Genomic DNA, 144,179 nt, shown 5'->3' on the forward strand with positions numbered 1-144,179 from the left:
AATGCAAATTGACAACTTGGAGGTACCACCACACACTTCTCAGAGTGACTAAGATGAGAAGAAAAGATAATGATATACTAGTGATTGTGGGAAAATTGGGACACTAATACATTATGGGTAGAGTCCTGAACTGATTCAACCATTCTGGAGAGCAATTTAGAATTATGCCCAAGGGCTATCAAACTGTGCATACCCAGCAGTGTCACTATTGGGTCTGTATCTCAAAGGCATCATAAAAAAGGGAAAAAGACCCACATGTGCAAAAATGTTTTTAGCAGTCCTTTTTGTAGTGGCAAATAACTGGAAATTGAGTGGATGCCCACCAGTTGGAGAATAGCTGAATAAGTTATGTACATTATAAGTTATACACATACATTTGAATATATAAATTATATACATGAATGTAATGGAATATTATTGTTCTATAAGAAATGATGAACAGACTGATTTCAGAAAGGCCTGCAGAGATTGATGCTAAGTGAAGTGAGAACACTGTACACAAACAGAAAAATAAGAGAACATTGTACACAGCAACAAGATTATGTGATACTTAGTTCTTTTTTTTTTTTAACAACGAGGTGATTCAGGCCAATTCTAATAAACTTGTAATGTAGAGAGCCATCTCCATCCAAAGTGAGGACTATGGGGACCGAATATGAAACACAACAGTATTTTTACTTTTTTTTTTTGTTTGCTTGTTTTTTTTTTTTCTCTTATTTTTTTCCCTTTTGATTAGATTTTTCTTGTGCAGCATGATAAATGTGGAAATCTGTTTAGAAGAATTGCACACATTTAACCTTTACTGGATTACTTGCTCCCTAGGGGAGGGAGGGAGGGGGAGAAAGGAGAAAAATTTGGAACACAGGGTTTTGCAAAACTATCTTTGCATGTATTTTGAAAATAAAAAGCTATTATTTAAAATTTTTATTTACATTAAATTTTATTTATTAAATTAAAATTAAATTTATATATAAAAATAAATTTATTTTAAAAATAAAATTATTTTTAACATACATTAAAAAAAAAAGTGTCAAATTCTCTCCAACTTCAGGCCTTCCCCCAACGCCCTCACACATCCCTTGAGAAGGTAAGCAATATGACACTCATTATACATATGAATTCATGCAAAACATTTCTACATTAGCCATGTTGGGGAAAAAAAATTCCAAGAAAAAAAAAGTGAAAAATAATATGCTTCAGTTTGCACTTCGAAACCATCAGTTTTCTCTCTGGAACTGGGGAGCATTTTTCAACATAAATTCTTTCGAATTGTCCTTGCTGAATGTATTGTTCAGAGTAGCTCTTACATAGTTGATCATTATTTCAATATTGTTAATGTGTACAATGTTCTCCTTGTTTTATTCAATTTCATTTGCATCAGTTTATATGTCTTCACAGATTTTTCTGAAACCATCTTGCTCAACATTTCTTATTGTCCAATAGTACTGCATTATTATCACATACCGCAATTAACTTAATCATTCCCCAATTGATGGGTATCAATCATTCAGTTTCCAAGGGGAGAATAAAACTTATTGCATAAAATAAAATGTTATGAAAGAAATCAATTATATTGAAAGTTTCCAAGAAAAAAAAATATTATTGCATATGTTGCAAATGAAACTAATGATATAGAAAGTTGAGAAGAAAAAAAATTTTACTGCATAAAATAAGATGTTACAAAGGAAACCAGTCATACGAAAGTTATGAAAACAATGAAAACGAGCCCGAGTTCCCAGATGTCTGGGTTGGATGCCCTATCTAGCCCCTGTGCCTGTTTTCAGGATAAATCCGAGGCGGCCCAGCGGAAGCTCGCACAGGTAGCCTGGGCCGGCGCCAGGTCTCCCACGCAGACGCCCGAGTCTCGATCCCGTGCTCTTTAAGAGCGCCGGTCGGGGAGGAGGTGCGCGCAGTGGGGGGCAGGAAGCGCTTCGGGCCACCTGTCATTAAGGAGACACCGGGGCTTGCAGCAACAAAGCCAGAGCCATCCGGGTGTCACCGGAGCCGTCATCTCCTCCCTCCCTCCCTCCCTCCTTCTCCGGCCCTATCCCGCGGGGGGGAGGGGAGGCGAGCAGGAGGAAGTTGAGGCGTAAACAGGATCAGGCTCAGCTGCCAGGGGAGGAGTGGGGGGGCGGGGTAGATGGGGGAGGTCCCAAGCGGGCCGGGCCACCTGCACAGAAACGTAGACTTATAGTGGGGCATCCTCGGCCCCGGGCCGCCAGGTCTGTTCCCCTTTGCTACCCTTCTTCCCTCTCCCCGCCGCCTCCCGATTCTCCGGCTGCGCCCGCAGCTCCAGCGCGGGGCCGGGCTGAGGGGGCTCCGGGACAGCTCGGCCCTGGGCCGGCGGGCGGGCTAGCGCCGCGGGCTCCGCTTTCCTGCCCCCTCCCCCTCTTCCTTTCCCCGGGCTGGCGCGAGCCCCCGCGCGCCCGCCCGCGCGCCCTCTGCGCAGCGCCGGGGTGTCCCCGCGCGCGCGGGCCAGGCCGCGAGCCGGGAGAGCCCGGGGAGGGAGGGAGGAAGAGGGCGAGCGGGAGAGCGAGTGAGCTCCCGCATTCGAACCTCCCTCGCAAAGGCTCTCTCCGCCCCACAATGCACCGCGGCGGGCAGCCTTTGAAAAAGCGGCGCGGCTCATTCAAGATGGCGGAGCTCGACCAGTTGCCTGATGAGAGTGAGTAGCACCTCTAATCGCCCCCCCTCCCCCTCCTCCCCGCCGGCTGCCCGCCTCGGGGCTGCCCGGGCCCGGACGGGGGGCGTGGGGGCCCTGCCCCGCGCCCGACTGGCGTGCGGCTGCCGGACCCGCCGCCCTCCCCGCACCCCGGGGTTACCGCCGCTGCCGTCGCCGCCGTTGTTATGGTGTCTCTGGGTGTTGGGTTGTGTTGTTGTGAGAGCGCCGGGGCCGGAAACCGAAAGCCCCGGAGCCCGGGCTAGCGGCCTGCCTCCCCCTCCCCCTCTCCCCCTGGCCCGGGCCCTGGCCTGGGGAGTGCGGGGGCATTCCTGGAGGCAGTCTCCGAAGACGTAGTTATGGAAGTCTCTGGTCCCGGGGCCAGGGCAAGGTCGGGCTGGGGCGGCCGGGGGGCGCTGCCCTTGTTTAGGCCCCCTCACCCCGCATCTCGCCCCGGCCCCCACCCTGGTGTCTTCAGCCACCCGTGTCTCCTCCCTGCGGGCTCCCTCTCGCTCTCCCATGGCAGCCCTGGTGGGGTGGCCACCTCGCTGGAAAAATTTCCGTGTCAGGGCCCCTGGCCCTTCTCCTGGGGGTACGTACAGGTGGCCCTCGCTGCCCTCCCCAGGTGACACAGGTGTCTAGACAGCCCCTCACCTACGCTCCTCCCAGGAGCCCCGCTGTGTGTACGTGGGTCCGAGGAGAAGACTCCCAGAGTTCTATGTCAACACACAGATGGGGCCAGCAGGACCTACGTGACAGCCACATTGTATCTACATGCAGGTGATGGTGCTCCCTTCGTGCAGTTAAGCCCAGACGTACTTGTGCTTAGTGAAATATACACATTCATGCTATTGATGCGTACTTCCGATGTAGTAGCTATAAAAAGCTAACTACCTAAGGGACCTAGTCTACTTCCCGTATTGAAATAGACAGGTTTGATTCACAAATCCCTTTGTGAATGAGCAGCGTTGATGTGCTGATATATTGATGGTGTGGATATACATCATCAATTTAGTTTGTTACAATTCTTGAGGAACTTTTTTTTTTTTTTTTTTTTTTTTTTTTTAATGTGGATCAGTTAGGATATATTAAGCACTCACCATGTGCCAGGGACTTTGCTAAGCGGAGGATACAAAGAAACAAGAGTCCCCAGTCTCTAGGAGCTCATAGTCTGTTCGAGACAACATGCAAACAATTGTCAACAAACAAGCTATCCGCAGGATAAATTAGAGATGATAGAGTCTCAATCACTGGTAAAAACTCATAGTGTACAAGGAATAAGAAACTGTTGAACATCTTTTTCTTTGGGTGGACCCTTAGTTCTTTATGTATTTATAGATAAGGCCATGGTTTTATGAATTAACTCCACAAAAATGTTATCAAAAAGTCAAATGAGTACAGATATGTATTAGTGTCAGCAGAGGTTTTAAAATCACTACAGAGAAATCCTTATGACATCGGCAGAGTACTTTTTTGTAGATTCACGTTTCAATATATGACCTGCCTTGCCAGGTTTTTATTGTAATTCAGATGTTCTAATAAAAAGGGAATTTTTATCATCTGAAAAAATACATTTTTCTTTAAAAATGGTATCCTCACTGCTATTTTTCTTTTTAGTCACAAAAGACTATAGAACTATAGTTATTAATTTGCTATTCTCTCTATGTACATATATGTGCTGAAAATAAGACCTATTTCCATTTGGATTAAATTAATTGGTGTGTTTTCATTTTATGTGTTCAATAGATAAATGTATATTGAACACCTAATATATGTCAACTCACACTGCTAGAATGGGATGCAAAGAGGAATAAAGCCTGGTTCTTCATCATAGAATCATGGACATTCAGAGCTGAAGGGCAGCTTAGTCAGTTCTTCAATTTTACAGGCAAGGAAACTGAGGCCCTGAGATAAAGTGACATGCTTAGATCACCTAAGCAGTTAGTAGCAGAGTGAGACCTTGAACCCAGATCTTTTGACTTCTACCAATAGTAATCAGAGAAGTAATTGGAAAAGAAATTGTTAAAAGCGCATACACACACATACACATATTATTTATAAATATATAATACTATATTGTTGATTATGTAGTTTGAGTCGATTAAAAACCAGAGTAACTTAGATTCATATAGGAAAAACAGTTCTATATGAAACATTGGTGAAATTTGACTGCCTTCTAAGGTGTGAAAAATGATATGTTTTGGTGCAGTATTGGAAGACATTGGTCAGATCTTTATAGGAACTCTAAATTTTATGAGTGCCAGTCTTTTGACTCAAAGAACTTGAAGGTTTCTTTATCTGTGAAGTGAGGGAATTGGACTAGATCACCAAAGTTACTTCTAGTTCTAAAGTCCTACAACATAAGCTAATGCTGTTTCCATGCCTTTCATAATTTTAAGGTGTTTACAATCTAACTGAAAAGACTATATATATGTGCATAATAATATGAGGTACTATCTGATAAGTGACATAGGCAATTTGGAGCACACATTTGTTTTTTTAATAGACCTCTTAGTTGATTGTTATTTATTACACATAAAATTAATGAAAGTTATACTAAATCAATGTAAAAGATTCAGCTGAAAAATTTAGATTACTTCAGCATCATGGATAATTATGAATTAATGTAGAATTCCACATTCTCCCCTGGTCTCTGCCTATGTTTATCAATATAGTCTTTTACTTTTCAAAAAATTTTAAAATTTTAATTTATTTATTTATTTATTTTTTTTACTGAGGCAGTTGGGGTTAAGTGACTTGCTCAGGGTCATACAGCTAGGAAGTGTTAAGATTTGAACTCGGGTCCTCCTGATTTCAGAGCTGGTACTCTATCCACTGCGCCACCAAGCTGCCCCTATAATCCTTTACTTCTAATATCAGCCAAAGTATTATTCTGGCAGCTAATTTTTGTCATTGTTCAATCATGTCCAACACTCTGACCACATTTGGGGTTTTCTTGGCAAAAATATTGGGATGGTTTTTGTTATTTCCTTTTACAGATGAGGAAACTGAGTCAGATAGGGTTAAATGACTTGCCCAGTGTCATTCAGTAAGTGTTGTGAGGCCAGTTTTGAACTCGGGAGGATGAGTCTTCTTGATTTTTTCTATATAGTCTATCTGCTGAGTTCCCACAGCTAATCATACTTAATATTTACTATCATAAATTAAAAGACTGAGCCTCTGTATTTGTATTTGGAATGCTGCCTGATTTCTTTAAGTACCAAATATTAATTTCTATGGTTAGATAGTTACTTGAGTGGATCTCATTGGTATGGATGGATGATCTCCAAATTGGTGTATATCATAAGCCATACATACACTTTAATCCTATATAATTCTTTTCAATGTATAGGATGAAAAAAATTTTTTAAGAACTTTTTTTTTTTTTAAACAATTCAGCTCTCTCTTTTTTTTGCTGGAAAGAGAATATGTTTTATTTTGGAATTAGTAATTATTGTATTAATTGTTAATAAATACTATTAATTAGTAAGTATTATATTATTAGTAAATACTACTGAACTTTTAGGAAATCACATTGTACTTAAGTGACAAGCAGAGAATATATGATTTGGCATATGGAGAAACAGGTTATTCCAGCAGTTAAAAAAAGGATTGGAAACATGCATTTTAGAGAAAATAATCAAAGAAACCTAAAAGATGGAACTAATGAAAATAAGGAAGGTAGAATAGTAAAGTCCTTATATTAAAACCAAAACATTTTCTTTGCAGATTTACCTCTTGTTCTTCTCATGTGAATCCTCCACTCCAATCAATCCTTTCTAGTTTCTCTTAACCACACAATATTCATCACTACCTATTTTGCTTATTGTTTCCTTCACTTTAGATATTCTCCTCCCCCCTTTTGCTTATTTAAACACTACTCATAAGTGGCCCAATTTAGCTATTATCTCATTCATTTAACAGATATTTATTGACAATCTGTTGTAGACATTCCTTTGTCCCAAGTCCTGTGAGGAATATGAAGAAACTTAACAAAAGATTCCTGTTTTCAAGGTGCCTACAATAGAATTTACACACACACACACACACACACACACACACGCGCGTATGTAATTACCAAAGGAGAAAAAATATCAACATGTAAAACGTTAATTCACAATATTATGTTATAAGACAGCATATAATGAAATGCAAATGAGTGGTAAGTGCTAAAACTTGTAAGGATGAACCACTGTATTCTGCAGTGGTCAAGGAAGACTTTAGTAGAAATAGGATCTGAGTTGAATGGGAAAGATTTGTATATAAAAAGAATCATAGGGCATTCTGGGCTGGGGAAGCAGCATCAACAAAGACGAGAAAGCACATGGTGTGAGTAGGCCAATCTACCTGGAACAGAAAGTTCTTGTAAGGGAATGGAATTATAACATTTTAAAGCTGTGAGGACCTTGGAGAGAGTATTTTAGTTCAAATCTTATTTTATACATGATGAAACTGAATTTCACATAGGATGGGATGTGTTAGACACAGCTTCTTGGTAATGATGTCATGGATTTAAAGCTAAAAGGAATCTCAAATTCATGTCGTATAACTACCTCATTCTACAAATAAGGAAACTGACACCCAGAGTGGGGTGATTTAGCCTTGGGTGGAAGGTTACAGAGCTGGGCCTCTGATTCCACATCTCCTCTTCTTTTCTTTGTATTAGACTACCTTCCCAATATGACACCCTCCCTTTTATCAGATCAGGACAGAGCCTATAAGGATTTAGTGCCTTTCCAGAAGGGCTGGTTGTAAGGAAAACTTTATTCTGGCTAATTGAAGCAGAGTATCAATTTTGTTTTTTCTCTTTGTGGTAGAAAAATACCCATTATTGTACAAAACTCCAGTCCCAAAATGATAGATACCTAAAATTTGAGCAGTAGACTTCGGCTTTTTGTGAGTCATGGCTAACACTCTAGCCCAAGAAAGACATCTTGGTAAGTTAGTAAATGCCAGGGGCCTTCTAATCCAAGAAATTCTGTTATCACTGGGAGCTAGTTTCGTACCTGGGGCAGCTACGTGACACAGTAGACAGAGTGCCAGCCCCAGAGTCAGGAAGAATCATCTTAAATTCAAATCCAGCCTCAGATACTTACTAGCTAAGTGACTCTGGGGGAGTCATTTCACCCTGTTTGCCTTGGTTTCCTCATCTGTAAAATGAGCTGGAGAAGGAAATGGCAAACTACTCCTATATCTTTGCCATGAAAACCCTTGAAAAATGACTCATTCAATTTACTTTCTACTCTGGATTGACATATCCAGTTTAAGCACAGAAATAGTTAATAAATTTTTATGTATACCTGCAGGTCATCAAACATAGATTGGCCTAGAGATAGAAGTACAGTAGAGTCAAACTATTGGGGCATCAAAGATCCAGAAAGCTGGAAAGAATCTCAGAAGCCAGTTAGTCCAATCCACTTAATTTACCAAAGAGAAAACAAAGTAATATAAGTGTATTACATGTAAAATTTGCACACAGAGGCAGGGGAAGTGATGCTTGCCCAGGGTCACATAGGTAGTGTATGACAGATAGGAGATGAACTCAAGTCCTCTGATTCCAGAACCATGTTTGATTCTGTGGTGTAAAGAGAGAGACACACACACACACAGAGAAACAGTGTATTTGAGAAAAAAGAGAGAGATAAAAAGATTGGAAAGAAGAGAGATAAAAAACAGAAAGGAGAGGGGAAGGGGAAGAAATTCCCTCCTTTTTTTCTTCCTTCCTTCCTTCCTTCCTTCCTTCCTTCCTTCCTTCCTTCCTTCCTTCCTTCCTTCCTTCCTTCCTTCCTTCCTTCCTTCCTTCCTTCCTTCCTTCCTTCCTTCCTCTCTTCCTTCCTTCCTCCCTTCGTTCCTTCCTCCTTCCCCCCCTCTTTCTTTTTGTTATACATATTTATTTATTTATTTATTTTTTGAAAAACATAATTCCTTATGAATCATGTTAGGAGAGAAAAGCAGAACAAAAGGGAAAAACCACAAGAGAAAAAAAAAAAACCCAGAAGAAATAGAAAAAAAAAAAACAAACAAATGAACATAGCATATATTGATTTACATTCAGTGTCCATAGTTCTCTCACTGGATGTGGATGATGTTTTCCATTCAAAGTTTATTGGAATTGCCTTATATCACTAAACCAATGGGAAGAACCAAGTCTGTCATAGTTGATTATCACACAATCTTACTGTTGATGTATACAATGTTTTCCTGGTTCTTCTTGCTTCACTCAATATCAGTTCATGTAAATTTTTCTAGGATTTTCTAAAATCATCTCATTCATCATTTCTTATAGAACAATAATATTCCATTCAGCCATTCCTCACTTGATAGGTCTCTACTCATTTTCCAATTCTTTGCCACTTTTGCTGCTACAAAGATTTTTGCACATGTGGGTCCTTTTTTGTTTTTTATGATCTCTTTGGGCTACAGGCCCAGTAGAAACACTGCTGGATCAAAGCATATGCACATTGTTCTAGCCCTTTGGGCACAGTTCCAAATTGCTCTCCAGAATGGTCATAAAAGTTCACATATCTACCAACAATGTATTAGTGTCACAGTTTTCCTACATCCCCTTCAACATTTAGCATTTTCTTTTCTTGTCATCTTAGCCAGTCTGAGAGGTGTGTAGTGGTAGCTCAGAGTTGTTTTAATTTGCATTTCTCTAATCAGTAGTGATTTAGAGCAATTTTTTTATATAAACATAGATGGCTTTAATTATCTGAAAATTGTTCATATTCTTTGACCATTTATCAATTCGGGAATGACTTGTATTCTTATAATTTTACACAGTTCTTTATATATTTTAGAAATGAGGCCTTTCAGAAACGCTAGCTGTAAAAATTTTTCCCAGCTTTCTGCTTCTGAAAAGGAATTTCTTGAAGGGACAAAATTTCTAGGTCTGGCTATTTAGATTGCTTATAATTCCTAGGAGTTTCATCTTAGATTGTTTCTCAATGCCCAGAGGGTTTCTGGCTCAAGCTTCCCACCTTTCTCTCAGGTTAATCTCTCACACTTGGACTCTGTCTGGTCTAGAACTCCCTCCTTGAGCTCCCACATCTAGAAACTACTTCTGGTCCTGAAGATAGTGGTGAGGAGTTACCCATAAAGCCTGGGTCACAAAGACCCTTTGAGATAGATTGGAAAGGTAAAATCAGAGACCGAGATCAAAGTCACATCTTTTGGACTTGTATCTGCCCAGAAATTGTAGTATCTCTTACAAGTGATCATCTGATCTCTACTAGAAGGTTAATGAAGGAAAACCCGCTTTCTAAGTAGCTAATTAAGTTGGGGGACATCTCTAATTATTAGTCAAATCAACAAGTCAACAATAATCTTCCTGTACTCTCCAGTTCCTCCAGAACTAAGTTCTTTCCCAGGCTATGATCTCTGCAGGACCACACTCTCCTCCCTTTCCTTTCTTGGTGAACCAGTTGAATTCTGTACTATCTTCTTTTGAATCTCTTTCCTTCTTACCCCCTTGACCTTCGTTACCTGCCAAGACTCTCTTAGCCTTAGATTACTCCTATCATCCCAATTTCATTGGCTTCTAAATGAAGCTGGAAAAAATCATGAAAGCCCACTGACTGGGCCTACCATAAATTTGTATTACATAATCTCAGCTGAATCCTTGCTGCAATGATAATCCTTTAAACTAAACTTCCTAATAGAGTCACTAACCCACTCAACACAGAAGCTTTTCCAAACCTTTTCAGCTTTTTTCATGGTTCTTCCCCCTTCTCCAAAGCTGAGAACAATGAAAAAAAAACAAAAAAAAAAAACAAAACTTGATGCCATTTGGGGAGATTTCTATCCTTCCTCCCTCCGCTCTCCCCCCCCCCGCCCCCCATTTTACAACACTCAGATGTCTTCTCCTTCATCTCAGTGTAACTTGAAGACATGGAGGTCTCTCTTAGCCAAAGATAAATCCTCTGTATGCACAAATGATACATTTCCATTCCACTACATCTTCTCCAACAAAATGACCCCTTTATTTTCATCATTCATTAATCTTCATTTTCCCCTGTCCACTGGCTGCTGCTTCCTTGCTGCTTCCAAACATTCCTATGTCTCCTTCCTTCTCAAAAAGTCCTCATTTGACTGTTGTTGTCCATCCCAGACTGTTATCATTCTATTATATTCTTCATATTCACGGCCATCTACAATTGATGCCTTCATTTCTTTTCCTCATTCTTCACTCTTTACTTTGTCTTTTGACTTGATCATCCAATTGAAACTGCTCTCTCCAGAGCAACATGTGATCTCTTATTTTTCAAATCTGATGATCTTTTCTTAGTCTATCCTTCTTGACTTCAATGCAACATTTGACATTATTGATTACTTTCTCCTCCAAGATACTATCTCCTACTTGTATTAAGTATTTATTTTCTGTCTTCTTGGCTGGATCTTCATCTTGGTTGTGCCCCACTACCCCACCTCCCAAGAGGTTAAATGCCTCAAGGCATTCTCTCTCTCTCAGGTTCTGACCTGGGGCTCTTCTCTTTTCCCTTCATACTATTTTTCTTACTCATCTCATCAGCTCCTATGGATTCATGTATCATCTATGTAGATGATTCTCAGCCCTAATCTTTCTCTTGACTTTCACTGTCACTTCTCCAGTTACTGAATGGACATCTTAACCCTAAAGTCCCATAAAGTCACATCTTAAACTCAGCATGTCCAAAACTGAACTCATGATCTTTCCAACCAAATCCTGGCTGTCTCACATTCCTAGAGTGATCTCCCTCCTGACACCTGCCTCTTGGCTTCCTTCAAATCTCAATTAAAATCCTACCTTCTGCAAAAAATTTTTCCAACTATCCCTTAATACTAGTGTCTTTCCAGCGTGATAATCTTCAATTTATCATATATGTGTGTGTGTGTGTGTGTGTGTGTGTGTATGTATGTGTGTCTATATATATCTTGTTTTTATGAAGCTATTTACATGTGGTCTCCTTCATTACACTGTAAGAGGTACTTGAAGGTAAGGATTGTTTTTGCCTTTTTAATTTCAGGATTTAGTACTGAGTGCTTTAGCATTGTTACATAATAGATCCTTGATAAATGCTTCTTGATTTGACCATATTTTCCTCGCTTTGTGCTTGTACCTTTCTCTCTTCCACAGTTGTTAGTGATCTCTTTTTCCTATTTGTTTACTTATCTGTAAGCCTGTATCCAGTTCCTAGTAAATTCTTTGTGGGCAGGGGCTGTTTTATTTTTTCTTTTTATTTGCAATTCTAAGCACAATGCCTTTCATGTTAATGCAGAAGTACAATTTTATATTAATATAGACAGTACCACGTATGTTCTTTGTTTATCTTTGTTGTTTGTTCGGCAACTTTTTGCATTGTTGACCACCCTCTTCAGACACTCATTCTCTCCTACCTACTTGAGCACTTCTCTGTCTCTTTTGTTTAATCATCATCAATGTAGCTTCAGAGTCCTGTTCTAGGCCTCCTTCTCTCCTCTCCCCCACTACCCCCTTGCTTTCTCTTGGTGATCAGTTTCAATGGTTCAATTTTCATATCTATGTGTATGATTTCTAAATAAACATCCATCTTTCTTCTGTCTCTTGGTCTTCAGTTCAGTATTATCAACTCTGCTGTATATCTCCACCTGGATGTCTTTTGACAAATCAAATTTAGCATGATTAAAATGAATTTATTATCTTTCCTTCAAAATCCATCTCATTAATTTCCATATTTCTCTTGAAGGTTATAAACATCCTTTTAGTCATCCAAGTTTTCAATTTTGAGGTCATGTATTCTTCCCTTTCTCTCATATGTAATCAATTGCTAAAATCTTGTTAATTGTACTTCTGCAATATTACTTGCATCCATCTCTTTCTCTATTCACATGGCTTCCACTCAAGGTCTGACTCTTTTGATCTTTTACCCGGTTTACTGTAGTAGCCTTCTAATTGGTCTTCTTGTCTTGCCCTTTTCTCCAAGCCAGTTGATATTCCTGAACAAGAAAATGTGACAAATCTGTACTTTTAGAAAGTATTAGCAGATCTGGAATGGAAAATGCCATCTGTGTCCAGAGGGAGAACTATGGAGACTGAATGTGGATCGAAACATGCTATTTTCACTTTTTTTTCTTTTTCTCTCGGACTTTTTTTTTTTTTTTTTTTTTTAAACTTCATAACCTGTATCGAAGTGCTTGCTGTTTTGGGAGGAGAAAGGTAAGGGAAGGAGGGAGAAAAAGTTTGGAACTAGGAATCATACAGAAATGGGTGTTGAACATGTGGTTCAACATGTGGTTGTTTACATGTGGTTGGAAAAATAAAATATTATTGGAGGAAAAAAAGAAATTATTATTACAAGTTTAGCCTTTTAAAATAAAATGCAGTATTGTTAGCATTTAAATCCTTTCAAAATGACTGCTTGATACATGGGAGAACTGTATTTGGAGTCAGGAATAGTTTTTAATACCAGCTCTGCATTTGATTTCTTGTGTAACCTCAGTTAAATAACTTAACTGGGCCTCGTTTCCTTGTCTTTAAAATGTGATTACAAATTAGTAGAGCAAGGGATGGTTTACCTGTCAGATCTTTGGAGAAAAGAGAAATTTATGACTAAAAAAGAAATAGAGAACATTTGTAATGCAAAATGGATAATTTTGATTACATTAAATTTAAAAGGTTTTGTACAAACAAAACCAATGCAGCCAAGATTAGAAAGGAAGCAGAAATCTGGGAAACAATTCTTGCAGCCAATCTTTCTGATAAGGGCCCCGTTTCTAAAATATAGAGAGAACTGAGTCAAATGTATAATAAGAATACAAGTCATTCCCCAGTTGATAAATGGTCAAAACATATGAACAGACAATTTTCAAATGAAGAAATTAAAGCCATCTAAGATCATATGAAAAAAATGCTCTAAATCATTATTGATTAGAGAAATGCAAATTAAAACAACTCTTAGGTAGCACCTCACACCTATCAGAATGGTTAAGATGTCAAGAAAAGAAAATGATAAATAATGTTGGAGGGGATGTGGGAAAACTAGGATTCCAATACATTGCTGGTAGAGTTGTAAAATGATCCAGCCATTCTGGAGAGCAATTTGGAATTATTCCCAAAAGCCTATCAAACTGTGCATATCTTTTGATCCAGCAGTGTCAATATTGGGTCTGTATCCCAAAAGGGTCACAAAAACCAGAAAAGGATTCACATGTGAAAAATGTCTGTAGCAGCTTTTTTTGTGGTGGTAAGGAATTGGAAATTGAGTGGATATCCATCAGTTGAGAAATGGCTGAATAAGTTGTGGCATTTGAATGTAATGGAATATTACTATTCTATAAGAAATGATGAACAGGTTGATTTCAGAAAAGCTTGGACTTCCAACATGAATTGATGATGAATGAAGTGAGCAGAACCAGGAGAACATTATACCCATTGTATATCATCAGCAAGATTGTATGATAGACTTAGTTAGCTTTTCTCAACAATGTGGTGATCCACATGCAGAGAAAGAATTATGGAAACTGAATGCAGATTAAAGCATATTGTTTTCCCTTTTGCTTTTCTATATTGTTTTGTTTCCTCCAACATGACTAATATGGTAATATGTTTAAAAGTAATGTATTTGTAAAACCTGTATCAGATTGCTTGCTGTCTTGAGAAGGGAGGGAAGGAAAGAAGAGAGAAAAAAATTTGGAATTTAAAAACTTATAGAAATGTATGATGAAAACTATTTTTACATGTTATTGAAAAAAATACTATTAAATTTTATTTATTTTTTAAATTGCTGAGGCAGTTGGAGTTAAGTGACTTGCCTAGGGTCACACAGCTAGGAAGTGTTGTGTCTAAGGGGCAGATTTGAACCCAAGGCCTCCTGATTTTAGGGCTGGTGCTCTATCCACTGTGTCACCTAACTGCCTCTGCTATTAAATTTTTTTAAAAAAGAAAAGAAAATGTGGGTATTAGACTAGATGACCCCTAAAGTCCCTTCCTCCCATTCTAAATCTGTAATCCTTACAGATTTATTTTATTATTACCTGTCTTCATGCCTTCTGTGGTCCAGACAAATGGCCTATTTGTTGTCCTCGGTTTTATCACTTCTGCTCCAAACAAAGACTTTCTTCCCTTCTTGAAATGCTTTTTTTCCCCTCCTTAACCTTCTCTTGAAATTTATAACTTTCTTCAAGGCTTAACAAGTATAACCTCTCGAGGAAGCTTTTCCAGACCACTCCTTATAGTTCTTTTAGTGCCTCAACTTGTATGTCCTTCTTTCCCAAAATTACTTAGTATTTATTTTCCATACTTATGTACACATTATCCATACTTATGTACACAATGTGTACATAAGTATACACATTATCTCCTACCCTCTACCCCATTGCCCCTGGTCCCACTATCCCCAGCATCAGAAGAATATAGACTTCTTTGGGTTTAGGAACTGTTCATTTTTATATTTGTATCCTCAAGCATCTACCATAATACCTGTTGTAGTCAGTCAATAAACATTTATTAAATGCCTGTTTTGTGGTAGGCATTGTGCTTGTGCGCTGCACCAGGCAAAACATAAATAAATAAACCTTTCTTTCAAAAAGAATGAAAACCACAACTAAACAACTAAATATAAACAAGATAGAGGATAAATTGAGGATAATTTTAGAAGGCATTAAGATTAAGAAAAGATTTCTTGTTGAAAGGGATTTTTTACTTATTGTATAGTTCAATACTTGTATTGAATTAAATTGAAACCTACTACTACCAGTGAATATCAACAATTCTTGTTTAACTTAAAGCTTTAGGGACTTAAGGGCACTCAGAATTATACTAATAAAGAAATCAAACTGTAAGAGGTAGAGATACTTGTCTAAGGTCACATTGCTAGTGTATACCAGAAGTAGTATTGGAACCCAAGTTTGTTTTTTTTTTCCTTCAGTCTTTGGGGGCAGACTCCTAGAGAAGTCAGCCTACAATAGGTGCAACCCTTTTTCTACTCTGAACTGTCTTCTTTACCCCTTACATTCTGACTTCTGACTTCACCATTCTACTCTCTTATTAGTGATTTTTTAACTTCCTTTTAATTTCCAAATCCAATGGCCCTTTCTCAGGCTTCATTCTTCTTGACTTCTTTGCTACTCTTGCTTGACATTGTTAATCACCCTCTTTTCTTGTTAATTTTCTGATAGGATTTTGGGACATCATTCATAGTTTACATTTTATCTATTTGACTGACTTCTCATTCAGTTTTGCTAAATTATCAGCCAAGCCACATACTCTAACTATAGGAATTCCAGTGTTCTGCCCTGAACTTTCTTCATTTGATGATCCCATCAACTCCCACAAATTTAATTATCTCTGTGCTGATGATTCTTAGATCCACACATCCAACCCGTATCTCTCAGCTGACTTCCAGGATCACATCTCCAACTGTTTCTCAGACATCTCAAACCTGGATGTCCAGTAGACTAAGTTTTTATGGATATTTTCATTTTCTTTTTTTTTGTATCCCCATAATTATTCCAAGTATCTGATACTCTCCTCCTCCCATTCCATATGACCACTTTAATAGACATTTTAAACTCAATGTGTCCAAAATGGAACTTGATTATTTTTCCTCCTATACCCTTTCACACTAACTTGCTCTGTCCCTGTTAAAACTAACACTATGTTCTCCAATTCCTCAGACTCAGAACCTGCTGTTGTCTTCTACTCTTTGCCCCCTACACCTAATCTGTTGTAACATGTTAATTTCAGCTTTGCAGCATCTCTCCAACATGCTGCCTTTTCTCCTTTCATACCGCCACTACTCTGGTACAGTCCCTCATCACCTCACACTTTTGTAATACCGGGCTGGTGGATCAGCCTGCTTCAGTTCTCTCCCTACTCCATCCAATCCATCCTCCATTCAGTTACCAAAGTCATTTTCCTAAAATGTATGTCTGATCATGGCTTCTTATGGAGTTTAGCCTAGTCAGTAAGTAAACTCCACTGGCTTCTCACACCTTTAGGATCAAATACAGAATTGTCTGGGGTTCTAAACCCTTTATAACCAGCCTTCCTCCCCTGCCCTCCTACTTTTCTAGTCATGTTATTTTATATTCCTTACCATATACTCATATTTCAATTCAGTTACACTGACCTCCTTGCTATTCATAAACAAGAAAATCCATTTCTTTACTCTGGACATTTTCACTGGCTGCCCCTAGTTTCTAAAATGCTTTTCCTCCTTTCCTTCGCTTCCTTGGCTTCCTTCAAGTCTCATCTAAAATTTTGTTTGCAACAGAAAACTTTTTCCCAGCCAACTCCTCTTAAACCTAGTGCCTTCCCTCTGTTAATTATTTCCTATTTATTCTGTTTATACTTTGTATATGTTTATTGCTTGTTGTTTCCCCTTTGGATTGTGAACTCCTTGAGGGCAAGGATTGTCTTTTGCTTTTTTTTGCATCCTCAGAACTTAGCACAATATTTGGCATATAGTAAGGAATGAGATCTTCTATGTTAGCTGTGGTTAGTAGAGGAATCAATCCCTGAGGCAGATAGGGAGAAAGCTCTGCAAGTTTAGCTTCATGGTCTCACCCTCTGGGGAGGTCATCCAGTCTGAAATCCAAGTTATGTCAACTCTTCTGTAGAGCTCTCCGGCAGTGTCACATTGCCATGCCTTGTCAGAAATTCCTGTCATGTCCCAGAAGGTAATTTTTCTCTATAAAGTCTACTTAAGGGTCATCACATGATTGCTGCCTTCCTCTGGATCAGTCCACCATGGCACTCTACCGCATGGTATCTTTCTCCTTACCCTTCCACCCCCATGCTGCATGGTATCTCCTCAAATTCTACTGTGCTTTCCAACCACACTTCTCTTATGGCTAACTCACTTTTAGATTTAGTCTGCCAGCTAAGATAGGGTTGGAAATTACTACTGAGTAATTCCACTGAGGAACTTGTCTTTCATATGCTTTCCCACTCTATTGCATATTTACCATTTCTGGTGTCTGTTTCATCCCTTCATTTTGTCTGTAACTTATTCTCCTCAATAAATCTACCTTTTACCTTGAATTCTTCACATGAGTGAACCCCAATTTTTGGTGCCTTCCATTATCTGGTATCTGTATCACTTTACATCATTTTGGTCCTCAAACTATATCATTTGGTGCCAAACCCCATATCATACCATGTCAGTAAGCACTTAATAAATATTTATTGATTGATTTTCTGATCCCAAAGTCTACCTCCTGCATAGTACATCGTATTTTGCCTTGACACATAATAGGACCTAAATAAATGTTTGTTGAATTGAATTATGCAGTTATTTTTTCCAACCCAAGTGTTACATTGGCCCCTAGTCAGTTTGATTTAATAAATTGGCAGTATGGTGCATTGAAAATAATCTTGTCATTGGATTCAGCAAACTTGGATTCAAATCTCAGCTTTGCCATTTATTTCTACGAACATAGTCAAATCATTTAAATCATTCTTGACCTTAGTTTCCTGAACTCTAAAGTGAGGCAGTTGACCGTAAGGTGCTTTCCAATAAAAATATCTAATAAATTGATCTAATTTTTTAACTTTACAATTTTAATTATTTTTAAGCTATACATGTGCAGTCATTTTAAACAATTTTCATATTAGTTATATTGTGAAAGAAAAAGTCCTCCTGACTTCAGGGCTGATGTTGAAAATAATATGTTTCAGGCTCCATGGGTTTCTGTCTGGATCCCAACAGCATTCTCTATCCTAAGTCATTAGAATTGTCCTTGGATTGTATTTCTGAGAAGAGCTAAGTCTATCATAGTTGATCATCACATAGTTTTGCTGTTACTGTGTACAACAGTCTATTGGTTCTGTTCACTTTACTCAGCTTCAGTTCATGTAAGTCTCTCCAGGCTTTTCTGAAATCATCTTGCTGATCATTTTTTACAGAACAATAATATTCCATATACCACAATTTATAGGCATCGATTTAATTTCTAGTTCCTTGACACCACAAAAAAAGCTGCTGCAAACATTTTTGTACATGGAAGTTCTTTTCTCTCTTTTATGATCTCTTTGGGATATAAGCCCAGTAGAGACACTTGCTGGATCAAAGAGTATGCATAGTTTGAGAGGCCTTTGGGCATATTCCAAATTATTCTCCAGAATGACTGCATCAGTTCACAACTCAGCCAACTGCATTTGTGTCCCAGTTTTCCCACATCCCATCCAACATTTATCATTTTCTTTTCTTGTCATCTTAGCCATTCTGATAGGTGTGAGATGCTACCTCGGAGTAATTTTAATTTGCATTTCTCTAATCAGTAGTGATTTAGAACATTTTTTTCATATGAATTATATAGATGGCTTTAATTTCTTTGGCAGAAAATTTTCCATATCCTTTGACTATTTATCAATTGGGAAATGACTTGTATTCTTATTTTACTCAGTTCTCTCTATATTTTAAAAATGAGGCTCTTATCAGAAAGGCTGGCTATAAAATTTCCCCCCCAGCTTTCTGCTTCCCTTCTAATTTTGACTGCATTGGTTTTGTTTGTGGGAAAACTTTTTAATTTAATGTAATAAAAATTACCCATTTTTGCATTTTCTCTATTTCTTCTTTGGCCACAAATTTCTCTTTTTCTCCAAAGATCTGAACTATCACTAGCTCTCTTTGCTTATAGTATTATCTTTTATGTCTAAATCATGAACTTGTTTTGACGTTATCTTGATAGAAGATGGGAGATATTGATCTATGTCTTGTTTTGCCATACTTTTTTTTTCTAGTTTCCTCTGAAATTTTTGTCAAATAGTGAGTTTTTATTCTAGAAGCTGGAATCTTTGGATTTGTCAAACAGTAGATTACTATAGTCTTAGACTTTATGCCATGTGCACCTTGTAATAAGATTGTACTGATCCACTACTCAGTTTTTTAGCCAGTATCAAATGGTTTTGATGACTACCACTTTATAATTTGGTTTTAGGTACCAAAAGGGTTTGATGACTACCACTTTATAATATAGTTTTAGGTCTGGTGGAGTTAGGCCACCTTCCTTTGTGTTTTTTTTTTTTTTTTCTCTTGTTACATCCCTGGATATTCCTTTTGTTCTTTCAGATGAATTTTATTATTATATATTTATAAAATAGATCATATTATATATTATAGAGTATATTATGTATGTATAAAGTAATTTTTTGGTAGTTTGATTCCCTTCCTTATTATTTATGTTATTTAATCATCATATAATATTGTTGTTGAAGTGTATAATGATCTCCTGGCCCTGCTGGTTTCACTCAGCATCAGTTCGTGTAAGTCTCTCCAGGCCTTCTCAGCCATACTTTTTTTGTCATCCATCTTCCTCTAAGTTTCTGTTTGTATTGTCATAGCATATTCAGCTACACTATTTTTGGTAGGTTTTAATGAGTTTGAATTTTATTTACCTGCAAAGCAGATATTGGTACATAAACTACACAGCAGTTGCACACACAGTGGCACAACTGAGTCATCTTTTTTTTAATAATAGCTTTCTATTTTTCAAAATACATAAAGTTGTTACCTTTTTTTTTAAATAATAGCTTTTTGCTTTTCAAAATACATGCAAAGATAATTTTCAACATTCACCCTTACAAAACCTTGTATTCCATATTTTTCTCTCTCCCTCCCCACCTCCCTCCTCCCCTAGATAGCAAGTAAACCAGTATCAATTAAATATGTGCAGTTCTGCGAAACATATTTCCACAATTATCATGCTACACACACACACACACACACACACACACACACATACACACACAATCAGTGACAGTGACAGCAAACAGTAGCAACAAAAGAGATGAAAATAATATGTTGTCATCCACACTCAGTCCCCACAGTCCTCTCTCTGGGTGCAGATGACTCTCTTCCTCACAAGTCTATTGGAACTGACCTGGATCACCTCTTTGTTGAAAAGAGTCACAACCATCAGAATTGATCATGATATAATCTTGCTGTTGCTTGTTGTATATAACGATCGCCTAGCTCCCCCTTCCCCCCACCCCCTCCCCTAGATGACAAGTAATTCAATACATATTAAACGTATTAAATATGTTAAATCAAATATATGTATACATATTTATACAGTTATCTTGCTGCACAAGAAAAATCAGATCAAAAAGGGAAAAAATGAGAAAATAAAATGCTAGCAAACAACAACAAAAAGAGTGAAAGTATTATGTTGTGAACCACATTCAGTTTCCACAATCCTCTTTTTGGATGCAAATGGCTCTCCATTACAAGACCATTGGAATTGGGCTGAATCTTCTCATTGTTGAAGAGAGCCATGTCCATCAGAATTGATCAATGTATAATCTTGTTGCCGCATAATGATCTCTTGGCTCATTTCACTTCAGTATCAATTTATGTAAGTCTCTCCAGGCCTCTTTTCTGAAATCATCCTGCTGGTCGTTTTTAATAGAACAATAATATTCCATAACATGTCAGGAATATCAACCCCCTTCCCCATCCTTCCCAGACAATTGGGGTTAAATGACTTGCCTAGGATGTGTTAAGTGTCTGAGATCAGATTTGAACTCAAGTCCTCCTGACTTCAGGACTGGTACTCTATCCACTTCTCCCCCCCTCTCCCCCATCGCTGCCCTATGTCAGGAATATTTCAATGCTGAAATTATGGTGATTAATCATGCCTGGGAGGGAATCTATAATTTAAGTTTTATATTCCCTCTCTTTCTCTACTCCCTTTTACCTATTGAGAAGGCAAGAAATAAAATGTCATTGTACATATACAGCCATACAAAACATTTTCTCATTAGGAAAAAAAACAAGAAAAATAAAGGGGAAGGGAAATGCCTTAATCTGCACTCTGAGTCCATTAGTTCTCTGTGGTTCATCATTGTATTGATCAGATACTAAGTCTTTCAAAGTTTTTTTTCTTAATAGTTTTGCTTTTACTGTGTAAGATTGTTCACATGACTCTGCATCCATTTATATAGGTCTTCCCACCCTTTTTTTGAAACCATCCCTTTAATTCTTACAGTACAGTAATATTCCATGATGTCCAGAAACCATAACTTGTCTAGCCATTCCTCTGTTGATGGACATCCCATCACTTTCCAATTCTTTGCTGTCACAAAAAGAGTGCTTTAAATCTTTTTGTACGTTTGACTCCTATTTCTTTTTTGTTTCCTCTCTTTGTCCCCTCTAGGTCTTTGCATAGACCTAGTAGCAGTATTGCTGGATCATAGGCTATGAACAGTTTTATAGCCCTTTAGGCATAGCTTCGAATTGTTCTCTAGAATGGTTAGGTTATTTTACATTTACCAATAATGCATTAGTGCATTATTCATATGACATGATAGCTTTGATTTCTTCCTCTGAATATTGCCTAGTCCTAGCCTTTGAGGTCAACACTTATCAATTGGAAAACAGATTCTATTTTTATCAAGTTGGTTCAGTTCTTTATATATTTGAGAAATGAGAAATGTTTATCAGAAAAACTTGCTGCAAAAATTGTTCTTTAGTTTCTTCTCTTCTAATTTTGGCTTCTTTGACTTTGTATTTGCAAAAATGTTTAAATTTTATGTAATCAAAATTATCCATTTTATTTCCTGTGAACTTATTTTACTTAGTCATAAACTTCCCTATCCATATGTCTGACTGGTAATTACTTCCATAATACCTTGATTTGCTTAGAATATCACCCTTTGTATCTAAACCTCTACCTATTTTGAGCTTATTTTGGTATACAGTATGAGAATATTAGCCTATCCCTAATTCCTAGTTAATATAGATCTTTTTTCCACTTTTTCTAGAACTTTTTGTCAAATTGTCCTTGCCCCCAGTAGCTAACATCTTTGGGTTTATCAAATACTAAGCAGTACCAGTTTGCTTCTATATATTGTGTACCTGATCCATTCCACTGATCAATGACTCTATATCTGACTCATAATGATTACTACTTTGTAATACAGAATGAGGTCTAGCACTTTAAAACTTCCTTCCTTCGCACTTTTTTTTTTCCATTGATTCCCTTGATTTTTCTTTTCTTATTGTTTTTTTCTAGCTCTATGAAGTAATTCTTTAGTAGTTTGATTGGTGTGACACTGAATAAATAAATTTTTGAAATTGTGTTGATTTTCTCCCTCCTTTCCCTTCCCATCCCTAAAATGGTAAGCAATTTGATATATTAAATGTGTTCATTCATTTCCATATTAGTCATATTTCCTTCCCTATTTTCATTTTTCTTTTATCTATTAAATTCTCTTTTCATGTTTTTTGCATTGTTCTTATTGTTTTTCCTAACATGTCTTGTGCTCTTATTTGAGTTAAAAAAATTTTTTTTTTGCTCTTTTTAACACAAAATCTGTTTTGTTAGCTCTTCTAGGAATTCTTCTTGGATTTGTATTGAATCCACATTTTTCTTTGAGGCTTTATAATGTTTTCAAGCCATTTTCTTCTTGGGTATATATCTTGAGCTTCTCTGTCACCATAGTAATTAAATTTTTTTTTTAAGTTTATTTAAAACTTAAATACAAAATAGAAGAAGAAAATAATTGGCATTTGCACAGCAGAACATAAGTGAGGATTCAAAATATGTAACACTAAATTTCCATTTCAAGAAAACATATATCATAATAGAAGACATTCAGAACTATCCATTTGTTCTTTGCTTCCTGTAGGTTTTCTTTTGTTCTCTGCTATGCACATTTCGCAGAACTCTGGTCTCTTCCAGTATCTCATTTATTCAAGTCTTCTCTCTCCATTTCATCTTCCACATAACTTACAAGTAATGTTCCTAAGTCACATGTCTGATTCATGTCGGTATTTTGCACAATAATTTCATGTGGCTTGCTGTTGTTACCTCTAAGATGAAAGACAAATGTCTTTGTATGGCATTTAATTTTCACAATTTAGCTTCAACCTACTTTTTCCATTATTCCTTCTCGGACAATAGGTGGCTTGGTTGATACAGAGTACCAGACTGGGAGTGGAGTGGCACTTCTACCCAGACACTTCCTGAATCAGTCTCTTTCTGACCAAGAGTTGAGTTTCTTCACCAGGCCTGGGCATTGACCTCTTGCAGTGCAGATGCTCCTGCTTCTATGTCCCTGTGCTGCTCCAAGGTCCACAGCCAGTACTGCTTCATGGGTGCCCTGGGCTGGCTTCCACTACCATGTCCACAGACTTCTCTTTCCATCCTCACTGTTAGATCATTACCGTTTTGGAACAATGGGAATCTTATAAACCCCAGACCTAGGTATGAAAACAGCCAGAGAGGATAACCTGATGCTCATGTTAGTAACCAACCCCTTGTGTTTGTTTGCTTGGTTTTTTTCCTTTTTTTAGGGGTTTTTTTCCCCATTTTGATCTGATTTTTCTGGGAGGCAGCTATTATTATTATCCCTAATTACAAGCAAACAGTAACAACAAAAAAAGGTGAAAATATGTTTCAATCCACATTCAGTCTCCATACTTATCTCTCTAGATGCAGATGGCATTTTCTATCCCAAGTCTATTGGAACTGCCTTGAATTAGCGCATTGCTGAGAAGAGTTAAATCCATCACAGTTGATCATCACATAATCTTGTTACTGTATACAAAGTTCTCTTCGTTCTTAAGAGACATATTTTTTTAAATAAAACTTTTAAAAAATTGAAGAAAAGGGGGGAAAGTTAACCAACCAACATATCAAAAAAATTTTTCAGCATTTCAATAGTCATCCTCTTGCACCTCTGCAAAGAAGCAGAGATCAGTTTTCTTTTCAATAAATTTGGCTATTCTTATTGTACTGTTTCACTTCTCTTATTACTGTGATCTAAATTCTTATTTTTGTAATTCTGTATATTACTTTTTCTGGTTTTGCTTATTTCACTTTGCATCTGTTCATATAAGAATCTCCATACTTTTTTTATTTTCATCATGTTTATCATTTTTTATGGAAATTAGGCAGCCTAGTAAATAGTAAACTTGGGGTCTGGAAAACTCAAGTTCAATTCCCAAGTTCAATTTCTGTCTGAGGCACTAGAGATTTTATGCTAAACAAGTTGCTTAACCTCACTTAATCCCAGTTTCTTCTGTAAAATGGAAATAATAATAGCACTTACCTCTAGGGTTTTTGTGAGGATCAAAGGAGATAACATATAGAAACTGCCTTGCAAGCTTTGAAGTATTTTATAAATATTTTTAAATTTATGGTACATGGATGCAGTAGAATATTACTATGTGTTAATCTAGCCATTTCCAAATAAATAGACTTCTACTTTGTTTCCAGTTTTTTTGCTACTACAAAAGTGCTTCTATAAATATGTCTATGGGACCTTTTTATCATTAACTTGCCTGGCTTTTTCCCAGTTCTATTCTCCTTAATCCCTCTCTGCAGCCTTTGACATTGTTGATTGCTCTTTTCTCCTTGATATTCTTTTCTCTCTTAAGTTTTTAGGACACTACGCTCTCCTGGTTCTGTGCCTGCCCATCAGATCATTTCTTCTGTTCCCTTTGCACAATCCTTTTAGGATTTTTAACCATAAATGTCATCATCAGGATTCTGTCTGGGCTCTCTTCTCCTTCCCTCTATTTCTACTTCACTTGATGACATCAACTCCCATGAATTCCATGAACTCCTGGCTTCCTTTAAGTCCCAACTAAAATCTCTTTTACTACAGTCTTCACCAACTCCTCTAATTCTCATGTCTCCCTTCTGTTAATTGTTCCTATTTATTCTGTATATAGCAGGCTTATTTGTATGTTGTCTCTCCAGTTAGATTGTGAGCCTATTGAAGGCACAGCCACCTTTTGCTTCTTTTTGTATCCTCAGTGCTTAGCACAGTATCTGGCACAAAGTAGGTATTTAATGAATGTTGATATTGATTGGAGTATATACATGTAGCAGTGGTATCTCTAGAGCAAAGAATATTTTACTGATTTTTCTTTGCACATCTTCATATTACTTTCCAAACTGATTAGAATTATTTACTACTCCACCAACAATACATCAGATTCATTTTTTTTGGCAGTCTTTCCAATATTGACTGACTCTTCCTGCTTCTGTCATTAGTCTTTGCATTTTGGATTTAAAACTCTCATATTTGTTAAGGATTTTTTAGTCTGGCATGATAATTAACTTATTTTATTTTTAATTTCAGGTTCTTCAGCAAAAGCACTTGTTAGTTTAAAAGGTAAGAAGTGTTATTTTTTTTAAAATGTGATCTAAATTGAGGGTTGATAACTAACCAATTAAAAAAAATTTTTTTTACATGACCAAACTGTTATTTTGCTGTACAAAAAGAATCAGACTCTGAAATATTATACAATTAGCTTGTGAAGGAAATCAAAAATGCAGGTGGGCATAAATATAGGGATTGGGAATTCAATGTAATGGTTTTTAGTCATCACCCAGAGTTCTTTCTCTGGGCGTAGCTGGTTCAGTTCATTACTGCTCCATTGGAAATGATTTGGTTGATCTCGTTGCTGAGGATGGCCAGGTCCATCAGAACTGGTCCTCATATAGTATTGTTGTTGAAGTATATAATGATCTCCTGGTCCTGCTCATTTCACTCAGCATCAGTTCGTGTAAGTCTCTCTAAACCTCTCTGTATTCATCCTGTTGGTCATTTCTTATAGAACAATAATATTCCATAATATTCATATACCACAATTTATTCAGCCATTCTCCAACTGATGGGCATCCACTCAGTTTCCAGTTTCTAGCCACTACAAGGAGGGCTGCCACAAACATTCGTGCACATACATAACCAATTAAAATTAATCTGCCCATGCACTTATTGCAAAGCAATTTAGAAGTGCACCCTCCATAATATCATTAATTGGTGCCACAAAAATTAGATAAAAGGAGAATGTAGATTATCACGTGGACACAATATTTATAAATGTGTGATTGACTAATCAGTATTTTCATAAAATTTGCATCTATGTTGTTTTGGAAAAATATAACGTGATGTTATTGCAACCTTGTGTATATATTCTTTTCTATTAAAAATATATTAATCTGATGCATGGCTTTAGTTATTATTTAGATGCAGGAACACTTTTGATTTGTGTTGTAATTTAGAAAGATTAATCATTAGATATGTAAGAAATTTCATTAATTCAATTGAATTTAATAAATATTTTTCAAGTGTTTATTCTGTGCAAAGTATTAGGGATACAAAGTTTAGATGAGACCCAGATATTGCCATCCAGGAGTTGTAATCCTTAGGAAATTACAATTAAGGAAATCTCTGGACTTAAAAAAAAAAAAATCTCAAGAAAGACAATACTCTGAGCTTTGCAGACTTTTCTTATTAGTATAATTGTTATTTCCTAATTATAATTCAGTAATACATTTTTAAAGCATCTGTGCTTTGAATATTATGAACTATATAGAAACCTTTCTGGTTCTAAGGAACTTTTCTTTATAACTATTAACTCAAAAATAATTAGAATGTATGTACAATACTGCTTTTTATCTTTCTGAAGAAAAGGATATCTTATATGAAGGATTAAATGTTTTGGGTTTTTTGCACTTTTTTCTTTGGCTTGTCCTACTTCAAGGCATTATGCTAGCCCTTAATAGTTGTTGGACAAGATTTGGTGTGTAAAGAAACTAATCTGCAGAACCAGCCCAAACATTTTAAATGTCTTTTTATTTTCTTTTCAAAGGCAAGCTCTGGAAAATATATGTTATTATTTACTTATGCAAGGTAAATAATAGGTTTTTTTACATGAGATTTTTTTTTTCTGTTTACCTTTTTTTGACACTAGAAAACAAGTGTGTACAACCTAATTTAATTTCCATGTGCAGGTATTTAAGACATTGAAGTAAAAATTTCAGGATAAATATTTTAAGATTAAGACTTATTAGAAAGACCATTGAATTCATTCTTGCCGACCTTTCCTAGTTTTAGTCAAGATCATATTTAAAGAAATGAAAGCCACACATAATCTGACACATATAGCTAGATTTTTGGAAAGTGAATTTCAGAGAATTTAGAAAAAAGAAAGTAGGAACTCATGAAATAAGAGAAAGTCAGCCTCAGAGGAGTAGAAAAGTTTTCAAGAAGGAAATTGTGAAGATACATAGAAAAGTAACTGTGAAGAGGAAAAGTGAGAATTGTCTTAACAATATGAATACACAGGTTTCTTATTAACCAACTTAGCTTTTAAAAGAAGTAAGGGCAGAACACTAATAAGCCCAGAGATTGTCTAGAGATATGGGTGATTAGAATGATTCAGAGGATAGAGCCTCAAGTTCATTCTATATGAGGGTTGGCTGAATTTAAATTAGGGGTATTTAGTCTTGAGTAGAGAAGAATTAGAATGTGAGCAACTGCTATGTTCAAATATTTGAAGAATTATTATACAAAAGAAAGATTTTGCTTTCTTAGCACTTCCCAGGGAATATAACTAGAAACAGTCAGTGAAAATTGCAGAGACAAATTAAGGCTTGACATAAAGAAAGCCTTAATAGCAATTGCATATGCCATAAGTGGAATGGGCTGCTTTATTAGGGTAGCAGAACTGAAGTTCTCTAACTATTTGTTAGCTATATTTAAGAGAGGAATCTTCATGAGTTGGACTATATGGCTTTTGAGATGTTTTGAAAGACCTAGACAAATACTGTCAGATTTGATTTAGGGACATTTAATTTTTTAAAGTGATTGCTGTGTGTGTGTGTGTGTGTGTGTGTGTGTGTGTGTGTGTGTGTGTGTATACACTTAAAATATTTTGTTTAGATATGTTATTCTATTTCCCTGTTTGACATCCCTATTTCAATTAATGGCACTATCATCCTTCCCTACTAACAGTAAGCTTAAAAGTAACCCTTTCCTTTGTGTATAATTAAAAAAAAATCAGTTGCTAATTCCAGTCAATTTGACTTTCAAATTATCTTTTACGTTCCAACCACCACCCTAATTTAATACATGAACTATTGCAGTAATCTGCTAACTAATCTCCTTGTCTCTACTATTACTTCTGTGTAATCAATCTTATGTGTTCCTGTAAATTAGTTTTCCTGAAGTACTTTTTTGATCATATTGCCTGTTACCTCCTAATCCCAGTTCCTAAAGTCTTCCTTGGCTTCATATTGTCTAAAATGTATTTCACAATTTAGCATTACTGACAGTCTTATTTCCACTATTTTACTTCTGTATACTACAGATGCCTATCAAATTAGAAAATTTGTTCCTGAACGTTGCCCTAATTAGTGCGATTGATTTCTGTTACCTTTGGTCATAATATTGTCTATACCAGCATTATATTCTACCCTTACCTTCATGGTTCTGCTTGTTCTGTTTCTTCTGTCTATACTTCAAGGCCTAATTTTTTTTCATGAAGCCATTCAGGGAGTCTCTTAGATCATTTGTAATCCCTGTCCTTTTAAATTTCAATAGCACTTTTCAAATTATGTCTTATACAATGGTCATTTTTATTCTTATATCTTGTTAGGCTCTACATTTTCTTGAGGTCATTGACTATATCAACTTAGAATTTTCTATTACCCCTATTAATGGTATCTTGCATGTAGTGACAAATAAACAAAATCTATCATAATGACTTTTTCAAATTATTTTTGGAGTTAATACAGAAAAAAATGTCTTGTATGTAGGACAGTTTTAAAAATTTATTTGTGTTAATATGCCTTTCAGTCTCAAATATAAGGAAATTATTTTTATTATCAGAAAATATTCATATCATAAATAATGAAAGGAAAAAACATTTTATGGTCTGACTTCTTTATTAATGAGTAAACTTAGATCTTAATAATGATAGTTTATACATATCCTTATGGGATATATAGAGCACCTTATTTCTGATGGTAAGGTCTGAGGCAGGATTTAAACCCTTGTCTTTCTATTCCATCTATTCCACTGCACTAAGTGACTTGCTCAGGATACACACACACACACACACACACACACACACTACAGAAAGATTGGTGTCTATGCTTCTCTAGGACTGGATCTCCTGATTTCAAACCTAGTATTTTTTTATTTTTATTTTTTTTGTTCATAGCACATTGCTTTTTCTTTGAAGTATTTTTAAATTATATCACAAATGATAGCACATAAATCAACCAGTCTCCATTGGGTTTATATTAGATTTATATTAGATTTATTATTAGATTTATATTAATGAGATATGATTTTATCACAGAAGGAAGCTTATCCAGTACATGGAATGAAAAATACAGTTCCTTACAGAAAACACCTGTTTGGAAAGGGAAGAATACAGCCTCTTCAGTGGAAATGGTAAAGAGTAATTTATTTTTTTATTTGTAATGATAATACAATTATCATTTATATTTTATTACTGAATAATAATTCTCACAGATATCATTATTTAAAGATTCCCTTTTCTCTGAAGTATTTGAGGTTCTTGGAAGAAAGTAGTGAATACTTTATTTTTCAAGCAAAATTCATTTAATGAAAATTTAATCAGTTCTTATTGCTGCTTCATTGTTATACTCAAAGTTTTCTGTGTGTATTATTGTATGTAGTTCTATGTTGGATAATATATGTAAAATAATTCTTATATCATTATCTTGCTGGAAACATTTTGAGTACAATTCTATTAATTGTTCAAATCTACTTTCCTAAGGATTGATCTAGGTAAGTAAAATTTCATTAGAAGTCGACTGGTCTCTTGATGATGAATTCTTTGATTATAGCAACACATGAAACAAAAAAAATTCAAAATAGGCATCAATCCTTTGTATCTTCCTTTGACTTATACAAAGACAGTAATTAAAAAGGAGTCAGTCCCACAGTACTAAGATTCAAATGTTTTTTATATTGTTCCGTATTCTAAATGTGAGATATTAATCAAATGACTAATGAGTGTTAGTTTTGATTACAAGTAGAAACAAAGTTGTGGCTAAATGAAACTCTGAAAGAGCAAATGTTAAGTGGTTGATGGAGTTGATTTTACAGTATGTACAAAGGTAGCAGCTAAGAAAAATCATTTTCATGGAACATTTGATTATTTTGTATTTTAGCGCTCATATTAAGCATTTGCAAAAAAGCTCACTGTGAAAGTAATTGCAGTTCATGCATAAATATCTCTTGCAAAGGATGAAAAAAAATTCTTCAAAGAATTCATTAATGCTTTACATTTTAAATCAACATGTACTTTGATGTTATGGGGATTTCAGTGCAAAGATGAAAACTTGTCAAGACAGTAAGAAATATGTTGGAAAATATGGATTGCAAATAAAAAAAATCAAAGAAATCAAAGACTTACACACTAGAAGCTTTATACTTACATATCATGAATATGTTCTTCAAGAAAAGAATTAGAAGGTGCTAGACTTGTTGAGGAGCAAATAAACTCACAAGAAATGAAATTGATCATATTTTAACAGTTAGGAAATGACTCAGTACTGACATGAGACTCATTATTAAATTATTAAATTCATTATGTGCACACAATCAGATCACCAACTTGTTAGAGCAAAGATCTGTTTATGTGTGGTTAGAAAAATTAAATTAGTACAAAGCTGAAATTAGAAAAAAGATACAGAATATAAATAAAACAACTATTTGAATAAATTATCAAAGACATTAAATGGAATGTGAATGAAAGAGAAGATGACATAGACTACAATAATTTCGTGCAGAAGTTTCACTAATACAATAAATAACTATAACAAGGTGACCAAAGAATCTAAAAGCATCTTTATGTGCTGACACTTGACTGACTTCCAAGTGTAATGAGAGAATAGCCAAAAGTTATACATATAAACTACTTTGTAAAATTGTATGTTGAATTGTTCTTTTGGTGTGGGCATATGTGTTTGTTAAATTCAGAATTTTCAAAAACAACAATTTTATTAAAAATAATGGAAGTTTTTTTAAAGTATTGTCTCATAAAACTGAGAGAAGTAATGGAAGATAAAAGCAATTTAAAGAAAGTTTGATGAGATACTCAATCAAGCAATGTTCTCCTGAGAGCATTTAGGAATAAAAATGAAAGTAGGACAATAGAAGAAAAAAGAAAAAGACTTACAAAGATAGTGGTGACAATTTTTTTTTTTTTTTGCAATCAAGGACATTACAACCACATCCTAGCAAAGATGTTAATAATGAACTAATAAAAACAGCCAAATTAAACCAAATATGTATGGAAGAGTTCCATCCCAAAGCTGATAAAGTTGCAAATGCATCAATTCATAAGATATCTTAAGAAAGGGAATATAGTAAAAGTGTATTTAAAAAATCCTGATAATACTTTTTTAAAGGATATTTAGATAATATTAATGATTTACATTCAAACTTTCCTATTTTTTATGCAGGCAATCTTCACATGAACCGAGGGTTATCCTAAATTAAAATATCAGTAGTGTTAGAGGCAAGCTTTTACAAGCAGTATTCTGCATGGAAGACAGTTACCATTACACAATTGACTGAAAAGATGTAGATCTTGGTGTTTTTATTGTTTACTAATTATCTTAAAAAGCCTTTGATTCCGAAGAATAAAATGCTGCTCTTTAAAGATTATCTTCCAACAAGTTATATTTCATACACATACACACACACACACACACACACGCACATCAAAATTACTCAAGAATTTATGAAAGATACAAAATCTTCTTTGACCTGCTGATCATTAACATTAAGTATGACATAATTCAGGGACATGTGTACTTAGCACAGGTATTTCTGCTTTTGTGAAGAAAGTCAAAAAAGAATTTGAATTCAAGAATTCCCATGGTCATGGCCATGTTTAAAAAAAAAAGTGTATTTCATTATGTACCCTGAGTCCATCACTTCTCTCTTAAGAAATGGATAGCAGGCTTTATCAGCAGTTGGAGTTGGTATTGGTTATTGTCTTGATCGGAGTTCTTAATTCTTTCAAAAGCTGGTTGCCTTTTCAGTGTTTTTTTAATTGTATAAATTGTTCTGATTCTGTTCATGTTATTCTGCATTAGTGTGTTCCCAGGTTTCTCTGAAACTGTTTCTTTCATTATTTCCTTTATCCTAATACTATTCAATTTTCTAAAAGCTCCTTTACTGATCTCACATTTCCCCTAAAAACAAAGGCCATCTTTTTAATATCAGTCTCCTTCATGTTTGTGAGATAAGAAACACTAGTCTTGAAAGCATTAAACAGCAATATAATTCACGGAGTCACACATGATGGTAGTAAGTACACTGCAGTAACAAATAACAGTGAAAAACTAGAATAAAAAATATTATGAATCCTTTTATAACTGAAAAAGACAGGTTGTTCATGTGCCAAAAGCAAGATAAAAGGATGATCACCCATTATGCTCTACCAGTACCTCATAATGTATCAGCAGGAAGTGAGGAAGTCCTCCAACACATTAGGTGAACCCCTTGTGTCAAACCTGTGAGATACAAGGTCAAGAATTACAAATAGTAGGTTGCCAGCTCATATTTTTTAAAAGGAAATATATTCTGATGAGATCATAGAACATTTTGATTACTTGAGAATTTTGTGTTCAAGAAATGTATAATAAAAAACAAACAAGGGCATCTGAACAACCAAAATGACATAATACTGGAATAGATAATAAACTATTGTATAAACCAAACAAGAATACATTTTAGAGGTAGATGATAAGGGTAAATAATCTTATGATTGGTATGATTGCCATTTGGGAACTTTCCTTCTGTTCCCTCCCATCCAATCAAGTCTCAGACTAATGGAATAGGCAGGAGGATTTGGAGACCAATCATGTGAATATATTTGTCTGGCTGCTTTGTAAATTATAAATGATCTCTGGAATTTTATTCTTCATTGACATTTCTAATCAAGTAATGGCTATATCATCCTGTTGTGGGAATATGTATCGTATCTAAACAGAAAATTGTTCTTGCTTTTTCATTTAATTCTTTCAAATTTATGTCATATAGCCCTTCAGAAATTCAAAACGAAGCCGTCTTTTTTGTGAAGATGATGACAGACAATTAAATACAAGGTCCCCTAAAAGAAACCAGAGAGTTGCAATGGTTCCACAGGTATGTGTGAGTCAAAAGAATTTCCTAAACTGAAAAAAGAATAACAGTTTAGCATAATACAATTTGAGCCAGCATTTTTATAAATTTCTGGGAAATACATAATTTGCAAAAACTGGTATCCAAGACTCAAAATAAAAGCAATGATATCAAAGTGATACTCTTTATTTTTATTCTTTAGATCAGTTTTTGTCTCGAGTTATTAATAGAAAGTTACTACTTCATTTATTAACTTCAAATTTGAAAGCCTTGCCCACTTACTCTTCTTTCTTAGGTATAGAAAACATTAAATAAATAGATTAGGCAATGTAAAAACTTTTTTTTTTTTTTTAATTCCTCTCAGGGAGTAAAGGAAAATTAAGTTATGTATACTACTACTGAGGGAGCACATAGCCCTTTTTTTTTATTTTATCTCAAAGAGCATAGCATTTGGAGTGAAATCAAATAATCCCTTTCACTATTGGCATCCTTGTTCTTTAGTTGATTATCTGTATATTAAAGTGGCATTTAAGATGCAGTAGAAGTTTTTAGAAAGAAGTATTAAATTATATTAAATTTAGAAACTCTATATTACTGCTTATACAGAACTCGTAATCCATCTTCATGGCAGATTCAGCTTTTCAGTACAACCACATTTCTGACAACAGCATCAAAAAATGCATCATTGTAATGGGGATTTTATTTTCCCATCAGAACAGATAGACCAGATTATAGAGGTAACCATATAAAGCAACAATAAACTCCATAAAAATTTAGAATAATGAAACCATGTCCTCAAGTGGCTGTAAATATATTGTAATCTTGCTTATAGGCAGCTAGATGGTTCAGTGGATAGAGCATTGGACTTGGAATCAGGAAGATTTATCTTCATTAGTTCAAATCTAGCCTCAGACATTTATTAGCTATAAGACCCTGAGCAGGTTATTTAACCCTGTTTGCTTCAGTATTGTATCTGTAAAATAAGCCAGAGAAGAAAATGACAAACCACTCCAGTGTCTTTGCCAAAATGGGGTCATGAAGAGTCAAACACTATTGAAATAACTCAGCAATAGCAACAAAGCCCTTTTTTATATAAGGAACTTTTACAAGGAATTTGGGGGGGGGGGGATTTTTTTTCAAGTATATGTAAAAAGTTTTTAATATTTATTTTTAAAATTTTTGATTTCCAAATTCCCGCCTTCCTCTTCCTTGAGAAGGCAAACAGTTTAATATAGATTATACGTGTGTAGTCAAATAAAACATATCTTTATATTAGCTGTGTGTAAAATAGGCATACACCCCAAAAACCCAAGAATAATAAGGAAAATAAAATAAGTTCCTATCTACATTCAGTTCTATCTGTAGAGGTGAATGGCATTTTTCATCATAAGTCCTTCAGAAGTGTCTTGGATTGCTGAAAATAGCTGAGTCATTCACAGTTGGTCATTGCACAATGTTGAAGTTACTGTACAATATTCTTGTTTTATTTATTTCACTTTTCATCAGTTCTTTAAAGTCTTTAAAGGTTTTTCTGAAAACATCTACTTTGTCATTTCTTATAACACAATAGTATTCCATCACAATCATATGCTACAACTTGTTCAGCCTTTCCACAGTTGATGGGAATCACTAATTCACTTCAAAATTTACATAACACAAAATTTAGTTTTCCTATATGGTGTATTTGAACTTTAAAAGCAATATAAGAGCCATAATAAATATCAGACAAACATACACCATTAATTTTGCTTGTCCACTAAGAATTTAGAAGTATTTGGAGGAAGAATTATTTGAATAATTCATTTTTCTCTTTTTAAGTAGATTTTTATTGATGTTTTTTGTTTTTTATATCAATTAGTTTTCCCCCTTTCTCCTTTCCTCTCCTTGTAACAAAATTTTTCAGGAGAATAAAAAATTCAGCAAAAACTGTCAGTACTTCAAAAGAAAAATTGTGTTTTGTAATGGTCTGTACCTTAAATACCTCTTCCTCACCTATGCAGAGGAAAAAAATGAGGTGTTTTCTTGTGTCTTCTTAATGTCCTATTTATTTTATTTTTTAGTTAAATTTTATTTTCTTTCTCTTTCTCTTGCTACCCGTAATGAAAAAGAAAAACAAAATCTTTGTGGTAAATATACAGTCAAACAAATCAAATTTCCAAGTTGGCCATGCCCAGAAATGTGTTTCTAATTCTGCATTTTAGTTTATCACCTCTTTGTGAGGAGGGAGAGAGCATTCTTTAGTATCAGCCCTCTTGAGTCATGCATGATCATTGTGTTCATCGGGGTTCTTAAAAGACTTTTTTCCCCCCTGAGGCAATTGGGGTTAAGTGACTTGTCCAGGGTCACATAGCTAGGAAGTGTTAAGTGTCTGTGATCAAATTTGAACTTGGGTCCTCCTGACTTCAGGGCTGGTGCTCTATCCACTGCGCCACTTAGCTGCCCCCAAAAGACTTTCAAAACTGCATTTTAACATTGTTATAGTATAAATTGTTCTTTTGATTCTACTCACTTCAGAAGTCTGAAGTCTTTTGATTCTACTCACTTCAGAAGTCTGGATCAATTCCAACTGATTCTCAATACTTGAGAAGTATTTCTCAAGTATTTCTGAAACCATTTTTTTCATCATTTCTTATAGCACTATTGTTTTCCATTACTTTCATGTAACATAATTTCTTCAGTCATTCCCAACAGATGGACACCTTCTTAGTTTCCATTTCTTCACCATGACAAAAAGAGCTACTATAAATATTTTTGTACATGTGTCCTTTTCTTCATTTGATCTCTTTCAGGTAAAGTTCTAGTAACGATGCTGCTAGGTTAAAAGATATGCAGAGGTTAATAATTTAGGGGGCATAGTCTCAAATTACTTTCAGAATGCTGTAACAATTCACAATTCTACTAAAAGTTTATTGATATATCTTTACCTTCCCTTCAGATTCTCCAGCTTTTGTCATTTTCCCATTTTTCCAGCTTTCCCAATCTGATGGTTATAAAATGGTCTTGGGCTTTTTCTAAAGCTTAAACCAGTGTCTTTTTTCCCCTCTGGATTAAATTTTTCTGTCATAATTAGAGTTGAACTCAGTTTGGGTTGTTCTTCATCAAATTAGCCCTTGTCTTCAAATATTGAAGATTTTGTGAAACTTCAGTTAGTTCTGTCTCTTGAATCTACTCCCTTTATTCATATCTTTTTTATGTTCTTGTTTTCAAGCATCCCAAGTACCTCCTACATTCTAGACACTATAAGAGCAGTCTTGAAGGAGAAAAGAAATCATAAAACATTGAAGAATGCGTATTGTAGGGAGGAAAAGAAATTACACTCCTTTGCTTTGAGTGTGTTAAGAAAGTTTTAGGGTTTGATTATGTGATCACAATACACCCTAGAATTTATAAAAATATATATTAATAATACATTTTTGTTTTTCAAAATACATGCAAAGATAGTTTTCAAAATTTACCCTAGCAAAACCTTGTGTTCAAATTTTTTTGTCCCCTCTCTTTTCCTCTACTCCCTCCCCTAAACAGCAAGTAATCCAGTGTAAGTTAAACATGTGCAATTCTTCTAAACATATTTCCACATTTATCATGCTACATAAGGAAAATCAGATCAAAAAGAGGGGAAAATGAGAAAGAAAAAAAAAGCAAGCAAACAAACAGCAAAAAAGGTGAAGATAGTTGTGATCCACATTCAGTCCCCACAGTCCTCTCTATGGATGCAGATGATTGTCTCCATCATAAGTCAATTGGAATTGGCCGAAATTGCTGTTGAAGAGCCAAGTCTATCATATTTGATCATCACTTGTTGATGTTGCCGTGTACAATGTTCTCCTGGTTCTTCTCTATTCACTCATGTTCATATTCATAAAAGTCTCTCCAGGCCTTTCTGAAATCATCCTGCTGATCGATTCTTACAGAACAGTAATGTTCCATAGCATTCATATATCATAACTTGTTCAGCCATTCTCCAACTGATGGCCATCCATTCAATTTCCAGTTTCTTGCCACTACAAAAAGGGCTGCCACAAACACTTTTGTACATGTGGTTCCTTTCCCTTTTTTAAGATCTCTGTGGGATATAAGCTCAGTAGGGTCAAAGAATAGTCACAGTTGGATAGTTGTTTGGGCATAGTTTCCTATTGCTCTCCTGAATTATTAGATCAGTTCACAACTCCATCAGCAATGTATTAGTGTTCCAGCTTTCCCACATTCTCTCCAACATTTATCATTATTTTTTCCTGTCATCTTAGCCAATCTGAGAGATGTGAAGTGATACCTAAGAGTTGTCTTAATTTACATTTCTCTAACCAATAGTGATTTAGAGCACTTTTTCATATACTATACATATATATATTTATATATACATATATACATATATACATATATATATTTATATATACTATACATATATATATATTTCATATACTATACATATCTTATATGTAGTGTTCTCTCTAAAATATAATGTTCTCTGTTTTGGTTTCCTTGGATGTCTCTGGGAGCAGCCTTCATTTCAGTTCAGTAATCACCACACGAGTAGCTAGGGGTTAAAGTCCAAATCCTTTATTATCTCTTTCAAAGTCTTGTCTCCTTTCCTGGGGCCAGGTTCTTATAGTCCAGATTCTTTATTATCTCCTTCCTGGGGCTGGGCAGCTTTTTGGAGAGGCTTTCAGTTTGGCCTTGGTCTTAGTGGGGGAAGTACAGGAGTCCAGGCCAGCCACCAGGAAGATCAAAGATTGAATTGAATTTCTTCCCTTGGTTTTGAGAGCTTAAGCTCCTGTCACCATTCCTTTGCCTTTTCTCCAAATGTCTCTCAATCTCCTTGGCTGAGGCTTCTAATTTATATGCTCCACACTGAGTACAAACCAATCATTATATCACTAGGAAACCATTATTTGTTATAGGATTAAATCAATGCTAAACTAGATTTAACCACTGTCTCCTCAATTCCACTTAGTACCTTGTTTCAAATTCTGGCCCATAACATCTCCTTATAGGATTAAATCAATCATACTGAACCATGCTAAATTAGATAACTATTGTCTCTATCAATTCCACTGACTTAGTACCTTATAAGAATCCTTTATTTCAAGTTCAGAGTTCTGGCCCATAACAGATATAGACTTTAATTTTGTTATCGGAAAATTGTCAGTTCATATCTTTGACCATTTATCAGTTGGAGAATGACTTGTATTTTATAAATTTGAGTCAGTTCTCTATATGTTTTAGAAATGAGGCCTATATTAGAAATCTTGTTTGTAAAAATTCCCTCCTTCCTCTCCAGTTTTCTGCTTTCCTTCCAATCTTGGCTACATTGGTTTTATTTGTACAAAACGTTTAAATTTAATATAATAAAAATTACACATTTTTTGCTTTTCATAATCCTTATTTGGTTCTGCTATCCTTGCTTTATTATCCTTTCCACATTTGCTTTATAACTGAAGTCCTTGAGAAAGCCATTTTTACTACGTGCCTCCACTTCCTCTCTTTCCCTCTCTTTTAAACTCTTTGTAGTCTAGCATCAGCTTTCATCATTTATTTCATATTGTCTTTTCCAAAGTTACTAATGATCTCTCAATTGAAAAATCTAATGATCTTTTTCCATTTTTCATCCTTAATCCTTCTGTGCCCTCATGCTGTTAAATTGTCTTCTTGGATGTTTTTCCCTCTAGGCTTTTGTAACCTTGCTTTCTCCTGTTTCTCTTCTTGCTACTTTTTTTTTCTTTTTTAGTCTCTAGTTCTTAATGCTTTGTGGATTCTTCATCCCCATCATATCAGCTAACCATGGTTATTCCCAAAACTTTGTTCTGAACTTACTTTTCTTCTTTATATCTAACTTTGTGATTGCCTCAGCTTCTTAGGGGTCGATGATCATTTCTATATAAATACTTCCCAGATAATATAGCCAAGTATCTCATCTGAGTTAGTTCTCTATCCCCATATTTCTTTTGGATTTATTGAACTGGATGTTCCAGAGCCATCTCAAACTCAACATGTCTAAAGCAAAATCATTGTCTTCCCTTCTACCCTTCTCTGGACTTCCCTATTACTTTCAACAATGCTATTATTTCCTAGGCTATTGTTCTCTGCATTTCTCTCAACAAGAGTGATTTAGAGGATTTTTAAATATGATTATAGATGATTCTAATTTCTTCATTTGAAAATTGTCTGTTCATATCCTTTGACCATTTATCAATTGGGGAATGACTTGTATTCTTATAAATTTGACTCAGTTTTCTACATATTTTTTAAATGAGGCCATTATCAGAAAGACTGGCTGTAAAAAGTGGTTCCCAGTTTTGTCTCTCTTAAACTTTGCTGCATTGATTTTGTTTGTACAAAACCTTTTGAATTTAAAGTAATCAGAGTTATCCATTTTTCATTTTGTAATGTTCTCTATTTCTTGTTTGAAAATAAGTTTCTCCCTTCTCCAAAGATCAGACAGGTAAACTTTACCTTGCTCTCCTAATTTGCTTATAGTATCAACTTTTATGTCTAAAATCATAAATTCATTTTGATTGTATATTTCTATAAGAGTGTGAGATGTTGGTCTGTGCCTAATTTCTGATATACTGTTTTCTAGCAATTTTTGTCAAATAAGGAGTTCTTATTCCAGAAGATGGAGAATTTGAATTTATCAAACAGTAGATAATATTGATTTTTGTGTCTTGTGTATCTAACCTATTCCATTGATCTACCATTCTATTTCTTAGCTAGTACCAAATGATTTTGATGATTGCCACTTTATAATATAATTTAGATCTGGTGCAGCTAGGCTACCTTCCTTTGTGGGGTTCTCCCCCATTAATATCAGTATTCTTTCTCTGTGGTTTCTTAATCTTCGTTAACCCTATCATTCATTTCCTTTTTAAATTGTTCAACTGGTGAAAGCCACAAACTGCATAGATTTTGTGTATTATAAAATTATTTGTATATAATTTCAATCAGAACTTCATTGTTACCAGCATTTTTTTTAATTCAAATACATTCCCTATCTTATTCTCCAGTGCAACTGTTCTAGACATTAACTCATTCTTAGACCCCATGTGTACAATAAATGATTTATCATCCTGCTTCACTGAAAAAAAATAAGACTAGTATGGATATTCCTTAGCACTTTCTTTGTAATTCTAATCTATGCTTTCCTCTAAATTCTCCATAAAAGATCTACCTTCACATATTTACATGGTAAAGAATAAGTGAAATAGACTAAATAAAGGACTCAGGATTCTGCCATTCAAGTTTACTTCTTTATTAATTAAGCTTTCATAAAAGCTATTTCAATATAATAGGAGGCTTGAGCATCAAAGCTAACACATTCTGATCATAAACTCTTCCTGCTCCTTGGAGACTCCATTCCTATTAGCTTTGTAAACTGCTAGAGGTTGATGTTAATAAGATGCCATTTTTTTAGTCTGCTCTTTCAGAATCATATACTTGTTTGGTTTTTCTTCTGATTGGAGGTCCCATGGTGAGACAATTGTTTTATATTGCTAGTGCTTATAGCACCATCATTATTCCTGGAACAGCTTTTGAATATGTGTAAGAACTCTCATTCCCTCCCAAAATTGGAATTAGGCTTCTCTAAAAAGTGTATTTTCCAATTTTTACAAGCTCTAAAACTGTATGTCTTGTTTCTGGAATGAAGTCAAGATTACTTTTTTCCATAAGAACAACTTTCCCAAGGGGAGTTGACCTTGCTTTTTATTGTCATACATTATCTAAACTGCTACAGTTTTCAGGTAGTGAGAAAGCGGTATCATCTTTACATTATAATGGAGTTGAATTTTAATGGAGCCTAAGAAACATACCCTTCTATTCCCTCTACCCTCAAAAGGAAACATCCAAATTTATATATTCAAATGAGCATTGCTTTGTTCAAAATACTTATGATAAACACTTATCCACAGTGTTACTATTGTTCAGAATATGCTTTGAACATTACTTTTCAGTTGTTCTCAGTGTCTGTGATAGTCATCTAGACATTTAATTCTATAAGCTTTTTTGAGTATCTATTATTAGCTAGATTTTTAGAGAATGTACAAAATGAATGAAATGTGACCTTGTTCTCATGGCATTTTACAATCTACTGGGGGCAAATGAATATAATACAAAGAATATGAAAGTGCTTAAGAGGGAAAATGTACAAATGTACTGTTATTATAGTTCAGAATATCTTCTGTGGTGACAGATCTTTGGTCTTAAAGGATGTATTCAATTTTTGGAAATAGAACTTTGAGAGTCAAGTCTGCTGAATAAGCTGGGCATCTTCATCAGTCAATCAAACAATAAATATTTATTAAGTATTTACTATTATTCAAACACTGGGATAAGCATGGTGTTATAAAAAGAGGTATGAAACAGTGTCAGTACTCAAGGATATGTGATCCTATTCTGGGTTTTCTTAATAAAGATATTGTAATGCTTTGACATTTCCTTCTCTAATTCATTTTATAGATAAAGAACTGAGGCAGACAAGTTTAGTGACTTGTCCAAGGTCACACAGCTAGTAAGTTTCTGAAACCAGATTTGAACTCAGATCTTCCTGATTTCAAGCCTGGTACTCTATCCATTACTTACTGTAGAAAGTGGGATTTTATTTGCTTTTCCTTTTCAAAATATATTTATATTATTGATATTTCCCAACTACATGTAAAATAACTTTAACACTTTTTAAAAATTAAGTTTCAAATTCTCTCTTCCTTCTGCACCTCATTCTTTGAGAAGGTAAACAATTTGATATTAATTATGCATGTGAAGTCATGCAAAATCTATTTGCCAGATTGTGAAAGAAACACCATATATCAGAAATAAAAATAAAGAATATAAAATAAGTATATCTCACTCTGCATTTGGAATTCATTAATTCTATCTCTGGAGATAGTATCTTTCATCATGGATCCTTTAAAATTGTCTTGGATCATTGTCTTGATCAAAGTAACTGAGTCTTTCACAAATTGATTCTTGTTGTTACTAAGAACTTTGTTATATCCTGGTTCTACTCACTTCACTCTGTATCAGTTCATATAAGTCTTTCCAGTTTTTTTTTCTTGAAATCATCCTTTTTATCATTTCTTTTTTTAAAAATAGCTTTTTGTTTTTCCAAATACGTATAAAGATAGTTTCCAGCATTAACCTATGTCAGACCTTGTGTTCCAAATTTTATTTACCTCATCTCCATTCCTCTTCCCCTTCCCTTAGACAGCAAGCCATCCATTATAAGTTAAACATGTGCAATTCTTCTAAACATATTTCCATATTTGTTATGCTGTAGAAGAAAAATCAGATCAAAATGAAGAAAAAAAACCCCAGAAAGGTGGGATTTTAGTTGAGACTTAAAGTCAGAAAGGTTAGTAGTCAAAACACTGGAAGAAAGAGCATTCCAGGCAGGGGAGACTGAGAAAAAATACTCAGAGCTAAGAGATAGGTCATCTTATTCATGCCTTGAGGACAGGGTCAGTGGATTGAAGAGTAAAGTATAAGGAGACTAGAAAGGTAGGAGGAGACTAGATTATAAAGACTTTTGAGTGCCAAGCAGCATCCTGTATTTGGTCCTGGAGACATTTGGAAATTACTGGAGTTTATTGGGTAGAATAGAGAAAGGGATGACATGAACAGAATGTTGCTTTAGGGAAGTCACTTTAGAGATGGAATGGATTGGAGCAAGGCAGGCTGATCCACCTACCAGGTATTGTAATAGTCCATGAGATAATGAGGGCCTACACTACAGTGGTGGTGATGTCAGAAGAGAGAAGCATATATATATATATATATGTATATATATATATATATGTATGTAAGAAATATGTTCATGAGAGATGTTGCAAAAGTAAAATCAACAGCCCTTAGCAATGGATTGAATATGGGCAGTGAGAATAAATGAGCAGTCTGGGATAACTCTATGTTTATGAACCCAAAGGCCTGGGAGGATGGAGTTGTACTCTACAATAAGAGGAGAGGTGGTGGGGTGGTTTGAGAAGAGCTTAGGGAGAAAGATAAGCTCTGTTCTGGACATAGTTTAAGATGTCTATTGGACTTCCAATTTGAGATGTCTGAAAGGAAGTTGGAAGTGTGAGATTGGAGCTCAGCAGAGAGTTTGAAGTAGGATAGGTAGATTTGAGAAATTATCATCATAGATATGGTAATTAAAATCCATGGAAGTTGATGTCATCAGGTGAAGTAGAAATAGAGGGAGAGAGAAGAGAGCCAGCTAGAATCTTGACAGTAACATCTATGGTTAGAGGTCCTAAGAGGACTGTGCAAAGGGAATAGAAGGAGTGGTCTAATAGTCAGGCAAAGAACCAGGAAAGAGTAGTCTTCTGAAAACCTAGAGAGAAAAGAATATCAAAAGAGTGATCAACAATGTCACAGGCTACAGAGAAGAATTAAGGAGAATGAGAACTGAGAAAAAAACCATTAGATTTGACAACTAAGAGATTATAAATAATTTAGGAAAGAGAAATTTCAGTAGAATAAGATTGGATGTTGGATTGTAAGAGATTAAATCAGAACTGAAAGAGAAAATGGAAGTACTTATTGTAGATGGTCTTTTTTAGGAGTTTAGTTGCAAAGACAGAAAAATATGGAATATTAGAATTAAAGAGACTAAGTGAGTTTTTTCAGGATAGGAGAGACATGGACATGTTCTTAGAAAATAAGGCTCTAGACAGGGAGAGAATGAAAAACAATAGAGTGGGGGTGGCAGAGGGCTATCAATAAAATATATGGGAAATTTTTCAGCTGAGAATTTGAGGATGTTTGAGGAAGAATGAAGTTTTGGCAGAACTGCAGTGGAAGGTGAGTTGATAAGTTAATGATAAGAATCAATTAAGATAATAGGAGGATTGCTTAATGGCAGTAAGGGCTTAGTTGAGATTGTACAGCATAGTTAGCAGCATATGTGTAGGAGGGAAGACTGTGAGTGATGAGAGTATGATTCAAGGTTGAGACTTGACTGGATGAAATTAGCAATATTAAGAATAGGGACTGAAGAAAGGAAGACATTTAAACATAGTTTGTTAGAAATGTCAGTAGTGTAATCATTATATTTGTTTAATATTTTATTTTTCCTAGTTACATGGAAAACAATTTTTTTCATTTATTTTTAAAACTTTGAGTTCTAGATTTTCTCCCTTCCTCCTTCCCCATCCCCTCACCATTGAGAAGGCCCATATGAAATTATACAAAACTTTTCCCCAAAGCCATGTTATGAAAGAAAACAGATCTCTCCTCTTTTCCCCAAAAAAACTCCAAGAAAAATAAAGTTTAAAAAAAAAAAAAGTATGTTTCTATCTGTGTTCAGACACAGTCTGTTCTTTTTCTGAGTATGGATGGCATTTTTTTTTTTTTTTTTTGGCTGAGGCAATTGGGATTAAGTGTTGCCCAGGGTCACACAGCTAGGAAGTGTTAAGTGTCTGAGGTCAGATTTGAACTCTGGTCCTCCTGACTTCAGGATTGATGCTCTATCTACTGTTCCACCTAATTGTCCCATGGATGGCATTTTTCATCATAAGTCCTTCAGAATAGTCTTGGATCATTTTATTACTGAAAATAGCATAGTCATTCATAGCTTATCTCTCAGCATTGCTATTTGTACACAGTACGTTTCACTTAGCATGTGCTCTTGGAGGATTTTTGAGATTTTTCTGAGAGCACTGTGCTCATTGTATTTTATAGAACATTAGTATTCCATCATAATAACATACCACAATTTATTGATAGACATCTCTTAAATTTCCAGTTCTTTGCCGTGGGGAAAAAAAAAAACTGATATATTTTTGTACATATAGGTCCTTTTCCTCTTTTTTCTTTTTTTCTTTTGTTAACAGTTGTTATCGTGAGTGGCTTATAAAGTGAGTCCGAAGACCATTCCAAAAAAGGTTTTCCAAAATTTTTGAGCAATTGGAGCATGATTGAAATGAGTAAATAACTTCCAACAAAGCTATTGAAGTAGGTAATAGATAATACTCAAAAAAGCCCCCCACCATTATAATTGTGGAATGTATGAAGACAAAAGAGCTAGGAGTTTGAAGGAGGAAAAGTGTGGAAATAAAGGCTATGTGTAGTCTCCATATGTTTTTCTTATTTGTCTTATTAACATGTCTTTTCATTTGATAGTTCATTGTTACATAAACATATTGTGAATTTTTTTTACTTCCCCAACCCCAGAATTCTGGTTTCTACCAACTCTACTATCTACCAGTCTACATCTAATGAAATTACAGTACAATAAAAAAAGTTTGACTGCCTTGTGAAATTTTTGTAATAAAATTATGATTAAAAAAAAAGTAAAATGTGATTTACAAATAAAAACAATATGCTGGTTTGGAACCTATTCTTTCCCTTGGGTTTTTGTTTTTTCTATAGAACAAGTTTCTTCAAAAAATATGGTAATAATATTCCAGAATTAATTTTAGTGTATTGTCAGACCATTGACTTGCTAGATCAGAGATCAAAATCGACATTGAATTTGAAGAATAAAAATGAGAAGATTTTTTTTTTTTTTTTGGCTATTTCTTTATTCTTTGTCATTTAATAAAGACCCCTTTTCTGAGGTGAAAAAAGAGAATATATATTTTCAAATAAAGGTGATAAATAAAATATATTTATATTACTGGAAAAGTAGATAGGTTGGTTATAGAGCAAAATGAGGAATTATAAATAAGTTGTATGTTTCATTATGGAGGATTTGTGAGAGGAAATGGTCACAGCATAGAAAAGGGTGGGTAAGTTTTAAACTATGTTATTGTAGTGCCCACATTGCTAACATCTTGGATCTTTTTTCATTGAGGGCATTATTTAGGATGGATAAGCAGACAATTATCAATTTTGATTTTTATGATATGTTTTATGAAAACTTGTAGGGTTTAAGTTAATACTAATAAAACATTTTAGCTTAGGAATTTTGAATATTTTATATAAGTTTTACAAAACTATTTGTTCTTTTTAAAAAGGCACTTCACTTAGGAAACTGAATTTAAAATAATTTCTATTTCATTTTCTAGAAATTCACAGCAACAATGTCAACACCAGACAAGAAAGCTTCACAGAAGATTGGCTTCCGTCTACGTAACCTTCTCAAACTTCCTAAAGCACACAAGTGGTGTATATATGAATGGTTCTATTCAAATATAGATAAGTATGTATTATGTTTTACACTAATTTGAACTATAAATTCAATTTTTTTTAAACATTAAAAATTGAAATCTTATCTATAGATATTTGATCCTTAGCATTATTCTTTTTTAGATAAAATAACTTTAAAAAATATGCATAGTAAGGCACTATGCTATATTCCTCCGCTCTTTTAAATAAAATTTTCTGTTCTTTCTCAAATTAACCATGTGCTTTAACCATAGTTTGACATTTTTCTCTCCCTTTCTGAGAAAGGAATTTCAGGATCTGTTGATAAATTAAAGTGAATTTTTTTAATATGATTTTTTAAAGAACAAAAAATGTAGATACTCAGAACTGAATATTCTTTTAATTCTTCAAAGACAGATTACTATCTGCAGTGAAAAGTCTATTTTCTTGGGGTTTTATGTAAGTTTATTGGTACAGACATAATTGGAGATAAAAATTATTCAGATAGCATTTTGAAAAATAAATTTACTGTTTTCCAAAGAAGTACTTACAGAACTTGCTAATAAGTGTCCTATATATAAATGGGGAAAAAATCTACAATTATCTGATTGAATTCTGGGTACACAGCTATATAAGAACTATAAGGAAAATTCTGAAAGTTTTGATACTCACTTGTTAGAAATCTAATTAATCACTGTCTTCTAACTATTCTGATTTACTGGCCACCTACCTGATAAAGTACTTTCGCTCTAGTTTGAAACTGAGTCCCATGAACATTCAGATTTGAATTGTTAGGCTCAAAGGATTCACAACTACTTTGTATTATGAAATAGAATGATTTCTGGGCCCAGATTGGTTCCTGGTTTTAGAGGCTTGTGAGTGAGGTGGGCTTAACCTTAGAAATTAAGGGGTTTGGGAAAGATTATTAAAAGTAATGGTTTTATCTGCATCACAAATCATAGAATCTCAACTCTATAAAAGAACTGAGTAGCCACTGGTATATAACAAGAATCTTTTCTACAAACATACTAGCCTTTGAAGACCTCTAGTACATATGCAAACCTATTCCACTTTTAGAGAGATAACAGAGTAGCTCTTGATGTTAAGAGTATTTTTCTTGAATCAGACATAAATATGCTTCTCTAAAATTTGTGATTTTGATTGATTCTGCCTTCTAAGGCCAAATAAACTTTTCCCTTCAGATGTTTGAAGAGCATAGCTTCTTCTCTCCTCCCATTTCTGAGTCTTCTATTCAGCCTAAAGAACCCCAGTTTCTTAAGCTGAAATTTATATAGTAGAATCTCTAGGCCATTACCATTTTGATTAGCCTATCCTGGATATATTCTGTCCAGCCTTTTCTAAGTTATGACACCCAGAATTTAACACAATTTTATATAATGTAATAAGATGGGAGCAGACAACAGTAGGACTATCACTTTTATAATCCTTTTCAATCTGCTTTTCTTTTTTTCCCAATGAAATTTTTTTTAAATTAAAACTTTATTTTCAAAACATGCATGGGATAATTTTCAACATTCACCCTTGCAAAACCTTGTGTTCCAAATTTTTCCCTACCTTTCCTCCACTCCCTTCCTTAGACAGTAAGTAATCCAATATATGTCAATCTGCTTTTCTTAATACAACCTAAGATCCTTATTATCATTTTTGTATTATTCATCAACATTAGTAATAAATTTATATAATGTTTATTTTGTACCAGATACTTTCCCAGGCACTTTACCATTGATCCTCATAACAACTTTAGGAGATAGATACTATCATTATTCCCATTTTGCAGTTGAGGAAACTGAGGCAAGCAGAAGTTAATTGACTTGATCAGGGTCACACTGCTAGTAATTGTGTAATGCCAAATTTGAACTCTGGTCTTCCATCCTGGTGCTCTTTCCATGGCAATACTTAACTTCTTACATTTAATTGCAGATTCTTCCAAATAAACTCCTGTCAAATCATTTTTCTCCCATCATTTATTTATGAAGTTGATTGTTTTTAAAACAAGTATAAAATTTGGGACATTTTCCCATCTTCTGTACATATCTTTTGAAACTTATATTTGGTTGATAAGTTCCCCAGCATCCTCATTGACCTCTTTAGACAGCTCTCCTTTTTGTTGATCATCAGAATTGTTTTTCTGTGTCTTCCTAATTTTATTCTTGAGAGCCCCCTATTCCTCATGGGCAGCCCAGACATACAATGCTACAGAAAAGAGGTAGCATTTTTTACTTATCTCATTCAGTAAGACATACCCTTCAAGAGCTGTATTCCAGAATTGAAGAGATTCTATTTATCTTCTTTTTGAATCCTTGAAATTAGCTTTTCTCAAGTCTGAGCTATATATTAGACTAGATTTGTTTTTCCTTTCCTTTTTTAAAAATAATAATAGATTTTTATTTTTCAAAATACATGCATAGATAATTTTCACCATTCACCCTTGAAAAATTTAAGTGTTCCCTCCCTATCTCCCCTCACTTCTAGAAAGCAAATAATCTAATATAGGTTAAGTATGTGCAATTTTTTCTAAACATTTTCTCATTTATCATGCTGTACAAGAAAAATCAGATCAAAAAGGGAAAAGAATGAGAAAGAAAAAAAACAAGCAAACAAGAAGATGAAAATACTATGTTGTGATCCACCAGACCCCATACTCCTCTCTCTAGATGCAAATGTCTGTCTCCATCACAAGTTTATTGGAATTGGCCTGAATCACCTCATTGTTGAGAAGAGCCTAGTCTATCATAATTGATCATTACATAATCTTGTTGTTGTACAGTCTTCTCTTGATTCTACTCAGTTCACTTAACATCACTTTATGTAAGTCTCTCCGGTCTTTTTAAAATCATCCTGCTGATTGTGTCTTATAATATGATAATATTCTATTACATACATATACCATAATTTATTCACCCATTTTCCAGCTGATGGGCATCCACTCAATTTCCAGTTTCTTGCCTCCACAAAGAGGGCTGCTACAAACATTTTTGCACATGTGGGTCCCTTTCCCTTCTTTATGATCTCTTTGGGATACAGACCCAATAGAAACACTGCTGGATCAAAAAGTATGCACAGTTTGATGGCCCTTTGGGTATACTTCCCTATTGCTCTTTGGAATGGTTGGATCAGTTCACAGTTCCACCAACAATGTATTAGTGTCCCACTTTTCCCACATGCCATTCAGCATTTATTATTACCTTTTCCTTTCATCTTAGCCAATCTGAGAAGTGTGGAGCGGGCTCAAAATTGTCTTAATTTGCATTTCTCTAGCCAATGATTTAGAGCATTTTTTTCATATAATGGCTTTAATTTTGTCAACTGAAAATTGTCAGTTCTTATCCTTTGACCTTTCTCAATTGAGGAATAGCTTATGTTCTTAAAAATTTGAGTCATTTCTCTAATGTATTTTGGAAATAAAGCCTTTATCAGAACCTTTACAAAAAGAAAACTTTCCCTAGCTTTCTGCTTCCCTTCTAATCTTGGCTGCATTGGTTTTGTTTGTAATAAGTTTGTAACTTATTAACATAATTAAAATTATCCATTTTGCATTTCTTAATATTCTCTAGTTCTTCTTTGGCCATTAATTTCTTCCTTCCCCATAGATCTAAGAGGTAGACTATCCCTTGTTCTTCTAATTTACATATAGTATCCACCCTTTATGTCTTTAAATCATAAACCCATTTTGACCTTATCGGTATGAGGTGTTAAGGGTTGATCAGTTCAGAGTTTCTGCTATACTGTTTTCCAATTTTTCTAGCAATTTTTGTCAAGTATTGAATATTGGATTTATCAAACATTAGATTACATATATAGTCACTGACTACTGTGTTTTGTGAACCTAACCCAACCTATAACTTATCCACTATCCTATTTCTTAGCCAGTACCAAATGGTTTTGATGACTGCTGCTTTATAATAGTTTTAGGTCTGGTACAGCTTCCTTTCCTTTTTTTAATCACAAATTTTCAAATGATGTGGTCATTTCACCACAAACAAACAAAATGATGTGGTCAATTTCATCATAATGTGCTACTTTCCCCCTCCCCTTTTTTTGGTAAGAATTATAGTGGTTTTCCTTCTTGGTTACTCTTCTTTATAAGATCAATTTAGGAGAACCAATGATGAAAAATGCTACCTATCTCCTATCAAAAAGGTGATGAACTTATATTCAGAATGAAGAACATGTTTTTGGACATGGCCAGTGTGAAAGTTTGTTTTGCTTGTCAGTGCTTGCTTGTTTCAGAGTTTTCTTTTTCTGTTTGCTTTTTTCCCCCTCATGGGATTTTGGGGAAATGGGAGGGAGAAAAAATGTTTCATAATTGTAAACCAATTTAATTTTTAAAAAAAGAATCAAGTTAAAAATAAGTCAAGAAATAGGTAACTTCTGCTTTGGGAAGAGAATTCTATCCAGGTATATCTTTGTATTCTTAGCATCTATCATAGGACCTATTCTAGAAGTTACTTAATAAATGTTGTATGGAATTAAATGTACAGGAAGTTTAAGTTCCCTGTTGTAGAGGGCCAGTATTGAATAAGTCCATGTACAGGAAGAGCCCAGTGCAGGTATCACTTGCTCTTTGTAAGGGCACCCAGTTCAAAGCACTAGCTAACTATCTTCCCTGACAGTGATGAGAGACATGCTTGAGATAAACTTAAGATATCTTGGTGCATGTAATTGGAACAAGACATCACAAATGATGCAATTTATGACTGTTAGATAAGTAGTTTGTTTCTACTAATTGCTTCAATTTATGACTGTCAGATTATTACTGCTCGTTGCTGTTTAATGTTAATGTCAGACTGGAATGTTGGAAATGATGTATACCTGTAACCTTGGAATATACACTAAGTATACTGAAAAAGTTTAGTATATAGTTTATAGTTATATAGTTTAGAGAGTATATAAAGCTTGGCTCTCAGATCAATAAATGGACTTTTTGCCTGGCTTGTGGAAATTCATAACCATATTCTTCCTATTCATTGAAGCTGGACTCCAACACACTGGGACTATTATATTATTCTTCTGTGCCAGATTTATGATTTGTTTTCCAAACTCATTCATTTCCATTTTCTGTCTGGAGATCTATAGAGTAATTTGATACCACTTCTATTTTTTTTCCACTGATTTTCTTACAAGTTCCTTTTTTTCTGCTTTCTCCTATTCTTCCTCCACTCACAAGTATTTGTTTTTAATAGATAGTGCTACTCCTAAATCTTTTTATCTATCATTCATTCTTCTTATATATAAAATCTAATGTCCTATGAAGTGTTGTGTATTCATGGCCCCTGACTGCTGCCGTGAAACAGGAAAAAGAGTCTTCTGTTTCTTCTGAGACCAAGGTTATTCTAAATTATAAATTTTGAAGTATTGTGTATAAGTTTTTTTGTGGTTCTTGTTTCTGTTGTGATTTTGTATAATGTTTTCCTGACTGTTTATATCATTTTGCTTTGTTTCATGTAAGTCTATCCACGTTTTTCTATATTCATCTTATATATTTTTTTACTACACAGTAATATTTTATGTATCACAGTTTGCTTAGTCCTTCCCTCAATTGACAAGCATCTTCCCTATTTACAGTTTTTTCCTTCCACAAGAAATGTAGCTATAAAAATTTTGGTATATTTGGAGCTTTTTTTTTTTTTTTTTTATGGACCTCATTAAGGCCTTAGAAGAATCTCTTGGTCAGAGAACCCAAATATTTTAGTTATTTTACTCATAATATTCTAAATTATTTTCTAGACTGAACAGATAAATTTGAGGTTCTACCAACAATGTATTAGTGTACCTCTCCAACATTGACTATTCCCACCTTTTGTCATTTTTGCCAACTTATTGATTTTGAAGTAAATTTCCTTGTTGTTGTGATTTGCATTTTTCTTATTATTGATTTGATTTATTATTTATTAACAATAATTTTTTAAAATAAACATTTATTAAGCACTTACTATGTGTCAGGTATTGTGCTAAGCACTAGTGATACAAATACAAATAAAAAGAAAGACAATATCTGCCATCAAGGACTTCACATTCTAATGGGGAAATATATATTATATATAAGGAAATGGAAAGAAAGAAAAGAACAGGAGAAGTCCCTTTATGGGGGATGGAGGGAAACTAGAATATTAGAGAGTCAGAAGCAGACCAGGAAAAGAATGAGAGATGACTGTCCTGGGCCCTTTCCCAAAATGTAAGCCTTGGAGATATCCAGGGTGAGAAGGCAGTGGAAAGGGTGGTAAAGTCTGGAGAGTCTGAAGCAGAGCTGAGGAAGAAATGGTTGTTAGTAGTCTGCAGTTCTTATTTTGAAAACAATTTCTTCATCATTCTTTTACCACTTAAATGTTGGAAAATTGCTTTTGGTCATATATGTATATGTGTGTGTGTATATATATATATATATATAGCTATTAGTTTTCTATATATTTAAACTTTATCTGTTCATTACAATTTATGTGTTTTATGTCAACATGTAAGGCTAGTAATTATTAATGAATGCTTTCTTGGATTTTTGTCTCTTGTTAATTTCTTGGCATCTTTATCAAATCCCTTGTTATCCCTACCTTGTAGTTTCTCTCTGTGATATCTACTTTGGTGAGAGACAGACACTGTGAGCTTGTGCATGCATGTATATATGGATATACATAGGGATTTCTCTTCCTTTTTCATTTAAAGTTAATAATCATTGAATATTAACTGCTACCTATATGGTAGTCACTGTGCCAAGCATGGGGCATTTAAATAAGACAGTCCCTACCCTCAGGGAGCTTACAATCTATTCAGGAATGTATATATAAAAGAAAACTGAAAAAAGGATGGGGTAAGGAAATGGGGAGAGGGCTATTAGAGCTGTCAAAGTATTCCAAAAATGAGTGCAACCCTCTCCAAAGTGGAGGTTTTTTAGCTCTACCTTTCAAATCAAAGCGGCAGCTTTTGATTAGGCATAAATAATAAAACTAATTAATTAATTCTTATAAGATGATGAGATTTTCCAGTGATGAATTATGATGGGGCAGTCAGAACATTCCAAAGTGAGTGAAGCCCATGGGAAAAGCCTTTGATTAGATTTATAGGATTGCTGGCAAGTATAATTTTTACCAGTTCTTTCTCTAAGTACACTCTATCATGAGTTAGATCACATAAGTCCTACATTTTAAGTCTTATTCCAGAAATCCAAATTAATTTCTAGGGTATCATTTTTTTTTATTATAGCTTTTTATTTACAAGTTATATGCATGGGTAATTTTTCAGCATTGACAATTGCAAAACCCTTTGTTCCAATTTTTCCCCTCCTTCCCCCCACTCCCTCCCCCAGATGGCAGGTTGACCTTACATGTTAAATATGTTAAAGTATAAGTTAAATACAATATATGTATATGTGTCCATACAGTTATTTTGCTTTACAAAAAGAATCAGACTTTGAAATAGTGTACAATTAGCCTGTGAAGGAAATAAAAAATGCAGGCTGACAAAAATAGAGTGATTGGGAATTCTATGTAGTGGTTCATAGTCATCTCCCAGAGTTCTTTTGATGGGTGTAGCTGGTTCAATTCATTACTGCTCCATTGGAACTGATTTGGTTTGTCTTATGGCTGGAGATGGCCACATCCATCAGAATTGATCATCATATAATATTGTTGTTGAAGTATATAATGATCTCCTGGTCCTGCTCATTTCACTCAGCATCAGTTCATATAAGTCTCTCCAGGCCTTTCTGAAATCATCCTGTTGGGCATTTCTTACAGAACAATAATATTCCATAATATTCATATACCACAATTTATTCAGCCATTCTCCAATTGATGGGCATCCACTCAGATTCCAGTTTCTGGTCACTACAGAGAGGGCTGCCACAAACATTTTGGCACATACAGGTCCCTTTCCCTTCTTTAAAATTTCTTTGGGATATAAGCCCAGTAGTAACACTGCTGGATCAAAGGATATGCACAGTCTGATAACTTTTTGAACATAGTTCTAAATTGCTCTCCAGAATGGTTGGATGTATTCACAATTCCACCAACAATATATTAGTGTCCCTGTTTTCCCACATCCCTGCCAACATTCTGCATTATCTTTCCCTGTCATTCTAGCTAATCTGACAGGTATGTAGTGGTATCTCAAAGTTGTCTTAATTTGCATTTCTCTGATTAATAATGACTTGGAGCATCTTTTCATATGGCTAGAAATAGTTTCAATTTCTTTGTCTGAGATTGTCTGTTCATATCCTTTGACCATTTATCAATTGAAGAATGGCTTGATTTCTTATAAATTAGAGTCAATTCTCTATATATTTTGGAAATGAGGCCTTTATCAGAACTTTTGACTGTAAAAATGTTTCCCCAGTTTATTGTATCCCTTCTAATCTTGTCTGCATTAGTTTTGTTTGTACAAAAACTTTGCAATTTGATGTAATCAAAATTTTCTATTTTGTGATCAATAATGATCTCTAGCTCTTCTTTGGTCATAAATTTAAGGTATCATTTTCTTAACCAATTATTCACCTCCCAAATCTACCTTTCCACTGTGAAACATTTAGTTTCTGTGGGGCATAGTAATGAAAACTTTTCTAGTAATACTCTGTGTTTTCAGTTTTCCTACCCAAAAATTCCACTGGGAATTGCTAAAGGCCATTCAAAACTCCTGGAACTATTTATTAATCATCCATAACTCCTCGGTTTCTAGGACTGACTTAATTTGCTAGAGGACTCCCCTTTATGTGCTCTGCAGTCAAGCCAAAATATGCTTGTTTCTAAATATTACATGCCACACTTCATCTCTTGTCTGCGCCTCAGCAAAGGCTGTCTCCCATACCCAGAATGCCCCCCTCCTTTCCATTGCAGCTTAGCTTAAGCACCACACCATCCTAGGAGGCCTTTCCTGATCCTCTCAGCTTCTAGTGCTCTTTTCCCCCCAGCTCCCCAAAAGTTATTCTGCTTATATCTTTATTTTCTATTATATTTAGACATGGATATATTATTAACTCTAATAAAATATAAGCTGCACAAAGTCAGGACCTATTTCTTTTTTGTTTTTGTTTCTCCAGTACCTACCACAGTATCTGTGTATTAAGCGTAGACTTGTTAAACAAGTAAATAGTTGTTGATTAACTGGACGTCAAGCAGTTTTGAAGTTGACTCTCCTCACGTCTAAGGATTTCATTGATTTCATAACTAATCTAAGACATGATCCTTAAATCAGGAATTATATGCTTTCTGCAAGGGCACATGTGAAATATATTTATAGTTAATTTTAAATTAGTGGTCTGGTCTAGGAAGCAGGTAGGTATGGCTCAGTGGAGCGAGCCTTAAACTTGGAGTCAGGAAGACCCGAGTTCAAATCCATCCTCAGCCACTTACTAGTTACATGACCTTCCTAAGTCACATAACCTCTGTTGCCTTAATCCACCGGAGAAGGAAATGGCAAACTGCTCCATTGCCTGTGCCATGAAAACTCCGGGGAAAGGTGACCCAGAGAGATCACAGAAGAGCAGAAAACCACTGAACCTGGTCTGTCATGGTATCTCCTTTGTTAATATTGCAATTCCTGGGCAGCTTTGGAGTTGAACATAATAAAAGCCAGTGACTAATAGAGCTTAAGGAATAGCATTTGGGGTAATTTATTCAGACATTTTCTTTGCCAAGTGATCCTGAAACAAGTCTCACAAACTCTGCCTCTCCTCATCTGACAAATGAGCAGCTGCCTCGCATGGTTGTTGTGAGCATCAAATGAGTTATTCCCAAGTGCTTCTCAAATCTTAACACACTGCATTATGCTAGTTACTGTTATTAATAACATAGAAACTGTAGCAATAGCAGTTATTTTTATAATGAAAAGTTTAGGACTTAACCAACAGAATGATCCTAGAAAGAGTATGCTTTTAATTTATTTTAAGAAAATAGCCAGTTGCTCGAAACTTATTAAAATACCACCTTTGTTTTAACAGACCACTATTTGAAGGAGATAATGACTTTTGTGTCTGTCTGAAAGAATCTTTTCCTAATCTGAAGACTCGAAAGTTAACAAGAGTGGAATGGGGAAAAATTAGACGACTGATGGGAAAACCACGGAGGTAAAAATGTAGTTGTGATTTTTTGTTTAGTTTTAAATTGATTAGTTATTATTATAACTGTTATGTGTAATGATCCACACCATACTACTAACTTTAAGATTATGTTCTTATCTGCTAAATGTTTTATTAACTTTAGCTTAAATATTACAAGTAACATTATGAGAACTCCTGACAAAAGATTACCTTGATATATGATGCTGCCTATTACTAGCTTTTCTGGAGTTCTTTATCTTTTGAAGAATTTTGATTTAATCTTTCCCACAAGTATCTTTTTTCATTTTACTCTTACTAAATACCTTAAGTGAATCTTGACTTTTTATGGTACAATTTTTTTTTTAAGTAGGAAAATTTTATGCCAATTTTATTGTTTTTAGAAGCTTTAATCCTTATTGTTTTTGTATTATCCATAAAGAATTATTGTACAGAGAAATTTCTCCATATAACTAGGGGGAAAACTGAAGTCTATTAAGTCTATTTGATTTGGCTAATTAAGGTACAATTTGGCTTTCTTAAATTGTATATCAGAATTACAGACATAAATTTTGTTGTAGTTTTGTTTTGGGGTTTTTTTTTTTTTTTTTTTTTGGTTTTTTTGGGAAGCAATTGGGATTAAATGACTTGCCCAGGATCACTCAACTAGTAAGTGTTAAGTGCCTGAGGGCCAGATTGGAACTTAAGTCCTCCTGATTCCAGGGCCACTGCTCTATCCATGCATCATCTAATTACCCCTAGATATAAATTTTATAATTCTTTATCAAGTTGTTAATGTTTTCTTATTGTTCTTTGTCTTCAAAAATATTTACAGAAACACTTTTTTTCTTTCTTTCTTCTCTGTCTCTCTTCCCTATCTGTCTCTCTGTGATTCTCAAATATTTTGAAATAAAATTGTTGTGGAATTAATTAACTTGTTCAGTGAACAGGTCTCTGAACCTGAAATTAGGAAGACCTGAGTTGAAATCCTTAAAGCCTCAGATATTTATTAGCTGTACCATCCCAGGCAAGTCACTTATAACCTCCATTTTCTCTTCTGTAAAATGAAGGTACTAATAGCAACTCCTTCCCAGGATTTTTGTGGAGATCAAATGAAATAATATCTGTAAAATGCTTTGCAAATTCTAAATCTCCACATGTTATTTATTTATTTATTCATTTTATTCATTCATTTATCTATCTACCTATTTATATGTATATATTTTTGGCTGATGTAATTGGGGTTAAGTAACTTGCCCAGGGTCACACAGCTAGGAAGTATTAAGTGTATGAGGTCAAATTTGAACTCAAATCCTCCTGACTTTAAGGCTGGTGCTCTATTCATTGTGCTACCTAGCTGCCCATTTTCTATATATTGTTAATATAAAATTAATCTCACTTCCATATTAACTACTTTCGTATTAACTCACATGATCTGTCTTCTTGCTCCTTTATTGTCTGCTGTCATCATTCTTATCAATTTTGTTAATACCGCTTTGTAGCATCATCAGGCCACCATATCCCCTCTTTCTTTTGGGTGTGTTCTTATGAGTATAAAGTTGAATCATTTGCCTATCTACCACTAATAGTAAGATTCATTGTTTTTTGAGTTTACCAAAGTATTTGAGCATAGGAGGCAGCCAGACTTTAGACACCGAGTTAGTTACTTAAAGTTTTAATTTTTATTTCAGATAAAACATTTCATACTTTGAAATACGACAAATTTTTCTTTTCATTCTAACAGTATGATGTAAGTGTATTTATGACCCCTCACTCCTGAGAGACATAGCACATTTTTTTTTTTTTAAAGAAAACTGAAGTAGGCATTTTAGACTTCAAAGGATGTTGGATAAATCACTTTCCTGCTTTAAATTATATAAAAAATATAGATAATCCGTAGGCCTAGCCTTCTTATTGCTCAATATAGTGAGATATAATGGCTTTGTTTTGTTGTTTTGCTGAGGCAATTGGGGGTTAAGTGACTTGCCTAGAATCACACTGCTAGGAAGAGTTATGTGTCTGAGATCAGATTTAAACTCAGATCCTCCTGACTTTAGGGCTGGTGCTTTATCCACTGCACCACCTAGATGCCTCAGAGATAACTGTTTTTAAAGACCTTAAAAGTGCCTTTTAAATATGAAAGGTCATTCTTTTTGTGAATGAAGTTGAACAAGAGGCCTAATAAGGACATGGTTTGGAGGTCAGAATTTGAATTAAATAAGCAGGATTCAATTTAGCTAACCTAATGATGTATCCTAGGTGTTCTTCAGCATTTTTTGAGGAGGAACGAGCAGCATTAAAGCAGAAACGGCAAAAAATTCGGCTCCTACAACAAAGGAAGGTTGCAGATGTGTCCCAGTTCAAAGATCTTCCAGATGAGATTCCTCTCCCCTTGGTTATTGGGACAAAAGTCACAGGTAAGAGAGAGAGTAGATCCACCATACTCCAAAAAAAGAGATTATCTGAAAATGTATTAGGAAGAGCATGAACTGAGCAGCTATTTATAAATTAAAAGCTAAAGCTCACAAATTTGGCAATACTTATTGAAGATAGACTACTTCATTTTGGACATATGATTTTTAGTTATCAAGAAAAAATTATAATCATTTATCAATTTTCATGGAAGTAATGTTCATAGAAAGTAAAACTTGCAAATATTGAAACATTGAACCTATGGGAAATTTTTTCACAGCTACCAAAAATTTAATCTTTCACTAGAAATTCCTGAAAATACGCTTTTATGCATACAGTTCTTTATAACAACACATTAATTCTGACAGTGTGCACTTTCCTAATGCAGTAACCACAAAATAATCCATAAAATGCAATATACAAAATAAAATTGACAACATATAAAATGTTTTCTCACTAGTAATTCCCTAGAATTTTGTGGCCTTTTATGCTAACATCTCAATTAAAAAAACAACAACTTTGATTTCAGATAATATTAACTTTTCAAACACATGAAATCTTTAGTACAATTAATACTGTGCGGCAAATAAAATTGTCAAAATGAAAACAGTTTTTAACTTCCATCTTGCCTTTCACTGTGTCAAATCACATCATGAGAATATTGTATGATATCCTATACTGCCAAAACCTCTCTACCCTGGCCACTCTGAAAACCTAGAAAAATGTTTCTGGGCCTTTAATGGTTGCATCAGAAGTTGCCAAGATTGATAAGGTCGTAACATCATCTCTGACACTGACTTTCATGCCTGGTGGATGGCATTGGAAACCATGAGGATCTTACCAGTTTGAAATCATCCATTATTGACATTTGCTTCACATGCTGTTTGAGATCCTTAAGGATCTTCTAGGTGACAGTAGCCAAAACTATTCCAGCAAGAAGTTTATCTAGTAACTTGATTTTCTTATTAAGCCACATTACTGACTCTGCACCCTTGTGCTTAGAGTCCAAAGGATTTGCACTACATTTTAGGGGCATAATTGCAACACAAAACTTAATTTTAAAAGCAAACAATAAAACTAAGCATTAGATGCACAAAGAGCTCTTTATAACAATAGGGTGAACAAAACCAATGAAGTGCCCAGTAGGATACCAACTACTACTCCACAAACTTTGTATGTGTTTTCTCTTTCATTTTTTCTCTACTTTGCATAGCTGTGAATATGTACAGTTACCATTATTAAAGTGAAAATGAGATTGCAAACAAAATCATGCAAATGCTTAAAATCATGAAAGTTTAAACGTGAATGTTGAGGGTTAACTGTATATTCAATTTATTTCAAAATAAAATTTAAGAAACTAATAAATATTGACACTAAGATGAAATTTAGAATTTCTTAGCATTTACCAAATCACTCAAGACTTCTTAAATAGCTTACAAAATTATTTTAGGTTTTTTCCATCCTGTTATTTTCTAATCCTAATAAATTAATTTCTAATTAACATATATTTCATTAACAAGTGGTGCTTTCTTAAGGCTTGAAACTAGAAACAGTTACTTCTTAGTAGTTGAATAATAAATAGTAAATGATTTAGTTAATTATTCTATTAGTTTAATATAGCTTTGTGCAGATTCCTCTGATGTGTGCCAGTGACTTTATAGAAGTACCACAAAACATACCTAAGTTGAATTAAACTATACCATCAAATAGAGATTAGGAGACAAATATTTGATCTAAGTATATTTGAATAAAAATTTAATAATTAACAAATGTGTTTTTGAAAAGAAAAAGTAGGTTAATGATTGCATTGAGATTAGAGAATAGATAGTATTCATCAGAAAGCATTTTCTGAAGGAGATAAACCTGTTGTGTTTTATACAGAGGTTTCCAGGTAGATATTAGGGGAAGGATTATTCTAGAGGAAAGTTGTTTTAGGACAAATTGAATAGAGATTTTTGGGCAAAGGATGAGAATCAGTTATTAATTAGTGTATCATAATGGTTAGAGTACTCTCCAGAGAGACTGGAGGACCTGTATTCAAGACCCTGCTCTGCCAAATGCTGACTTGTACAACTTGGGACAATTCATCTAATTTCTCAGTACTCTTGGATATAATCTTCAGATGGGAACCTGTTTTGAAAGGACAGGAGGACAAAGAGAAGTGAGAGAAGACAAGGAAGTATCAATAATGAGTATATGTGTACTAAAGATTTAAGATAGGTGTTAGAGGACCTGTCAATCTTGAAATCCAGGCTATTGTTGACACAGATCACTCAGTTCAACATAACATTCCATATAGAAAAAGCTTCTTTTAGTACTACTAGAATCTTATAATTTTTGTAGAGTTATTTCATATCTATAAATGAAAATCAAATTTACATTTGGTTTTGTTTGATTCCCACAGTATATTTGAATTCATGGAAAATTATCAGTGGAACTCTGTTTCACTGTGAAATATCAGACATCATACTTCAGTAGCACTCTATATTCTTCTCATATATTTGTATTTTTTCTGTATGTATACTTATAAAAAACATTCGTATTTTTTTCTGTATGTGTCTCATACCCCTGACTAAATTGTAAACTCCATAAAGTAGATAGGTATTTTATTGAGGAAGAGGAAGATAAAGAAGAGAGGGAGAAAAATTTGGAATACAAAGTCTTACAAAAATGAATGTTGAAAAACGTATCTTGTATTTTTAAAATGGGTTATATGTACATGTATTTGGAAAAATAGGATACTGTTGAAAATTTAAAAAGAAAAAGAAAGTGCATGTTATTTACCAGAAGTCATCCAACCATTATTATATCTTTATTTCTTTTCTCAGCACGATTGCGTGGTGTTCATGATGGCCTCTTTACTGGACAGATAGATGCTGTAGACACACTTAATGCTACTTATAGAGTTACATTTGATAGAGCAGGACTTGGAACCCATACTGTCCCTGATTATGAAGTTCTGGTGAGTGATATTTCTAGTATAATTTTGAATGTGACTTTATATTAAATAGTGTATAAAATATTCACAAAAATTATATTTCAACTTTGAGAATGCATGGGAAAGGTGACTAGTGATTCATAGTCCTGATCTTTGAGACTGCATGGAATTACAGAGATGGAGGGGTAGGGATCATCAGAGAATCACCTCACTCCTGAATCACACTTGAACTCTCTGTAGTTCCGAAGTTACTTTGGGTGGATAGTTAAGTTCCAGTTGTGTCCCATTAACCAAAGTTGGGTTTATATATGTAAATGCTATAATGACTTCATGAATATCTTTGAGAATAAAAGTACCTTGTATTTGTGTAGATCCCTCCATTTTTAAAAAATGCTATCCTGTATCTTGTTTCTTATTCTCAGAAATGAGGAACAGTATGGTTTGGTTTTTGTTTATATTTTGCAGATGAGGGAAGTGAGTCATGAAGACAGGTAATACATCCAGAGAGAAGCATTGTGACTTACAGAGTAGGAAGCTGACTTTGGATCCAGGAAAGCCTGGGTTCAACTTCTGCCCCAGATATATCCTGGCTGTATGACCCTGTGCTAATCACTCAACCTCTCACTGCTCTAGGTAGCTCCCTGAGATAGAAAGGCCTGACTTTCATTGATGGGGACTTTCCTTCCAGGGAATTCCCTATTTCAGTGAAATCATAAGTCTAGTTCCTGTCTGTATTCTTAATATATCCAAGATCATAGAGTTAAATTAATGGGCAGGTTGGGCCCAAGTACAAATCTTCTGATTTAATGGTCAAGTACTCATTGTTTCATGATCACGGTTAATTTGCAACTTTATATTAATTAATATTTATATTAATATATTATGAACATCTATGATCATTATATTATTCCTCTTTTCCTTTCTCCCTTCCTCCCTCCCCCCATCCCTTCTTCCCTCCCTCCCTCCCTTCCTTCCTCCCTCCCTCCCTTCCTTCCTCCCTCTCCCCATCCCTCCATCTCTCCCTCCCTCACATCCTTCCTTCCTTCCTTCCTTCCTTCCTTCCTTCCTTTCTTCTTCTCTTCCTTCCTTCCTCTCTCCCTTCCTCCCTCCCTTCCTTCTTCCCTCCCTTCTTTCCTTCTTCCCTTCCTCCCTCCCTTTTTTGCTAAGGCTATTGGGGTTCAGTGACTTGCCCAGGGTCACACAGCCAGGAAGTGTTAAGTGTCTGAGTCAGGTCCTCCTGACTTCAGGACTGGTGCTCTATCCACTGTGCTCCTAGCTGCCCTATATTACTTATTCAAAAAAAAAAAAAAATCTCCACGTTAATAGTCCTTAAAAGTAATTTGGAATGAATTGATTTCAAATAACTAAAATAATTGTAGTTTGCCTTTCTTAGGAATGAACTATCAACAACTATAGATTATCTACTATCTTCCAAGCATTGTGCTAAGCTTTGGATTACAAAAAAAGGCGAAAACCAAACAATCACAATTCAGTCTCTGCTCTCAAGCAGTTTGTGTTATAATTAAGGAAACAACATTCAAACAAGATATAGACTGTTTAAATTGGAAAAAATCTCAGAAGGAAGGCACTAAGATGAAGAAGAATTGGGAAAGGCTTCTTGCAGAAGGTGGACGTTAGCTGAGACTCAAAGAAAGCCAATGATCCAAGCAACTCTCTTAAGTTAAAAATAAATTGCCACTCTGCATTGGCAGAGTCTCCTATTATTGTAATCACATGTACCCTCCTCCCCAAAAAAGAGAGTGTAGCTGTTGCTTTTTTTATGCTGCTAAGCATTATGCTGTAAGTTGAAAGATCAATTTTCAGCCTGGTGCTGTATTTAGTTCTTGGTTACAACATTGATAAAAGTCAAGGACATGAATTTGTCTTTTATGAAATAGATTATTTAACCTTTGAAACAAAAAATTGAGAGAAGAAAATAACCATGTTTTCAGAAAGTAAATCATTCTACTTAGCTATTTGGAAGGCTTTACTCATCTGCTGTTACAAGGAGAAGAGGCTTTGATTATTGCATTTTTTAAAAATCACTATTATAATTGCTATTATAACATTACAAATCATTAAATTTGTGTTACATACTGTCTTTAAATTTTCCTTTCAAGAAAGGATTTCTTTTATCCATGTAATAGAACTATCAAATAATCTTCCTTAGACAAAAAACCTCTTTGGTTTTCATTAGAAAAATAGCTATATCCAAAATTCTGAATGTTGGCATAGAACACCTCTATGTCAAACTTAAATTTTCTAATGAACTTTTCAGATGGCCTAATCCCTAATCCCATTTTAGTTTATGCACCTTCTTATCTCCAAAAAGTATGGTTTTCAAACTCTTGGGAGTTAAACTTTTGATCTTTAAAGTTTAATTTATTGAACTTATGACTTAATTAGCATGCGGATTACATACTAATATTAATTCTGTGAAACTTAAATTAGTGGTAGTATGTTTTGAACTTTAATGGAAATTAACATGAAGCATTTTTCCTCTCTCAAAAGAGTAATGAGCCTCATGAAACAATGCCGATTGCAGCCTTTGGACAAAAACAACGACCTTCTCGATTTTTCATGACTCCACCACGGTTACATTACACTCCTCCTCTCCAATCACCCATTACAGTAAGTGATATTTTGAAAATTCTGCTGGTGTTTTATATTTATGTTGTTGGATTTTAGTAATTCAGTGTACACTATTAAAGAATATAGATGGTATGTCATAATAAGTTAACCAAATTATTTTATTCCATAATACAAAATTTGAAATTAGTTAGGAAGCGCTTAGAAATATTTTCATTGTATTAAAATTTCAGTGACATGGGATTTATTATAATGAAATTTGTTCTATGTCTAAAATACCAAAAATTAAGATACTTTCTTTTGAGCAGCAAGTTGTCAAATTATCTCAACTCCCTCTCACCCTCACCCCCCCTTTTTTTTGTAGGATAATGATCCTTTATTAGGACAGTCACCATGGAGAAGCAAACTTCCAGGTTCAGATACTGAAACATTAGGTGGTTTTCCCGTGGAATTCCTTATCCAAGTAGTAAGTATTCCTTTAAGTGGGGTGAGCAGCAAATATTTTTTTCTCAGGTTTTATTTTATGATTATTATAACTGAATGTTTTAATATCATTTCATACTCAAAATGGTATCAAAATAAATTTATTCTATTGGCTTTTTGGGTTTTTTTGGACAACACATACTAATCCTAAGTTCTCTTATTTTAACTTCCAATAAAGTATAAATTAAAAGCTTTTATAGTGACTTTGATATTTAAATTTAGTATTGGCTTTTTGAAGTAGTATGAGTCTGAACAATCAAATGGGTTATATATATCGTATGATCCTTATCCATTTGAAGTTTTTGAAAACAGCACTTTAACTTTGAGCTCAAGTAGACAAGATAACCATTACAGTGGTACATTACAACTCTGATGTTCACATAATGACAAATAGTTATGACATTAAAATTTAGTTGCTTGTGAAAATTAGGGAACTTTAAATTAGGATTCCCCAACAAGAGAGAGACTTGTATTTTATGTGTATCCACATGCAAGTTTGATTCTCATGGAAAGAATATAGCCCACATTTGTAACTGAAATATTTGTGTTAACCAAAACATAAGTGATATAGCATTAAATGTATTGGTTGACTAATGACCTGTCTTTATAGTAGAGACTCTGATCATTTAAAAGTTCATGCAATGTGTAACATATATTAGCGTATTTTTAAAAGAGGGTCTAATCTGATTTTTAACAGGTAGATGGGGTGAGTTACAATGAAACAAGCTTATATAAAAAGAACTAAATCTTTTATTATTTCCCTTTGCATGGTAACGATCAAAATGTCAATATTATATTTTTATGTGAATACTCATATTCATTATTTTTAACATATTCTGACATCAGGCAACAGTTTTTTAAATGCTAGCTATTCTCTTTGATGCTAACATCTTTTCCTTAATTTTCTAACTATAATTTCATCTCAGTTTGGAAAAAAATGTAGAAAAAATCTGATGCCTTATGTCTTTGTGTCTTGCTAAGAAGTACCAAAATCCACTGTTTAAAATTACTGAGTAAAAAATTGGAAATCTGATGCTTTTAAAAATTTATCATTGTATCAGGCCTTTGATAATAAACAAAAGACATTTCATTTTTGTTTTCAGTATATTTTTCATATCAAAAATATTTCTTCTTTTTTGGTCTGTAGACTAGATTATCAAAAATTCTTATGATTAAGAAAGAGCACATCAAGAAATTAAGGGAAATGAACACAGAAGCAGAAAAATTGGTAAGGACCTTTTCAGCTCTTAGTTTGTTTGAATTTAAAATACTGAACTTTGCTATTTACAAGGATTTTTTAATTAAGAAAATGTTTAAATAAATTATGTTTTATGAGTTCTTGTTTAATATTAATGTCTTACAAAATACAGCAGGTATGTTTTGGGCAGATTTACCATAAAATGAAATTCTAAAAGTGAAACCCCATTTTCCCATCGATTTCATATTTAAATGGGAATTGGGGAAAATGAGGTATTATTGGCACCTGGAAATTTATTTTCTCCATGCTAGTGGGAGTTCTGGCTCACTTCACTCATAGTGACAAGAAGCTGGTCACTTCCTTTAGTTGATGCTGGTTCATCTGCATAGAACAACATCCAGAAGAAGGGAAGCTAGCTTTCCATTTTAAAAATGGTTAGCTATAAAACAACAAAAAATAATTTCTCCTTATAGAATTGATAGACAATAGCTGTTCTGAAATCTTCCAACAATACACAGTTTATCCCCTATTTTATTGATTTTACAAATTTAAATTTGCCCTCCAAATTTTTGTACAGTGAGAGATAACTGATACTTTAAAAAATTTTTACATGAAGAAAAATTTAAGAAAACTGCAACAACATTTCTATATGTAATTCAGTGGAGGCAGCTGGTGGAACAGTGGGTCATATTGAGAGACATAGTGCAGTATAGGGGAAAAACTCTCTGACACTGCCTGTATAACTTTGGGCATTTTCCTTATCTATAAAATGAGGGGCTTGGACCTGATGATCTCTTAAGAATCCTTCCAGCTCTATAAATTAGTGAGTCTGCTAGAATTCTTCTTCATACATCCATATAATTGTATGTAGAGCTAAAAGGGGTGGTAAAGATAATCTAGCCCAGGGATTCTAAACCTGAGTCTGGAACTATTTCCATTCAATATCTTGATATAACTATATGAGTATGTTTGGTTTCCTTTGTAATTCTGTGTGTTTTATTTTATGCATTCACAAATATTCTGAGAAGGGGCCCAAAGACTTCACCAGATGGCCAAAAGTGGGGGGAAGTAGAGAGGTCTGTGACCAAAAAAAAAAAAAAATTCTGAACCCCTGATCTAATCAAACACTTACATTTCACCGATGAAAAACAGTTCAAGAAAGATAAGCCAGCTTGCCCATAATTATAGTTAGTTAGTGTCAATGCAAAATATAGAACTTGGGTCTCCAGACTCCTTGTTTTACACTGTTCACACTACATTGCCTCAACCTACCATTTACGTCAAAGTATATTGTGAACTGAAAAAGGTTGACATATCTATTATACTGGCCTGAATATAAGGTGACTTTCCATTTCATAGTCTTTTTTTTTTTTTTAATCAAAATCTGTAAATGTTTAAATATCTCTAAACTTAAAATAAACATTTACCTCTCTCCTATGTTTTCCCCAGTACTCTTTTAGATAGCTCTAATAATCCCCATCAGAATCAAATTTCTTCCCAACTGTTCTTCATCTATCCCATCTTTATAAAACAACTTTAAATTTGCTGGCAGAACTCCCTGATGTCTTTCCCAGGCTCCTAAATCCTTGTGGTGTTAAGTCCATGTTTCCTCTTTCAGTTTTGCTCAAGTAGATCTCTGGTGGCAGTGTACCTTGGCCATGAGGACTCCAGGGAGGACATTGAGCTAGGTTGTTGGAGCTCTCAGCTGGTCTTTTCCTTTGAGTGGAAGCTTGATTTATTCTGGAGGCAGTTTAGGTGGTGTCATGACCAACTATGTACCTAGAAGGGATACTTTTACAACAAGTATCACTCCTTCTGTCCTGAAAGGGAAGTTAGAAGGCACAAGTTCAAACTTGTTTATCCAACTCCTCTGCTCCCAGAATAAATATAGTCTCCATTAGAAGGCAAGTCAATTGGCAGGACAGAGATCAGAATCATAAACTTAGAATTAGAAGGGATATTTGACATCATTTGTTCTTCCTCTTATCTATGGAGAAATCCTTTCTATGCATTCATGACTGATTCGGTCTCTATCACATATTTCCAGTTATGTCTAACTCACTACTTAACAATGCAATTATCACCCTAATTTCTTTTGTTTAATAGCCTTAGTTATTAGAAAGTTCTTTCTTAAGGTTGAAATAGAATGTGCCTCCTTATAACTTCCTTCCCATCAGCTTTCCCACTGGTTCTACTTCTGCTTTTTGGAGGGAGCAACAGAACAAATCTACTATCTCCTCTGCGACAATCCTTTAATATTTAGAAATAGCTGTTCTGTCTCCCCTTAGTCTTTTCTTCAGACTAAATTTCCCTAATTCTTTGAACTATTGCTTATTTATAACATGGTTTCTTAGGCCTTCTCTCATTGGGCTTGTTAGTCTATAGTTTGTAAATATCTTTCTTAAAATGTGACATCCAAAATTGAGGACATTATACTTCAACACAAAGTACAGTGGGATTATTATTTCCCATGAGCTGAATACTATACTTCATTCAACCCAAGATTGCACTAGCTTTCTTAGTAGCCTTATCCTGCTTTTGGCCCATTTTAAGCTTATGGTCAATTTAAAAACCTCAGAGCTTTTTCATGTAAACTGCTGCCAAGCCAGTTTCTTTCCCATCCTGTATTTGTATAGTTAATTGGTTGAACCTAAAATGTAGGACTTGGAGATGTTTGCCTTCAGAGCCACCCAAGAAAATCAGTCTCATTACTTTATAGTAACACCTCATTTGTGAACAAAAATGGTATTACCCAACTTATTCATCAGACTTGACTCCGAATGATTTTTCCCAAAACTCAAATCCACCCTCAAAGGACAAAGATTTGCCATCATTGAAGATTTTCAAAAGAATGTGCTGCAAACTCTGAAGGCAATTTCAAAAGAGGAATTCCAAAAGTGTTTTGAACAATGGCAGCATCGTTGGAAAAAGTATAAAGCCTCCCAAGGTAACTACTTTGAAGGGGACAGCACTCATTTGAATATTTAAGTTCTGGTATGTTTGTTAAAAATGAGTCTCATTACTTAATGGTCACCTGTCCTATATTTAGCCCTGTTTAATTTCATCATGTTGGTTTGTTCCAGCCTGTCAACCATTCTGAATCTTGATTCTATCATCTGTCATATTAACTCTTCCCCTTGAAGATTTGATGAATATCCCTTCTATGTCTTCATCCAAACCATTGATAGAATTGTTGAACAGGAAAGGCCAGTCCTATGACACTCCACTACAGATCTCCCTCCAAAGTCATTTATATGTAATCAGCCCTCTTTGGGGCTAGTGTTAACTCCGTTCTGAATCCATGTAATCATCCTGTCATCTAGCCCACATTTCATCATGTTATCCACAAATATATTATAAGAGTTAAGGGGTTTGCGGATGTCAAGATAAAACATTTGATCTACCCATCAAGAAAGGAAATTGAACTGTTTGGCAAAAATTAGATGCATTCTTAGTGAAGCCATGTTTGACTTCAACTAATCACCACATTCTTTCTAAAGTTCACGAGCCATCTGTTTTGTAATCTTGTAGGCCTTAATACTACAATTATAGGATTAAGAGCTTGTAAAATAATACAGAAAATACTACTAGTGGACCAAAAAGATCATTATGTGTAAAGATGGGAACAGATGCAGACCAATGAAAGAGAATATAGGTGTGATAGGGATTATTGAAGAAGCATCTAAAGAGATAGAAGCATTATTGGGGGGGAAATAAAGGAGAGCATGAAGGGTTCAAATGAAGGGAAATAAAGGATGAGGGTAACTACATGAATGGGAAATCACCTTATTCAAGCCAATATGATGCCTACTCCTTTTAACCCCTTGATTTCTCTCCCATCCCTTTCCATTGTATAACAGTTTTGGGGCAACTTAGACATATAGATAAATGGTTCATCCCAGGGCTGTTGGAAACTTGTTCTAGCTATGCTTTTAAATGGAAACTCAGCATTGAAGGAATACAGCTACTTCAGAAGATGTGTGTGTCAAGAGTGGACAAGGGCCTGAATGACAGGCAGGGAATATATATAATAATGAACTGAAAGTAGTGGGGAAAATGTTAGCAAAGTGTTTTTGTTTTTTCAGGTTTTAAATCCAAGGGAGAAAACTTAAGTTTTTTTTCATTAGGTTTATTTTACTTTTATGTTTTATGTAAACCTGTGACCAATTACATACAAATGTGATATCCTTCTTAGTTAATTTTTGAAAATGCTTTTTTAGTTTCCTTGGTTTTGTTAGGAAATCTAAGCATCAAAATGCCAGTAGAATCTTTCTCTTCTTTTGTATAAGATTGCATTATTCTTTTAGTAGGAGCTTTCTAAAAATAAAATTTTTTTTCTTCACAGAAATCTTATTCCATGCCCATCAGCATTGAATTTCAGAGGAGATATGCAACTATTGTTCTAGATCTTGAACAGCTGAACAAGGACCTAAATAAAGTTTTACATAAAGTTCAGCAGTACTGTTATGAGGTACTTTGCTCCTGTTCTTAACCTGGATGATATGGCCTCATATTTCTTCCTTTTCTCCTTTTCTCATTCATGTTCTCTGCATTTGAAATAATAATATTAGTTTGTAAGTTTTTTTGAGGACAAGAACATGTTTTATATTTTTTATGTAATTCCCCACAATTTTCAAAATTAATAACAAATTACACTTAGTTATAATGACTTTGTTTTCTTGTACTTCTGCTATATTTAGTACAGGGTTATTCTGAAAATTGTCCATTTTATATGTATATATGATTGCAATAAGACAATTCAAGACGAAATTTTTCAGTTGCCTTTCTTACTTTATGCTACTCAGTAACTGAGATCAATTTAGGGTGCTCACTCTTGTGAATATCTGGAAACTGGGTGTTTTAGCTTTTGAAGGAAATCATTTCTGTTAATCTAATTCACTTCGTAAATTAACATTTTTGCTGTCGTCTTCCAACTTCCTGAGTCCCAGCTCACTCAAACCATGTGAAGGGAAAGAATTATAGTTCCCCAAACCCTATAATAGAGACATTTCCATTATTTGTCATTATCCATTTTCCTCCTATATGCTGACTTACTCAGTACTGAAGAACTCTTTCCATCAGCAAATAATTCTTTTTCCTGGAAATTCTAGAATGGTTCTCTAGAACAGAGGTGTCAGACATGTTGCCTGCCTATGTGTGGCCAGCAGTGTGTGATCTGATTCGGTTTAAAATATAATTGGAAAATATTTAACAAAAGAAATTAAAACTACAATAATATATGACATTACAGTTTAAAATTGAATCAGTATGGGCCCAAAGAGATCCTTAAGTTTGTATTTGTAACCCAATTTCCAGCTGAGTTTGATACCACTAGAATAGAGACAGAATAACATTATAAGAGAACCTCTATTTATTTGGAAGTTTTTACCCATAAATATGTGATTTTGTATTGAATTTTTGTAGGGCCAAAGACAGTTTATGGTGATTATATTTTTAGAAGCATTTTATTTCTCAGAAAGCTATTGTGATCATAGTTGAAGATAGTATAGTCACTAGATATTTTTCCTTTTCCACTATATTTTCATATCTCTCCATCAACTTTTTTTTCCCCCATCAACTTTTAAAAAAATATGTAGCTGTAATTTAAAAAAGAAATGTAGACAATATTATGGTCTTGTAAATGAACTGTCAATTCTTTTTCCATTCAGCTTGCTCCAGACCAAGGACTCCAACCTGCAGATCAGCCAACAGATATGAGACGCAGATGTGAAGAGGAAGCACAGGAAATTGTTAGGCACGCAAATGCATCCACAGGGCAACCCTGTGTTGAAAATGAAAATCTTACTGAATTGATTTCTAGACTTACAGCGATATTATTACAGATCAAGGTAAATCAATGGGCAAATTTTCATAATTCATGCTAAGAGTAATTTTTTTATTGCCAAATTATTCTGTTTTTAATAAGGTCTGTGTGTGTGTGTGTGTGTGTGTATTTTAGCAAATACGTTGTAGTTAAGTTTGATATTTCCTTATCTTTTAGTGTCTAGCAGAAGGAGGTGACCTGAATTCCTTTGAATTCAAATCACTTACAGATTCACTAAATGACATTAAAAGTTCAATAGATGCTTCTAATATCAGGTAATTAACTTTTTACTTTAATCTTATTTTATATTTACTCTGATATCAAGTTATCATGATATTTCTTTATATTTGTTAATGAAAATGATATGTGTGCATGAATCTAAATTTTTTTATAATGTAATATCCTTTAAATAAATTTAAAGTAGCTTTTCACTGACAGAATAGGAATTTAATACTTTTGTTTTGTTTTGTTGCATAAAAGTTTCAGTGAGTTTCCTTCCTACTTCATCTGTTTTTTTGAAAATTATTTTGAAGTTTCAGTTTATAAAGTTGATTCACTTATAAAGTATACATAGAAGTAGTATCTTCATATTCAAGTATTACTTTAGTAATATTATAGCCAATGTGTTAATGGGAGAGAATTAATTTTTCCCTTGTATCAATTCATTCTCTTGGCCAACTCCTAAGTAACTTTTCTGACTTTTTTTTTCCCCCAATGTATTCTTTTGAATTCTGAAATGTGGTTAGTTAACTATGTTTTTTCTTTCATTAGTTGTTTTCAGAATAATGTTGAGATCCATGTTGCACATATTCAAAGTGGCCTGAGTCAGATGGGAAACTTACATGCCTTTGCAGCTAATAACACCAACAGAGACTGAGAAGAAAGTTTAATTATTCCAAATGTACAAGACATAGTTTTGGAAAATCTTGCTCCATATACAGGCTTTCAACACCAAATAACCTATCTGCTGGTAAACAAGAAGAAAGATTCTCCAAAAAAAGGCATTTTAAAAATATCATGCTGCTTCATAAACCAGCATTACTGACCAGCATTATATTTATTTTGTTGTTTATTTTACCAAGTACAGGAGCTTTGCTTAAGTTACGTATGTTTATTAGCAAGTTGTTTTAAACTGAAAATGTCTGAATATATTTTAATATAACTTCAACAAAGACTATATAAACCATTTTAAAAATATGGACGAATGTAATACAACTCACGCAGACAGCTCACAGTGGAAAATGAGAAGAGAATGGGTCTTGGTGCGAATCAGTGGCTAAATGGATGGAAGTTGCTTCATCTAGAAAACTACAACTTTAGTTGTTCTAGTTGGTTGCCATATCTCGGTCTTCAAAAGATGATAAAATGAGGTGTGTGAATTCCTAGTTTTAAGGATGCCACTGGAATATGGATGAAAAATATGGACTATAAAAGTGGACATGATGTATGCTTGAGAGTGTGCTGGAGTTCTGTAGATCAGTTAATAGCTTTTGAAATATGTTAATTTATCATAATTTATGAAAGAAGCCTTTGTCTTTTATCTGTTGAAGGAAAATGAAGGAGCAGAAAAAACATACCGTAGAGTGCTAAGTTCCAACGAATGGATTTGGCATGTCTTTTCCCCTCAGTTCAGGGCAAAAGGTGCTTTTGTTTTGGAATTTATAAGAATGACTGGTAACACACTATTTTCATATTTTTGTTTGTTTGCACAACTTTTAAATTTAGATAACTGGTTATAATCTAATAGTATACAACTTATATAAAGACTTTTATAAAGAAAACAAAAATAACCAGTGCTATGAAACAGAGGAAAAAAAAAGTTTTAAAAAAGGAAAAACCTGCCTAGGCTATTCTGGAATGTTAATCTTGTAAAAAGTATGTATTTGAATTTTCTTTTTGTTTAATATAGAGTATTGTAAAGTTTCAGTGTAATAAATTTTTTTCCAGATTTGGAATTTAGGAAATAGTTGTAGAAGTGGTTTTGATTCTTTTAGATGTCTCATAAAATGAGACTTTTTGTATGTTAATGTATAAAGAAAATTTAAACAAGGTTATTTTCAATTTGAAAATTTTGTATAGTTTAAAAAAATGCTTCTGTATTCCTTGTTGGTATGGTGCCACTGCAAAACTTTAGGGCAGAGTATATATTTAGCTAAACTATTCAGTTAATTAAGAAATCCATAAATCTTTTATTCTCAGTGACATTTGTAATTATAAATAAATTGACCTAAGAAAGTTGATATTTTTCTAAAAATCTTATTTAATAAACAGAACTACTCCCTGAAATAGAAAAGGTTTGAAATTGTGCATTAACAATAAATATTCCAGTGGGGCAAACCATAGAATGCAAGTCACTTAGAAATAAGAATTTAATAGTGTTGATTGTGGCTAATTATTTTTCATATATTGGTGAATAAGATTCCCTCTGTTATATTTTATAGCAAAAGCAAATTAGTTACTGCCCTGGTACATAGCTACAGACAGACTGCCCACATATTTATTAAAGTCTTTCTAAAACTTTATAAGCACAATCGAATATTGTGGTTGAATTAGAAGAGGGTAGTTCTTCCCTATTTCCAAAATAATGAAACTGTTTTAAAACAAACCAAAACATCTGTCCAAAAGAGTGTTGTCCCCTTCAGCATAGTTACATTGAGAGGTTATTTGTTGAATTCCAGTAATGTTGTGTTGTAAGTCCCTTTTAGCTATATCTTTAGAGTCAATTAGCCACACAGAGGAAATAAAACACCCATTATTTTAGAGTCACATTTTGGTTTAACTCAAAAGAAGATTGACCAGTTTGAAAGTCATTATTTACCTATTCCAGATAATATAAAAATCATATTTCCCTTCAAAAGAGAAAGATTTGCCATCATTGAAGGTTTTCAAAAGAATATTCTGTAAGCCCTACAGATGATTTCAAAGAGAACATCAAGAATGTTTTGAGCAGTGACAGTTTTTGAAATGAGCATAGTCATTGATAAAAACGGTGACAAATTTATTGATAATTCAATAGATACTTGGTCCTTCAAAATACCCAAACAAACCTTACCAAGTCAAAGATCACTCCTTTAAGGTACATAAATCTTGTATTGTTTTTGTTTTGTCATCATGTTAATTTTATAGTTGCACCTGGTACTAATACTGGCCAATAAGTTGGAGTTGTAGAAAAAGGTCATTTCATATTTAATATGGATTTGAGGTCAATTTTGAGTAAATGTTTCAGAACTCTGAATTTGCTGCTAAACTCAAAGCATTGTTGTCATGTTTGAACTGCCCTAGAGTGATAGCCATTTTTTAAAATTGCATTTGATTATTGAATTTCAACAGTTTCATTTGCATAAAAATCAGATATCCTTGATTGTACTGGGGTTCAAAACATAAACCTCCAAGATATCACTAGACAGCAATTGATATGATAAAGATCAAAAGATTCTGGTGAACTTTTTAACATGAACAAATGCTAACCCAAGCTTAATGTGCAGAATGAGGGAGATGATGACCAGACGTGATCTACTTTGATCAGACCACATCTAAACCAGCCTGTCTAGTCCTGTACCCATTTTTGAGGAAAGACATTGATAAACTGAAATGTTGGGATGTGTTACCTGAGTGCTTTAGGGAGGATTTGGACCTCAATTTGAGTGAAATGCAAATTCCTAAAATGAATTTTAGGCAGGGTGAGGAGTGAATATGATAGCTGTCTTCCAGTAAGAGCCACATAGAAGACCAAAGTTAGTCATTTTGGTGGGACCAGATATCAATAATACTAGAGCCAATGGAAAGAGTTTACAAGGATGTGAATTTATTTCAGTGTTTAGGGGAAAGGTTCCTGTTAGTACTGTTCAAAAATGCAATAATCTGCTTTATAAGGTCGTAGAGGTCTAATAGCAGAGATATAATAATAAATAATTTGTCACATATATTGTATAAGGACTTTTCTACTTAAACACTAACTGATTTCAGTCTTATCACACTTGCCCAGTAGCAATATGACATGTGTCTGGTTCCTTCCTATAGCTTCTTATGCTGATAATTTAATATGTATTTTAAAAGGCGAACTTTGATATGTAGTTAGATTTTAAAATTTTACTTTGTTAAATTCTTTGTATTTCAGAAACTTAAACATAAACACAGGTTTCTAGTTTATAAACAGCACTATACTTATATCAATAATTATTAAATTGGGAGGACAAAAATATCTATATGAGGGCTTTCTTGAAAGATGAAATGCTTTTTTTTTTTTTTAAATAAAACAAATCTATTCCCCAAATTACCAATCTGTTTTATGTTAACATCACTTTGTGTTATTGTTAACAATGTCCCCCATCTCCAATGCTGACAGCTGTACACATTAAAGATTCTTTGGCAGAAACTCACTTTACTCTTTAAAATTTTTTTCCATGGCCACTTTTTATATTATCATAATCTGCATTTATTGAGCACCCATTGTGTGCAAAGCACTAATATTAAGTGCTATGGCATAGAAAACATCAATTTTAAAATTATGTAACCTAACCAAAGTTCTGCAAAAGTACAATCCATATTCACAAGTGCTAAGGATAGTTGGGGGCGGGAAACTGAAGCAAAATAGGATGTCAGACAAAGCCTTAATTTAAGGTAATTATTGACCCATATTTTGAGAAAGTAGTTTTGTTTCTCTTAAGAAAAATAGTATGTCAACAATAGCTGTAGTTTAAAGGGATAGATTTTGGGTAAGTGTCAAGAAGCATACTTGTTTGTGTCCTATAGGCTAAAGGAGGACAGTTAAGGGACCTCAGAACCCATGTAAAGTTGTAATTTGTAAAAGGTTATTAGGAGCAACCATATATCTCTAAAAAAAAGTAATGTCATAGCTGGGGTAAAGGCATGCTTCACTGTGGATTCTAGGTAAGATTTGAAAATTGGGCTTCCTGTGTATTGTCCTTCAGATGCTTTCAAGGCTTTTACCTGTGCTATCAACAATGGAATTTCTAACATTTAAAATGTGTGCATAATTTTAAAAAATTAACAGGTGTCCCTTATTGTGATGGTTCTACATGTTATACCCAAGGCGGCCACTACTTTGTCTTTTTTCTAGACCCAGCAGCTCCAAGCGACTCAAATTAACATAACAGTGGAAAAACCAGAGGCAAAGAAGTGGTCAGGACACCAAGGGTTTACAGCCTTGGACTAGGGCTGTGATTGTGAATAGAGAGAGGAGGAGGAGGGACTAAATCCAGAAAACAGCAAGATTTGCAGTTAGTCCAGGAGGAATGATATACAAAAAGGACAGATACCAAGACTTTGAGGGGTGGTAAGATTGAATGCTAGTGATGGCAATGGGGAAGTTAAAATCATTATAATAGCTGATTCTTATAATACTATATTAAGTTTAGATATACTTTATATATATAATCTAATTTGACCCTCACAACATCCCTGTGAGGTAGGTACCCTCGGTATTATCACCCTCATTGTGACCCTTATTTGCCCATTATAGCCATGTGTTTTTTATATATATATATATATATATATATATATATATATTTTATCAAAGGGGAGATTTGAAACCAGACTTCCCTGAGATTTGGCAAGGAGAAGAAAATATGTGACGGGGATATGAAAGTTGATTTCTAAAGAATGAGTAAATGAAGTTCCAGAGTGTCAAAAAACATAGACATGACTAAGAGTTAAATTGAGAAGAGAGTCCAGCTCAGAGACAAATGAGACTGAGAACTTAGAGCATTAGTTCACATTAAGAAAGATGAACCCAGTGGCCTTAATATGTAGGCTAAAGAGAATAGGAGAAACTTTCGATAGGTCTCTTGAACCGTGATAGCCCCTTGTACTGTCCAAGATCATAGGCCAAGATTTTGCTGTAATCTTGGTCAAGAGTTGCTGAAGGTAGATAAAATACGCTCTTCCCATAAGTCCAGCTTCGAACCAGTGTTTTCAGATATAGGAGAAAAGGTTCCAAAATTCTGTCCTTGGCTGTTAGAACCAGAGAGCCCAACTCCACTCCTGCTTGGATCAGGCAGGCAGTTCACATCTACCTCAAGAGGCAGCAGGGGAACCAAATGTTCCCCTTCAGTTCCAAGAGGAGTGTGGCTGAGGAAAAGCTCTGGTCCTGCTGAGGGATTATAGGGCTTTCCTCTCTGTCGACGAGATTTGGCACGTCTGTTCTGGAACCAGACCTAGAAGAACATGAGAAAAAAATTTCATGAGTAAAAGTTTTTACTACCACTGTGGGATGATCATAACTCAAGCAATAAATAAATTCAATACAAAGTCCTGTGATTTAACAAAGAGCTGGGTACCCATCAGCTGGTTAGATATGATTAATTATATTAAGCTTCAATTTCTCCAATTGCTACATAACTATTTCTGTATTTTATGGAAATATTCTGAGCAGAAAGTAAGATCATTTATGCAAAAAATATTCTTGTAGAAGTAAAAGTGTGCCATGTTTTTCAGAATATGCTTTTATAATTAAAGATAATAGGTAAAACTTTTTCCCAGAAGCTTTTTTCATAGAACTCTATACAAATACAATAAAGATACCATCAGCCTCCCAAAAAAAAAACACAACAAATCTGACATGGGCTCTCTTCTCATTTGCCCTTCTTATCATTTCTTTTGGCGATGTCAGTTCTTCCCATGGTTCAATTATCACTGCTATACAGATGACCCCTCAAAACTTATCTCCAACCCTAAATTCTGGCCAGAACTCTTAGTTGTAGCATTTCCAACTCCCTGATAGAAATTTCTACCTCTTTGTCTGGTCAGCACCTTAAACTTGATGCATAAAAAAGCAACTCATCACCTTCTCCCAAATCTATCCCTCTTCTTCCTCTTGCTCTTTCTCCTTACGCTTTTTCCTTTTCTTCCTCTTTTATTTCTCCTCCTGCTCTTGCTTCTTCTCTTTTCCATTTCTTATCCTCTTCCATATATTCCCTTTCTCGTCTTCCTCTTTTATTTACTATTTGTATTGATATCTTCTGTGTCCAATCACCTGGGTTCACAACTTAAGTGATGAACCCTTTGGCTTCTTTGGCTTCTTTCTTACTCCCCGTACCCATTTAAAATGGTAAAGCCTTAACTTCTAGATCAAGCTTTCTGAAATATTTTCCCCACCTTTCATTCCTACCATAAGCATCTTTAGAGTTCATAACTTCTTCCTGATACAAACTATCCTTTATATTGTTGATATCCCAGTAAATCATCCTAATGCACCATTCTAGCTGTCACTGTAAAACCTATTGATTCCCAACTTCCTACCAAATTAAGTATAAATTCAGCCTGGCACTCAAAACCTCTCTTGATCCATCTTCATCCAACATCTGCTTTGACCTTGTTTCATAAAGGATCCATGCCCTTGCCCTCACCCCACGTACCTAGCCCTGTACTCCAACCAAAATGTTCCATTTCTTCTTCCATCATATCCCCATTCCCATGTATTCTATCTTTGTTCAGTCCACTCTGTGCTTTAGTTTTCCTTCTTCCTTTAGGTAAATTCACTTCACTCCTCTAAGATATCATCCAGGATACTATATCCCCTATCAGGTGAGGTCCTTTTCACTCCTTTGAGAACACAGCATGAGTCACGCTCAGCTTTTTCTCTCAACCAATTCACAATTTGTTCTTTATACTTGAGACATTTAATAAATTCTTGTTTAATGGAAATATTGGGTGTTTAAAGACGTCTGCCAGGGCAAGAATTCATTGGCATAAATGTCCCCCAAGCTCCCATCTCTCCACAAAAAACACACACCTCAAAACACTAAAATATGAGGACTTCTAAGGGCAGGAACATTTTTTGTCTTTGTAACCTCATTATCTAGCATAGTTCATATAGTAGATGGTAGGTGCCCCAAAATATTTGTTAAATTGAATCTACATTGTCTTGAGTTCTGGGTAAACAGAAAAATTGCACATAAGTTCAACTGAATTGAATTAAATGAGAAAAAATACAGTGGGCCAGGAATAAGGCCTAATCACAAAGGAACATTTTATAAATTAACTCAGAATTTTGTAGGGCTTTAAGGCAAAGCTTCTTAAATTTTTTCCTTGCAACTTCTTTTTGCCAAAGAAATTTTTATATGACCCTGGGTATATCGCTATATAACATATACAAATTAAACATTTACTGATAACCAGTCATAATTTTGCAACCCCCCCATTCAGTTATAAGACTCCATATGGGTCATGAACTACAGTGTTAGAAGCTAGACAGATATTTGCCATACAATGATCCTGAAAGGGAGATAATGCAAATAGTCATTTTTCTTAATTTTACTTATGAGGAAGCCAAGGCTCAGAGAAAGCATTATGCATAAAATAGATACTAAGTTTATACTTAATAGCATTTATAGAGTACCTTCAAGTTTGCAAAGCACTGTACATGTTATTTAATTTTATTCTCATGTATATTTTATGTTAGCCTAATAAATGAATATATGTATTAATTTTATTTATGCTTTTTTAAAAATATGCACTTGTTTTCTCCCCCATTAGAATGTAAGTTCATAACAAATAGAGATTGTTTTCTTTCTCAGCAAAGTACCTGACACATAGTAAAAACTTAAAAGATATTTGCTGATTGATTGATTGACATTAAGTGACTTGCTTGTGGTCACCTACCCAGTCTCTGGACTCCAGGTGAATTTCAGTGATTTTTTTCCACCATCCCCACTGAGCACTTTCCCATTTGAGCTAGCCTCAGAAGTATCCTAAATGTAATCCATGCTTCCCCCATTTAATACTAGAGCTTATTAGTATAAGACTCGGCCTGAAACCCTAACCTGGAAACCTCTCCCAAAGCCCTGGAGTTTATAAACTAAAATCATTACAATCTGAAGAACCAGAAGCAGATAATCAGAGAGATCTCTCTCTGGCATTTTCCCAACTTTTTCTCCTCAACTTTTGACAGACTTGTCACTCAAAAGAAGCCCCAACCTACCTACCTTTCCAGTCTGCACATTCCTTCTCTCCACCCACACTGGGTATACACAAGACAAATTGACCTTTTATTTCCAATTAGGAAGCAATAGAGATTGCTGGTGGTAGTGGATAGTAGTATTGGCCTTGGAGTCTAGAAAATGAGTTTAAATCCAGCCTCACACATTTACTAACTGTGTAACCCTGGGCAAAGCCATTAAAATGCTCCCTGCCTCAATTTCCTCATCTGTAAGGTGGGGATCATAAGAGCACCCACTTTGCCTGCTCGTAAGGCTCAAAATTAAGGATATTTGTCAAAACACCCGGCCCATAACAAGTGCTACCTGTTCCCTTTTCTGCTTTTCTCCCCTCCAAATAGCCCATTGCATCTTTTTCTTTCATATCTGCATGCCTTCCTCACCTATCTCGGCATCCCGGGTTCCCTTCACAGCTCAGGTCAGATTTCACCTTAAATGCGGTCCTTTTTGATCTTTCCCTTTAAAATCACTTTTTATCTATTTTGTGTAAACCTGTATATATACACATGGGCTTACAAGCATTCCCTGTCTACACCATAAACTCCTTGAGGGTAGAGACTGTTTTCCCTGGGTTTTTAACGGCCAACACCTCATCTCACACACATGGCTCTCTGTAAATGCTTGTTTGATCACCAATAGGCAGCAGCTACTAGAACATTATCCTTATCCTGGGCTCCTCTTCCCCTCACCTTAAGGAAGTATCAGAACTTAAGGATACCTCCCAAGGACCAAATAGATTTCTGCATTTCTTGCAGGGCCGGGTCCTTCTAGTTAATACTATAAACTTTAATCGCCCCCTCTGAGAAAAACCTCTTTAGAGTCTTCTAACATAAAAGTCCTGACCCTCACCCCAAGCTCTTAGGTCCCTGGTAAAGTCGGCTTGATTGTTAGAAGCAATTTAAATACACTTCAGTTCCATCCCACAAACGGGAAGGTGAGAGGGGCAGCCCGGCGGAGTGGCTCTGACATCCAGCCTGACCACGGGCAGAGCAGCGGACCGCAATCATCCGCTCAAGCTTTAGGAATAATGTTAACGGGCCGGGCCGGGCCCTGGGAAACAGATGCCTAATATCGCGAGCCCTGGCTACTCGAGGTCCCTCAGGGACTGCTCCCCGACCTCGGTTCTCCGGGTGTGAAACGAACAGGATGGACTAGAGAGCTTCCGACGGCCTTTCGGGCGCTTCTCGAGGATTCTAGGAAGTTACAGGTGGGTCCCCGATTTGCAAGTTTCCAGAGCGCTGGAGAGAGCCCCTGTTTGAGCTTTTTCCTTCCCCCACCCTTCAAAAAAGCCCCCCAAAGAATACGAGTCGCTGCGCTAGGAGCGGGCCCCGAGCCCTGCTGGACTCTCTAAGGGAGAGAGACGGAGAGGAATAGAGATTTCCAGGAATAATTAGGAGAGCAGAGAAATGGGCGAATGAGGTGCCAGAGGGAACTCGGCTTGGTGCGGTGGGAGGCAGGGACCCCAGTCTCCCCGCGGCCCCTCCCTCTCCCTCCTTGCCCCGCTGGGCGCATCCTCACCTGGATCCGGGACTCGGGAAGCCTAGTGAGGGTGGCCAGGCGTTCCCGCAAGGTGATGTCCGGGTACATGGTCCGCCGAAACACCAGTTCCAGCAGCTGCAGCTGCTCCGGACTGAAGGACGTCCTTTTCCTGCGCTGCGACCCCGACCCGGACCCCGACGGGGCTGGCTGCCCTTTGAGCTGCTGCGCCGCAGGCGCCAGGCTGACGGGAAGAAGCGACGCCGGCCCGGACCCGCTCCCGGGGTACCCCTCGTAGGCCGCCGCCGCCGCCGCCGAGGGGCGCAGGTCGGGGCCGGAGCCCGCGGAGGGCGGCGGGCAGGGGCCGGTCCCGGGACTGGAGGGAGGCAGGTAAGCGCTCCCGGGGTAGCTGGGCAGGTAAGCGGGATATTGGGGGCTTTCCCCGAACTGGAGCTGGTTGGGAGCCGCCGTTGTCATCGTGGTGCGGACGGGGTGGTCATCCTGTTAGTTACTCGGGGACCCCTCCGCTATTATACAGTTCCCAGGACCGAGGGCGGGGCGGAAGGTCCGGGACGGAGGAGATCAAAGGGCCGGGTGGGAAAGCCGGGGCCCCCAGACCCCCGGCCCCGCTAGACACCGGTGGGTGATAATCGCTTCCGTAGGCGGAGCTTGGTCTGCAAGTCCAGGGAGGGATGGAGGGGGAGGCGTGAACTTGGGTCCTCCAGCCTCCCACTGTGGACAGTTCCTTCCTTCTCCTCCCCCAGTCCCCGCTCGGCCAATACACATCCCTAACTCTGAAGCTTCTCTTTGGATTCCGGGCCCCGAGCGGCCCGCGGAGGTCAGTGGCCCCAAGGAATGGCTCAAGGCTGGGCCGCGCTCCCTCGGACCCCCCCAGAAAGGAGAGCCCCGGCCCGCTTCAGCCAGGACGCCTCCCCCTCCCACTAGTCCCCCTCACAGGTACCCCGCCAGGTGCCAGACCCAACACGTGGTTGCTCCAACAGTCTCGCCTCCTTCTCTGCGAAGCCGAGACCCTGAGACAGACCGCGGCCGCCGAGGCCGGCTGAGAAAGAACCGGGGACTCCGAAATAACCCGAGTAACCTTGAGATCAGAGGGTCCCGCGTGGGAGGAGCGGGCCTTGGGGAAGCCGGGCAGGGAGCCTGGCCAGGAGTTAGTGTCCTCCAAGAGGGGCTCTCACACCTCAGCGGTAGCGAGGGTTTCTGGGACACCTCTCTCTGAAGAGAGAGAACCAAGCCAGATTTTCATGGAGGCGAAGCCAGGGCTTCTGTGGCAACGAGGCAGCCCCAAGTTCATCTGGGAGAAGGCAGGAGAGTCTCAGAGGCCAGATGACCCGCTGTGGTTCAGTCAACAGTGAAAGAAATTCAGGCTCCACTAGGCCCAGGTCCTCACACCTTAAACTGGGATTCTTAACCGTTTTTTGTGTTTTGGGCCCTTTTGGCTAGTCTGGTGAAAGCCCAGGACCTGTTTTCAGAACAAAGTTTTTAATGCATAAAGTAAAATACATAGGATTACAAAGGAAACCAATAGTATTGAAATAATTTTTTTTAAAAAAAGTTTTTTTTAAGGCCACAGACTTCAGATTAAGACACAGACTTCAGATTAAGAACTCTTGCTCTACAGGCCACTGAGAAAACCTACTTATGTAATGCAATCCTTGCTTGACATTTTCCATTTTCCTTTCAATTTTCCAGTGTATAGAAATTCTGGGGGCGGGTTATAGGCTATAATTCTGAACTTCAAACACTTGGATAGTATAGATTATCTTATGACTTGGAGGTCACTGAAGGGTACCTGAAAGCTTTACTGGTGGTATTCTTCCACATTTTTAGAATTTGCATGAGAATGGATCAGAAGGACACAAAGACAAATGAGGCAGACTTCTAACTGCCATGTTAAATTTGAAATAAACAAGAAAAAACACAAGCTGTACATCAGGGAAATTCATAGGTTTATCTGTAATCCTCTTCTGTTCTCTCTATAGGGAAATGACCAACTTTGTGATTGTCGGTCACGTTCACAATAATGTAATGTTTCAGGGAGATGTAGGTTCTCCTTCTACCTCCAACACACAAGCTGTGTGACCCTGGGTATTTAACTTCTCAGTGTGCTAGACAAGTCTCTCAAAGTAAAAAAGACTTAATCTTTCTTGGTAGAAGTTATCTCAGACTATACCATTGTGATCATAGGTCCAGTCCTCAACCACAGACCAAAACTTCAATTTCCTTATTTATAAAATGGAGATGATGATGATGATGATGATGATGATGATGATGATGATTTCTGTTTCTGAGCTGCTGAGAGGAAAACATTTCAGAAGGAAGCTATTATCACTTTCTAAAGGTGCATTTTGTACCATAACTGATCTGTCAGTTGAGGAACTCTGTCTAGTGACCAAGTTATCATGAGCATTTTCCCAGTCTTCATTTAGGGAGGTCATTTCATCCAATATACAAACTTTATGCATTTGGTGCCTAAGTTTTCCCCTACAAGGAAAAAAAAAAAACTATAATAAGGATAATTCACATCTCTAGAGTGCTTTGATTACAGAATATGTTCCTCACAACTATGCTGTGAGGTAGACTGTGAAAGTATTGTTCTCTTTTGGTGGGGAAACAGAAGCAGTAGAACTCAATCAATTGGTAAACATTTATTAAGTGCCAAACAATGTGCCAAGCACTGTGCTAAGCCTTGGGGTACAAAAAGAGGCAAATGACAATCCCTGCCCTCAAGAAGCTTGCACTCTAATAGGGGAGACAACATGGAAACAAAGCAAAGCTACATACAGGAAAAATCAGAAATAATTAACAGAGGGAAGGCACTGGAGGAGTCAGTACAGTTAAAATCAGGAAGAATGAGGTTCATATGCTCCTCTGACACTTACTAAGTGTGATGGTGTTCAAGTCACAATCTGAGGAATGCTCAGTTTTCTCATCTGTAAAGTGGAAGCAATTTTTAGAATCTGTCTTACAGGGCTGTCAATTTTTGGGAGGAAAGGGGCTTTGGAGAAAGAGAAGGTAGTCATTTTTTTTTGAGTTTTCATTTCCACGGAAAAGATGGTTTTTGCAAAAGGGAAGTTAAAATGAGAAAATGGACATTAAACCTCATATGATCTTTAAGGTGCTATAAAAAGAACAGATATTACTCTCAGTTTCTCTAAAAGGAAAAATTGTTGAATAATGGGCTTGTTGCTGTAGATAGGAGTCACTTGCCGGGTCATTTAGGGACTGTCTTTCCCAGTGGGATTAATTTTCAAGGTTTTGAAGCAGGACACTACAGAATAGTAAAAGCTCTTCCATGCAAGCAAATTTGCTTTTCATCCATCCCATTGGAAACTGTTCTGCTGGCTTATCATAGGGCCTAGCATATAGTAATACCTTAATAAGTGCATGGCTCCTTACTTCAGGGTGCCAGATCCATTTATTTTGTATAAAGGCACTAGTAAAAATAGTAAGCAATTTTTCACAAGTCCAAGTGTTAGAGATGATTGAAGTTGGCACATGTTAACTCTTTAGCACCTCTTTTATCCATCTGTCAAGTAGAGACTTCTCCCGGCTGCCCCTTTCCCTCGAAACAATGCCTGTAATCATTTTTCTTACAAGAAAAAAATGTCAGTGCCATTTAATATAATATTTTTAAAATGAACCCTAACAATTCTTTTCATCCCTGCAGAGGGAATCTAAGAATAGAGAGGTAAATTCTGAAGAGTAAACAGGCATCCTAGCAAGATCTCACCCAAAAAATCCTTCTCAGGAGGTTAGGAATCATATTTTCATTGTTTTGCAAGTCATCTGTTATTCCACAATATTTGCCGAGCCAGGCGTTGTTTTAAGTAAGGTCGGAATTTTAAGAAGAAATAGAAGACAATCCTTGGAGAACTATTTAATAGTTAAGCACAAATACAGCATGTAAGACCTAAGTCAGTGACAGCTATCTTATCAGACACTTAGCTAAGATGAGGTGTTCAGAGATAATCAGCTAGCATTTATTACTAGGCATTGCACTAGGGGTTGGGGATATAAAGCAAACCCCTTCTCCCCCCCAAAAAGAAAAAGGGCCTTAGTGCTGTGGCGTTAGAGTGACCGGGTGATAGTACTTTGAACCTATTTATAATTTCTATTCAAAGTTCCTGTTACCATTTCAGCCAAATAATAGCACCAAGCCCAGAGTTTCCTTTTAAAGTGCTAAATAGTCTCTTCCCCGGGTCTGGCTTTGTTTTTCAAGGCTGGCTCTCCTCCCCAGCCTAAGACCCAATCCTGCAACTTTAGGTGTTTATTGAAGAGACACCCAGGAAAGAACAAGTGAGGCAAGTCAATAGCCCTGCTTCCAGCTTCTCAGCTGCCCAGGTGTTTGCCTCTTTGATCCTTCCGTACTTGTGAGTGCAGTCAAGGCCTACCCACTAGGTTGCAAAACCACCCTTTCCATGGAAGTGAAAGACAAACTCTAAAAAGTAAAATGACTATCTTCCCCTCCCCAAAAAACCAAACAAATACAAAGCAAATTTTAAACTACCTTGAAAGGAAATACAGTTTGAACTCAGTACTTTACATTCTTTTTGTATGCATCGCCTTTTTTTTTTTTCCTTAAACCAAAAGCTTTTCTCTGTAATGATGATGAAGCGGTCCCGTCTCTAGAAAGGTGATAAGCTCTAGGTGTGCAGAATGAGGCAAAATGATCACGAGGCCATTTTTGCTCAACTGCTTTTGCTTAACTGCACTTTGTTAAAAGAAAAGGGAAATCATTCCCAAGTGACAATGTACAAAAATAAAAACAATTTTTTTTAATGAAAAACTGTCATGAGTTTTTCATCATACAATATTGCTGTGTACAATATTCTTCTGGTTCTGCTCACTTCATTTTGCATCAATTCATGTAAGTCTTTCCAGGTTTTTCTAAAATCTCCTGCTTGTCATTTCTTATAGCAAAATAATATTCCATCACGATCATATACCCCAACTTGTTTAGCCATTCCCCCAGTTGATGAGCATCCTCTTGATTTCTAATTCTTGTCCATCACAAAAAAGAGTTGCTAGAAATATTTTTGTACAAATAGATCCTTCCCCCTCACTTTTTTTTTTTTGCATGTCTTTGATATAAACCTAGCAGTGGTATTGTTGGATCAAAGAGTATGCAGAGTTTTACAGCTTATCAGTTCACAGTTCCACCAACAGTGCATTAGTATCCCAATTTTCCTTCATCTGCTTCAACATTTATCATTTTGCTTTTTGTCATATTAGCCAATTATAGCTATGAGGTGGTATCTGAGAATTGTTTTAATCTGCATTTCTCTAATCAATATTGATTTAGAGCATTTTTTTCCATGTGACTATAGATAGCTTTGATTTCTTTGAAAACTTCCTGTTCATGACCCAACCATTCTGGAGAGCAGTTTGTTTCTATGCCCAAAGAGCTATCAAATTGTGCACATCTTTTGATTCAGCAGTGTTTCTACCGGACCTGTATCCCAAAGAAATCATAAAAAAGGGAAAAGGACTCATATGTGCAAAAAAAATTTTGTAATGGCAAGGAACTGGAAGCTGAGTGGGTGCCCATCAGTTGGAGAATGGCTGGATGAGTTATGGTATATGAATATTATGAAATATTATTGTTCTGTAAGAAACGACCAGCAGGATGATTCCAGAGAGGCTTGGAGGGACTTACATGAACTGATGCTAAGTGAAGTGAGCAGAACTAGGAGATCATTATATAGGGCAACAAGAAGACTACATAATGAATGATCAATTCTGATGGACGTGGCTCTTTTCAATAATGAGATGATTCAGACTATTTCCAACGGTCTTGTGATGAAGAGAGCCATCTACATACAGAGAGAAGCTGTGGAAACCGAGAATGGATCACAATATAGGATTTTCATTTTTTATTGTTATTTGCTTGCATTTTGTTTCTTATTTTTTTCCCTTTTTGATCTGATTTTTCTTTTGCAGCAAGATTATTGTTGAAATATTGCACATGTTTAACATATATTGGATAACTTGCCATCTAGGAAAAGGGATGGAGGGAAAGGAAGGAAAAAAAATTTGGAACACAAGGTTTTGTAAGGATGGATGTTGAAAATTATCTATGCATATGTTTTGAAAATAAAAAGCTTTAATTTAAAAAAAAGAAAGCTTCCTGTTCATATCCTTTGAGCATTTATCAATTGGGGAATGACTTGAATTTTTATACATTTGACTCAGTTCTTTCTATATTTGAGAAATGAGTCCTTTATCAAAGATACTTGTTGCAAATCCCTTATCTCCCCCTGTTCTGCCTCAGTTTTCTGCTTTCCTTAAATTTAATTTTGGTTGCGTTGGTTTTGTTTGTGTAAAAACTTTTAAATATTTTATAATTAAAATTATCTTTTTGTAATGCTCTTTATATTTTCTTTGGTTCTAAATTCTCCTCTTATCCACAGATTTGGCAAATAATTCCATGCTCCCCTAATTTGCTTATGGTGTCATCCTTATTTATGTGTGAATCATGTACCCATTTTGATTTTATTTTAGTATAAGGTTTGAGATATTGGTCTATACCTACTTTCTGCCATATTGATTTCCAATTTTCCCAGAAAAAACTGCTGGTTTTGTTCCATATTTTAAAAAATTTATCATATAATAGGTTATTATATTGACTATAATGTAATGTGTGCCTAATCTATGGCACTGAACTTGATTTCTTAGCCCATATCAGATTATTGCTTAATAATATAGTTTGAGATCTAATATGACTATCTTCCTTCACATTTTTTTTCATTGATTACCTTGACATCCTTGTCCTTTTGTTCTTTCAGATGAATTTTGTTATTTTTTCTAGATCTGTAAAATAATTTTTTATAGTTTGATTGGTATGGCACTGAATAAATATATTAGGTAGAATTATCGCTTTTATTATACTAACTTGGCCTCCCATTAGCAATTTATATTTTTCTAGTTGTTTGGATCTGATTTTGTTTGTGTGAAAAATGTTTTATAATTTTGTTCATTTATTTCCTGGCTTTATCTTGGCAGTAGACTCAAGTATCTTATATTATCTACAGTGATTTTAAATGGAATTTCTCTTTCTCTCTTTTGGTGCTGGATTTTGTCCATGATATAGAGAGATGTTTTTGATTTATATTCATTCAATTTTAGTTGAATCTCTAGGATTTTCCAACTATTGCAATGCCTATTCTAATTCCTTCAATGTTCTTTTTTTCTTATTGCTATAGCTTACATTTCTAGTACAATATTCAATAACAGAGATAATGGGCATTCTTATTTCACCTAATTTATCCCCATTACAAAAAAATTTGTTGATGGTTTTAAATAAATATTACTTATCATTTTCAGGTATCTAGTATTCTCAACCCTCATAACTTTAGTATCTTCCCTCTGTTAATAATTTCCTATTTATCCTGTACATAGGTTGTGCATATGTATGTATATGTATGTATGTATATGCTTATATGCTATCTTTTTTCATTTGATTATAAACGACTTTGAGGGTAAAAACTGAATTTTGCCTCTTTTTGTCTTGCCAGCACTTAGCACAGTGCGTGGAACATACTAAGTGCTTAATAAATGTTTATTTATTGATTGAAGTCATATTTGAACTGATGTTGAATGAAGTTAAAAGAACCAGGAAAATACTATACATGACGACTAGAACAATGTAAATAGAAACAACACCACCACAATGCGAAAAACGAATATTGTATAATTATAGGAACCAAAAATCTTGGTCTGGGATAAGGATTGACAAAATGCACCTCTTGAATGTAACGGAATTCTCTGTTTGGGGTGTCAGAGATTGCTAAAGATAAAGTTTGTTTCAGTAGAATGTGGTTTTTTTGAAGTTAATCTTGCTGGAATAGCCTGATGGAGCAAAGATATTTTTAAGTTAGTAAAGTCCTTTTTTTCTACAAAGAATCAGTCAGGTTTATTTCTTTATTGATAGTATGGAAGGTAACAATAATAACATAACCCTGTAGTTATATTTCCCTGAACTCAGAAACCAATTTTCCAGTGAGCAGGTATTTCCTCCAAACACTTACAGCACACAGTTTATCGACTTCTTCAGCAACTTCTACTTCTGGATAGAGAAAATTGATTCAAAGTGGCAGATTGAGATATATTTTTTGGACATGGTTAATGTGAATATTAATTTTACACATAATAAAAAAAGATTTTCTTTTTCTTACTTTCCAAGTAGGTGGGTAGATGGGTAAGTGAGGAATGTGGAAGGGAGAGAAGGCTGACTTGCTTTTATTGAAAAAAAAATATATATATAATTAAATTTTTTAAAAAGTGTGTCTATTTCCAAAGGGCTACAAAACTGTGTATATCCTTTGATCCAAGCAGTGCCTTTAGTGGGTCTTTATCCCAAAGAAATCATAAAAGAGGGGAATGTTTGTAGTAGCTCTTTTTATATTAGCAAAGAATTTCAATTGGGGAATGGCTGAATAAATTATGGTTTATGAAAGTAATGGAATATCATTGTTTTATTAAAAAAATGGCTGGCTGATTTTAGAAAAACCTAGAAAGATTTACATGAATTGATGCTGAGTGAAACAAGCAGTTCCAGGAAACTCATCTTCCTGCAAGATGACATCAACTTTGAGACTCATCCTATGCTTCTAATATACCTAATTGAGACTTAAATAGATTAGGTGGGCCCTTGCCCTTCACTGAATAAAATAAAGGGTAGACCTGCAAGAGCTCTTCCCAGGCTCTCCATTTAAGCAAGAGGTTTAAAATGGTCACTTCATCATTTCCCAGCTTCAACTATGAATTGGACCAAGTCTGAATGGCCTTAACCATCATGTTGGTCTTTTGTCTTTTGTCTTTTTTTATATTTTTAGAGCTTAGCACAATGCCTGGAACATAACTAGGTGCTTAAATAAATGTTTTCTGACTGTCTAAGGAAGATAGAATTGTATTCTGAAATGGGGGAAAACAAAAGATAACATACTTTAAAAAAAAATTAAGTAAAGAACTGAGTCCATTAACTGGAAAAATTGTTACATTCAGAAAAAGGTAGTTTTTCATTGGTTGGTGGGACTTGAATTAGCCATGAAGTTTCTTTAATATGATCATTGTGCATACAGAGGCACAGCTTTTACTGCAGGGAGGATTGAAGTCAGTGCACAAACACATAATTCAAGTCAATAAGCATTTATTAAGCACTAACTGTGTGCCAAGCAGTGTGCTAAACTTTGGGAATATTAATAAAAGCAGAAACAAAAGACATTCATTACCTGCTCTGAAAGAGCCCACATTCTAGTGGGGGAAGACAACACATACAAGGGAGCTAAAAGGGGGTAGGAATGGGTGGGATGACTGAAAAAAAAATCCTTTGGAACTGAGTTTAGATTAAGAGGGGAGAAAAATAAGAAATAGTTGCCCTGGATCTCCTGGTTAAAAATACAGGCTCTGGGAGGGACCAGCCAATCAAAGGGAGAGGCTATGTGGCAAAGACCACGTCTTCTTTGTTTTCACCTTGACCCTTTCTCCAATGTGAAAAGTAGACCAGGGTAGAATAAACTACTCACCTGTTTTCAGTCTTATTCTTACTGTTTTTAACAGAGACAACCTGACCTACCAGGGGTCCTCAAACTTTTTAAATAGGGGGCCAGTTCACTGTCCCTCAGACTGTGGGACAGCCGGACTATAGTAAAAACAAAAACTTTGTTTTGTGGGCCTTTAAATAAAGAAACTTCATAGCCCTGGGTGAGGGGGATAATCGTCCCCAGCTGCCGCATCTGGCCCGTGGGCTGTAGTTTGAGGACCCCTGTTAGGCAGTGCAAATAATAACCTATTTATTCATCTGCAGAATAATGATAATACTTCCTTTATAGCAATTTCTCGGAGATACAATACAGAACAAATGAAATCATGTATCCAAAACGTTTTGTAAATATTTGAGTTAGTCATGTCAGCTAATATGATTGTTAAGTAGTATTTATTAACATTTTGGACACTGATTCAGCTAGAATTGGGTTTCTGTATTATTATATCACCAGATAAATATTCTTGCCTTGGGTAGAGGATGTGAATTTTTTGGTAGGATTATTCTATTTCTTCGATATTTGTCTCCTTCAATGGATTTTGATAAGGATTGACTTTACCCATGATTTCTCATTCTGTGGAATTGTGATCCATGCCCATGGGCTCAAATTTAAAGCGGTCACTACAAAGCATTTTCCTGCCCCCGTCTCCCCAATTCACTTCCAAATGTGGTGAAGCCTGTGGACAAAGTTGTTCCCTTGCATGCAGAAATCAGCATCTTCCTGCTGTTCCACTACTAGACTGAGTCAAGCAGAGCACTCAGGGCTTTCCTCCTTGCCAGAATTGACTCTTGCAAACTTTGGCATCCCATATCCAGTTCCTGAAATCCTGCTGTTCCCCTTTTGAAGCTCACAAGGTTCTAGCCTAGTAATTTCTCTCTAGTAACACTCTCCCCTAAGCCAGGAAAAGAGCACATACCAGAGACACAGAAGTAACAGAAAGGCCCTGTGGTGGATGGTTTTTTTCTGCCCACCCTTAAATTTTACAGCACTCTTTGCCTTCTCACTAGAACAAACCCAACTCTCCAGGGAAGAGGGTAGATCTGTCTGTTTTGGTCTGGTAGTGCCTCCTGTATGCACACTCCATTCCAGATCAGCAAAAAAAGATCTTTTTTTTTTTTGTCACCTTGTAGTTAGCAGATCAAACCTCTCTGAGTTCCAAAGTCCACACTTTGCACCAGGCTGAGCACCCTGTACATCTTTCTAAGGACTGGGCTCTCATTCCCATTACACTAGACTAGGGATCAGGATCTGTGGACTTATTGGTCTTAGGGAACTCTCCCAGGAGGAAAGCCCTTCTACCAATGCAAGTCTGCACCCTCCCTCCATATTATCTTCTGAAAGAAGTCCAGCTCAGACAGAAAGGGGAACCCATTAAGCCTTACCAAGAGGGACCAAATCAGATTAAAATGGTCAAGTTTCACAAAATAAACATACAACAATTATGTATTTTTCTATGTTAATATACAGCATGAGGGAAACTTTATATTTGAATTTGACACCATTGACTTAGAAACCCCAGGCCATGTTTGACATCTGTCTTAGAGATACTTAAAATATTGAAAAAAGTAATTGGCCAAAGGACAGACAGTTAATATAAATCAGAGGCAGAATTTTAACCCAGATCTCCTGGATTTTTGAGTCCAACTTTCTATTCATTATGTTATATGGTAAAATCATTTTAAAATATTCCTTCATCAGATATAGCAACAGAAATAACTTTATTCAATCTTCTGACTACTAATATGAAATGAGGTATAAAAACAAATCCTATCACTAAAGGTGTTTTGTATTTCCATGTTAAATTTCATACATATTTTTAAAAGGAAGCAATTTATACCCAATAGAGGTTCATAGTTTCACATGCAATCTTCTCTGTTCATTGTATATAGAAAAAAATCATATTGAGAAGTTCATAATTTTAAAAAGAGAAAATATGGAAGAAAAAAAAAAGATGGGCCTTTGTTTTCAAAATCTCTACACAATTTCCCAAAGAGGAGATACAGTGGATAGGGCTGATCCTGGAGTCAGGATAATCTGAGTTCAAATAAGACTTCAGACACTAACTGTATCACCCTGAGTAAGTCACTCAATTTCTGTTTGCTTTAGTTTCTTCAACTGTAAAATGGGAATAATAGTAGAGTCTACCTTGTAGGGTGTTTTGAATATCAATGATAAAATCTGTAAAATGCTTAGCAGAGTCTGGCACATTTGTTGTCCAGTCACATACACCCCTTCATGACCCTTTATGGGGTTTTCCTGGAAAAGATGTTAGAGTTGTCTGCCATTTCCTTCTCCAAATTAGACAAACAGAAATTAAGGAGAGTCTTCCTGACTCCAGGTTCAGCATTCTATCCACTGAACTACAGAGCTATCTTACCAAGCACATAGGAGATGATATATAAATGCTTATTCCCTGCCTTCCCATCTCTACTTATATTTTTGATCTAGGATTCAAGACTATTATCTATCCTCTCTATTAGTCAAAATGATTTTTTTTTCCAATTCAATGAATACTTCCTAAGCGCTTACTGTGTGGCTATGTTGTACTAGACCCTGGGGATACAAGTACAAAATAGAAGGGAAAAATCCTATCCTAAAAAAGTTCATACTCTGATTTTATTAAATTTATCATACACTAAGTGTCTCCTATTTGGAAGACATTATGCCATCATGAACAAGGGATACAAAATTGTCCCTGCCTTCCAGGAATTAATATTTCTACTGTACACAGATTAATATGCTCCTTTTAGGATTCTAAAAGCAATGTAGGGTTTGGGGGACACATGATACTAAGGGCTTATTGCTCCCCTGTCACTGAGTCAGGGTGATAGTCTGTGTTTAATTGCTACAAAATCCCCATTCCCCAACCACTTCTTATAGCATGAAAGGAGGAAAGAGTGTACTTATTGACCCCTAGGAATCCTTTTCTCCCTTCAAGGAGTCCCCATCAGGTTGACTTCTGATCTAAAGAACATCAAGAACAAATTGTTCCCTTGCTCAGCAGGACTATCCAAGCAGGCCACTCCCCTGGAATAACTTCTCACTGGACACAGCTGCTGTGGCCACCAGCAGACCCCTCTGCTGACTCCAAGGGCATCACCATTGCTCTGGTGGCCCCTCTGACCACTTAAAACTCACTCTTCATTGGCCCGTTCCCCCATTACACAGGGTAGCTGGTGATGTGTCAAAGGAGAAATCCTGACAAAGGATTCTGGAAATACTCGAGGAGAAAGAGAGAAAATCCAAAGCTAGGAAGAGGAAACGCAAGAAAGAGAGGGAATGTGAGTATTCTTTTTCTCTATAACTTCTGGGTGTAATTTGTGATGATCCATAGTTCATGGCATCTATGGTGACCAAGGCAACCACTAGTTTCTGAAACTAGCTTCAATTTCCAGCATCTTCCAGTCTTCCCATGTCATCTCTTCGGGGAAGATGAAGGCAAAACCTGGTGGAGTCCTCTTCCTTTCCTCCAGTTTCCTGTGGTCCCCTCCTTTCCCTTCTTCAGCCATATCCACTATTGTTCATATCGCTAAGTAGAAACTGTCTGAATAACTCTAATGGGAAATAAGTGGATAAAGAGAAATGCCCCCAGCATCCAACATAATGAAAGCTTTGTAGCCTTCTCTGAGCTCTCAATGATATTCTTCATATGTTGTCTTTAATTGGATTGGAGGGAAAGGATGGTGTTGCAACTAAATTTCAGTATTCCCTGCAAACTCCTACTATACTACTCTATGCATAGTAGATGCTTAATAAATGTTTGATGAATGAATAAATGAATGAAATGTTCATGAAATATTCAGATCAAGTCCTTCTCTGGATGAGGCATAATAGCAGGATGGCTTTTGCAGTTGTGGAATGACTTATTTGGTTAAAACACCAGATTCTAAGTTTGGGAAAAACCTTTGTTTTTTGGGAAAGAAAAATTCTGTTCTTGGAGTACACAAAAGCCTTAATGAATATATTGGGAAAGGTCCACAAATTTAAGGAACTGAGATTTCCTCTGAGGCAGGGTGGGATAAGGCCAACATGATGGTTAAGGCCATTCAGACTTGGTCCAATTCATAGTTGTATAGACTAAAAATATATATTATTTTAATGACTAAGTTTTTCTGTTTCTTTTTAAAATGAATTATCTTGATGGGGTCCTAAAAAACTTGAACATTTCAACATATGAAAAAGAACAAAAAAGAGGATTACATGCGAAACTGAAATTTGTGTTTCAGTTAGCTGTTTAAAAATTAGCATAATTAAATTTAATAATTCAGTTATATAATTGCTATGCTTGACTGCAACCCCTTATGAACTTCCTTCTGTTCTTTTCTGTGTATTTTTAAATGTTTTATTTATTCATTTTTCTTTCTTTTTGTATCTCTATCATTACTCACCAACTAAATAGAAGTCTTCCTTTGTAACATAAATATAGCCAAGCAAAAGAAATCAACATGGTGGCCATGTCTGGAAATGGGTGTCTCATTCTTGCTCTGGTGTAGGGGATTTTAGTATTTTTTTTTTTTTTTGTATCATGGATTCTAGTGGCAATCTGCTAAAACCCATGGAAACTTCAAAATAATCTTTTAAATGCAAAAAATAAGATACATGAGAAAACCAATTATATATTGAAAAATAGTTGTCAAAAATTATTTTAAGTTCCTGGATCTCAGGAACTCCAGCCCATCATTTCTCAACCTGAATAAGGTTAGGTCTACTGAAGCCATTATTATTGCTTTGTTGAGATCTCTGATGTAGAAAGGAACTGTTCTGTTCCTCTCTCCAGCTTTGGTATTAAGCATAAGTTGAACTGTTTTGTACTTTTAAGAGAGGCATGTGATTTACAGAAAGAACTGTGGTCTTAGAGACTTATAGCTTAGACTTTAAGAGTTACCCTGTGTGGCCCTCTGCAATCCACACTAAGTCTTGGTCTCCTCATCTGTAGAACAAAGGTGATAATATTTACACTACTTAGCATCCTCACCCCCATACCATCATTGTGAGGAAAGCTCTTTGTAAACTGTGAAGGTTTGGAAGATTATATCACTTCAAGGAAGGAAAAGAAGCAGTATTCCTTTCAGTCTCCAAGGATTCTGCCCAGAGTTGTCAAATCCAATGTTCAGTTTTTAGGAACTTGCTGTGGCCAAACTTAGGGCTCTTTTAAATTTTTTTTTTTTTTTTTTTTGCTGAGGCAATTGGGGTTAAGTGACTTGCCCAGAGTCACACAGCTAGGAAGTGTTAAGTGTCTGAAGCCAGATTTGAACTCAGGTCCTCCTGACTTCAGGGTTGGTGCTCTATCCACTGGGCCATCTAGCTGTCTCCTTTTTTTATTTTTAAATCATTTTTTTTCTTTTTTTAAAAACTTACCTAATGGAAATTATATCAAACAAGCCCCTATTTTTAATTGCCTGTAGTTCTTGGGTGTTTGGTGGTGATTGTTAATTTTTAAATACAGTATAAACATAGTTCTCTTTTTCTATAACCCAAACCAAAGAATCAAAGATTTAGGACTTGAAGGACTGTCTTCCCTGAGCCTTTCATTTGATAAATGAAGAAACACAGATCCAGATGAATTAGTTGTTGTTCTTTGTGATCAAAGAAGACCAAAATGACAAAATGATATAGGGGTCAAAATAATTTGTCTGACTGGCTGACCTAACCAATATGAACTCGGAACCACAGTCCGGCTCTACCATAGGTCAGGCACAAATAGTCTATATGAACATTTGGAGTAGGAGATGCCTCTAAATTTGTGCATCTCACATTTCTTTTAAGCTATTACAATTCTCCTTTACTCACAGAGCACGCTGCGCTAGACAGTCCTGTGCCAGTGTTTCCCATGCCACACAATAGATTCCAAAGTTCTTCAGAAAATCTTTGAGCGTGCACTTTTATCACTTTCTTCTGACCTCCGTGTGAGTCCTGCCTTTGATGAGTTCTCTGTAAAATAATCTTTTGATATTTGAACAATGTGGCCATCATATCAGAGCTGTGTTCTCTGTAGTAGAGTTTGAATGCTTGGGAGTTCAGCTGACCTCAGTGTTCAGTATCTTATCTTGCCAGATGATCTTCAGAATCTTCCCAACACAATTCAAATGGGAGCAATTCAGTTTCCTAATATGGCATTGATTGATTGTCCAGGTTTCACAGACATACAACTGCCTGTGTTTTTAGGTCAGCACAACAGCTCTGCAGAACTTCCATTTGGTAGACAGACAGTCTAATACTTCTGTCCCACGTTTTCCTTTGAAGTAATGTAAGCATCAATCAGCCTTATCATCTTGGTGGACATCCCTGAAAAGTAGACTGTCAAGGTAGACAGCGTTTGAAATTTCCCCATTTGCTATAACCAATGCTTTTTACATACGGATGGTAGAGAGAAGCTGGTTGGTGAAGAATCTCTGTTTTCTCAGTGTTATTGTTAAGCCAAAATTAGCACAAGCAGCAGAGATTTAATCTGTACTCTGTGGGATCTCCTCAGTCAGTGGGCAATCATCTATAAACAAAAAATCAGCACCAGCTCTCCTTCTACTTTAGTCTTAATTTGTAGTCTTTTTAAGTTAAATAATTTACGGTCAGTGGAATAGCTGACCTTGAAGCTGTTTTCATACTTGTTGAAAGCATCCAACAACAGTCCTGAAAATATTATAACCAAAAAGAATGGAGGAAGCACAAAGCCCGACTTTGCATCAATTCACTTGGAAAGTGCAAGAGCATCATCCATTATCCAGAATCCATGCCAGCATGCTGTTGTGAAACTGCATGATGAAAGTACATCTCTGGGCAACCACTTTTTGCTGTGATCTTTCACTAGTCCTCATAATCAACAGTATCAGAAGCCTTGGTCAGATTGACAAACAGTGTGGACAGATCACTTTTCTGCTCCTGGTGTTTCTTCTAGAGTTGTCAGGTAAGGGGCAGCTAGATGGCACAGTGGAAGTCCTGGCTGTGCGACCCTGGGCAAGTCACTTAACCCCAATTGCCTCAGCAAAAAAAAAGTGTTGCAGATAAAGATTGCAGGCAGCAAACATGATAGTGCTCCCCATCATGGCAGCCACTTCAAAAAAACAAAAACAAAAACCCCATATCCAGTTTTGACTTTTACAAAGTCATTTTCATTTGCCAGCTTTGTTTCTCTCATTCAGGATTCCTATTTGGTTGTGATACCCACTGAGTTCTCTTATATCATATTCCACGTACCAAATGATGAATGGGGTCATCTTTGTAAGTGTTTTTGTACATTTTTTTGGTGTTTTAACCACAGAATAGCCTGATATGGAAAGCAGGCTGAGATGGAGGGAGGCAGATTCCTTTATGCCAGGAAGTGAGCAGTATGGTTCTTTAAAAATGTTGCTCCACATGATATTTGTGGAAATATATATAGAAGAATTGTGCATTTTTAACATATATTAGATCATTTGCTATTTAGGGGAGAGGATGGGAGGAAGGGAGGAAAAAAATTAGAACACAAAGTTTTGTTAGGGTGAATACTGAAAATTATCCATGTATATATTTTGAAAATAAAAATCTTTAATTAAAAAACAAAACAAAACAAAATAAAAATGCTGCTCCAGCATGGAAATGTTTAAAAGGATTGCATATATTTAACCTATACCAGATTACTTACTGTCTTGGGGAGGGAGAAAATAAAAAAGGAAGGGAGAAAAATTTAGAACACAAAGTTTTACAAAAATGAATGTTGAAAACTATCTTTACATGTATTTGGGAAAATAAAATACCATTGAAAAAGGGAAAAAAAGGCTGCTCAGATACTCAGGGGCTACTTCAGTCCAGTGAGAAGATGATCTTATATTCTACAGCCTACAGGGCTGTGACTACAGCACCCAGTGAATCTGCTGCTTTATCACTTGCCTGTCACCACAGATTTTGCAGACAAAAATGGTAAAATGATATGAATAATATCTTTTGACTCGAGCATAAATTGTATTTAAGTGAGGCAGGATTGTGGGAAGGTCATTGACTTTATTCTTTTACAGAGTCATCAGAGTCCAAAAATCAAGATGACTGACTGGTGATGGCTCAGGATGCAGTAGATTTGGACATCTTCCATGTCTGACCAAGCTCTAAGTGCTTCCCAGCACCTGTGTCAGCTCCTTCATAGACACTGGAACAAGCTGTCAACCGCCCCTTCAGCACCTGCTTCAGCTCCTTCATAGCCACTGGAACAAGTTGTCATCTACCCCTTCAGCTGAGGGAATTCTTAGCATGCTTGGACTAGACTCCCCCTTAACTCATAGATGGGTTTGAGGTTCCTTGGTTACCTTGATCCTGGTTGGATCCATCTCCCAAAATGTTTCACTAGAGTGTGGCTGCTGTACCTGCTACAGCTTCTTGGAGCCACAGGTGAGAGTTAGGCGGTGGGTGGACAGCAAAGGTCCCTGAAAAGGGCTCAGCAGTCCTCACACCAGAATACTAGTCTCCCCTGAACACCTGTACGTCCCAGTCTGACCTGAGTTGTTTAAGGTTATCAAGTAGCAAGGGGAGGATATGAACACTGGTCTTACTCTACATCCAAAGTTCTTTCCCAAGGACCATGTTGTTTCTCTCCTTTTTCAGGGTACTAATTTTGATGGAGGTGGAAAATTCTGAGCCCCAGAAAGAACCCAAATACAAAAGCAGGAAGGCAAAGTCAAAGGGATGCTGTCAGTGAAATACGATCCCATTCTGGAGAGACAACAAGGACAGTGGAATCTCAGTCACCTCTTGTAGGACCATCTGTCCTTTGGTCTGAAGAGTGAAAGGCTTAATCAGTCATTAGTCTTGGGCTCTAATGGACTTGGAGATAAGAAATTATTGGCAAGTGTTTGATTTGTAGCATTTGGATGCGTTTGAGTGGGGGATGAGGGATAGAGGAAAAGGATGCACTGTAAGAAAAGGAAATAAAATTCTATAATCTTGTCCCAACAACACTAACCTCTCTACAATGAGAAAGAGCATAGGAAGAACACAATTGCTGATCTTGAGGTATATTTGTAAGTTATTGGTAGGACCTAAAGAACTCATTTCAGCCAGTCCTGTGGTTAATTATCAGTCTTTGGTTTCTCCATATTTACCTGTTCTTTCCCTGCTCTCAACAAACAGGACCATCATCCTGAAAGGGCTATTACTCGATCCCACCATCTCTCCTCTCATCTTGTGCCTTTCCTTTCCTTTTTTTTTTTTTAATAGCTACTAAATTCCTTGAAAAAAAAAAAGTTTACACTTACTGCCTCCAACTTCCTTTCCCCTCTCTCATCTTTATCCATGTGGCTTTTGACTTCATCAAAAATTCTCTATAAAGTTGCCAATGAACTCCTAATTGCTAAATCTAATGATCTCAAACTCCATCCTTCTTGACTTCTATGAAGCATTTGAGACTATCAACTTTCTCCTCCTAGATACTAACTGCCTCTCCAGGTTTTTGTGATGGTGTTCTCTTTCATCATTCTCCATTTATCCATCTCTACTACTCTACAGCCTTCCATGTATAACATCCATGATATGCCAATGGATGTATCGCCAACCTTTATTCTGAGCCTTCTTTTCTTTTCTCCCTACAATATCTCATTTTATGGCTGTTAGCTCCCAATTGTCATTTCTACACAGATGACTCTCAGACCCATTTATCTAGTCCAAATCTCTCTTCTGAATTCTAGTCCTACATCAAAAACTACCTATTGTACATTTTGAACTGGATGTCCCATATTCAAACTCAACATGTCCAAAAGAGAATTCATTATCTTCTCCCCAAAAATCGATCTCTCTTCCAAACTTTCCTACTATTGTCAAGGGCATAGATATCTTGCTAGTCACCAATCTCAATAACCTAAGTGTCATTATTGACATCTCACCCCACATAACTTTCTATTTCTACATCTATATGTCCTGGATTCCTTCCTTTCTCTCCACTTACATAGCTACTCCCCAAGTTCAAGACCTCATTAACTCCCACCTGTACTATTCCAATAGCCCCTAAATTGGTTTCACTGCTTTTAAGCTCCATTCCAATTCACCTTCTATGCAATTGCCAAAGTGATTTTCATAAAACACATGTTACTCTCCTGTTGTTTGTGAGAATGAACCCCAAAATCTGAAATAGTTTTAGGAAGAAATTTATTAGACTGTTTGGTAGAAAGAGAATTGTAAAGAAGGGGTGGTCTCTCCTCAAGCCTTTATGAAGTTATATTATATAGAAAAAATTTTTCTATATATTAATGATTCATTGATTATTTAATTGAAAATAGAAAAGCTATAGGATAGAAGAAAATATATGGTCCACCCAACATGGGAGCCAAGAGACCAGTATTTCTTCTTGTCAAGAGACAAGGATTTCTTCATTATCCCAAAGCAGAAGTCCTTCAGTTCTGAAATTGGCTAAGGAAGCTCATCTCAGCCTTGTGTATGCTCCAAAAGGTAGCCCCAGAGCAGCATATTCCCATATGTGCTTCCCAGTGTGTTCTCTGCTACACAAAGATAAGACAAGGTATGCTCTAGTAGATAAGAATCAATTGTACTTCTATTGATTCCAATTCCAGCATTCTACATAAATGCTTTTCAGTTGTAAAGAGAAAAGTATGACCTTTATAATAAAGAAGATAAACTGTGATCTAGTTTGATTGATTCAAGGGAGAGAATTTAGGAAAAAGAGCAGAAAGGACATTTTAGATGGAAGGTTGGAGGAGAGCAAAAGTAGAAATTCTAAAGAAATATGTATATAGGAGACCACTTCCATAGATTTAGAGGTAAAGAGACCTCAGAGAATATCTCATCCAGTTCTCTAATTTTACAGTTGAGGAAACTGAGTCTCAGAGAAGAGATTTGCTCAAATTCACAATCAATAAATAAGAGTCAGAATTTAAATTCAAGTCCTCAGACTCGAGGTTCCCATCTCTTCCTCCAAGACTTTTCCCACTATCCTACCTGCCATCTTTCAGTAATCCTTTGATCATTTTGATTGGACCTGTTTGGGATATAATTTGAGATAAAAGAGAATGGAATCCTGGGTTATAACTTAGTCTGTACTACTGGTCAAATAAGTTTGCACTTTGTTTTCTCAGCAAAAGAGAATCACTGGAGCCTTTTGAACCAGGGCATGGCCAATGAAAAAAGCAGGACATTTTGTTTTCTCCTGTTGGACGATTAATTGATGGCAGCTTGTAATATGGATTGACAGAGGGAGAGACAGAAAGCAGTGAAGGGAAGATTTCCCCCCTCCCCCAAGCTTGGGGGCCATATTTGAAGGAATGAAGGAAAGGAGCCAATGGAGAAACTGAAGATGTAGGAGGATACAAGGAGCAAGCCTTCCAATATTTCCTTTATGAGCATAGATTTAAGCCTGAAAAGGGCATTTAGTGCCTTCTCCCCCCATTTCATAGATGAGGAAACTAAGTCCTAAAGAAGTACCCAAATGGAAAACACTATCCACATCTAGAGAGATAATTATGAAGACTGATTGTGAATCCAACCATAGTATTTTCACTTTTTTGATGATTTTTCTTTCTTTGCTTCTCACCCCCCTTCTTGTGTTTTTCCCCCTTTTGATCTGATTTTTCTTGCACAAAATGAGAAATATGAAAATATGTTTAAAAGAATTGCGCATAAAGAAGTACCCAAGATTGAACAAATAGTAAGCAGCAGAGTTTTGAGGGCACTTAGATTGTCCAGTGAAGAGAAACACTGGGCTGGCAGTCAGGAAGACTCATCTTTATAAATTCAAATCCGGCCTCAAATACTTAATAATTGTGTGACCCTGAGCAAGTCTGTGTTTGCCTCAGCTTCTCATCTGTAAATAGGGCCATAATAGCACCTTTCTCTCAGGAGTGTTATAAGGAACAAATAAGGTAACTGTAAAGTGCTTAGCGCAGTATCTGGCACAAAATTTAAGTACTAGCTATTGTTATCTTTGGAGTTTATTAGCTCTGTGACCTTCAGGAGGTACTTGCCCTCTCTGCTCATCTGTAGAATTGAAGGGCTGGAATTGATCCTATGGCCAAGATCCAATAGCCAAGGGGTTATGTTTAAAAAACAAGGCTCTCTTGTTCCCTTTTTTTTCAAGCAACTAGGGGAATAAATCTCTTTCTCTCTTTATTCTTGGTTTCAACAATTTGCTTGCACTGTTTGTATGAACACACTCAAAAACATTGCTCTCACCTGCCTGCTGGTCTGCCCCACCCCTGGCCATTGTTTCTAGATTATAATTTTAGCTTTTTCCCCCCCTTCCTGGCAATATACCTTAATTATCTCTTCATTCTCTGGTGATACTTTGTCATTTTGCAGGAAAGTCCCTTCACATCTCACCCAGCAAAACACCCACCCACCCACTCACCTATACACACATTACATTTCCTCTAGTTTTTCTCCTCACCATTTGATTTTCTTCTCAATATTTTCATAATTTTCATAAAGAGATTATAGTAGGGACAGAAAAGAAGATGAGAGTTGGGCAATGGTCCCTTAAATTAGTAAAAATCCTTTCCTCAAAGCTATGGCAGTGACAAAGTCAAAGGTCATGGTTAATCTGTAAAGACACATAACATAGAGAATAGAGAAGTAAGCAAATCAAGAAAGGATAAGATACCTTCTACCTCTCCTCCAGCCTAAGGAATCTGGGCCATACCAGCAGAGGCACCAGTCCTTGCGCAGAAGTGGGGGAACAGCTGCTATCTCCCTCTCCAATTTCTCATTGGTGAAGAAGCACGGGCATCTCCAGCCTCAGGGAAAACTGAAGCATGTGGATATGTCATCATCTCTCAACTAGAGCTGAAAAATGACATCTCAATCAACACGTACCTCAAAAAGAATCTTCTCCACAATTTCTTGTATTTTCTCAAATATCTCCAGTGACTGAGAAGTCACTTCCTCCAGAGGAAGTCCCATCCACGTCTAAACAGCTCTAATTATTAGGAAATCTTTCCTAATATTGAGCTTAAGTCTAGCTCTCTACAGCTTTCATCCTCTATACCTATTCAACAATTCAATGGGTGAATTGAATGGAAGCCAGATTTTCTTAATCAGTCTGAATGATAAAAGACTGTTTGGATGAAGAGCAAATTAAGTATCATCCTTATCACTGAATCCATATTATCCATATTATTATTAGACATCTCCTATGTGCCAGGTAGTAGATATACTAATAAAGTAGTAGATATACAAATAAAGGCAAAAATATTGTCCCTGCCTTCAAGGACTTTGTGGTCTAATGGGGGAGACAATTATAAGCAATTATATACATACAAGATATATACAGAATAGATGGAAAGGCACAAGGAGTAGGTGGGGTGGGGGAAAATTAGGAAAGTCCTCTTGTAGGTGATATTTGAGCTGAGTTTTAAAAGAGATGAAAAGGGACAGCATTCCAGGCATGAGGGACAGCTACTATAAAAGCATGGAATCAGGAAGTAAAATGTCATGTATGAAAAACAGCAAGGAGACCGAAGTAGCAAAATTCTCAAAAGGGAGGAAAGTTTAAGAAAACTGGAAAGGTAAGAAGGGATCAGGTTGTAAAGGGCTTTAAAAATCCCATAGGATTTTATGTTTGACCCTGGAAGTAACAGGGAGCCACTGGCATTTAGTGAGTAGTATTGATGGGGTCATATTTGTGCTTTAGGAAGATCATTTTGGCAGTTGAGTGGAGAATGACCTGGTGTGGAGAGAGACTTGAGGAAGAGCCATCAGAAGGCTATTGGAATAGTGTGAGATGATGAGGGCACTAGAATGATGGCTTTACAAATAAAAAGAAAGGGGTTGTATACAAGAAATTCTGTGAAGGTGGAAACAACAAGACTTGGAAAGAGACTGGATATAGGGAGTAAGAGAGCAGTAAAGAATAGTAGAACTGAATTTGTGAGCCTGGATGACTGGGGATGTGGTGATATTTTCCAGTAATAGGGAAGTTGAGAAGAAGGGAGGATTTGGGGGAAAAAATCATGAATTCTGTTTTGTACATAGTGAGTTTGAAATGTCTACAAAATGGTAGAGCTGTGAACTAGTCCAATGAATCTGGAGAACAAAATAGAACTATGTTCAAGAAATTAAAATTGTGCACATCCTTTGACTCAGCAATGCTGCTACTAGAGCTATACTCCAAGGAGACCAAAGAAAAAGGAAAAGAACCCATATGTTAAAAAATGATTAGCTTTTTTCAAGGAACTGGAAACTGAAGAGATGTTCATCAGTTGGGAAATAGATAAACAAGTTTTAGCATGTGAATGTGACAGAATATTGTGCTATATGAAATGATGAAGGGGATGGTTTCAAAAAAAGATCTGGAAAAATTTATGTGAACTGATGCTATGTGAAGTGAGCAGAACCAGGAGAATAATGTCCACATCAATAGCAATATTATAAGGCTAATCAACTGTGAACAATTTAATAACTCTGACCAATACAAATGATTCACCCCAGCTAGCTCCAAAGGACTCATGATGAAAAAATGCTATCCACCTCCAGATAGAGAATTAAAATACTTAAATTATAGATTGAAACATTTTTCCTTGGTTTTTCTTGCTGTTTTTCTCTCAGAACATCCCAATGCAGAAATAATTTTGAATGATTTCATATATATAATGAATATGATATTCATTGCCTTTTCAATGGGAAGAAGAGGGAAGGACAAAAGGAAATAATGTGGAAATGAAAATAAAAATTTAAAAATACTGATTGGGTGATTTTTTAAAAATGAGAGATGCCTATGGGATATCCATTTGAGATATCCAATAGGCAATTGGCATTATAAGGCTGTAGGTGAAGAGAGAAATTTAGAGCTGGATAAATAGATTCAAAAAACATTTATGTAGAAATAATAATTTAATCTATGGAAGGTGATGAGAGCACCAAACTAGTATAAAGAAAGAAGAGGGCTAAAAGTAGTTCATTACAGAATAACCACAATTAGTAGGATGACTTAGATGAAGATCTAGGTAAAGGAGACTTAGGAAGAGTGGCCAGATAGGTAGGAGAGAATCAAGAGAAAACAATGTCACAATCACCTAGAAAGAATCTAGGGGAAGAGGACAATAAATGTCAAAGACTGGAGAGGTCATAAAGAATGAAAACTGGAAAAAAAAAGACCATTAGATTTGGCCTTTTAAGATTAGATTAAGAGCCACTGGTAACTTTGGAGAGAGCAATTTCAGTTGAATGATGACCTTGAAAGCCAGGTTATAAGAGATTTAGAAAAAAATTGAGAGGAAAAGAAGGGAAGGCACTGATTGTAGATGACTTTCTCAACGAGTTTAGCTATGAAAGAGAACAGAGATATGGGACAATAGCTAGCAGACATGATGGGATCAAGTGATAGTTTTTAAGTATAATGTAGAATGTTGTGTGACTCATAGTGACACCAGAATGTCTTCAATGTCTCTTTTTTCTACCTTTCTCCTAAGGGGAAGAGACTGATTTCTGCTAGGAAAAGGAGCGAGAGGTTGGGGTCGGAGGCTGGCTACTCTGCTGTCTGGAAAGAGGAGGGTTCTGCGTTAGAATTATATTTATCTAATCCTTTAGATATTATTAGTCTAGGGGAAGTAACTTTAAGGTCCAAACTCCTTTACTGGGGGAGATAGGATGAAATAGAATCACTTGTGTAGACTACCGCAGACTGAAAGTGGTGGAAGAGGTAGAGAAAGAATAAAAGAAAAAAAAAAAAAGAAAAGGAAAAAAATGATGAAGGATGAGGACTGAGAAGGGGGAGTTTTTGGTGAATGGACTCAGTTGTTTCTATGAAATATTCTCAGCTAAGAGGTTGGGGGAAGAGGTATTATGGGAAACTTGATGAGGGCTGCAAAAGTTTGGAAAAACTACTGTGGGGGAGTGGGATACTGAATTGATTTGGAGGTATAAAAGGATTGCTTTGCTATGTTGAGACTATGTAAACTTGATTTGTAGTGGACCCAGTTCACATACTTTCATGATTTTTCAACACCATGTGAATTAGAATGAAAGCATTCTATCTTATTCTATAAAAAGAATTTGATTGCTTCAATCCTTCTGGCTCTAAATCTATAATCTTATGAACTCTTATTCCTTTCTTCCTTTATTTATTTCAATCAATTTGCTTATTCTTCAGAAAAGGATCCCTTTTAGCATTCTTATGGTATACCTAAGCTCTGGCATCTAAAGAAAATAGTCATAGTTCTTAGATGGTGTAGTTTAATTTTGTGAAGAAAGTATTAGCTGCCCGTGTCCATGATGGGAAGGGAGGAATAGAGAAAGGAATACCAGACAAGTAGCAATAAAAAAATAAGAATGAGAGGACAATGGAGGTAAATATACAGGTAAGTAACTACATCGGGCTCTTGCCCTCAAGGAACTTAGTCTAGTTAGTTAAGACAAAACTACCACAATGGCTGGAAATCTAACTTGTGGCACAGTACTGAGGCTGAGACAAGTATTCGGATGCAGAGTAGAAAGTAAGTTCTGAGAGGACTGTCTCACTTTTGTCTTGGGTACCCTCATCACCAAGTATAGTGCCTGCTACAGAGAAAGCACTTAATTAAATGCTTATAGATACACTAGTGACTCTTCTTGAACATAGGCAAGATTGAATTTAGTTCTGGTTCTACCTTCAATACAGAGAGGAACCTCCAGATTGGGTCATGAGGCTTGCATTCTCATACCTTCCTACTCTATGTATGAGCTGACTCTCATCCTGTCCAGAAAATTGTTAAGATTGTCTTACATCAAGACTGAATTACCATTCTGTAACTTCACCCAATTATTTCTCATTCTGCCCTCTGGAGACTAGTAAAACAAATCTAATCTATATGACAGTCAAAATTTCTAAAACTTGAGACCAGATATCCTATTCCTCCTGTCCCTCCATCCTGCTTTTCTCCAGGCTGAACATCCCTAGTTCCTTCAAATGATTTTCCTGTGGCATGTTATCCTATACTCCCATGCTCCTCTGTAAGAAATGTAGTCCAGTTTGTCACAGATAAAAATGAAGGGTGAGCATAGTGTGACCAGGGAAGAATACAGAGAGACTATCACCTCCTTCATTCTGTTTAATGAATGTTGCCCAAGACCACAGGCAAGAATCAGACAAGTCTATGACAATTCTTGCTCTTCTTCAGATATTAAAATGTTTCTAATTGTTGATACTAAGTAAATAAATAAAAGCCACAATGAAAATTTTAACATTTAAATAGAAAAACACTGGTGGGATTTGATCTACATGAATATACAACAGCTAGGTAGCACAATACACATGGAGTATGGGATTTGGAATCAAGAAAACCTGAGACGTTTATGTTTCACTTATTTTCTGTTTGCCTCGACTGTAAAATGGGAATAATAATAATTCCTCTGTGGGCAGCTCATGACTCCTTTTCACCCGAGAAATGTTTATGTGACTCTGGATATATGCATATATAAAACAGGTATACAAATAAAAATTTACTGATAATAAATCATAATTTTGTGACCTCCACATTCAGTTATGCAACCCCACAGTTTAAAAAGCTGGGGCTTAATGGATAGTGTACCTGGCCAGGAGTTAAATCCAGCCTCAAGAACTTTATTCAGACTATTCACTGAAAGGTCAAATACTAAAGCTGAAGTTGAAATATTTTGGTCACATAACAAGAAGACAGGACTAATTAGAAAAGACCTTGATGTTGGGAAGGATTGAAGGCAAGGGAAGGGGATGGTAGAGAATGAGATGGATAGGTAGTGTCATAGAAGAAACGAGCCTAGGCTCCCACAGACTTTGAGACGTTGTGGAGGACAGAAGGGCTTGGCTTGCTGTGGTTCATGGGGTCACAAAGAAGTAAACATAGATGATTGTTCTAGTTCTTTTTAAAAGAAGTTTTTGATTAATACTTTTTGGTTATTGGTTAGAATGCTAGCTATTTTCTGATATCCCTATCAGCCTCCAATTGCATCATCCTTTATAAGAAAAAAAATATTAAGTAAAACTCAGAATCAAAACTAGTCACTGAAAAATACCTTCCCTAGGAATTTATATCCAAAGAAGAACTAGAGATCATTACTGATCACAAAATAGAAAATTTTGACTATACTAAACTGAAAAGTTTTTGTACAAACAAAACTAATGCAGACAAGATTAGAAGGGAAGCAATAAACTGGGAAAATATTTTTACAGTCAAAGGTTCTGATAAAGGCCTCATTTCCAAAATATATAGAGAATTGACTCTAATTTATAAAAAAATCAAGCCATTCTCCAATTGATAAATGGTCAAAGGATATGAACAGACAATTCTCAGATGAAGAAATTGAAACTATTTCTAGCCATATGAAAAGATGCTCCAAGTCATTATTAATCAGAGAAATGCAAATTTTTTTTCCTTTCAATGTAATGTTTTATTTTATTTTATTTTTTTTAATAGCCTTTTATTTACAGGATATATGCATGGGTAACTTTACAGCATTAACAATTGCCAAACCTCTTGTTCCAATTTTTCACCTCTTACCCCCCACCCCTCCCTAGATGGCAGGATGACCAGTAGATGTTAAATATATTAAAATATAAATTAGATACACAATAAGTATACATGACAAAACGTTATTTTGCTGTACAAAAGAATCAGACTCTGAAATATTGTACAATTAGCTTGTGAAGGAAATCAAAAATGCAGGTGTGCATAAATATAGGGATTGGGAATTCAATGTAATGGTTTTTAGTCATCTCCCAGAGTTCTTTTTCTGGGCATAGCTGGTTGGTTGATCTCGTTGCTGAGGATGGCCTGGTCCATCAGAACTGGTCATCATATAGTATTGTTGTTGAAGTATATAATGATCTCCTGGTCCTGCTCATTTCACTCAGCATCAGTTCATGTAAGTCTCTCCAGGCCTTTCTGAAATCATCCTGTTGGTCATTTCTTACAGAACAGTAATAGAGAAATGCAAATTAAGACAACTCTGAGATACTACTACACACCTGTTAGACTGGCTAGAATGACAGGGAAAGATAATGCGGAATGTTGGAGGGGATGTGGGAAAACAGGGACACTAATACATTGTTGGTGGAACTGTGAATACATCCAGCCATTCTGGAGAGCAATTTGGAACTATGCTCAAAAAGTTATCAAACTGTGCATACCCTTTGATCCAGCAGTGTTACTACTGGGATTATATCCCAAAGAGATACTAAAGAAGGGAAAGGGACCTGTATGTGCACGAATGTTTGTGGCAGCCCTCTTTGTAGTGGCCAGAAACTAGAAACTGAGTGGATGCCCATCAATTGGAGAATGGCTGAATAAATCGTGGTATATGAATATTATGGAATATTATTGTTCTGTAAGAAATGACCAACAGGATGATTTCAGAAAGGCCTGGAGAGACTTACATGACCTGATGCTGAGTGAAATGAGCAGGACCAGGAGATCATTATATACTTCAACAACAATACTATATGATGACCAGTTCTGATGGACCTGGCCATCCTCAGCAATGAGATCAACCAAATCATTTCCAATGGAGCAGTAATGAACTGAAACAGCTACGCCCAGAGAAAGAACTCTGGGAGATGACTAAAAACCATTACATTGAATTCCCAATCCCTATATTTTTGCCCACCTGCATTTTGGATTTCCTCCACAGGCTAAATGTACAATATTTCAGAGTCTGATTCTTTTTGGTACAGCAAAATAACAGTTTGGTCATGTATACTTATTATGTATCTAATTTATATTTTAATATATTTAACATCTACTGGTCATCCTGCCATCTTGGGGAGGGGATGGGGGGAAGGAGGGGAGAAATTGGAATAAGAGGTTTGACAATTGTCAATGCTGTAAAGTTACCCATACATATAACCTGTAAATAAAAGGCTATTAAATTAAAAAAAAATAGTGTATGCCAATCCTGTGTTTTCAGTGGTATGGGGAATTAGTGATAAAGAAATGCACTTCATGATAAACAAATGTTCTACAACATATCATCTTAAAAATAAATTATATAATAAAAAAAGAAAAATACCTTCCCTGTTTAACATTTATTGGATTTCTTACTATCTAGAAGAGGGGAGGGAGAGAAAGGAGGAAGTAAAATTTGGAACATAAGGTTTTGCAAGGGTAAACTTTGAAAACTATCTTTGCACGTATTTTGAAAATAAAAAGCTATTATTTTACAAAAAAGGAAAAAAGAAAAGAAAAATGTCTTCCCCACCTCTTTATTTTTATTTTATGTAATAAAACAAGCTTTTCCATAACATAAAAAATAGGAGTGGGGGGGACGAAGAAAAAGTATTTTCATTGTCTGTTCTTGGGAACAGGAGTAGTTGTTGTATTTTGTGACACATGTAGAGATGTGCTAGTAAATATTTAACAATTAATTCTGGGTGGGGGGGAAACACATGTGTAACACATACTTTTTTATTTTATAAATGAGACCTTTATTATCTTTTTATATTTATTTTTTATTAAAGTTTTTTATTTACAAAACATGTACATGGTAATTTTTCAACATTGATTCTTACAAAACTCTCTGTTCCAAATTTTCCCTTCTTTCCCCCCAACCCCATCCCCAATACATGTTAAATATGTTAAATTATATATTAAATCCAATATATGTGTATATATGTATATATTTATACAGTTATCTTGCTGCACGAGAAATCGGATCAAGAAGGAAAAAAAAAAACCTGAGAAAGAAAACAAAATATAAGCAAATAACAACAGAGAGAGTGAAAATGTTATTTGTGTTCCACACTCAGTTTCCACAGTGCTCTCTCTGGGTATAGCTGATTCTCTTCATTCCTGAACAAGTGGAAATGGTTTGAATCACCTCATTGTTGAAGAGAGCCACGTCCATCAGAATTGATCATCATATAGTCTTGTTGTTGCCGTGTACAATGATCTCCTGGTTCTGCTCATTTCACTCAGCATCAATTCATGTAAATCTCTCCGGGCCTCTCTGAAATCATCCTGCTCATCATTTCTTACAGAACAATAATATTCCATAACATTCCTATACCACAATTCCTTCAGTCATTCTCTAACTAATGGGCATCCACTCAGTTTCCAGTTTCTGGCCACTACAAAAAGGGCTACCACAAACATTCTTGCACATACAGGTCTCTTTCCCTCCTTTAAGATCTCTTTGGGGTATAAGCCCAGTAGTAGCAAAGCTGGATCAAAGGGTATGCACAGTTTGATAACTTTTTGAGCATAGTTCCAAATTGCTCTCCAGAATGGTTGGATTTGTTCACAACTCCACCAACAATGCATCAGTGTCCCAGTTTTCCCACATTCCCTCCAACATTCACATTATCTTTTCCTGTCATCTTAGTCAATATGACAGGTGTAGTGGTATCTCAAAGTTGTCTTAATTTGCATTTCTCTGATCAAGAGTGATTTGGAACACTCCTTCATATGAGTAAAAATAGTTTCAATTTCTTCATCTGAAAATTGTCTATTCATATCCTTTGACTATCAATTGGAGAATGGTTTGATTCATATAAATTTGAGTCAGTTCTCTATATATTTCAGAAATGAGGTCTTTATCAGAACCTTTGAGTATTTCCCTAGTTTATTGCTTCCCTTCTGATCTTGTCTGCATTAGTTTTGTTTGTACAAAAACTTTTAAACTTAATATAATAAAAATTATCTATTTTATCATCAGTAATCATCTCTAGTTCCTCTTTGGTCACAAATATTTTTGTCCTCCACAAATCTGAGAGGTAAACTACCCTATGTTCTTCTAATTTGTTTATAATCTCATTCTTTATGTCTAGATCATGAACCCATTTTGACTTTATCTTGGTATATATGGTGTTTGGTGTGGGTCAGTGCCTAGTTTCTGCCATACTAATTTCCCATTTTTCCAGCAGTTTTTTTCAAATAGTGAATTCTTATCCCAAAAGCTGTTGTCTTTGGGTTTGTCAAACACTAGATTCTATAATTATTGACTATTTTGTCTTGTGAACCTAATCTATCCCACTGATCAACTTGTCTATTTCTTAGCCAGTATCAAATGGTTTTAATGACCATTGCTTTATAATGTAATTTTAGATCTGGTATAACTAGGCAACCTTCAATTTTTTTTTATTCTTTAATTCCCTTGAAATTCTTGGCCTTTTGTTCTTCTAGATGAATTTTGTTGTTATTTTTTCTAGTTCAGTAAAATAATTTCTTGGGAGTTGGTATACACTAAATAAATAGATTAGTTTAGGTGGTATTGTCATCTTTATTATATTCACCCGACCTATCCAAGAGAACTTGATATTTTTCCAATTGTTTAGACCTGACTCTATTTGTGTGAAAATTGTTTTATAGTTGTATTCATATAATTCCTGGCTTTGTCTTGGTAGATAGATTCCCAAATAATTTATATTAGTGAAAGTTATTTTGAATGGAATTTTTCTTTGTATTTCTTGCTCCTGGACTTTATTGGTAATATATAAAAATGCTGATGATTTGTGTGGATTTATTTTGCATCCTGCAATTTTGCTAAAGTTGTGAATTGTTTCTAGTAGTTTTTTAGTTGATTCTTTAAGGTTCTCTAAGTATACCATCATGTCATCTGAAAAGAGTGATAATTTGGTTTTCTCCATTATCTACTCTAATTCCTTTAATCTCTTTTTCTTCTTTTATTGCCAAAGCTAGCATTTCTAATATAATACTGAATAATAACAGTGAAAGTGTGCAACTTTGTTTCACTCCTGATCTTATTGGGAATGGTTCTAGTTTACACCCATTATATATGATGCTTGCTGATGGTTTTAAATAGATGCTACTGACTATTTTAAGGAAAAGTCCATTTATTACTATACTCTCCAGTGTTTTTAATAGGAATGGATGCTGGCTTTTGTCAAATGCTTTTGTACCACATACTTTTTAAATCTCATATGTATTATTAACATTTTTTGTATCACTTTTTAATGTCTAGATGATCAACAAAATAATAAAATAAACTCTGATTGATAGTACATACTGAGGTAAAAATGTTCACCCTGAAAATTTCAAACTAGTCTGAGCTGGCCTTTGGGGTGCTGCTGTGATGTGACTTATGCTGCCTTGGGAAGAATCTGTACCAATGTCTGGTGACAAGGGATACCAGATCTACTTTGGGAATGCCTAGTAAGCTAGTTCAATTAGAAAAAGATTTTTTTTCCTGAGGAAATTGGGGTTAAGTGACTTGCCCAGGGTCACACAGCTAGTAAGTGTTAAGTGTCTGAGACCAGACTTGAACTCAGGTCCTCTTGACTTCAGGCCTAATGCTCTATGCGCTATACCAACTAACTTCCCCCAGAAAGGAATTTTTAAAAGGGAAATATGCAAAGTCTGGAAAAGAAAGCTGTAGCCCATTTGCAGAAAGCCTAGAATGCCAGGCACAGAAGTTTGTGCTTTATTAGCTTTATTATATAGCTGACTTGGTCAGCTATAATAATACCCCAAAGATTTTTTGAACAGAAAAATAGAATGACCAGTTTAAAAAGAAAGATTATTCTAGTAGGGATATGAAGTATGGATTGGAGAGGGGAGAGTAGAACAAAAGATTGGTTAATAATTTAATTCATGCAGGAATGTGTGCAGAAGTGGCCTGGTCAGCTTAATAATAATGCATTTATGTATTGCTTTGAGGTTAACAAAGATTTTTACTTGTTTCATCTCATTTAATAATAATAATATAGCTAACATTTATATGGTGCCTACCAGGCATTGTGGCAAGTGTCTTACAATTATTATCTCATTTGAGTCACACAACAACCTTATGAGCTAGGTGCTATTAGTATTTATTTTACAGTTGGGGAAACTGAGGCAAACAGATTAAATGATTTGCTCAAGATCAGCTAGTATCTGAAGCAGTATTTGAAAACCCAGGTTTTCTTGACTTCCAATTACAGAACAATCCACTGAATTACCCCTCTGCTTCCTTAACAAGACAGATGATTATAGGGATGGAGACAGTGTGGGGAACGACAGGGAAACACTTTCCAAAACTATTGGAGATGAAAGGGAATAAAAACAGATGGGGATGGGGAAAGCAAGTTATACTAAAATGTGAATGGAAGAGTGAGGAGATAGAAAGGGTTGGGATAGATGTGGGATCTGTAGCCAAGGGCAGAAGGAAGAACTGAGCTGAGAATTATTGAATTGCAGCATCTTGAAAGGCAGTGTGATATATATTAACTTCTTTGGATTTGCTTTTTCATCTTTAAAAGGTAGCTCATACCTCACAGGCTATTTGTTACCCACAGTGTCTTACAGTCCTAATGCCCTTTATGGGCTATTATATTAAAGAGTGCCAACTTAATACTGAAATAAAGAGAGAATGAAACCATCTTTCTCATGATATTTTTATTTCTCACACACACACACACACACACACACACACACACACACACTAACACACCTGTCCCTAACCTGCTATAAGAATTGGTCTTGTGAACATCAGAGATTTGGGAGGGGTAGGAGTTGCCAAGAGGAATGCCAGGAGCCACGAGGGCATTTGAGTCTATGCTAACATTATTATTTTTGAGAGCCCAGATTGGAAATGCTTTAGGGGAGGGGACAGAAAAAACAGAAAGGACAGAGAGAGACACAGGAAGTCAGATTACCCTGAAGGACCCAACTGCTACCTCCTCCACAAGCATAAAAGAAAGGGAGGAAAGAAGCCCTTTCCTTCTCCAAATAGACCATCACCAGGAATGTGCTGGAGCCAATTCAGACTAGAAAGCCACTAATTAAATTTTCAGTGTGAGCATTTACACCTGAAAAATCAGCAACCTATAAAACCTATTAAAAAACCTATAAAATTGATCTATTATTTTGTTGATTGTATAGAGTTAAGAAAATAATGGAGAAGTACTAATAATGTAGATTAAGCCTAAAAATGTGTTATGCATACTTTTTTTTCTCTTGTAGATCTGGTAAATATTCACCAATATATCACCCTTCTCCTCTACCTAGCATTCACAGCCATAATACAGCCACACACATAGTAGGACAGAGAATAGTCTCGTAATGACAGAGATGAATGACCGAGACTCAGCCTCTAGTCATTATACTCAGCACACACAAAGTTGCTAGTAATGGAGGAGGAGAGAGAAAAGAATGAAATGTGATATAGTTCTGTGCCTAGATAGAGAACTGCCAATGGAACCCAGAAGACCTGAGTTTAAGTCCTGTTTAATTTTGCCCAAAGAAAATGGAGAATTTCACTAGGTTTAGTGAGACATTATCCAGCCCAAATCTGAACCAATTCTGGCAAAAAATTAGGCAGAGAGACTGAAAGGAGAAAGTAATAAGAATTTACTAAGCACTTCCTATGTGCTAGGCACTATTTCAGGATACAAATACAAGCAAAAAAGAAAGTTCTTTCCCTTACTGAGCTTACATTCTGGGGTGGGGATGGAGGATAATAGAGAAAAGAGATCTGAAAAAGTGTGTGTGTGTGTGTGGGGGGGGAACAAGGATGGGAAGATGAGGGTACAGGAGGATAGGGCATCATTTTCAAGTCCAGAAAAACTCAGGGAGGCAAGGCAGGCTGATCTAGGTCCCTTCATACAACGGTATCTCTCATCAATGGAGTAAGTGCAAAGGATTTTGCAGAGTGTGTATTCTAGGGTAAGCAGGATGCAGTCTTGGTAGGATATTCAGGAGGAGGAGATCCAGATGCTGAGAGAAGTTCCAGGATGATATAATTAGTAAAGGGGGCATGATTTTCAAATTTAGAGAAATCCAGAATCAACTGTGCAATTTCATAGCTTAATATATACAAAGGAGTTAAAGAGACACACAGAAAAGGAATCCGTAAGGACTCCCAATGTGATTTTGATTGATATCACAGAATGACGTGCAGAATAAAGATTTAAGAGAGCTCCTTTCTAGATATGGTATCTTCCACATGCCCCTGCTTGCAGATTAATCTGTGCTGATTGAATCCAATCCTAGAACACTGAAAAGCCTTCTGGAAGTGATCTATAATCATGTTCAAGTGTTTGACTTGACCATCCAAACTAAAAAGAGCAAGTGGATGAAAAATGTTTATTGCCAAAGTTTTCTCATGCATCTGACATGGATAACCACATTTGACACTGTGGAAATTAGAGTACCCAAGTGGATCTAGAACTGAGAAATAAAGGGGGATGAAATTACCTTCAGGAAAGAACAAAATGTTAAATTCCAAGCTCCCTCCTGAATATAAAAACTTTTCTTTTTAATAACAACAGTTCACTGATATAGCTGTATACTTATGAGACATTGAATACAACAATCTTAGTGGAATGTAATTTGTCATCTTAATGTCGATACAGGCAGTTCAATCATATTCCTCTCTTCATGACCTCTTTTCAGGCTTTCTTTCTTTTTTTTTTTTCATAAAAGAACTGATAAGAAATAAATGAATTGACTTTATTGAATCTCTTTTAATTGATCCTTACTTAACGTTTGTATTTCACCTGGATATCATATGTTAAATTTTTCTTTAAGTTTTGCTGTTTTGTGATAAATAACTAAGGATCTTTCAGTTTTTTAAATGTCCATTTTTTTCCATTAAGGATTATATTTAATTTTATTGGGTATGTTACCCTTGGTCATAACCTCAGCTCTTTTGCTCCACAAGATATAGTATTCCTAGATCTATAATCTTTAAACATAGTAGTTGCTTGGTCGTATGCAAGCAGTATTGGTTTTTTAAAAATAATTATAACTTTTTATTGACAGAACCCATGCCTGGGTAATTTTTTACAACATTATCCCTTGCACTCACTTCTGTTCTTTCAGGCTTTCTTTCACTTTCCTTCTCCAGCTCATTCTCCAGATGAGGAAATTGAGGTGAATTAGGGTGACTTGCCCAAGGTTACACAACTAGTAAGTGTTTAGGGCCAGATTTGAACTCATTGTTTGTGTCCAATGCACACAGGATGAGAGGGCATAGATAGGCTGCCCTCACCAAGATCACTGAGATTTTTAGTATTTGAGCTGGATACCTTGGCACCCACTTATTTCACATGAATGGGGAGATGACTTTGAATTGATGTTTAAAAATTCCCATGTGCTCTTAGTGTCTTGTAGATAAGAGATGCTATAATAAGATGCCATAATAAGAATATTAAATTTAATACCTTATGAGAGGATCCTAAGCACAGAATCAGAAGTTTGGGTTCTGAGTCTTTGGTTTATTTTAGGGCCATGCACCTAAGAGTTTGGAAACAGGGAACTTGGTACACTATAATAGAGTGAGAGCTTTGAAGTCTGTGTACTTGAGCTTCACTGTCTATCACTTAGGAGCTCTGCAAAACTTTGAGCAGCTTCTTACCTACCCTGGACCTCATCTTCCTCATATTTAAAATCAGGGATTAGGGAATTGATAGACTCAGAGTACAAACTAAAGCATATTTTTCCTCTTTCTTTTTCCCCTTGAAAATGACCAATATAGGAATATGTATTGCATGACTTTATATATATATATATATATATATATATATATATATATATATATATAGTATTGTATTTCTTGCCTTCTCAATGAGTGGGGGAAGGATGGAAGAAAGGAGAAAATTTGAAACTGAAAAAAAAATTAGGAGCTGAATGAGATAATCTCTAAAGTCCTACCTAGCTTTGATTTGTGAGGCTTTGAAGTATTTGTCTTTTCTTTTGTCTTTCTCTTTTCTGTTTATTTATTTATTTTTTAATACACATTGCTTTATGAGTCATGTTGGAAGAGAAAAATCAGAACAAAAGGAAAAACCATGTGAGAGAAAAAAAGGAACAGAAAAAAAGAAGTGAACATAGCATGTGTTGATTTACATTCAATCTCCATAATTCTTTTTCTGAATGCAGATGGCATTTTCTATCCAAAATCTATTGGGATTGCTTTGGAGAAGTATTTGTCTTTTCAAAAAAATGGGGATATTTACAAACATATTCACCCCACAGGACAAGGGAAATCCCTTTTCACCATTTTGAACTTAAGTTTAACTCTCCCTGCCTCGTGTAGACCCAGGAAAATGTAATATATTTTAGAAAAAGCTAATGTAATATATTCTAATAATAATATTATAATATAATTATTTAAATTAATTATATTATATAATTATATATAATAATAATTCTAATAATGTAATATATTCTAGAAAAGCTAGAAAAGGCTTTTTTTATTTGTTTCTTCTGTTGTTCATTTTATCCTTCCAAATAGACTGCAAGGTGCAAGAGATCTTATCTTTGGTTTTTCCTAGTCTTTCCCTCTCCTCTCCTCATCCCCAGGTACAGAGTCCATAGTAGATACTCAATATAACTTGTGCTTGCTCAGAGATCGGAAAGCAAACACCTAAGGGACAGAGACAAGGCTAGCAGTACGAGCACAAAGGTAAAGCCAGATTTTCCAAAATTCTTGCTGTTTTGAAGAATCAATGCTTTTCCTTCTACCAACATCCGTGCTCTTCCCTCCACCTCCCTCCCCTCTACTCTCCCTCCTAGAGAGTATAAATCAACTGTAATTTATAACAAAAGAAGAAGCAGGATGGCTTAGCACCCAACCTGCTCAGGAGCCTGCGGCATCTCAGCTGATAACTGATCTCTCAGTGCCTCAGTTTTGCCACCAGCATAATGGGGTCAGTAATGCCTACCTCCAGCCTTCTTCCTGGGGGTTCTTTGAAAGTTAATGCTTTTCGGCGCACTTTAAAAGCCCCAGATGAAAGATGGAGTAGGGATGAAAGCCTCTTTGGGACCTTGCTAAGCCCCTCAGAGGCTGTGCAGAGGAGCAGAGGGTGCAGTCTGGAGGAAGTGGTCAGCTGGCAGGTACTTGTGAAACAGGCCAGAGGGCTGGCGAAGGCTGAACCAGGTGGGAAATGAGCTTGTTAATCAGCAACACCTAAGGAGAGAGGGCTGGTGGGGAAGCTGGGGGGATGGGAAACCTTATCAGAGATGAAAATTTGTGATTTCACAGAGGAAAAGGCCACTTGGCTGGGCTGGGTAAGCGTACTGTGTGTAGTGGGGTAGGGGTGGGGGTGCTGAGAAAAGTGGGAAATATTGATAATGTTCAGTAATATAGGCTGAAAGGGTAATTTTTGGTAAGTTTTTTTTTTCTTTAATCTCCCTCTACTGAAGTTTTCTTCCTTATATAATGAAGAGGTTTGGCTAAGCTGGAGAGACTCCAGAGAGCTTCCATGTTAGTGAAATAGCATGAGATCATAGATTGGTTGAAGCTACTGGGAATGGAAAGTCAGATTTATAGATGAGTTAAAAGAGACCTGTTATGTGTCTTCAAATATATCTTCAGCAGCTAGCTCATGAAAAAGGAATAATATTTGTTTTTCTAGGAACAATGGGTAGAAGTTGCAGGGGCAAATTTAGGCTTCTTTTCAGGAAAAACATCCTAACAAAAAATTTTTAAGTCAGAACCTATGATTTCATAAGTTAAGGGAGCCTTCGAGTGTGGTAACTCCTCCCACTAATGAAGTTCATCTCTAATTTTTGTTACCTTTAACCTTAATCTGGATTTTTTTTAAGAGTGGAAGATTTTTAGACCTCTATTATAAAGCAGCAATCATCAAAGCCATTTGTTACTGGCTAAGAAATAGAGTAGTAGATCAGTAAAATAGATTAGGTTCACAACGCACAATAGTCAATGACCATAGTAATCTAGTCTTTTGATAAACCCAAAAAGATTCCAGGTTCTGGGATAAGAACGCACTATTTAACAAAAATTGCTGGGAAAATTGAAAATTTATATGGCAGAAACTAGGCATTGACCCATACCTAGAACCATATACCAAGATAAGGTTGAATTGGATTCATGATTTAGTGACACTATGCAAATTAGGAGAACAGGGGATAGACTACCTTTCAGATCTGTAGAAAAGGAAGGAATTTGTGGCCAAAGAAGAACTAGAGAACATTATGAAATGCAAAATGGATAATTTTGATTATATTAAGTTAAAAATTTTTTGTACAAACAAAACCAATGCAGACAAGAGTAGAAGAAAAGCAGTAAACTGGGAAAAAAGTTTTATATCCAAAGGTTTTGATAAAGGCCTTAGTTCTAAAATAGAGAATTGACTCAAATTTATAAGAATTCATGCAATTCTCCAATTGATAAATGGTCAAAAGACATGAACAGACAATTTTCAGGTGAAGAAATTAAAACCATTTCTAGTTATATGAAAAAAAATTCTCTAAATCACTATTGGTCAGAGAAATGCAAATTAAGACCACTCTGAGAGTTACCACTATACACCTCTTAGGTTGGCTAAGATAACAGGAAAAGATAATGCTCAATGTTGGAGGGGATGTGGGAAAACTGGGACACTGATACATTGTTGGTGGAGTTGTGAAATGATCCAATCATTCTGGAGAGCAATAGGGAACTATGCCCAAAGGGCTATCAAACTGCATACCCTTTGATCCAGCAGTGTTACTACTGGGCTTATATCCCAAAGAGATCTTAAAGAAGGGAAAGGGACCTGTATGTGCAGAAATCTTTGTGACAGCCCTTTTTGTAGTGGCTAAAAACTGGAAACTGAGTGGATGCCCATCAATTGAAGAATGGCTGAATAAACTGTGGTACATGAATGCTATGGAATATTATTGTTCTGTAAGAAATGACGAACAAGATGATTTCAGAAAGGCCTGGAGAGACTTACATGACCTGATGCTGAGTGAAATGAGCAAAACCAGGAGATCATTGTACATGGCAACAACAAAACTATATGAGCATCAATTCTGATGGACGTGGCTCTCTTCAACAATAAGTTGATTCAGGTCAGTTCCAATGGTCTTGTGATGGGGAAAGTCACCTACACTCAGAGAGGATTATGGGGACTGAATATGGATCAAAACATAGTATTTTCACTTTTTTGTTGTTGTTTGCTTGGCATTTTTTTTTCTTTTTGATTTGAATTTTCTTGTGCAGCATGATAATTGTGGAAATATGTATAGAAGAATTACACATGTTTAACATATCAAATTACTTCATGTCTAGGGGAGGAGATGGCAGAAGGGAGAGAAAAAAAATTGGAACACAAGATTTTGCAAAAGTGAATGTTAAAAACTATCTCTGCATATGTTTTGAAAATAAAAAGCTTTAAAAAAAGAACTTAAAAAGAGTGGAAGGTTTTATTTTATTGGTCCATTTTCATAAATTTTTCATAAGCATCACTCGTGATAAGGAGCCCTTGTAACTTATGCTTCCAAAGAGTGTCCTGTTTCATACATGAAAATTAAATATTGGGGAGGGGGAAGTTCCTCCAGCCCAGGGCTTGGCTCTTGGTCTTTCATAGGTGAATCCCATGCCATGTATAACCCTGGAGAGAGGAACAAATAGGAACAAATTGTTTGCTGATGGAATTGTCTCTGCCTTCACTTTGGGTCCAAAGGGGAATATCATGGTGAAAAACACAATAAACCATCTCTTTAAGTATATTACAGGGAAAAGCTTTGCCTGTTGTTAGAGGACTGGGTTCTCTTCCACTTCCAGACTCCAGGGGTCAAAAACCCTCTCTCTAAATGGTCCTTAGAATTCAGTACTGTGTCCTTCCTGTTGCAGGGTCATCCAAGGAAAGAAGGAGAGGGAAATTCCTCTTTCTTATCATTAAATATCAAGGATCATATCTTTTCATACACTCTGGGGTCCTGCCAAAGTCAGTGATGCAGTGGGGAGGTCAGTGAGGAATAATATTGTGCAGATACCACCTCCCTGGAAGATAATAGAGGGCATTTGGGGAAGATGAGGGCTACCACTGCTTCTGCAGGTGTGTGAGGAGCAACTTTACCCTTCAGGATGGTCCCTCTGTCCTGCCCCTAAATCTTCTCCAGGGGATCCAGCAATCTTTGAGTCTACTGGCTCAATGGAGATTAGGTAGTTCAGGCTTTGAACTTCCTTATCTGGCACTGATTCAGTGCGGATTCAGTGAAGGAATGAGTGAATGAGTGGGTGGGTGGGTCGGGTAGGGCCCTTACAACAAATACCACTAGATTTGCAGCAGACTTCATGGAAATGGCCGAATATAATGAGGATTGGGAAAGGAGAGTCTAAGCCAAAGCTTGTGGTTTATAGCCTGTTAGGGGAGTGATGTAAGAAGTCAGGCCATACATCTCCTAATTCAGAGAAAATATACTAGAGAAGGCAGGAATTTGGTGTTAGTAGCCAAGGGAGAGCCTGAGACCCTGAGAAATTAAATGAATTTGCCCCTGATCACTGTGCTACTCTGTCATGTCAGAGAAAAGTCTTGTATCCTGATCTTCCAGACTACAAGGCCATCTCTCCGCAGTCTCTTCTACCTAAAACTCTAAATTTCTGTGCTGGATGATTTGTTCTGTGATTCTATTCTCTTCCTCCCTTCCCTCTCACTCCTCAACTTCCTTGTAAGATTCCTATGAGACTTTGATTAATTTATTGGACAAGGAAGTCCAAGAAGGAGCCCAAAGCATGGTAGGGGAAGTGAGCATAGGCTGGTATTGCCTGCCGAAGACCCTGATGGCTCTGGGGTGGGGGGAGGCTGGGGTGAAGCCAGAGGTCCCTGGTGTTTTGAGATCTCTACCTTCAACCACCTGTAAGCACTAGGAGATCCTGTAGCCCCTCACTTCTTAACTTGGGATCCATGAACTTGGTTTTTAAAAAATATTTTGCTAACTACTTCAATATAATTGGCTTTCTTTGCAACTCTATTATTTTACACATTTAAAAACATTAGTCTGAGGAGGGATTCTGCCAAAGGAGTCCAGGACACATAAAAAGACTAAAATTTGGGGCAGCTAGGTGGTGCAGTGGATAGAGTACCAACTCTGTAGTCAGGAGGACCTGAGTTCAAATATGGCCTCAGACACTTAATACTTCCTACCAATGTGACCCTGGGCAAATCACTTAATCTCAATTGCCTTAGGGGGGGAAAAGACTAAAATTTCTTGTTCCAGCTCCTCCCACTCTGTCAGTGCTTGGAGATCCTGAATGGCCTCTAATATTCTTTTGTTGTTGCTGTTGTTATTTCACTTTTTTTATTTTGCTTTTTCCAATTCCATGTAAGGATAGTTTTCAACACTTATTTTTGTAAGATTTTGAATTCCAATTTTCTCTTCTTTCTCCCTTCCTTCCTCCCTCCTCAAGACAGCAAGCAATCTGAGATAGACTATACATGTACAATCCTGTTAAACAATTTCCATATTAGTCATGTTGAGAAAGAAGAATCATAACAAAAAAGAAAAACCATGAGAAAGTAGAAACAAATTTTAAAAAATAAAAATAGTATGCTTTGATTTGCATTCAATCTCTATAGTTAGTTTCTTTGGACGTGGATGGCATTTTCCTTCACAATTCTTTTGGACTTGTCTTGGATCAGTGTATTGCTGAGGAAAGCTAAGTCTGTCATAGTTGAACATCACAAGATGTTGCTCTTACTGTGTACAATATTATTCTGATTCTTCTCACTTCACTCAGTATCTGTTTATGTAAGTTTGCAATTTTTTTCTGAAATCCACCTGCACGTCATTTCTTATAATACTACTGTATTCCATTTCAATGGTATTACACAACTTGTTCAGCCATTCCCCCAACTGATGGGCATTAGCCTCTAATACTTTTAATTGCTTGGGGATTCTAGTAATCTTAGTTTACTTCTTCCAGCATTCTTGAGCATTTAGGAATCCCCATCTCTCACAATCACAAACCTCCCATAGTAGTTAGCAATCCTTCTCCATTAAGTGTATAGAGATCGCTCTAATTCAGAAAAGTGTAAAATGAATTGAAGAGCCAGGGCAGCTACATATGGCTGCTGGCAAAGCTCTATCTTTGCAGGGCTCTGCTCATGGAGAAGATGGAGCAACCAAGTAGAAAACACATGATATAGTAGTTGGGATGATGATAGATAATAAGAACTATCCAGGATATCTCTAGGGATAAAGGTGTGCACCCTTCAGCTTAGCAACAGGGATAAGAATCTGGCAGAAAGATCCTTAACTTTGATCATGAACTCATCCAAGAGCCTGGGCACTATTGTGTTGTCAGGACAGCCCACTTGGGTAATTGGCACTTGGAAAAGGCACCGGGCATTCCACAGAGCCACAACAAAACAGATGTACTCTCTAAGGGCTCCACAGTGCAAGCAGCTATCAAAACTCTCTTCCTTTTCCAATAAAGACTTTTGGAACAACAACAAAAAAATAATGCAATAACTTGTTTCTGATTTGAACATCTGTTGTAAGGAGATGTAAGGAGCACTAAAATAATTTTTAGATTTTTTTTCAATTAATAAGTATTTATTTACTCATATCTGATAAAAAATTATCATAAAATATACAAAAACAAACTCAATAGACATTTTGAAAAATACATGTACCTAAGTGAAATGAAACCTATACGATCTCTCAAACTTCATTCTAGATAGTTTTAGCATCTTTCTATTTTTTACCAAACTTAAAAAATAAAATTAGGTTTTAGAGTTGCTAATCAGTCATAACAGGAAACTGGTTTTAAAAAAAACAAAATAAATCAACTAGCATTCAGGTGCTTATTGTGTATCAGGCACTGGAATTTTTTAAAGGAATATATGGAATAATCTATACTTTTATTAATTGTGAAGAACTTTCTATCTTAATGAATCCTAAAAATGGCTAGAGGTATGAGGCAAAGTGCGGAGGGGAATAAGCATTTATATTAACACCCACCAGGCGTGTGCTAAGTGCTTTGTTTTATTTTTTTAAAACAAAAATTATCTCATTTGAGCCTTTACAATAACTCTGTGAGGTAGGAGTTATTATTATCCCTATTTTACAGTTGGGGAAACTTAGGCAAAGTGATAAAATGATTTAGCTATAAATATCTGAAATTGGGTTTGAAGTCAGGACTTCTGACTTAACACTCATTGAACCACCAGTTGCTTCAAACACTAAGTGACTTACCAAGGATTTATGGATTAATAAGTGCCAGAAAAGGGGTTTCAACGTAAGACTTTCTGGCTCTCCACTTACTACTTTCTCTTATCCCTCCTGCTCCTCAGGAGTAGAAGCGAATGACCTGGAAAACAGGAGAGACCAGAAAAAGCAGAAATAATCCACCTAGGATCAAAAGTTGGCAGGATATTCCTGATACAGATTCTTCCAAGGTACTGCACATTCTCTTTCTCTGAAATGCACCTTTTTCTCTGCTTTTTGGGGTACCTCCTGCTCAAGAGCCACTGACTTGCAGAGAAAGGATGCTGGGGGCAGCAAGAGCAGAGGTCAAGGATAGGGTGGACTGTTCCAGAGAATCCTGGCCAATTCTCCTGAGCTATGGGTAAAAGTCTAACAATGATCAGAGTTGGAAGGGACCTTACAAGTTATGAAATTCAGCTCTTATGTCGGTGGATGAATACTTCTTCCTCCTTATCTTTTCTACCCTGATTTTGCACAGTGGATAGAGAGCTCTGGGCTTGGAGTCAGGAAGACTCATCTTCCTAGGTTCAGGCACTTAGCTGTGAGACCTAGGATAAATCACTTAACACTCTCACTTTCTTCATTTTTAAATGGCCTGGGGAAAAAAAGGCAAACCACTCCAGTACCTTTGCTAAGAAAACCCCAGAAGTCAGACATGACAGAAAAATAACTGAGTGACAACAAATATGGGGATAATAACAGCACTTACTTCAAACACAGGGTTGTTGTGAGGATCACGTTGCTTAGCATAGTATTTGACATATAAGATAGGTTCTCTATAAATGCTTATTCCCTTTCCTTCCTCTCACCCCCATTCTCTTGCCAATTTGGGAGGAATCAGAAGTAGATCATTTCCCCAAAGAACCAGCTTTAAAATGGTCACCTTTTCTTTCTACAAATTCCATCCCACAGTTTTTCTTCCAATGCATTTGACAAGTATTTAGTAAGCACTTACTAGGTACTAAGTACAGTGCTTAGGTTCTTGAGATATGAAATGAAAGATGAACCTTTCACTACCTTCCATGTGTTTACCTTTTATTAAAAGGCTGTACAACATGGACATGGATAAGGAAGTACAAATAAATAAAAATAATAATTTGGATTGTGTTTTTTTAGCAATTGGGGGTGACAAGAATCAGAAAAGGAGATTGTTGTTCATCTTTTGTTTTTAAAGAGAACCAATAAGACATCGGGACTTGTGAGTGACTTGGATTTAAGGGAGGCAGAGATGTACCAAGTCAGTTTGAGCTGAATCTTAAAGGAAGCTGAATCAAGATGGAGGAGGTAGTACATGAACACAATAGCAAAGTACATTACGGTTCTGTTCTTTTCTGTAAAGTACAGAAGCAAAAAAGATAGCTCCTTACCACAAACACAGGCAAAAAAAAAAAAAAAAAAAAAAAAAAAAAAAACCAAGCTGAGAGAGAGAGCTTCCAGTGGGGAAAGAACAAATAGAGAAGTTTGGTTGGAACTTAGTGTATATGAATTTGAAAAGAAAAGTGCTTTAAATGCCAAACAATGCACTTTGTATTTTATCCTGAAGGTAATAAGGAGCCATCAGAATTTCTTGTCAGAAGAATGACACAGTCAGATCTGTGCTTTGGGAATATCTATTTGGCAGCTGAGTGGAGGCTGACTAGAAGAGGGGAAAGACTTGAGACAGACACCCTGATTAAGGGACTTTTTCAGTAGTCTGGGAGAGGTGATGAGGGCCTGAACTGAGGGGGGAGCTGTATATGTATGTGACTGGAGAGAAGGAAGGTGGAAGAAGTAGATAATTGATTGCATGTGGATGGAGAAGCAAATGTTAGGCTTCTATGTTGCAAGAACAGGCAGTTAAGAGGATATAGTGAATCACTCAATAGAAGAAAGTAGTTATATGTACTAGATACAAATTGAAGTAGAGGTAACAAAGTAATATACACAATGACTCCAACAAAGTAAAATGAAAAAACAATCATAATAAAACAATGGAAAATGAATGATGCAAAATAACAAAAAATAAGCTTGACTCAAAAGAGGAGAAAGGAGAAAAACTTTTCCCCTACTCCTTTGCAGAAGTGGGGATAGGAAATGTACATGGGGTAGATCATTGCATATATTGTCAAGATTGTGTGTGTGTGTTTTTTTTTAAGAAGTCTTGATCAGTTTTGTGAAAAAGAAATTTATTTCTTTCCCTCTTTTTTAATTTTTCAAAATTTTTTTATTTTAAGGTTTGATGTGTCTCAGAGGTGAGGGAGATAACAGGCATAGGGGAAACTTAAATGACATAAAATAAAGTACATCAATAAAATTTTTATGAAAAGGATAAGAAATTAGGAAGAATCATCAAGCACTTAGTTTGTTCAAGACACTGTAATAGTTCTAGAGTTAACAAAAATGAAATCAACATTATCCCTTCCTTCCAAAAGTTTACACCACTTAGTAAGGAAGATAAGCTATGTACAGAAATTACTACAGGTTGGAAAAGCAAGATTCATGGGACATCCAAATGCTCTGGAAAATTCAAGTACAGGGAGATTGAGATCTGGCTCTCTAACATTATCTTTTTCCTGGCATTTACTTTCCAAAAGCTTTATTTCTTCCTATGCTGGGATAGTCTGTGTCATTGTGAAACTAGCAACAAACTCGGTGCAATCACTAAAATTACTGGGAAGTAAAATAAACCAGCTTATCTGATCTGGAAGAAAGAACAGAGCAAAACACGATAGTTTTCTGGGATATGGTGCTATTTACCCTTTTCTCCACTGGAGAGCAGAAGGGTGCCACATTTTCAGGGCATGTGTATTATTTAATACATTTTCTCCCTTTCATCTGCATTCCTATGAGAAAGGGAGGAAAGAAGGAAGGAAGGAAGAAGAGAAAAATAGAAAGAATGAGAGGAAGGAAGAAAGGAAGAAGAAAGATAAAAAGAGAATGGAAAAAAGGAAGGAAAGAAGGAAAGAACAAAATGAGGGAAGGAGGAAAGGAAAGAAGAAGGAAAGGAAGACAGGAGGGAGGGAGAGAAGGAAGGAAGAAAAGGAAGAAAGAAGAAAGGGAGGAAAAAAGGAAGAAAAAGGAGAGAAAGGGTGAGAGAAAAGTGGTTAGAAATTGCCTAGCAACATCTTTTGGCTTTTGATCCTCAGTCTAACTCTCTGTGACCCAAGATTTCACCCTGAGTCATCTTGAATGATAGATAATTCCCATAAGCCCTTCTTTTCAAGACAGCTGGCTAAATAATTTGACAGCAGTCCCCTGAAAGAATGATGATGCTCAGGGTTGCTATTTTTCTCTCTCCTCCTCACCCCAGACCCAAGTGGCTAAGTTTGGAAAGAAAACTGGTTTCAGCTAACTTTTTTGCAACCATATTAGGATCTAGCATGACTCACAGCTCAGGAGAAGAACATGATTGAGTCTTTACTACCTTATCATGACAGATCTGATTGGGCCAGAGCCTTGCTGTCCCTCAATAGTAGATGAAAATTACCTGGATCCTTGCTTTAAGATCAGTACAGTAAATAAGACTTCTCTTCTCAATGGAAACAGACAGTGTGAATCAGGCCAGAGCTTAGGGTAGTGCAATCCTAACTTTTGCATTATTTCCTAAAACTTTTACATTATTCTGGAGGGTAGATGTGGGTTTTGTGTGCAAATGTGTTTGCTTACAAACGAGGAAAGGCAAAAAAAAAAAAAAAAGCATTAATATGTCAAGAGTTTGTGGGAGGATAAAAGTACATATATTATATTTAAGATAATCTCTATATTGATCAGGAGGAAAACTAACCAGAGTGAATAGATAAATGAAAAAGCATTTATTAAGCTCCAATTACTACAAAAGTAAGTACTGTGCAAAGTGCTAGGAATTTAAATAGAAAAATCAGACAGCCTCTGATCTCTTAGAGTTCACTCTTCCTTTGGGGAAGCAAGTTATAAAAGCAATTTCAGTTGCAGGGCAGATGGAAAACACCTAAGTTCTAAGGATCCAGCAAAAGAGTAGGTGGTAAGACCCAGGGGTCCTTCTGTTACATCTGTAAGTCTGACAATGCCAGAGGTAGGACATATGGTAAGACTGTGAACATCTCAGAAGGTAGTGTCGGTGCAGATGGCATTGCCTAATAGTATTACATCTCAGGGGAAGATATAGAGCTGGTGGCTTCTATCTCATCCAAGGGGTGTGAGCAGTCAAGCATCCCAAAGGGGTTCTGAGCTTCTTCGATGATGGAGTAAGAAGAAAAGTGAAAGGGGGAAGAGCAACCCTAAGAGATCAATGGGAGGGGATAGATGGAGAAAGAACAAAAATCAGGGAAAGTGGTTAGGTTTGAGGAAATGACAGTAAGCCAGTCAACAGAGACAGGAACAATATGCAAGGCTTTCTGGAGAACACTTACATCAAAAAACATTTATTGAGCTTCCTGATTATAAAGAGCAATGAATTTGAGGTTAGAAGCCCTGGGTTCTGATCCAGAATTGATCATTTACTATTCTAAAATTTTAATTCAATTTTTCAATTAATAAAAATAAATTTTCTCTCCCTCCCATCTTTCCTTCCACACTGGAAAAAAAAAAAAGAAAATGAAAAAAGATCTAAAAACAAAACAAAACAAAACAAAAACCCTTGTAAGAAGTATGTATAGTTAAGAACAAATTCCCAGATTGATCCCACCCTATTCCCCTAATATTTCTGTCAGAGGGTGGGCAATAATGTTTCATCATAAGTCCTCTGGATTCAGACATTCATTATGTTGATCAGAGTTCTTTCTTTTAAATTTAATTTTTTTAATTAAGAAAATTTTTCTCTCTTGTCTAACTTTCCTTATTGTAAAAAAGATGGGGGGGAAAATCCTTGTATAAATATATATTGTTAAAACAAACAAATGACTAATTTCTACATCAGCCATGTACAAAAAAATATGTCTCATTCAACACCCTTAGTCTATCAGCCCTTTCCAATAGTTTTTTTGCCAAATAATAAATTCTTATTCCAAAAACTTTTCTTAACACTTGTCAAATACAAGGTTACTATAGTCATTTGCTCCTTTAGATTGTATGTTTACTCTGTTCCACTGATCTAACTTTCTATTCCTTAGCTGATACAAGATAGTTTTGATAATTATTGTATTATAATAAAGCTTGAGATCTACTACTGCTAAACCATCTACCTTTACATTTTTTCATGAGTTCCTTTGATATTCTTGACTTTTTGTTTTTCCCAATAAATTCTATTATATTTTTAATTCTGTGAAATAATTTTTGGTAATTTAATTGGGATGGCATTGAATATATAGATCAATTTAGGTAAAATAATAATAATATATAATATATAAAATATAAAAATTATATTGGCTATGTCTAATTATTTAAATCTGATTTTATTTGTATACTTTTTTTATACATTTGTTCATATGGTTCCTGTATTTATTTTGATAAATGTTTTCCCAGATATTTTACACTGATTAGAGTTATTTTAAATGGAGTGTCTCTGATTATTTCTTCTTGCAATGTGTTGTTGATGATACATAGAAATGCTGATGATTTACATGGGTTTATCTTATATCCTGCTACTTTGCTAAAGTTATTTTAACCAACTTTTTAGTTGAATCTTTAGAATTTTCCAAGTATAAAATGGAATATAGATGTCATTTAAAGAGGTAAAGCTATTGTTATGTAGAATGAAAATATGATAATACTCATTGACTAGGCACTAGCTATTTTCATTTCACAGAATCCTAAAATTTGAGTAGTCATAGGAATCCTAGATCACCCTGTATATCCTCTTCATTGTGTAAGTTATTCAAATAAGTAAAATTACTTACTTGCTCAAAATCCCACAAATAATAAATGGCAAAGCCAGAATTCAAACTGCGTTCTTTGACTCCAAAGCTAGTGCACTATTGTACCACAATGGGATTTCCCTAGGGTGGAGTTAGAATTTACAAAAGAACCAATTCCCTTTCAGAAATAACAGATCTGTGCACAAACATGGGTGTACATATGTACACACACAAACACAAACGCATCCCTCAAAAGCTACTAGAAATCCTCAAAAGAAAATATTTAATTTATATGTGTGTATATATCTATATTGTATATATAGTACTGTATATACAGTGTATATATCTGTGTGTATTTATCTATCTATATCTATCTAACTAAATAGATAGATCAAGATAAATGCCTCCTGAAGCCAGGGAGCGCTTCATTTTTGCCTTTCTATTTCCAGCATCTAGCTCCGTGCCTAGTAAATAAAAGGCACTTAATAGAAGCTTTCTCACTGATTAATTGAAACTATAGATCTGAATTTTTGTTCCCTGGCAGAGTTCTGTAGAGAATACAGTACTCTCACCTGGTACTTGGATCTGAAGTTAGCTTAGACAAGTGTCTTAAGAAGAGGGACATCTATGAGAGGGCAGCCTCTTTTCTAGCCTTCCTCTCTTGTTAAACATTGTACCCCCTTACTTGTGGAACGCTCTCCCAAAGACAGATTCTGCAATACTAATGCCGTATTCCTGAGAATTAAATATCCTGAAGGGAGGATTTCTTTGGTTCATTGGCATTAGTCATTCATTCAATGCTTAATTTATTATCTACTTTTGTGCCATGGAAGGCACTACCACTTGGGTAATTTTATGCATCTCTAAATATTCATTTCTTTAAAGGAAAAAGCCTTAGGAATAGATGATTTTGACAGGTTTTGCCTGAGGTGACACAGGAAAGGCAGGACAAATCTCAGCTAGAGAAAGTTCTCAGCCAAATTTAGCTCACCAGATGGAAATTGCTGCTCCACCTGTTAGGACCTTCCAGTTCCAGCTCCTGTTCTACCTTCTGTCTAGCTAACGAGATCCTAGTCAACTATTTGCAGATCAATTGGGACTGAACTGGGTTCTGAGGCTGCTGTGTGATCTTTTTGTGTTCTACCTTCCTTTCCTCCTCAGCAGGATAGGTGAGACTATCCCTGCATTAGACTGGACACATGTAATTGGCTACAGAGTTCCTTATGTCCTCTGCTCTTGCTTCTTTGGGTCTCCCCTCCACTATAATGAAGTCCTGAGAGAATTTCATTGTCCAACATGGGTTATGTGGAAGCCATAGGATGAAGTCGTGTTTTCTGTTTTAGAAATATATATATCCAACTTCATAGAACTTCAACTCCAAAGCCTATTATTTTTATAACAAACATGAGAACATTCTTGTCTAAAATGAATGGATAGGGAAAAGAAGAAAGTATTCTGTCTCAGCCTCTCTTTGCTTGTGTCCCTTTCTCTGTCTCTTAGGCTGTCAACAGGACAAAGAGTCAGACTCCAAATGCTTGAGTAATGTTCCATCAACACGAATTCCTAAATCTAGAATTAAAATAAATCTTAAAATAATGGCTTGCGTATGCAAAAAATCTGTAATTTCTCAGGAGTGGAGTAGAGGAAGGAGAGCGCACTCCTATCAGGTAGCTCACAAATCTTTGAATGTGTAATTTTTTTTCAGAGAAGCAGCAGTTTTTCTGTAAAATGGGGAGAAAGAATTAAGGAAATTCTCCTGCCCATTTTAATTCTCCCATTGGGTGGGAGTGCCAATGAATGATTTTGTAGCGAGTGTATCTGCTTCTAATGGAAAAGGAGAGAGAGCCAATACCCCAAACAGCTATCCAAAGGAGATTTTTTGAAGGATCTTCTTTATCAAGGTCTCAGTGGGGCTCCAGGTGGGGATGCAGCAGATCTCTAAGTGTCCTTCAGATCATTTGGACATGGAGGTGTGAGGGTGGAGGGCAGGGAACAACTCCAAAGGTGGCTTCTCAGTTTTCTCTCTCTCTCTCTCTCTCTCTCTCTCTCTTTTTTTTTTTTACAGGAAAGGTGTCATCTCTGACCTTTATCAGAGTCTCTGCTTCCCAGGGGCTTTAGGAAGGCAATTGGCAGAGAAGCAAAGGGTTATCTTTTACCTCTGCTCCCAGATCTCTGCTTTGAGATCTTGAGCTCATTAATTGGTTGAAGAGTTAAATCCAGAAGAAAAGGAAAGGGGGAAGAGGGAGGGAAGAGTCTAATTTTGGGCCTGTTCTTATACAGATAGGAGCCTGTTCTTATACAGATAGGAACCTGTTCTTCATGGCCTTGGCTGGATAAACTCTGGAAACCTTCCCAGAGCTCAGGGGCCCACTCCCCTGCACAGGTGGTCATGAGCTCATAAAGGGATGCAAAACAAAGAAAAGAACCAAGATTCCAACGTTTGTTCGTGGCCTGAATTTCTCATTTAACTCTTAACTCTCCTGATTCACTTACAAGAATCCAATTTGGCATGCTATTGGTATAGTGAACAGATACATAAATTCACACAGAATCTTTTGTTCGGTGCTTTATATATTTAGCATAAGTTCCTTGAGAGCAGGAATCATTGTTTTTCGTTTTTTTTTTTTTTTTTGGGGGGTCTTTGTATTACTAGGGGGCAGGTAGGTGGTACAGTGGGTAGGGATGGGGAAGAGGTGGGGCAGGATCAGATCTTCCTGAATCCAAATTTGGCCTCGGATACTTATTAGCTGTATGACCTTGTTTGCCTCAATTTCCTCATTTGTAAATTAAGCTAGATAAGGAAATGACCAACCACTCTGGTATTTTTGTCAAAAAACAAACAAACAAAAAAACCCCTCTCAAAACCAAATGGGAGTCACAAAGAGTCCTATTTGACTTAATGAGTACTTATTAAATGATTGTTGATCTTCCTTGGCATCTTGCATCTATGAGATGGGTTTGCAGGCAATTTTCTGGAACCTACAAGAATTCTTAATATTCTCCCAACATGTCACTTAGTAAAAGGTAAATCTTAGGGAGTTTCCAAAAATAAAGATTGTTAAAATGTTAAATGTTTGCTAACAAACAGCCAACAGAACCAAAAGAGTCAGACTTCAATTGCTTTGATAACCTTACATCAGCATGAGCACCTAAATCTAGGATTAAAATAAATCCCATTAGCCCAGAGTTGTAGAACTGTCAGAGGAAGGTTCTGAATCCAAGTCTTAGTGAATTTAAGCTCATTACACTTTCCTACAGATGGACACCTATATTGCAGCTAATATATTACTTTTTTTTTTTTGGTGGGGGGGAACCCTAACCCATTTAAGTTTTGACATGTTTTGCTTTTATCTTACATTTACAGTTTACTCCCCATTTACTTCCAATGACAAAGTAAAACAGTTTAAATAAGGCTAAAAATACATCTGAAATTGAATACAACATTTCACATCTGTAGCAATTACCCTCCTTACACCTCTCTATTTAGAAAAAAATCAAGAGGGAAATCTATTTCCTCTCCCTCCCATCTTCCACTTCATTGAAAAAGAAAAAATTCTTATAACAAATATGCATAATTGAGCAGACCAAATCCCCTCAAAGGCTATACACAATAATATCCATGTCTTATTCTTCATTCTAGATCAACTACCTTTCTGTAACCAATATTTAGAAGTGAATAAACTATGTACTGAGTTTGAGGGGAAAACATCTATTTTGTGGAAGAGTAGCCTCTGCAACTATACAGGGGGTTAGGTCTATTGAGACAGACCCACAGGCTATATTCTATTCCCTTTCACTATGGCAATTGATTTCATCTTGAAGATCTACTACCAGACCAAACCTGAGTTTTGGCAACCCCACTAACATTCTAACTCCAAGGTTAATGCTATCTATCCAATTGCCCATCATGTGATGCTAATTAATTTTTTAAAAAAAATTCTAGTTCACTGGGATTATATCCCAAAGAGATTATAAAGAAGGGAAAGGGACCTGTATGTGCACGAATGTTTGTGGCAGCCCTTTTTGTAGTGGCTAGAAACTGGAAACTGAATGGATGTCCATCAGTTGGAGAATGGCTGAATAAATTGTGGTATATGAAAATTATGGAATATTACTGTTCTGTAAGAAATGACCAACAGGATGATTTCAGAAAGGCCTGGAGAGACTTACACGAACTGATGCTGAGTGAAATGAGCAGGACCAGGAGATCATTATATACTTCAACAACAATACTAGATGATGACCAGTTCTGATGGATCAGGCCATCCTCAGCAACGAGATCAACCAAATCATTTCTAATGGAGCAGTAATGAACTGAACTAGCTATACCCAGAAAAAGAACTCTGGGAGATGACTAAAAACCATTACATTGAATTCTAATCCCTATATTTATGCACACCTGCATTTTTTGATTTCCTTCACAAGCTAATTGTACAATAATTCAGAGTCTGATTCTTTTTGTACAGCAAAATAATGTTTTGGTCATGTATACTTATTATGTATCTAAGTTATATTTTAATATATTTAACATCTACTGGTCATCCTGCCATTTAGGGGAGGGGGTGGGGGGGGTAAGAGGTGAAAAATTGGAACAAGAGGTTTGGCAATTGTTAATGCTGTAAAGTTACCCATGTATATATCCTGTAAATAAAAGGCTATTAAAAAAAAAAATTCTAGTTCTCCCTCTTGATTTATTCATCTCCAGTCTAATGAACCAAGGTGGGAAGAATACATCCTGGGAGGATTTTAGAAGTTCTGGAATGAGGAATTCCCCAACAAATAACATGCTTTATCATCAATCCTCTGAAATCCTGAATAATCATTGTATTAATCACAGTTTTTACAGCTTTTAAAGTTGTTTGTTTTTGTGATGTTATTGAATAAATTGATTTCCTGATTGTACTCACTTCTTTCTTAGTCTGCTTATAAAAATACTCAAAACTGTCGATTTTTATAATATTGATGTTATAGTACAAATTATTCTGGTTGTGTTCACCTCACTCTGTATCAGTTTATATAAGTATTTCCATACTTTGTTTAAGATCATCTTTCTTAATTTCTTACAATATAAGAATACTCATTTATCACAATTTATTCAGCCATTATTCAATTTTGACGGATATAGCATTAGTTTCTAGTAGGCATTCTTTGCTGCCACAAAAAGAGATGTTATAAATATTTTTGTACATAAAATAATTTTTCCTTTTTCTTTGATTTCTTTTGTATATAGGAGTACCAGCTGTATAGTTAGGTCAAGAGCACATATAATTCAGTAACTTCTTGTGTGTGATTACAAATTGCTTTCAGGAATGGTGGTATCAAGGCAGGTCTGTCAGTGAATCAAATGTGCCTGCTTTCCCACAACCCCTCTAATATTTAACATTTTTTGGTTATCTTTGTTACTGTGATGGATGTGAAGTAGACTTTCAGAATTGCTTTAATTCATATTTCTTTAATTAGCAGTGATTTGAAGCATTTTTTCCCCAAATGGCCATAAATAACCTGGGTTTCTTCCTTTGAGAAAAATATGTTTATATCTTAACATCATTTATCAATTGGGGAATGGCTGTTTTTCTTGTAAACTTGAATCAATTTCTTATATATTTTAGAAATGAGAACTTCATCTAATTGATAAATGGTCAAAGGATATAAATGGATAGTTTTCAGATGAAGTAATAAAAGCTATCTATAGCCATATGAAGAAATATTTTAAATATTAATTAGGGAAATTCAAATTGAAACAACTCTGAGATATAGAATATCACAACTATAGATTAGCTAACATAACAAAAAAGGAAAATGATCAATGTTGGAGAGACTGTGGGAAAATTGGGATACTCATGTACCATTGGTAGAATTGTAAAGTGATCCAACCATTCTGGAGAGCAATTTGGAACTATGTCCAAGGGACTATAAAACTATGTATATTCTTTGATCCAGCAATACTACTACTTGCTCTGTACTGTGAAGACCGTGTATTTTTAAAATCAGCAGGAGTCTGGAGTTCAGGTTAGGGGAAAATCGTCAGTCTTTATTCTCAGTGAAGAAGGATCGGAGGTGGAAGAGAATCGGCGATAGCAATGTGTGCACTAGTCAAGAAGCTAACTAGATCACCACCACAAGACCAGCAGCCAGGAGAATGGAACCCAGGCCCAATCTCTCCCAGCTTCTCTTCCTGTTCCCTCTCTCTGCCTCCACCCACAAAATCTCATTTCCTTATAACACATGGACTTGCACAGAGGGTGGGCAGGGACCATTTTTTATCCAATCATGTATAAGTATATCAATTACTATTTTGGCTTATTACTTGGGACCTCAGTGCATCAACTCAAGCCTCAGCCCATTACATCTCCTGCTTTCTTTTATTTTAGAACATAGGTGGTCATGCCATCCCCAACTCCTCAGGGAGGTCAGAGCCCCCAATGGGAGGTGATCACAGCCTCCCTGACTTCTCAGGAAAGGCGGTGAAAGCACTAAAAAGGAGATGATCATGCCCTCCCTGACATCTCAGGAAGGGAGATGAAAAGCACCAAAGGGGTGGGGGGTTGCCTAGCGGGTTCCTGGGCAAGAGCCTTTTACAAACCCATCAGCATGGGAGGTATTACACAAGCACATAGCAATAGAAAGGGTTAAGGGATACTCTCCCCACAGTCAGTGCAGGCTCGTGTGGTGTAACAAACATGAATGGTAAATGAAGTCGAATAAAACAATATAAATCAACATGGTTTGGAAAAGATCACCAGAAGTCCTAGAAAGAAGGTATTAAATAACACACATACACCTTCTTCAGCAGCCAAGAGATAGTCAAAACCAATATACTGTCCATTCCACATGTCAGAATCCAATATCCCCTAGTTTTGAATCCTGCAAAAAGTCTTTTGTTTAGGGGAATCCAATGATTCCAGCAGATTTTGAAGTCCTGTAAAGTCTTATCATTTAGAGTCCAATGATTCCTGAGGTTTTCAATCCTATGTCTCAGAGAATCCAATGATTCCCAGGTTTTCAAGTCCTATGTGTCAGGGAAATCCAAAGGATTCCTAAGGGTTTTAATCAACAATCTTTGATGTCCATGGTCAAACCCATAACTGCCCGCTCTTTCAATGGTGGCAAATCAGCAACAGAACCACCCAGATTTTCTTGGGTCTTCTCCTTTGTTTCAAGGGTCCTCCATCTCTTGTGATGGACAAAGGGGAATATGGCTCGTTGGCACCCATCGTTCCCTTCTCCACCTGTAGAGAAAACCAAACCCTCTCCCCCAAAGCATTAGTCTATCTGGTCCTTTCCACCATCACTTTCTGGGTCTCTCCACATCACCTGGCCTTATCTAAAGATAGTGGAGCTGCTCTTTTGGACACTGACCTTCCGGTGGGTTAAAAACCTTCTGCAGATGCATCTTTTCAAAAATCAAAGTTAATAGTATAAAAGAGCTAGATTTAGAAGTTCTCTAGGGTTACCTGGCTCCCCTTTCTTTTTGTTTTGGAGGAGCATCTTAATATCTCTTTTTCTCCTCTTACTATTCCTGTCCTTGAGGATTAAAGGTATGCCCGTGGTGTTAAAACCTTATACTGTCACAAAAGTTAAAATGTTTTTAAATATAACAGGACCATTGTCTTTTTTTATTGCTTTGGCACCCAAATGCAAATGCTTGTGTGAGGAATTCATGACCACTGGGCTGTCTCTTTTGCTGCTGGCATTGCAAAAGTGAATCATGAAAAGGTGTCTACCACAACGTGGATGAAAGACGACAAAAAAGATTTATAATGGGTCCATCCATTTGCCAGATTTCATTGGGTCTCAAACCACGAGGGTTCTTCCCTGGGGCAGTGTAGGGCGTGGAAAGAAAAGGCAAATCAGGCTTTACTATGCTCTAGCTTCCTCTTTTTATTCCCAAATTAAACATAAAAGCTCGGCACCGTGATATTTAGAATGGATCCTGGGCTTCATGGAACAAAGGGGTATTTGACCAACATAGTTGAAGGCTATCTGCCTTTGGTGCCATCAAATATGGGACCTGGAAGTCCACTATGAGAATGGACATGTAATATATAAATCTTACCTGGATGCTTTCTCACTTCTTTGAAGTTTCTTAAAGAGCTGATATATATTTAAGGCTGCAAATTTTATTTGGGCTGTGGCAATTCTTTTACCACCCCTACTGAATAGGGAATCAGATATTATATTTATGTCTCCTGGATAAGTAAGAGCTAGAATGATGCTACAATTCATTCTGCTGGTGGACTGAAAAGGAGTTCTGACTACTCTCTTTAAGTTGAATTTGAGGTAACAGCACAAATATTATGTTTGGATGCATCTGTGAAGATAGTTGGTCCTTTAAAGAGGAACTTTAGAAACTTTTCTTCAAGGATCCATTTAAAATTTTAATAGTCTAGTTATCTTTAATGGAGACCCATTAAAAAATTTGGAGCCATGGCTAATAAAATTTCCACTCTGGATGTCCACAACACACATTAATTTGTGTATTGGTATAAAAGGTTATATCTTATCAATCTTGTCCCAGATAATTGTACTCTCCTTAGTAGCCTTTAATAAAATTCTAACAAGCCTGGGTAAGGAAGTAAGGCTTTGTTCTGTTGTGCTGGGGGTTCACCCTCTATCCACTGTCTCCTTGATGAAGGACAGCTGGGTGCCTCTTTGGCAAAAACCCATATCTCAAGGGTTTTTGGTGACTCTTTCAACCACATTGGATAAAGCCAGTTCAACCTTTTTGGCTTCTTTTGTAAGATGGTGGGGTGAATTTAAAAGCACTGTCTCTAAAATGTCATATAACCTTGTAATGATAGGTAGTCAAACCTAACTGGTCCATCCATTGGATATCTCCCTATCAATTTCTAAAATCATTCAATTTTTTACTTTTCTGTTCTTAAGGACAGTTTTGAACTATAAGTACCTTAGGGTATACTTCATATCTAAATATTGAAAAGACATGTCTTTGAATTTTTTCTGGTTTATTATAATTTTAATTCCTTAGTGTTTCTGGTCTTTTTAGCAGCTTCAACATTTTTGTTCCTCAATAATCCCAAAATGTCATCCATTAATGTAATAGCATAACTTTTAGGGAATGCTTTTCCTGGAGCAAAACGCGAACATACATTTGACACATTGGGGCTGTTTTTATTCCTTGGGAAAATTCAATTAATTTTATTTAAAAACAAAATTGTGGGCCTGAAAAAAAATCTTTTCATATCCCCTCCAAAAGGGAATAGAAAAAAAATTCAAAATTTAAAAGGGGCCATTCTCTAGGCAACTGAAGTAGGAAGGGAACCTGAAAGTTCCCATAGTTTCCATCTTTCATTCACTTTTCTTAAATCCGTTAACATCCTCCATTTTCCAATTTTTTTCCAAAAACCGGGAATTAAGGAAAGAAATTTTATTTAGTAAGCGCCCTGTTATGTACTTAAGGCCAATTTTATCCACCTGGGCCCGTTTTGGTAAACATTTTATTGGCAGAACCCAAGGAAATGCCCCCAAAGACCCTCTTAAAAAACAAGACTCTTTTTCCCAATTGGAAAAGTTTTCCCCAAGTTTGGGGTTTTTTCCTTAAAAGGAAAACCCCCCAAAGTCCATCTCATAAGGGCAGAATAACTTCAGATTATCCCTTAAGAATTATGTTTTTTTTGGCCCAAAACCCTTGGTTTCTAATGAACCGCCGTCTGCACCGGTTCCAATTTCCAATGGGGTTTTAATGATTGGGATGGTGGTCGTTTTCTTTTCAAATTTTGTGGATTTTGGATCTGTGGGGAATCTGGGGATACCCCAAGTGTTTTGGTTCTATTTATCCGATGCCTTTTTTAAATTTCTTCCCTGTTATTTGCGGATTTTCTCCATTCCCCAGTTTCCCCCCATTGTATGGTATTTTGTTTTGGGTCTTTGGGGGGAAATGGTCCAAGCCAATTTTCCCAGAAGGGCCATGGCTGGAAGGGCAGTTTACCCCCAAGGGTTTTTCATTTCTGTGCTAAATCTTTTTTCAATTTTTTCCCTTTTCTCCATTAGGGCTTTGGTGTTATTTAACCTTTCCCCATTATGGCTTCCTGGCCCTTGGCAAGGGGGCCTTCACCTTTGGGACCTTGGCTGCCATCATCCCCAAGGTTTTCCCTGGGCGGGCCCCTATATTCCCTGAACCTTCCCCTTCTGGAATGGGCCCTTTTTTTTTGGCAAGGGTTGGCTTTTTCCCCCTGTTTTCATTCCCTATCCCAAATTGAGTTTCTTTTCCCAAAAACAAATTCCCTTTTTTTGGAAGGGCCCTTTCCATTTATTTGGGAAGTCTGCTAATTGGCAAAAAGGCATTTGTCAGGTGCGTCTTAAACCCCAAAAGGACATCCTTGTATTAGTTAATTTTTTGCAACCCATTGCATTTTTGAGTTGCCTTATTAAAACACTTTTCACCCCATTATTTTGTGTTTGCATCTGCAAATCCCAAGGGAGCAAAAGGGTTCACCCATTTTTTAAGGCCCATCTTTTCATTTTATTTGTGCAAAATCCAGCTTTTCTTAAATTTTCTTTGTAGGATAATCGTTTGTGGACATTAATGGAATACCGTTATTGGGTGACCCTTGCCTTTTCTTTTTGTTGACTTTACCTATAACTCCTTTTAAAACCCTGTAAGTCGGTTCTGGGCTACCTTGCTTTTTCCATCTTAAGGGTAAATTTAAAAATTCTTAATTTTCTTAAATGGGCTGAGTGCCCCAAAAAAAGTCAACCTTTTCACTTTAAGTTTCATTTTAAAAGGGGCATTTACTTTTTGGGGGGTTTTAAACTTTCAAAAAATTCTGGGGGGACCCATGTTTTTCTTTCCCCATTAGTCTTGTAACTATTTTTGGTAAAAATCTGAGGGGGTGTGGGCTTCATGACCCCCCCCCTTTCCACCAGGGGGAGTTTGGAGGAGATTCTCCTTGCCCGGGGGGGTGAAGTTTCCCGGGGAAAGCACCCAACCCTTGTCCCAAAGTTTGCCCTTGGGGTTTCATTAACTCTTCATTCCCCCCTTTTAGTTTTTGGTTGGGGGGGAATGGGTTTTTCCTTCTTTGGGAATTTCCAAGTAACTGGGTTTTAAAAAAAAATACCCAGGGTTGGAGGACCTTTTTTTGTTTAACGCCTGTTGTAACCGGGAAATTCGAGATTCCCCTTTCGAAAATGAATCAGTTTAATTCCCAAAACCCCTTTTAAAATGTAGCCCTTGTCCCTATCAAAGCGCTTTCAAACCACCGGGGGGGGAAGGGGAAGGGGGGGGGCAATAAGTTTTTCTGTTTTCCCTTTTCCCAAAAAGATTCTTTTAAAAACAAACTCCCCAAGTTTGGGGGAAAATTTTTTTTTTTTGGGCCCAAATTAAGCCGTGTATTTTTAAAATCAGCAGGAGTCTGGAGTTCAGGTTAGGGGAAAATCGTCAGTCTTTATTCTCAGTGAAGAAGGATCGGAGGTGGAAGAGAATCGGCGATAGCAATGTGTGCAGCTGAGTCAAGAAGCTAGCTAGATCACCAGCCACAAGACCAGCAGCCAGGAGAATGGAACCCAGGCCCAATCTCTCCCAGC

General features: G+C 36.0%; 2 protein-coding genes and 1 long non-coding RNA gene across 5 annotated transcripts; 2 read left to right on the forward strand and 1 right to left on the reverse strand.

Annotated features, from left to right (window-relative positions):
- The first annotated feature begins 2,444 nt into the window (after nt 1–2,444).
- On the forward strand, nt 2,445–74,381 carry LIN9 (lin-9 DREAM MuvB core complex component). 3 transcript variants are annotated; one of them, XM_031967021.1, is made up of 15 exons: nt 2,445–2,665; nt 25,713–25,745; nt 29,725–29,819; nt 33,450–33,554; nt 46,529–46,662; nt 56,554–56,679; nt 58,909–59,066; nt 61,890–62,023; nt 64,511–64,630; nt 64,953–65,054; nt 66,219–66,299; nt 70,615–70,740; nt 71,939–72,118; nt 72,271–72,368; nt 72,865–74,381. In XM_031967021.1, exons 1-15 carry the CDS (start codon nt 2,587–2,589, stop codon nt 72,968–72,970), a joined length of 1,677 nt encoding a protein of 558 aa, XP_031822881.1. In that variant the 5' UTR covers nt 2,445–2,586; the 3' UTR covers nt 72,971–74,381. The 3 variants fall into 3 exon arrangements, with proteins under 3 accessions (XP_031822881.1, XP_031822883.1, XP_031822882.1); XM_031967023.1 differs by lacking the exon at nt 2,445–2,665 and adding an exon at nt 3,304–3,439; XM_031967022.1 differs by lacking the exons at nt 2,445–2,665; nt 25,713–25,745; nt 29,725–29,819; nt 33,450–33,554 and adding an exon at nt 45,362–45,473.
- Nucleotides 74,382–75,066: 685 nt separating this feature from the next.
- Nucleotides 75,067–83,967, reverse strand: MIXL1 (Mix paired-like homeobox). Its single transcript, XM_031967024.1, has 2 exons — nt 82,569–83,967; nt 75,067–78,269 (listed from the first exon to the last, which is right to left on the reverse strand). The coding sequence occupies exons 1-2, from the start codon at nt 83,001–83,003 to the stop codon at nt 77,964–77,966; spliced, it is 741 nt and encodes a 246-aa protein (XP_031822884.1). The 5' UTR covers nt 83,004–83,967; the 3' UTR covers nt 75,067–77,963.
- An 11,288-nt stretch (nt 83,968–95,255) lies between these two features.
- LOC116423373 lies at nt 95,256–102,845 on the forward strand. The gene is made up of 3 exons (XR_004233966.1): nt 95,256–95,370; nt 100,078–100,444; nt 100,658–102,845. It is a non-coding gene; the product is annotated as an uncharacterized LOC116423373 (long non-coding RNA).
- Nucleotides 102,846–144,179: the final 41,334 nt, after the last annotated feature.

The sequence above is a fragment of the Sarcophilus harrisii genome, chromosome 4, assembly GCF_902635505.1.
Source record: "Sarcophilus harrisii chromosome 4, mSarHar1.11, whole genome shotgun sequence".
Classification (NCBI taxonomy): domain Eukaryota; kingdom Metazoa; phylum Chordata; class Mammalia; order Dasyuromorphia; family Dasyuridae; genus Sarcophilus; species Sarcophilus harrisii.

Excerpts from the sequence above, each read along its gene's own strand:
- MIXL1 (XM_031967024.1), bottom strand. The coding sequence starts at position 83,003 with ATGACAACGGCGGCTCCCAACCAGCTCCAGTTCGGGGAAAGCCCCCAA. Across the intron at positions 78,270-82,568 it reads TTCCCGAGTCCCGGATCCAG|GTCTGGTTCCAGAACAGACG; the intron begins GTGAGGATGCGC and ends ATGTTCTTCTAG.
- LIN9 (XM_031967021.1), top strand. The coding sequence starts at position 2,587 with ATGCACCGCGGCGGGCAGCCTTTGAAAAAGCGGCGCGGCTCATTCAAG. Across the intron at positions 46,663-56,553 it reads TTCTATTCAAATATAGATAA|ACCACTATTTGAAGGAGATA; the intron begins GTATGTATTATG and ends TTGTTTTAACAG. Across the intron at positions 72,369-72,864 it reads ATAGATGCTTCTAATATCAG|TTGTTTTCAGAATAATGTTG; the intron begins GTAATTAACTTT and ends TTCTTTCATTAG.